This window comes from Monodelphis domestica, chromosome 3, assembly GCF_027887165.1.
Source record: "Monodelphis domestica isolate mMonDom1 chromosome 3, mMonDom1.pri, whole genome shotgun sequence".
Taxonomy (NCBI): Eukaryota; Metazoa; Chordata; class Mammalia; order Didelphimorphia; family Didelphidae; genus Monodelphis; species Monodelphis domestica.
Window position 1 is genome coordinate 487,882,168 of NC_077229.1, and position 121,896 is coordinate 488,004,063.

General features: G+C 38.3%; 1 protein-coding gene and 2 pseudogenes across 1 annotated transcript; 2 read left to right on the top strand and 1 right to left on the bottom strand.

Moving 5' to 3' along the window:
• The first annotated feature begins 14,618 nt into the window (after nt 1–14,618).
• On the top strand, nt 14,619–16,700 carry LOC100011886 (WD40 repeat-containing protein SMU1-like; annotated as a pseudogene).
• A 46,982-nt stretch (nt 16,701–63,682) lies between these two features.
• On the bottom strand, nt 63,683–114,083 carry GCNT4 (glucosaminyl (N-acetyl) transferase 4). The gene is made up of 2 exons (XM_007486534.3): nt 113,643–114,083; nt 63,683–68,936 (listed from the first exon to the last, which is right to left on the bottom strand). Exon 2 carries the CDS (start codon nt 68,933–68,935, stop codon nt 67,568–67,570), a length of 1,368 nt encoding a protein of 455 aa, XP_007486596.1. The 5' UTR covers nt 68,936; nt 113,643–114,083; the 3' UTR covers nt 63,683–67,567.
• Nucleotides 87,471–88,162, top strand: LOC100011982 (PRELI domain-containing protein 1, mitochondrial-like; annotated as a pseudogene).
• Nucleotides 114,084–121,896: the final 7,813 nt, after the last annotated feature.

Genomic DNA, 121,896 nt, shown 5'->3' on the forward strand with positions numbered 1-121,896 from the left:
TACATTTTGGATACCGAAACCCAAAGGAGTAAAATGACTGGCATGGAATCATATAGCTAGTAACTACCTGTAGTGGCATTTGAACCCACGTTTTCCTGATACCAATTCCAACAATCTATCCATTACATGGGTGGCATCAGACTTAAATAGAAATGCTAGCCACCAATCCATTCATATCCCTCCTGCATCGCTACTTTGTCATGGCAGAGGGGCATGAAAAGAGGCTCAATGAAACTATAAGCTATGCCATGCAGAGTTATCCAAGATGGACAGCTTGTGGTGGAGAGTTCTGATAAAAGGTGTTCCATTGAAAAAGGAAGTGGCAAACTGCTACAGTATTTTTGCCAAGAAAACCCCATGGACATTACTTCAGGAGATAGTGGAGGACAGAAGGATCTAGTGAGCTGTGATCCACAGGATTCAAGAATTAAACACAACTGAACAACAAACCAAAAATTCTTACATAAGTATCCCTGTGGGCTACATGTCAATTAAATTTTAAAATGTAACGTTTGTTGTTTTTCAGTTGTTTTTCAGTCATGTCTGAATCTTTGTGACCCGTTTGGGGGTTTTCTTGTCAAAGATACTGAAGTTGTTTGCCATTTCCTTCTCCATTTCATTTAAAATAAACAAACAAACAAACAAACCCCATACTGTGTTTTGGTTCTAAGGCAGAAGAGAAATAAGAGCTAGGCAAATCCAGTATTCTTATTTTTTTAAAGAATGATTTTATTGGGGGCAGCTAAGTGACCCAGTGAATTGAAAGATAGGCCTGGATTCAAATCTCACCTCAGATACTCCTTAGTTGTGTAACCTTGGGCAAGTCACTTAACCCCCACTGCCTACTCCTTACTGATCTTCTGCCTTGGAACCAATATACTGTATTGATTCTAAGACAGAAGATAAAGGTTTTTAAAAACAAAAGAAAAGAATGATTTTATTTTACTTTTTATCAATTACATATAAAAGTAATTTTAACATTCATTTTTAAAAATAATTTTTGAGTTACAAATTCCTTCCCTCCGTCTTTCCCTTCCCCCCCCCCCCTTGAGAAGGAAGCACTTTGATATAGATTATGCATGTGCAGTCATGTAAAACACATTTCCATATTAGCCATGTTACAAAATAAAAGACAGATAAAAAAACCAAGAAAAATAAAGTTAAAAAAATGTTTCTATCTGCATTCCAACTCCATCAGTTCTTTCTTTGGAGATGGATGGCATTTCTTCATAAGTCCTTTGGAATTGTCTTGGATCCAATATTGAATTGCTAAGAATTAGCTGGTCATTCATAGTTGACCATTGTATAGTATTGTTACTATGTACAATGATCTTCTGTCTCTCCTTACTACACTTCGTATCAATTCATATAAGCCTTCTCATCCTGCTCAACTTTTTAAATAGAATAATAGTATTCCATCACAATCCTATACCACAACTTGTTCAGCCATTCCCCAGTTGATCGTCATCCCCTCAGTTTCCAATTCTTTGCCAATTCAAAAAGAGCTGCTATAAATATTTTTGTACAAATGGGTTCTTTTCCCTTTTTGTTGATTCTTAGAGAAACAGACCTAGTAGAGGTATTGCTGGATCATAGTTTATAGACCTTTAGACATTGTTCCAAATTGTCCTCCAGAATGTTTCGGTTCACAATTATCTATCAAGAGTTCATTAGTGTTTCAATTTTTCCAATCCCCTCTAGATATTTTTGATTTCTTCTTCTGAAAACTGCCTGTTCATATCCTTTGACCATTTACAAGTTGGGGAATAATTTCTATTTTTAATAGTTTTGACTCAGTTCTCCATATACGAGAAATGAGGCTTTTATAAGAGAAACTTGCTATAACCCCCCCCTCAGTTTCTTTCTTTCCTCCTAATCTTGTCTGCATTAGTTTTGTGTAAAGGTTTTTAAATTTAATTAAATCAAAATTATACTTCTCCTAATACTTAGTCTCTTGTTTAGTAAAAAAAAAATTCCCTTATCCATAGATCTGGCAGGTAAAATGTTCCATGCTCCCCTAACTTACTTATGACACAGCCCTTATTTCTAAATAGTATACTCATTTTGACTTTCTTTTTGTCTACAGTTTGAGATGTTGGTCTATAGCTAGTTTCTGCCAGACTTTTCAAGTATAAGTGACTTTGGAGCTCCCCTCTAACTGAGATCATATGGTTTATTTTTAATTTAATTTTATTAATGACCCTTGGGTTTATGTTGCCTTTATTTATTTTTATATTGCCTTTATTTTTGAATATTTCCCTCTCTCTTTCCCAACCCAGCACTGAACCTCACCTCTTATAACAAAGACTGCAAAAGGAAAAGGGAAGAATAGCACTTTAGCAAAGCTGACAATCTATACAGTGTTCTACCTCCATATTCCCTCTCCTCCCTTCCCTAAAAAGAAGGGAGCAAGGTGCATTTTTTCATCAGAAACAAGTTTGGCGATTGCGTGATTTCTTACAGTAACAAGGGGGGGGGGCAAAATTCCAAGTAAAAACTAACGCCCAGAATTAAATCTTTATAATGCTGCTGCAGCTAGCTTTTATTCATGTGGTGAGAGGGCCTGTGAGGCCTGTATTTTCCTGGAATGGGCACAGCCTATTTGGGAAGAGAGTCTCAGGAGGAACCAGGGAATGCTGCTACTACTTGCTGTGGGTACTTCTCAAATTTTTTTACTGATTTAGGCAGCAAACACATCTATATGAGCCTGGAAGAGTGAGATCAAGCATCTCCATCCCATCGTTTCCAAAACAATTTACATGTTCATTTTAAAGTGTAGAAGTTTAGACATTTTGAGTCAGCAAATATTTTTAAATGGTGGGTTTTTTCTCTGGCTAGAAATTGTGTTTCTTTCTTTTCTTTTTTTTTAAACCCTTACCTTCTGTCTTGGAGTCAATACTGTGTATTGGCTCCAAGGCAGAAGAGTGGTAAGGGCTAGGCAATGGGGGTCAAGTGACTTGCCCAGGGTCACACAGCTAGGAAGTGTCTAAGGCCAGATTTGAACCTAGGACCTCCCATCTCTAGGCCTGGCTCTCAATCCACTGAGCCACCCAGCTGCCCCCAGAAATTGTGTTTCTTGAGGCAACATGATTCAGAAAGGGGTTTTGTTTGTTTATTTGGTTGGTTGTTGTGGAGTTATGTCTTTCGGTCCCTGAGTATTTCCATCTTTGAGCTGAGTTCAAACACTCAAAAATTCTGTCAGAATAAGAGAATTTGTTTATTTGCTTGTTTTGCTGAGGTGAGGATGATGGAGCTCCTTCCTCATTCACAGTGCTATTCACAGACAGAGGCCCAACCCGTGCTTGCCTGAATTATTATGGTTTCAAAGTACTCGGTTTTCTGGCTGTAGAGATTCTGTATAGAATGCTAGATATGAAGTTGTGTAGTCTGAGTTAACTGGGGGAATGGAAAAGTTTCCCTGCAGAGGAGAGCCACCAAGATGATTAAAAGGCTTGAAATAACACAGGACCCAGAGAGAAGATGAAAGGACCCGACATTACCTGAGAAAAGAATGTTGAGAAATTGGATCTTTAGCATTTACAGTCTTGGACAAAGGCTGAGCTTTCAGGTTCCCTTAGTATAAAAGGAAGTCAAAGCCAAGAGGTAAGAACTTGAAACTTTGAGACAGACACCTAGATTTGAATCTCAGCTCTGATATTTATTTTTTTTAAATTGTAAATTATTTAATTAATTAATTTAGAATATTTTTCCATGGTTACATGATTCATGTTCTCCTTTCCTCACCCTGTAGCTGACGGTCAATTCCACTGGATCCTTGATCAAGACCTATTTCCATATTATTGACATTTGCACTACAGTGATCATTTAGAGTCTGCATCCCCAATCATATCCCCACTGAAACATGTGATCAAGCAGTTGTTTTTCTTCTGTGTTTCTGCTTCCACAGTTCTTTCTCTGGATGTGAATTCCAGCTCTGATATTTAGAACCTAGGAGATCTTGGGAGAGTTGCTGTACTCCTCTGCCTCAGTTTCCTTACTTATGTAAAATATGGATGGAGGGAAGGGGTGTGAAGCCTCCCAAGGGTCTGGTTGCTACTCTTATGTATTTGGTCTAACAGTTTGGGGCAGCTGGGTGTAAGGCACAGTGGACAGAGTATGGGTCTAGAGTCAGGAAGACTCATCTTCTTGAATTCAAGTCTGGTCTTGGACACTTACTTAAGCTAAAGACCCTGGGCAAGTCACTTAACTCCATTTGCTTCAGTTCCATCATCTGTAAAATGAGTTGGAGATGGAAATGGCAAACCTCTCCAGTATCTCTACCAAGAAAACCACAAAATGGGGTAACGGAAAGTCAGACACAACTGACCAATGATAACTAGCAGTTTGGGGTGATCAGTTATGCAAATCACCATCTGAGCTGTCATTCATCCAAAATAACACTTTCTATTATCAGATCAGGCCAGGGAGAGCAAACTAAGATGATAAAGCATTTAATCAAAGAAGTGTAAATAGGAAAGGAATTAATAGTCTACTCTTTCCTTTTTTAAAGTTTTACCTTCTATCTTAGAATTGATAGTATATATATATATATATATATAGGTTCTAAGATAGGTCCTGGGTTCAAATTTGACTTCAGATACTTTCTAGCTATGTGACCCTGGGCAAGTCACTTAACCCCCATTACCTAGCTCTTATAGATCTTTTGCATTAGAATTCAATACTTAGTATCAATTCTAAGACAAAAGGTAAGAGTTTTTTTATTTTTTTAATGGGAATGAAGGATGCAGATGATGGAAGTGATCCTAGGTTGGAGTTTGGAATTTAGCAAGATACAGTTAGTGATAGAAAAGTGCAGCGTTAGAGATTATAAACATGTGGTCCATCCATTTATATGATTTTAGGCTAGTCCCACTGAAATGGTTCATTACATTAATCACATTTCCATTATGCTATTATCTCTGGTCCTATTAGGCAGCCTAGCCCTTCTCATTCACTGAAGCTTTTAGAGAGAAGCTTAGGTTCAGATTATTTTTTTCTGTGCTGTAGATATGGTCATGTTGCTCACAGATCATAGGAGAGAATAGAATTTTGTAGCTGGAGAGGCTTTATAGATCATCTAGCTTAACCTTCTCAATTTTCAGAGGGGGAAATGATTTGCCTGAGGTCACATAGTGAGTTAATGACAAAACAGAGTCTGTGACCCAGGCTGATCTTCCCCCTCAAGGTCTAGTTCAATGCTCTTTATATATATATATAAATATTCCTTCCTTCCTTCCTTCCTTCCTTCCTTCCTTCCTTCCTTCCTTCCTTCCTTCCTTCCTTCCTTCCTTTCTTCCTTCCTTCCTTCCTTCCTTCCTTCCTTCCTTCCTTCCTTCCTTCCTTCCTTCCTTCCTTCCTTCCTTCCCTCCCTTTCTCTCTCCTACAGATGTGAGATACCTTTAACTCTGGTGTCTTGATGTGAATACACAAATTAGTAAGAAGGTTGATATGTGAATTTTGATTTGGGGTTTACTCCAGATGATTTCTCATAATGAAGATATGGTTCTCATTCCAGAGAAATAACATGGATAATTATCCAAGCAGTTTGGAAATGTTTTAACTACTATCTACAATAATTCCAAGTGGTTTGGGACATGGCAAGGAGCACACCTAGAATTCAAGGATTATATGCAAAGAGAGGCCAACTTGCTCAAGCATGATTTTGAGAAGTTTTATATTTAAACTAAGTCAGAGCTGCATCTGAGGCCAAGGCAGACCATTCAGAGGGACATGAATTTTAGGGTAGAATTACAAAAGTCAGGTTAATTACCTTTCTTTTGTCCAAGAACACTTAGATATGGCTTTGTGTATTCAGACTAGGCACAACTAAGTTTAGCTTCCTGCTATAATGTAATCTGTTTTGAAATTCAGTCTTGATTTTTAGTCTTTCATGCTTCAGATTATTGATAAAAATAGAATAGAAACTAATGGATAGATCTAATTCCATTTGAAGCTGAAATTGAGGTAAACAACTTTTGTTTTTAGACACTAGCTAGAGGAGAGCTGAAGGGAGAGATAGTAGTAGTAGTAGTCGCTCCATAATGACGATTGTCTTTGTGCACTTTCATCGGGGTTAGGATAGATGAGTGTGCACAAAGACATTTATGCGTGAAGGAGTTTTAAGTGGAAAAGTTGATGCACAGAGACAGTCCCACTCTCTTGGCATTGGAAGCCTGGGTCCAGTGGCACGAAAAATCGTTACACCTGGAGACTTCCTCAGCTGCATTGGATGGCCATGTTGTCCTTTGTGTTCCAACACGCCCTAAGCACTCCACAGTGCTTTGCTGCGTTGCCCTCTCAGCCGTTGAACCTTCTTATTGGTTTCTTCTGCCTGTTCCACCGAAACAGTCTTCACATGCTAGGTGAGCAAAGCTCTGGTTCACCAGGGGTCGACGACCCGATGGCTACCCTCACAAGGTTTAGCGGGCCTGTCGAAGCTGTTGCCCGGGGTGTGGCCGCTGCTGCATACTAGCAGCTACTGGGAGCCACAAGTGAGAGCTGGGTGTCAGGTGAGGGTCAGAGGCTGGAGAGCTGCCCTAGGAGGGCACGACAAGCCCTCCATACCAGAGATACTACCCCTCCCTGAGCACCCCATACACCCCTGAAGGAAGAGATAGGCAAGCATAAATTGACAATATGAAAAAATGGTGTCCCAACCTGAACAGTCCCAAAGATATAAAGTTTATTTCTTTAGGACACAGGGATCCTAAGTCTTTTTGAGCAGATTACCTCAAAAAAAGATGGAGATTAGGCTGTATCTGAGCCCTGGCTGCATCAAATGGCATTTGCTAAATAGAATATTTCATCCAGTTTCATTCTGTTCCAAGAAAAAGAGACAAGACTAAAAACGTGAGTGGACTCCCACTTAAAGTGATGAGAATGTCAGAACCTAGACAGGGTTGAAGAGATAGAGATGGCCATTCTTCAGTGGGAGAATATTGTGGAAGTTAATAGGGTTACAGTATAAGAAAGGCACAATCCCTAAAGATAAGAGGGAGGAGCCCCTCCATGGTAAAAAGAAGTGAGTAGAAAGAAAATGTTTTGAAGTCAAGGTCTGTGACATTCACATATAGAAGGACTCGAAAGACATAGGAGTATGTGGGGAAAGAATGGAGAGGAAAGCATCTTGTTTGTTAATTGGGCTGCCAGGGATAGTGCCTCCAAATTCTTGATTGAAGGAAATAAATGGACCCAGAGATAGAGAACAAAGTTCAACTATGACTCAAGGCTTATCTCTGCAAACAAATATACCAGCCCCATCCTCTTAACCCCTTCTCTCCTTTTCCCCCTACATTGTTTTCAATTCAATGTATGTCTTTATCTTTCTCTCTGGAGGCAGGCTAAGCTGAGCACAGAGCAGTTTGGGAAAAAAAGAGGGTACAGACCTGGCAGAAAGTAGGTTAATGTCACCAGGAGAGGGAATGTGAAACTGTCACTTGAAAATTACTTTGCTAATAATCTTGGAGTCTTCCTGTTCTGGGGATCTGTTGTTTGAAGAATCTAATATCATCCAGAGAAGATGGAATTCTCCTCTCTAGAAGATCTGTGTCCTGATAGGATAGCTTGTATTCAGGTTGCCCTATATTCTGAGGTATAAAATGGTCTATCTTCAAACAAATTCAGCATTGGAAAAATTGACTGCTGAGCATCCCTAAGCTTAAAAGTCAAACAAATAAAAATCTCTTCTGTAAGACTTGGACTTACCTTTCCATAAGACTTCCATGGCATGATTTAGGGTTGGAATTCAAATATTAGACACTGAGCCTGGGCATGCTTCTACATATAATGATAAATATAACATGTAAATATATATATATATACACACACATATATATATATAATGATAGACAACATTTCAACAATGAAACCAACATTTATAAAGTACCTCCTATGTGCCAGGAACTGAGCAAAATCCCTAAGGGAACTTCTGTGTTCTGACATGCACTCAAATAAATGTAATACATGATAAATCATGGCAGGAAAAGGAGGTGTGAAGACCAAGAGCTCTAAGGAAATTCATGGGGAGAGGAGGGATCCCCTTTAGCTGAGCAGATCATGGAGGGCTTCATAGATGAGGTGGTACCTGACCTCTATTAAGGGGCAGAAGGCTGTTTATAAGCAGAAATGAGGAGATAGTGCTTTGGGGACACCCGGGACAGAAGCAGACAAGAATCAATCACTCAAGAAGCATTTGTTACTCTTTTACATACTTACCTGTGGATCTTTGAGCAAGTCCCCTCCCCTCTCTAGGATGGTTTCTTCACCTAAGTGACCTATGATACAAAAATTCCTGCCCAGACTTGTCCTCTGCTATTGTCTTTTGTGTATGATATGATCTGGCCAATTTGGATTCCTTTCCATCTCTGATTTCATTCACCTACTCAATTCTATGCTTTTGCTCACACCATCCTTCCTGCCCAGAATGATACATAAGCTCCTACTAAGTGCCAAATATTGTGCTGGGTGTTAGAGATACAGACAAAAACAAAACAGTCCTTGATCTCAAGGAACTTCTATTCTAAAAGGAGAAACAATATTTATCCATGTAAGCATAAAGATATATACAAATTGAAATTAAGGAAGTTTGGTGAGGGAAAATACTGTTGCTATAGGATCTAGAGCAGAGAGGATTTAGAAATGTTTCATATAAAAGATAGCATATGAACTGAGTCAATTTTTAAATTAAGAATCTTTTTTTAACCAATTGCATATAATAATACATCTCCATGTAAGTTTTCTGAAGTTATATGGTCAAGCTCTTCTCCCACTCTCCCTTCCCTCCTCCCTCCTGGAGATGGCAATGATTCCATCTGGGTTATACATGAATTATTATGCAAAACATATTTCCATATTGTTCATTTTTGTTAGTGAGTAATCTTATAAAACCCAAAACATAAACCAAAACAAACAAGTGATAAACCTTATGTTTTCATCTACATTTCTACTCCCACAGTTCTCTCTCTGGAGGTGGGTAGCATTCTTTTTCATAAGTCCCTCAGATTTGTCCTGGATCATTGTATTGCTGAGAGTTGCTAAGTCTATCACTATATGTGCCGAATCTTAAAGGAAACCAGGAATGGCAAGAATTGGAAGTGACATGGGATGGACTCCATGCAAGGCAGGGGGGAGACAGCTGGTACAAAATCTCAGAAATGGGAAATATTGGGAAATATGATAACATATGACAATCAACAAATAAGCTAGTATGGTTAGGCCATATATTGAATAGAGAGGAGTAACATACAGAGTGGCCCACACATCTAAATGTAGATTTTATTTTTAATAACTTCAAAAGTAGAAATGGTACAACAAAAAAGATCATCTGAAAATTTAATGATTTAAATTTCTTTTACACTTAGTTAATTCTATAATTTTGAATAATAAAAATTTTAATTTTAATAAGATAGAGCACTCCAAACATTATACATTATATGTGCAACAGTTTCCCGATGATATTTTTCTTAGATTGGTGGATTGGTAAAGTAAGTCTCCTTTTGCAGCACCTTAGTCACTTGATTCTGTCTCTATTAGACTCTTTTTGGGAGTGGGGGTCACTTCAAAACTCTCATGATATCGAAAAGCCTCATTCTTTGGATAAGCTTAAGGGCAGGCCTTCAGAAGCAATCCTTTTAGTCATTGAGCAGCATCTAATGAAAGTTTTTAAGAAATTCAAAAATTAATTAGAGCAGTATATAGCATAAGATTATAGTTGAATTTTAAAACAAATATGTCAATATTTTAAAATTCTAAATAATTAGTCTTTCCATTTTTTTGGTAAGTTTGTAGCACTTAAAATTCTGAAATTATTGAAGCTAAAGACAGCACTAAAACTTTTGGGACACCCTGTATAATAAGTCTGTTTTTTTAAAAAGCTTGAAAATTGAAGGGTCCAGGTTGTGAAATTGCCAAGAAGTTTAAATACCAAAGAGAAGGGTTTATATTTGATTCTCAAGGTAATAGTGAGCCACTAGAGGTTGTTTAATGTATGGAAGGGGACACAGTCAAAACTGCATATTAATAAAATAATTTTTGCTGTTGTGTGGTAGATAAATTGGAATGGGGAAAATCAAATAGGAAACTAATATAGTAGTCCAGGTGAGAGGTGATAAGGACATGAACTAGGGTAAAGGCTATGTGAATGGAGAGAAGGTGACATAGATAAGTAATGTTGTAGTGATAGACACAGCCATATCTAGTGACAATTTGGATATATGGGGTAAGAGGAGGATGAACCATTAAAGATATGGTCAGAGAGTGAGGAGGGTTCAGAATCAAAAGACAGAAAGGATGTTACTTGAACAGTGGGAGGAGTGAGTATGCAGGAAGAAGGGATAGTCAACAAGGTAAAAAAAAAACAGAAAATTTTACAATCAAAATTATCCTGTGTTGGGGGTTAGAAGGTGTGAAGGGTTAAATTTTGGGTGTAGGAGTTTGAACAAAAGCCAGGAGAACAATTCTTTAAACGCAAAATGCTTAGTTTATTATTAGGAAATAGATAGGAAATAGAAATGAGGAAAGTGAGAGTAATCTTATAATAGCTTATAACTATACCTAAGATCCCAATCCTGATGAAAATTTTTCTAAAAAACCCTAAATCTATCTGCCTTCAAGGATAGTATCTTCTGCCAGAGCCAGGCTCTGGCCTAACTTTTCTACTCTATCTAATAATTTACCCACTATCTATCTACCTATCTATCCAAGAAAATCAATAATCAATAAGAGAGAAAGAGAGCTACACACTCCTCTCCCCAGGGGACCCAGAGACAAAAGCCCCTTCCTACTGCCAGTTGTAACTGACTAACTCTCAGCCACAGTCTTCTAACTGTCACCAAATGGACAGTTTGCACAGCAGAGAAGCTCTTCCTCAGAAATCTTTTTGCTCCCTTGCCTCTTAAATAGAAAAAGGGAGAAATTAAGAAAAACTCTCTTAACAGAGTAGAGAAAAACATGTTGCCCAGGGTTTACCTACTCTAGGAACCATTCCTCCAACCCTAAATGTTTTCACACAGAAAGCCCTTTAGTAAATAAATCATTAATGGCAGAGAGTTAACCTGCTCACTTCCTAGAGATCCCAAGTTAAAAATAAAGGAGATTTGTGAAACTCCAGAAATACTTCTTGTGAAGTTTGAATTCAGTCTTATAGGGGACAGTGCTTAGCTATAGGGCTCTTCTCCTGCATCCCTGTGCCTGTGACAGAGTTGTTTTCCTTATGTCCACCTCCTAGATCCCCCAACATTTCTCACAACTCAGGTCACTACCTAAATTAGTGCCCCTCAACCATTGGGGGTATATAATTGGAAATCTGTTACCTTAAAAACTACATTTCCCAGGAGCCCACTGACTTCCTGTCATTACGTACTTCCTGAAGACAGGGGTATATATTGAGTGAGGTTCCTGGTCTCTGCCTCTTTGCTTCCTGGGTTGCAACTGTGGTGGTAAGTTGCATTTTTGAACAGGTAGATTAGCCATGGGCACGTGGCTTTATCTTTTTACCTTTTTATTTTGTCACTTCTAATGATCATTAATAAATCTCTTAAAATATAATATTTTAAATTATTGAGCATTAATTTTAATTTTTACAGGGAACCTGGCCTGTGGGAAGCCTTTGAAGCTTGCCATACCCTACACCAAACTGGGTCTGCAGTTTTTTCCTCTATTTTCAAGAGCTTGCCATATTTTAAGTCTTATTTTTAGGATAGCTAGGTGGCACAGTGGTTTGAACCTTGGGCATGAAGTCAGTAAAACTCATCTTCCTGACTTCAAAACTGGCCTTAAACATTTACTAGCTGTGTGACCCTGGGCAAGTCACTTTACTCTGTTTGCCTCCATTTTCTCATCTATAAAATGACCTGGAGAAGGAACTGGCTAACCACTCTAGTATCTTTGCCAAAAAAAACAAAAAAATTAAATGGAGTCATGAAGAGTGGGAAATGACTGAATGAAAACAAAGAGATCCCAAATGAAGCAGAGCAGGCCCTTGGCAAGCTTTTTTTTCAAAGTGAGAGGTAGGGGTAGTGTGTGTTAGCAGGAATGGGAAAAGTAATGGTGTTGGTAGAGATGCTGGCTAGATTTACTCAGAAGACGGGCACCCTTTCCTCTGTCAAGTCTGGCAGAAGCTTCCCTGGAGGCTCAGGAAAGCAATGAACTATTTTCATAAATTTCCGAAGCCAAACAAACTTTTTGGATCTGGAAATCAACAATACCTCAGTAACTGCTGTATTATGCATCATGAGAGTGCTGATTGGAAATGTATGCTAAGGAGCCCAAATGCCAAGAGAGGCCAATGTTTATTCATAGGAAGCTGCTAGGAGTAGGGAAAGGAGGAGGCGCAGGCGCAAGAGGCTCCCTCCTGCTGATTCCTTCTTTACAGGTCATTTGTTCTCAAGCTGCTGCATTAACTTGAGATATTTAAACCTTAAACTTTGAATAATCCATTCTTTTCCTTTTCCTTTTAATAGTTTAAGATATGATATTTGACTGAGAAATGTTAAAGGTAATCAAACTGGGAATTCCAGCCTTGTTGAGAATGGTCCCTACTTCTGCCGTGTCATTGCTGTGTGACCTTGAGCAGAGAGGGCTTTAGACGTTCAGACTAAATCTGGAAGCCAATGAGGAGCTAGGCAAAGACGTAAGGTATTGTCATAAAGTGTTGGACCTGGAGTCAGGAAGAGGTGAGTTCCAAGACACTTCCTACTAGTTGTGTGACTCTTGCAAGTGGTAATGAACTGGAAATTGAGGGGATGCCTAGTACCAGGAGAATGGCTAGATAAGTTGTGGCATATGATTGTGATACTACTATGCCATGAGAAACAATGAGCAGATTAATTTTAGAAAAACATGAAAAGACCTACATGAAATTTTGAGGACTGAAATGATCAGAATCAAGAGAACATTATATACAATAACAGAAATAGTGTTTGAAGAATGACTTGTGCATGTCTACCGCCAGAAAAAAAAATTGATAAACAGAAAAAATGGACACAGTTTGATTTATATATAGTTATCCCTTCCACAGTTAGAGGTATACCCCCATAATCTGGAAAATCTGCATAAAAAGTTTTAGCCTATCCTTTGTAACAGAAAAGTCTGAATTTTTTTCTTTTATGAGGTGTTTATGGTACCTTATTGTAAATTTTGGGTTAAATATGCATTTCTGAGTTTCTAAACATTTTCTGTGTTATCTGCTGATCTTCATGTATCCAAGATCCTAAGTACAAAAAAAATGAGTTGGGCTTGATTGCCTTAAGATTTCTTTTAGCACTAAATCTATGATTCTATGATATCTATTGAATTCCCCCACCTTCTTTCTTTAAGACTTCACGGTTTTTCTTCACTCTAAGAGGAAGAGAAGACTGCTTTTATTAAGATTAATTCTTCTACTAGTACCTATAAAACAATTTCCCATTGTTTCCTCTAGACTAATAATGGCTCAGACTTTTAGAGATAGAATGCTTCCCCCCCCCCCACCCAGAGACTGAGTGCTATACCCCACCCCTCCCTACCTCACTCCCTGGCTCCCCTTTACCCCAGAGAGGAAGGAGGAAATACTCCCATTGGGCTGCTGGGCAGAGGGACAGGTAATGAGAGGCATGTGATGAGAGACATGTGGAGAGGGGGAAGAGAGTGACCTGAGTTTTCTGTTCCCCTATATTTCTGCATAGCCCTCCAGATATGTTTCACTCTGGGAGCTATGATCCCCTCAAACCTAGCTCCTCTCCACCTCCACCATGGGAATCACCTTCACCACAGATTCAGTAAGTGGCCATCTGCATCACACCCTTGTGCAGCATGTAAACTCTTCTTGCCCCAGCACCTTACCCCAGACAGGGTAGGGAGGGAGGAAGTGCTCCCATTGGGCTGCTGGGCAGAGGGGTGGGTAAAGTGAGGAATGTCCTCAGCAAGTATAGAGAGGGAGTGGAATAGCTCTGCCCCAAGTCCCTCTGGCTTTCTAGTAAGAAACTCTGTTGAGTGACTGCAGGTGTGTCCAAAGAGGGCTCTGTATGCCCTTTTTGGCATGTATGCCATAGGTTCACCACCACAGCTCTAAACATTGCTCCATTAATAATTTCCTCTCTTGTTCATCTTCTCCCTCTTTATAGTACTATATTCCTCTCTAATCCTTACCAGTGGGCAAACTCATGTTTTTCCACCCTAAAACATAATTTTCCTTTGACCCTACTCCCTCAAACCATCATATTTAAATCTTTGCTTTTTCACTGGTAAACTTGAAAAAGAGTAATCAATATTCACATCCTTACCACCCACGCTTCCCTGTGTCTCTACTTAACTGACACAGCTCTCTCCAGAAAGAGATGGTGTCTCCAATCTTGGTTTTAGTGATACTCTTCTCTTCTGTCTGACATCTTGTTCAGAAATTAGGAGTCTGTTGGTGACCTTTGAGATCCATCATTTGGAAAGGGCAGAAGCCAAACTATAAGATTTGATGTAGTAAGTAGGAAGGAGAACCAAAAAGAACAAACTACTCTTTCAAAAAAAAATTCTACAGTGAAGGGAAGAAGAAAAGGGAAAGGGTTTTTGTTTTGCTATTTGGTTTGTTTTTAAGGTGAGGGAACCAGGAACGAGCAAGTGGAGGAAAGGGGTAGAAATGTACTAGAGAGGAGTTTTTGCCTCTCGGTGCATCCTGGTTGCGCTCTTTTCTCCCCCACCCCACCTCCAGTTTAGTGGCAGTTCTCCTGGAGAGTCAAGATGTCTATTGAGATCGAGTCTTCTGATGTTATATGTCTCATCATGCAGTACTTGAAGGAAAATAGTTTGCATCGAGCATTAGCCACTTTGCAGGAGGAGACAACTGTATCCTTGAATACTGTGGACAGCATAGAGAGTTTTGCAGCAGATATTAACAGTGGACATTGGGATACTGTTTTGCAAGCTATACAGTCCCTGAAATTGCCAGACAAAACACCGGTTGACCTCTATGAACAGGTTGTTCTAGAATTGATAGAACTTCATGAATTGGGTGCTGCCAGATCTCTTCTGAGACAGACTGACCCCATGATCATGTTAAAACAAACTCGGCCAGAGAGATACATTCATCTTGAGAACCTTTTGGCCAGATCCTATTTTGATCCTCATGAGGCATACCCAGTTGGAAGCGGCAAGAACAGAAGAGCAGCAATTGCACAGGCTTTAGCTAGAGAAGTCAGTGTTGTACCTCCATCTCGACTTACGGCACAGTTGGGACAGGCTTTGAAGTGGCAACGGCACCAAGGTTTGCTTCCTCCTGGTATGACAATTGATTTATTTAGAGGCAAAGCAGCTATAAATGATGTGGAAGAAGAGAAGTTTCCAACACAGTTAAGCAGGCATATTAAATTTGGCCAGAAATCACATGTGGAACGTGCTTGATTTTCTCCGGATGGCCAGTATTTGGTCACTGGATCTGTTGATGGTTTCATTGAAGTATGGAACTTTACAACTGGAAAGATTAGGAAGGATCTCAAGTACCAGGCACAAGATAATTTTATGCTGATGGATGATGCTGTACTATGTATGTGTTTCAGCAGAGATACAGAAATGTTAGCAATTGGGGCCCAAGATGGAAAAATTAAGGTATGGAGGATACAGAGTGGACAGTGTTTAAGGAGATTTGAAAGGGCACACAGTAAAGGTGTCACCTGCCTAAGCTTCTCCAAGGATAGCAGTCAGAATCTCAGTACTTCCTTTGACCAAACAATCAGAATTCATGGCTTAAAATCTGGGAAAACCTTGAAGGAATTTTGTGGTCATTCTTCATTTGTTAATGAAGCTACTTTTTCTTAAGATGAATATTATATAATCAGTGCATCATCTGATGGTACTGTGAAGATTTGGAATATGAAGACCACTGAGTGTTCAAATACCTTCAATCAAATCTCTTGGCAGCACTGCAGGGACAGACATCACTGTCAACAGTGTCGTCCTTCTTCCTAAAAATCCAGAGCACTTTGTCGTGTGTAACAGGTCAAATACAGTGGTCATCATGAACATGCAGGGACAGATTGTCAGGAGTTTCAGCTCTGGTAAGAGAGAAGGTGGCGACTTCATCTGCTGTGCCCTCTCACTACGTGGTGAATGGATCTACTGTGTGGGTGAAGATTTTGTACTGTATTGTTTCAGCACAGTAACTGGCAAACTGGAACAAACATTGACAGTTCATGAAAAGGATGTCATTGGCATTGCTCACCATCCCCATCAGAATCTGATTGCTACCTACAGTGAAGATGGGCTCTTAAAGCTCTGCAAACCCTAAAATTTTATTTATACTAGCCTGAGAGCATGCAACTTAAATGAAGAGACATTTAGGCATTGCTGCTTTTTGTTTTTTTTTGTTTTGTTTTGTTTTTGAGGGAGAAAATTAGCTAAATGTGCTTATGAGTAATTTTTGCTAAATTTTTCATTTATGTAGAAGTTACCCTTTTTTGGTATATTTTTTAAAATATTAGCTGATCTGCTTCCAAAGAAGCAGGTATTTATTGGATAGAATGTTTTCAGTAATCCTGTATCTGAAGAGTGAAACAATGTCATTTCTATAATGGGTTCCACTCCTTTTGATTATTTGTAACGCTGGTTAATATGTACTTTCCAAAGTGAAACTTGTAAATAATGAGTGAGCTCCAATTTTCCATCATTGTTAATTAACCATTTTTAGTTTCATTTTGTTTCTTTGAAATGCTTTGATAGAATAAATTTTACCACTTGCACAGGGGAAAAAAATGTACTAGAGAGGGTAGACATTGGAGCAAAGTCCCAGAATAACTTTCATGGGGTTGAGATCAATAAAATTGATGGATAAATTAGCCTTAGCACAAAAATATGGCATATTTCTCCCACAAAGATAAGGATTAAGTATGAGAGGGTAGTTGAAAGTTCAGAGAAATTTTATGATGGAGAGGAGAAAAGTTCTGGGGAATCAGATAGGTCAGTGATGTACCAAAGATGGCATACAGAGAGCTATCTATGGATACACAGCCTTACCCCACCCCACCCCAGAGTTCATTACAGGAAAGGCAGAGTGACTTGGGTGGAGCTATTTTCCCTCCCTCTCCACCAAGTCTGATGAAATTTTTTCATTTCACTTGCCCCTCTGCCCAGCAGCTCAAAGGTGGCAGAGCTAGAGAGGAGCAGAGTGCTTGAGCCACTCCCCTCTCCCTCTCTACACTCACTAAGGACATTCTTCATTTCACCCAACCTTATACTTAGCAGCCCAATGGGAGTGCTTTCTCCCTCCCCTATGTGGGATAAGAGGGGACCAGGATGCACCCAACACTTGGTGAGGGGGAGGGGCCTAGCACTTGGTCTCTAGGTGGGTAGGGGTAGGGCCTGGCATGCCATCTCTAAAAGGTTCACCATCACTGAGATAGGTCATCACCAAGAATGAGGAAGTAGGGTAGTGATAGAGTAACTGAAGGCAAAGTATAGAATATCTGTTATAAGCATGGTAAAAGTGTGTCAATAAGAGATGAATAGAAGGATTTTTGGCCATCTGTGAGGGTCTAGCTAAGATGAACCCAATTAACATTTTTTGGTGACTGTCAAACAGAACCATAACTGGGGAATGGGGGTGGGGAGAGCAACTCAAGCTTTGCCCCCGAGCACTCATATTGAAAGGATATGGTCATCATTGACCATCAGTAATTAGAGATAATGGTACAAATTGGTAAGAAATAGTAAGGCAAAATAGGAAGTTCCAGGACTTCCTTGTATAAGTAGTCACATCCAGGTAAGCTTTTCCCCAGTTCTATGTGTTCCATTCGCTGAATTTCATGCTGCTTGCCCAGAACACAAAAATTGCTAGTTATATCTCTGTTGCATAGCAACATTCAATAGCCAAGAACAAGAACAGAGAAATCAAGACAGTGAGAGACAAGACCATGCAACATAAAACATACACTATAATATATAGTCTATATGTTAGTACAAATATATGTATATGTTTTACATGCTGTGTATATATAGGTATGTTTTAAAATACCATAGAATTCTTCTCTCTAAAATATACCCAATTGAAAAGGTAGCAAGTTTGAGGGTGTATGAAATCTTTGGAAATTAAATTCTATAAATGCAAAAAAAATTCTCCCCCAAAACCTACTGTAATAATGAAAGTAAAATTATTAAATGTAATATTAATTTAAAAAGAGTGTGGTCACCATTTATAAAATTAACTCTCAAGTCAGGAGTCTGTTAGTAGCTCTTAACAATTAAGTTTTAAATAAAAGTGGAGATACAGAAAAAAAAGGGAAATGTAGAAAAGGTACAGAAAATTTCACCTAGCTAAATACCTAAGCTGAACCAGGAAGCCCGCCAAAGTCCCCAAAAAACACTCATTTGCACAGCAGGCACCAGAGCTCCTGCTTAAGATTGTCTTCCACTGCCCCAGCAACTCAGAGAGAGAGAGAGAGAGAGAGAGAGAGAGAGAGAGAGAGAGAGAGAGAGAGAGAGAGAGAGAGAGAGAGAGAAACGGAGAACTCTCATTCTTTTTATTTTATTTCTGTCCCCCTCTAAATGGGATGCAGGATAGGACAAACTTAGGGAGTGGTTTTCTATCTACACACTACCAACACCTTAGAATAAGATGCCCAAAGAATCTCTTTCTCTCATGTCTGTTATTCAAGCAATGTCCTTCAAGGGCTGCTCAGTCGGTTGGAATAAAAAGGGAAAAAGAAAGGGAAAAGCTTCTTATCAATAAATAAGCTAGATTGGACTTGAGGGCATGTCAAAAACAACTAAGGGGATAATTAGGAGTCAGACATCTGAGAAAAGAAGCAAAGGAGGCTGGAAGTCAGTCACTGGGAAGAAAGATTAATGAGGATGGTTTCTGATTTTTAATGATAAAGAAGGGGGTACCACATGCCTGATTCTAGGTTCCCATGCCAACCAACAGCATGCGTACCAGGTGCTTCTCTCTGAACCATAAGGAAAAAAGCATTTTTTTAAGGCTACTGAGTGTTGGACTTATTATCAGAAAGGTCTGGATTCTGATACTGCTTCTGACACTACCTGATTGACAATGGAAAATTCCTTTAATCTCATTAAACCTTAGTTTCCCAATCTGTAAAAACAGTATAATAATACCTATTGCAATTATCTTAAAAGATTTGTTGTGAAACTTAAATGAGATCATGCTTGTAAAATTAAAACCACTGGATAAACTAACAATTATTATTAGTATTATTATTAGTCTCCCCCTAAATTAGGGGAAATTGTACTAAATCTCAAAAATTTAATAAAATCTCCTATATGCTAATTCATTTGTTTACCTTATGCTTTCTAGCTAGAGTAAATTTTATTTTGAAACCTGAGTGCCAATGTATGAGTAAAGAAAAAAAATTTTAAGGTTAAAAAGAAAAAGAAAATCCTTTCCAATCTGCTTACATATGCACTTCTTGGGATACTTTCTTTACATTTCAGTATGTAGGTTGGTAAAGGTAAGGAATAATCTGTAGAAAGATGCCTTTGAAAATAGAATAATTTTGTCTCTTTGAAAATTTAGATGGTGTCTGGTTTTGAATTCTTTCAAAGAATTCTTTTGATTACATTCACTTTTCAAGTTCTTTGAACTGGATTGATTGCAAGATAGTGGGGGCCTGGAACCATATCTTAAAAAATAATAGCAACAATAAAAATATCTTCCACCCAAGACTAAATATCTATTTTCTCTTCCTTCTCTATCCTCTATCCTCCATTTATTTTTTAATTAAGTTTATTTATTTAATTCATTAATTTAGAATATTTTTCCATGGTTACATGATTCATGTTCTTTCCCTCCCTTCCTCCCACACCCCTCCCATAGCCAACGAGCAATTCCACTGGGATTTATATGTGTCATTAATCCAGATCTATTTTCATATTATTAATATTTGCACTAGGGCTTACATCTTCAATCATATCCCCATCAACCCATGTGATCAAGCAGTTGTTTTTCTTCTGTGTTTCTACTCCCACAGTTCTTTCTCTGGATGTGGATGGTGTTCTTTCTCATAAATCCCTCAGAATTGTCCTGGATTATTGCATTGTTGCTAGTAGGGAAGTCCATTACCTTTGATTGTGCCACAGTGTATCGGTCTCTGTGTACAATGTTCTCCTGGTTCTGCTCCTTTCACTCTGCATCAGTTCCTGGAGGTCGTTTCAGTTCACATGGAATTCCTCCAGTTCATTATTCCTTTGAGCACAATAGTATTCCATCACCAGTATATACCCCAATTTGTTCAGCCATTCCCCAATTGAAGAGCATCCCCTCATTTTCCAGTTTTTTGCCACCACAAAGAGTGCAGCTATGAATATTCTTGTACAAGACTTTCCCCTTATTATCTCTTTGTTCACCCCCATTTAAAAAAAAAAGAAAAGAAAGCCAAACCCATGTAACAAATATGCACCATTAAGAAAAACAAATTCCTCTAATAGCCATGTCCAAAAATCTACATCTCATTCTGCAACTTGAGCATCACTTCCAAGGTGGGTAGTATGTTTCCTCATCAGGGGACTAGATCTTATTCATCCTTGTATGTCTGTATGTGCTTAGGACAGTGTCACACTCTTAGTAATGCTCAGTACATGTTTATTAAATCAATAACTAAATGGATAATTATGACATTTAAATGGATTTGGTGGCAATAATATATATCATATCATTATGTTATATTATGTCATACTATACTAATACATTTTATCTGACTTGTTTAATCATCTATAGAATGTTAAATAATAAAAAGAATAACACCTAAATTCTAGGGCTGTTTCTATCTGAACTCTTTTGAAAAAGATAAGAGGAATAGCTAGATAGCACAGTGGATAGAGCACCAGATTTGGAATCAGGAGGACCTGGCTTCATATCTGACCTCAGATACTTCCCAGCTGGGTGACCCTGGACAAGTTACTTAACTCCAATTGCCTAGCCCTTATTGATCTACCATAGAATCAATATGGAAGGTAAGGGTTTAAAATTAACAAGGGAAAAGATAAGGAGATGGATATTATTGTTGTTATTAAGAATGTTGTTATTTATTATTATTTTTAAAGAAAATTTTAAGCCTTTATGACAAAACTTGTTATTTGTTCCTTTTACAGCCCATAAAGCTAGCTTGTTATTATACAGAGCTACTGATTAGATTTTCTGACATACCTAGCTGTCCCTGCACCATAGGGTTTATCCTTGAGCAAGTCATTTCACCTTTGTGGGTCTCTGTTTCTTCATCTGAACTATGATGGGCAGCTAGGTAGTACAATACTGGGTCTGGAATCAGGAAGATTTATCTTCCTGACTTCAAATCTGGTATCAACTACTTCCTAGCTTTGTGACCCTAGGCAAGTCACTTAACCCTGTTTATTTCAGTTTCCTACTCTGTAAAAATGAGCTGGAAAAGGAAATGGCAAACTGTTCCACTGTCTTTGCCAAGACAACCCCAAATGGAGTCAGGAAGAGTTGAACACAACTGAAGAACAAAAAATTATGAGGCGATTGGTAGCTAGCAGTAGCGGATAGAATTTTGGTACTGTAACCTCAGGTATTTATTAGCTGTATGATCCTAGGCAGTCACTTAACCTCTATCTACCTCAGTTTTCTCAACTGTAAAATGGGGATCACGATAGCACCTACCTCCCAGGGGTGTTGTAAAGATCAAGTGAGATAATAATTGTGAAAATCCTTAGTTCAGTGCTGGGGACACAGTAGGTGCTTAATAAAATGCTCATTCCCTTTCTCTAGGCCTGGCTCTCAATCCACTGAGCTGCCCAGCTACCCCTCCCCATTTCTTTAAGGTCACTTTCAAATCTTAATCTATATCTATGATTTTAGGAAACAGCTTTGCAAGAAAAACTTATTGGTGTACTCCAATTCAATATTAGCCAATGGTGTGACATAGCTATAGTCTTATACCAATGGATTAGAATGAAGATGCCCAGCCAAATATCCCTATAGAGAGCAGACAGACCAGAGCATCATACTAAAAATGAAAAACAGAGGGTATCAAGGCTCAGAGGGATGTTACTTGGATTTGAAACCAGGCTAGTTCAGTACTCAGGAGGCAATCTAAAGGTGAAAACCAAATTTCAGGAAAGATGAAATGACCCCCAAAGAAAAGAAGCTTTCTTAAGCTGTATCTTAAGATGCAGACAGAAATAAAACAAAGCAGGGCTAGAGATTCAAGCAGGGTTGACTTTGCAGGAGGATTTTAAGTTCCCCTATAAAAATGGGGATCGATAGTAATAGTACTAACCTCTTAATATTGGTTGTAAAGATCAAATGAGATAATTGCCAGAATAAGCTTAGTGGCTGGCGTGCGGCTAGTGCTATTTGAGTGTTAGCTGTTATAATTGGTTCCCTGTTTCTATTTGAGTTTGTCACCACAGTTCTAGGCAGCGCTGGAAAGCTATGTTTCAGAGAAGGTGCTGACCTGCATTGGCAGAGGAAGTTTCCTATACCAACAAAATTATGGCTCCAGTTTCTATTCCTAATACAACATATGGCTGGGAAATTTCTGAAGATCTGGGAGGGTGCCGCACAATGTTGTTGTTCATCCTTTATTTTTAAATATTTTTTTTCCAGATTACATGTCAGTATAATTTTTAATACTCTTGTCCTTTTTCAATTTTTAAATGATCTATTGATTCCAAGGTCGAAGAGTGGTAAGAGTTAGGCAGTTGGGGTTAAGTGACTTGCCCAGCGTCACATAGCTAGGAAGTGTCTGAGGGCACATTTGAACTCAGGACTTCCTGTCTGAATGTCTACCTCTCTATCCCCTGAGCCACCTAGCTGCTCCTCATCCTTCATTTTTGAAGAGCACCTTTGACATCATAGGGTGATATCTTGGCTTGTGCATGATTGGATGTAAGTGAGGCAGAGTTGCACAAAGCCTCACTGTCTTCCAAAAGTCTAGGAGCAAGACAAAAGTCAAGCCAATTGTGGTGGCTCAGGTGCAATGAATAACCTTGACACCTTAAATAGCTGACTGAGCTCTAAGCCTGTGTTGGCAAAGCTGTGGCACAGGTGCCAGGGTGGCATGGAGAGGGCTGCTTAAGGATATTTTTTTGCATGCTCTGCTTCTCTTTTCAGCTGCCCAGTGCCAGTGCTTCCTCTCTCCAATGTCTGGGGTAATGTAAGGTGAGTGGGAGCTCACAGGCAGCTTGAAGTTGCAGCTTAGGCAGGTGATCTCAATAACATTTGCCAATGCTGCTCTAAGCACTCCACAGATCCTACTTCGGCCACCTTCATGGCTCTTGAAACAAATTGTTCTCATCTTCCCATTCTGCTAGGAGAAGTCTTCATATGCCTGGGGCCGACACCCCACTAATTCACCATTCATTTTAAGGCTTGTCATTTACTCTCAATCTGGTTAGGCTGTCTGCCAAAATGATTTTTACCAGGTTGTGGCCACTATGCTTTCTATAGCTTCTTGGAGCCATAGGTGAGAGCTGGGAGAAAGGTGGACACCAAAGATGGATAAGTAGCCCTGAAGAGGACTCAGGAAGCCCACACACAAGAAGTAAGTGCTAGTCTTCTCCCCAGAGACCCCACGGCACAATGATGTGTACCCTATAAATTAGTGTCGTTGTCTAGTCCAATGAATGAGACTGTGACAATTCAGTTTTCCTTCTTAAAAACAAAAACAAAAGCCTGGGTGTCCCTATATCACTTAGGCTGGAAGTGCAGAGGCTACTGATGCCTTCAAAACGAGTAATGACAGGCATAATGACAGGGCTTTGACCTACTCAGGATGGAGTCAGTTTAGCTCTCCTTGGGTAACCTGATGATCATCCTATCAGGGGGCTCACTTTTTGGTGCCAGACTCAGTGTGGATAGCCTGTAGCTCAGCCTCCCCTAGTAGCAGGGATTATAGGTATACACACGTGGCTTATAGCTATACGTTCTAAAATCAAATTGCCAGGGTTTTCGAGATCCACTGATTGTGGGAGACTCATGGCCCAGTGAAAGGATGGAGAGATACCCTTAGAAGATGTAGGTTCTACCCCTGGCACTCTCACTAAGCAGTCATGCCCTCGGGCAAATAATTGCTTCTCAATAGAAAGCCTCAGGTTCCTTATCCTTGAAAGGAATGGACTGACCTGTGCTGGTTCTAGCATTCTTCATCACACTGGGCTATTTCTTCTATCCTTTAATTATGCTTAAAGGTGTAGCTTGCTTAAACATTTCTTTGCTGTCTTTTAAGTGAGAATCTAGCTTGCTGTGGCCAATGGGTCTTTTAATCCTAGATGGCGGTATGGGTCTGCTATATAAGCTCCTAATTTTGAGGATTGTCCATTTCATAGATGCTAAAACGGTCCACAGTCAGTTGGACCTGTGAGATTCTTTCCTGTTTCTCTGTACTGTATGTGGTAAACAAAATGAGCCTCTTTCCTATGCCAGGCAAGGTAGCAAGTATTTATTAGGCACTTATGTATCAGGGCAGGTAGGTGACAGTGAATAGAGAGAGACAGCCCTGGAATTATGAGGTCCTGGGTTCAAATCAAGTCTTAGACACTTCCCACCTGTGTGACCCTGAGCAGGTCACTTAACCCCCATTGCTGAGCCCTTACTGCTCCTCTGCCTTGGAACCAATATACAGTGTTGAGTCTAAGATGGAAAGTGAGCATTAAAAAACAAAACATAATCACACCCAAAGTAATCACATCATGGTTTCCATGATGTAGGGGTAAACCAGGCCTTTACCCCTGAGAGTTCAGTACTATCCCATGTCCCGGGCTGGTAGCTATAAAAAAAGTCAGTTCTAAAGAAGCCATTTCCAATGAAGTGGGAGTCATTTGCAGGCTATCTTCTCCCTATTATCTCTCATATGTTATTGTTGTTCAGTCATTTCAGGGGTGCCTGACTCTTCATGACCCTACTTGGGGTTTTCTTGGCAGATACTATAGAGGTTTACCATTTTCTTCTCTGGCTCATTTTATAGATGAGGAAACTGAGGCTAACAGGGCTAAGTGACTTGCCCAGGGTCTCCCAGTTAGTGTCTGAGGCCTGATTTGAACTCAGGAAGATGACTCTTTCTTGACTCCAGACCTGGTGCTCTCTCCACTGTATTACCTAGATGCCACATTTCTTATGTGGGTGCTTCCATCTTAGGTGATGTGGGCATGCTACAAATCCCCTTTGCATAAGCAAAAAGAAAGACAGTACCTGCTCTCAAGAAATTTATATTTATGGAGGAAAAGATAATGCACACTTTTGCCAAAAATGTCAGAGTGAGGTTAGGAAGAAGGTTAGGAGTTATAAAAGTTAAATTAAGGAGTTTGACAAAGTGAGGAGAGCAGTTTAACAGAGACTTTGTTTAATTTAAGAAAGAAGTACAGCTAGAAAGACAGGAAAGAGGAAAGAGAGATTATTAATCTTATGCTCTATAAATATACCTAAAATTCCTAACGTTACCTAAAATTTCCTCAAACTATGTCTAACTATCTTCTCAGGACATTTTCTTCTGCCTCGCACACCAGGCCTCCCTACCCTACTCTATCTATAAATGATTCACTAACTCCCTAACTCCCTAAATAATAGACAGCTACCCCTCACTCACTCCTTCAGTCAGTTTTCTATAGCAGCCCAACTGCCAGCAGATCCCTGCCTCGGAGGCAGACCTCCTGCTCTCTAGAGATACCAGAGGAAAAGGACCCTCAATGGTCAGCAGCTTCCTCCTTTCTCTCCTCAATGATCAACTGCCCCCCTAACTACCTGTCAGAGGGCAGGCTACTTCCTGTCCTCAGTCCTGGTCTCTTTGGTAATGGAATCTTCAGCTCTGGGCACCTGTCAGTTCTGATCTACTTAGAAACCCTGCTCTCCAGCCTCTTAAGGAGACAGAGGGAGAGATGGAGAAAATCCCTTTAACAGAGAAAAATGAAGGCTGATCAAGTTGCACCCTCCTCAAAATATAGGTGCTAGGGAAACCCTACCAATGGGAGGAGGGTGACGAGGATTATTACTAGATGCTGCTTATCTTTTATGAGCCTTAGCATGAAAGAGGAAGGGCATCTCTCTCTAGGACCTGGGAAACCTTGAGATTTTTTTTAATCACCCACAGGACCCAATTTTCAAAGGCTGGGAATTAGCATGAAGGCAAAGACAGACATCGTTGGCATTCTTGCACGCCTGCATTTTAGGGGGCAGAACATGAAGGGAGGAGACCAAAGCATTACCTCCTGCTTCATGTCGAAGTATTGAAATGTCAAATGTCATCACTCTCCCCCTGCATTTCCATGTACTCACTGAAAGGTGGAACAAGAATAGAATGGGGAGCAGTCAATCACCTGATGGTTTATTATAGTAATTTTTTGGGAGATGCAGATCACTTCTGATTCCTTGAAGGAAGGCATGGCTAAATCTGTATTGAAATGAGTGGAACTCTTTTCTCCCCATTTCCTTGGACTGGGCAGTCATAGAATGTCAGAGTTCACTCATTTTACAGCCAGGTAAGTGACCCTATGGAACATTGGACCTTTAATTAAGAAGATCTGAGTTGGAATCCAGCCTCAGACATGTGTTAGCAGAGTGACCCTGAACAAGTCACTTAACCTCTGTCTGACTCATCTGTAAAATAGGGGTAGCTACAGCAGCTATCTCTCACAGTGGTTATGAGGATAAAGTGAGATAATATTTGTCAAGTGCTTTGCAAACCTAAAGATGCTCTACAAATGTAAGGCATTATTATTATTACAGATGAAGAAACTGAGACTGGGGTGGGGAGAAGCTGGGCTCAGTGGATTGAGAGCCAGACCCAGAGATGGGTGGTCCTAGGTTCAAATCTGGCCTCAGACACTTCCTAGCTGGGTGAACCTGGGCAAGTCACTTAACCCCCATTGCCTAGCCCTTACCATTCCTCTTGACTTGGAACCAATACATAGTATTAATTCTAAAATGGAAGGTAAGGGTTAAAAAAAAATTTTTTTTTAGCTGAGGCTCAGAAAACCCAAGTGTTTTTCTCAAAGACGCAGAGAAGTAAGTGACAGTCACTAAATGTTATGACCAGACTTTGAATGTCTCTCAATCACCTTAGGATTAGCCTTTTGTGTATCATATACCTCTTTAGCTACCTGGTTAAGCCTATAGACCCCTTCTCAGAATGATGTTTAAAACACATAGGATAAAATACATGAGATTACAAAGAAAAACAATTACATCGAGAGAAAGATGTAACTTTTTCCTCCATTCACATTTATGGATTTCTGAAAATCTGTCCCAAAACTTCCAAGTTAAATACCTCTGCTCTAGGAGAAAACCCAAACACTAACATTTAAACACCCCTTTTTTTTTTCATAATCTTGCTCCAGTTTATTACTCCTCCTCAATCTATTCTTCAGCCAAATTTACATAATTGCCACTATCCATCTCTTGCTTCTCTGAACTTTTGTACAAACTATCTCTTTGATGAAATATTAATAAATAGTCAACAAACATTTATTAAGCACCTACCATGTGCCAGGCACTGTGCTAAGCAATGCGATACAAAAAGAAACAAAATATAGTTCCTGCCCTCAAGGAGTTACAATCTAAGTGCTTCTCCCTCACCTCCACCACTTAGAATTCCAAGATCTCTACTTTCAAAATGTTGCTTAAGGGTAATCTTCAGGAAGTCTTTCTTGATTCTACCATTTCTTAGAGCCCACTCTGTGAAATAACTATTTTAAAAAAAAAATTAATTTATAAGTGACTTTCCCAGGGTCATACAGCTAGGAAGTATATGGGGTCACATTTGAACCCAGAACCTCCCAACTTCAGGCCTGGCTCTTTGTCTACTCTCTCACCTACCTACCTTTTTATGTCTTAAAAAAATTTTTTTTTCCCAATTACATTTAAAGTTTCCAACATTTTTCAAAGAATATGAAGTCTCAAATTCTCTCTTTCCCTCCCCTGTCCTACCCTCCCTTTAACATGGTAAGCAATTTCATATAAATTTTACATGTGCAATCATATAAAACATTTTCCCATATTAATCCTTTTGTGGAAGGAAACTCAAGAACAAAAAAAATTTTAAATGTCAAAAAAAGTTTGCAAGTAGATGGAATTTTTTATCAAGTTCTTTGAGATAGTTTTGGATCATTGTATTGATGAGAAAAGTCATTCACATTATAAAGCCATTGTTCATTGCAAAGCATTCCTGTCATTGAACAAAGTTCTCTTGGTTCTGCTTGTTTCACTCTGCTTTAGTTCATGTAAGTTCATGATCATGTAAGTCTCTTCAGGTTTCTCTTAGCTCCTACTGCCTGTCATTTCTTATAGCATAATAGTATTCTGTTTCAATCATATACTATAACTTAGCCATTCCCTTTCCAAATCTTTGCCCTCCCAAAAAAAAGAACTGCTTTAAATATTTTTGTACATAATTATTACTTCTTCCTTTTTTGTTTTTGTTTTTCATCTCTTTGTGGTACACACCTAGTAACAGTATTGCTGGGCCAAATGGTATGGACTGTTTTATAGCCCTTTGGACATAGGTCCAAATTGCTCTCCTGAATAACTGAATTCAGTTCACAACTCCCCAAACAATGCATCGTGTCCCAGCTTTCCCAATACTTATCCTTCAAGTTTTGTCTACTCTCTCACCTACCTACCTTTTAATTTTTTTTAAATTTTCCTTTTCTGTCAAAAACATCCGACTGAAAGGTGTGAGATGGTACCTCAGAGTTGTTTTAATTTGCATTTCTCTAATTAATAATGATTTAAACCTTTTTTTTTTTTGCATGGCTATTGAGAGCTTTAATTACTTTGTCTGAGAACTGCCTGTTCATATCCTTTGACCATTTATCAACTGGGAAATGGCTTGTATTCTTGTATATTCAACTCATTTTTCTATGTTTTTGAGAAATAAAGCCTTTATTAGAGAGAAGTTTTTAAATTCATACTGTTATTACTGTGTATTACTTTCCATCCTATTTACCTCTGTTTAGTTTCTAACCTCCACCTCCCTCAATTTGCCTTCTTTTCTATCAACCCCATACCCCTTCTCTTATCTTCTTCCCTTCCTATTTTCGTTTAGAGTCAGATAGCTCTCTATACCCAACTGATCATGTACATTCTACCTTTTTTGAACCAATTCCAATAAGAGTAAGGTTCACATGCTCTCCTCTCTATCTCCCCACCTTCTCTTTCACTATGAACTCTCCTTCATGCCTCTTTTAGATGCGATAATTTACCCCATTCTATTTTTCCCTTCCCCCCCTACCAATGTTTTCCTTTTTCTCAAGTCTTAATTTAATTTAATTTTTTATATAATCCCGTCATATTCAACTCACACCCTTACCCTCTGTCTATGTACACTCCTTCTAACTTTCCTAATAATGACACAGTTCTCTGGCATTATAAGAATCATCTTCCCTTGTAGGCATGTACACAATTTTAACCTTATTCAATGTCTTTTGATTTCTCTTTCCTGTTTATCTTTTTATGTTTTTCTTTAACCTTGTATTTGAGAGTCAAAATTTTCATTCAGCACTGGTCTTTTCATCAGGAATGATTGAATGCCCTCTATTTCATTGAATATCCATTTTTTTGCCTTGAAGCGAAAAATGTTATGCTCAGTTTTGCTGGATATGTTATTATTGGTTGAAATCCTAGTTTCTTTGCCCCCTAAATATCATATTCTAGGCTTTCTGGCCCTTTAATGTAGAAACTGCTCAGTATAGCATTATCCCAACTATGGCTCCACAATATTTGAATTGTTTCTTTTTGGCTGTTTGAAATATTTTCTCCTTGACCTGGGAGTTTTGGAATTTGGCTATAATATTCCTGAGTGTAACCCTTTAGGGATTTCTTTCAGGAAGTGATCAGTGGATTCTTTCAATTTCCATTTTGTCCTTTGGTTCTAGAATATCAGGGCAGTTTCTTTTTTTTCAGTTCAATAAACATTTATTAAACATTTTTCTTATATTTAGTGTGTCCTTGATGATTTCTTAAAAGATGACATCTAAGTTCTTTTTTTATGATCATGGCTTTCAGGTAGTTCAATAATTTTAAAATTATCTCTCCTGATTTTATTTTCCAGGTCAGTTGTTTTTCCCATGAGATATTTCACATTTTCTTCTATTTTTTTTTATCCTTTTGACTTTGTTTTGATTGTTTCTTGATGTCTCAGAGTCATTAGCTACCATTTGTCCAATTCTAATTTTTAAGAAATTATTTTCTTGTTGAACTTTTGTAACTCTTTTCCCACTTGGCCAATTTTACTTTGTAAAGAGTTCTTTTCTTCTGTTAATTTTTGTAGCTCTTTTCCCAAAGAGTTCTAATTCTGTCTTTCAAAAAGTTTTTCTCTTCAGTTCATTTTTATATATCTTTTTCCATTTAGCCAATTCTTCTTTTTAAAGTTCTTCTCTTTGTATTGTTCTACATCCTTTGCCAATTGGGCTATTCTGGTTTTTTAAGTATTAATTTCTTCAGTTTGGGGGGGGCTTTTTTTTTTTTACCAAACTGTTGACTTCATCATGATTTTTCTGTATCACTCTCATTCTTTTTCCTAATTTTTCTTCTACCTCTCTTATTTGATTTTTAAAATCCTTTTTGAACTCCTCCAATCATTATTTTTGGGCTTGAGAGCAATTTATATTTTTTGTGGAGGCTTTGGATGCAGTATTGATTTTGTTGTCTTTTTCTGTGTTTGAGTCTGCCTACCCTGTCACCAAAATAGCATTGCATGTTGAGTTTCTTCTTTTGTTTTCTAATTTTTCTGACTTTTTCTTTTAATTAAAATAGCTGTTAAGATTAAAAAACCTTTTTGGGTTCTAGTGGTGAAGGAAACACTGTTTCAAGCTTCAAGCTTTTTTGTGCAGTTGCCTTTAGAGCTAGCACTGGGGATCTTTCTGCTTTTGGTTCTTTCAAGGTGGAATGATATAAAGAAAGGTGTGTTTAGTACTCCCTAGGCCTGTGCTGTTGTCCATAAGTAACCCCAATTACTCTTTCACCTTTACCACTATGACCTGGGCTCCCTTCTTCCCTGTGACTACAAGTGATAGTGTATGCTGGTGCTCCTACTCACTCTGGTACTGTGCTCCAGGCTGGCACCTTGTTCCATTTATGGGCAATGCAATAAGAGACTTACACCCAAAGTCAGCAAAGACTCCCCTGTAATCTCCTTCTGAGCAGTTGTCTGACCCTCCTTACTATCTGTGGCTGAGAGTTCTGGAAGCCTTGGCTGCTGCTTCAGCTGCACCCAAAGCCTGTTGCCTTGGTGGGGCCTGCCCTGGCCAGCTCATTTGTTCCACCTCCATCCCAATGCCCTAGATCCTTCATGCTGGCCTTCTAAGTTTTTTTTTTTACATTGAAAAAGTACTTCACTTTATCTTTTTCTGAGTTATGCTGCTCCAGAATTCATTTTGAGATATTATATCATAGCTTTTTGGGGGGTAATTTGATAGAAACCAGATGGGCCACTACAACTCCTCTGCCATCTTGGTTCCCTAATTTCTTTTTCAACTCTCAAGGCAGAAGGGTAAAGGATAGGCAAACAGGATTAAGTGATTTACCCAGGGTCACAAAGCTAAGAACTGTCTGAAGCTAGATTTGAACTCAGGTCTTCTGGATTCCAAGCCCAGTGCTCTATCCATAGTGCTACCTAGATGTCCTTTGATTTTCTGTAGACCTTATTTTTATTATGAATATGTTCTATTCTCTTGTAGGATGTAAATCCCTGTAGGGTAGGAACAGTACTCTTATCATATTGGTATTCCAATTGCCTATCGCAGTGCCTAGAACTTACTAGGTATTTAATAAATGTCTGTTGATTAGTCAATAGAATAATTTTAATTAATTAATTATTGTTATTTACAAGTATCTCAGCACCTCTATCCCTTCTCCCTCACACCATAGGGGTCATACTCAGGTAAACAGTTCTATAAACATATATTATTTCTATCTTGTTTCTACTTGTCAGTTCATTCTCTAGGGGTGAACATTCACATGTTATTCTTCAAATATTAAATCTGTAGCTGTATATAATGTTCTCTTGGTTCTACTCATTTCATTCTTCATAATCTCATGTAGGTCTTTCTAAGTTTAAAAAAACTACTCATTATTTCTTATGGCACAATAGTATTCTTTCACAATCAGATACTACAATTTGTTTAGCCATTCCACAATTGATGGAGATGCCCCTGTTTTTCAGATATTTGCCACCACAAAGAGAGTTGCTATAAATATTTTGGAATATATAGATTATTTTCCTTTTTTCCTGATCTCCTTGGAAAATACACCCAGAAATTGCTGTGTCTAAGTCTATATATACTTTTATACCTCTCCACTTATAATTCTAAACTGCTGTACCAAATAATTGAATCAATTCATAGTTCTACCCATAATGCATTAATTATTTTTCTATATACCCTCCAACACTGGTTATTTTGCCCTTTGTCATTTTAGCCAATCTAATAGATGAGAGATGATACTTCAGAATTGCTTCAGTTTTCACTTTCTTAATCAGTATTGATATAGAGCATTTTCCCATGTATCTATATATGGCTTTGATTTCTTTATCTGAAAACTATCTGTTTATATCTTTTGCCCATTTATTGATTGAACGGTAAGTTCTTATCCCCATAAATTTGACAAAGTTCTCTATATATTGTAGTATGAGACCCCTATCTGAGAGATTGTGTATGAAAATTTTTCTCCCAATTTTTTGCTTTCCTTATAATATTGGTGATATTTGTTTATTTATACAAAACTTTTCATTTTAGTATGGATCAATTCACAACTCCATTAGCAATGCATAAGTGCCCCAATTTTGCCACATCTCCTCCTACATTGATCATTTGCCCTTACTGTCATAATGACCAATCTGCTATGTGTGAGGTGGTACCTCAGAGTTGTTTTGATTTGCATTTATCTAATCAGCTGGGACTTAGAACACTATTTCATGTGACTATTGATAGTTTTTATTTCTTCATCTGAAAACTGTGTATTCACGTCCCATGACTGTTTGTCAACCGGGGAATGGCTTGGTTTCTTGTACATTTAACTTAGTTCCTTATAAATTTGAGAAATTTGACCTTTGTCAGAGATTTTTGTTACAAAAATTTTTTTCACAGTTTGTTGCTTCCCTTCTAATTTTAGTTGCATTGGTTTTGTTTGTACAAAACCTTTTAATTTAATATAATCAAAATTATTTATTTTATATCTTGTAGTGTTCTTTGGCTCTTGGTCTTAAATTCTTTCCTTTCCCATAGATATGACAGGTATTCTATTCTACATCTACCCACTTTACTTATAATTTTCCTCTTTGTATTTAAGTCATTTACTCATTTTGAATTTATCTTGGTATAGGGCATGTGATGTTGATCCTAACCTAATTTTTCCCATACTGTTTTCCAATTTTCCTAGCAGTTTTTGTCAAATAATGAGTTTTTGTCCCAAAAGTTGGGATCTTTGGGTTTTTTGAACACTAGCTTGCCGGGGTCATTTACCCCAAGTCTATTCCACTGATCCATCCTTCTATCTTAGCCAGTACCAGATTGTTTTGATGTTACTGCTTAATAGTACAGTTTAACATCTGGTACTGATAGGCCTCAATCCTTCACATTTTTTTTTCATTAGTTCCTTTGATTTTGGTACCTTCATGTTAGAGAATTGTCTAGGACCATGAGAAGTTAAGTGGTCACACAGTCAGTATGTGTCAGGGTAGGATTTGAACTCAGGTTTTCAGTACTGAGAGAGGCTCCAAACTGAATATCTAAATCATTACACTTTAGATAAGGATAGTAATATAAGGCAGTTGTAGTCTTTTTGAAACAACTGTGACTGTTGCTACTGAGAAATCAAATTGTTATGTTTTCTATTTTTGTAATTGATTCTATTTTGTTATTGATTTCATTCTGTATCACTGCTGACATTTTTGTAACTGCCTAAGTCATGTTTCATTTGTCTAACAGTTAAGCTTAGAAATTCAGCTTTCCTGTAAATTGCTCATTGTCTCTAAGTTAAGTTCAGCTGTTGTTAAGTTCTCCTGCTAATCACTGTTCTATTCTTGCCTCAAGAAAATCTGTTATCCTTGAAGGATGGAGGAAGAGTGAGGAGGTTCCAGGTGGACTGGTGTTATCCAAAGAAGTCTGGTTTGTTATTGATAAATTGTCTTACAGGTATACTCAAACAATGAACATTTCTCAGCAACAGGATGAAAGGAAGGATTGTTTCTTTTCAAGGCTAGCCCCTTGTTCCCAATTTCCAATCAATCCTATTTTTCCTCATGCCTATTGTAAGAAGGTAAAATTAGGGGTTTTGACTAAATATGAGAATTTTAAAGTAATATTATGGTCACTGATTTTAAAATATTAAAGCTCAAGTCAAAATGACTTTAAAAGCTTTATTTACAAAGAATGAAAGTAAAGAAATGTAAGAAGAGTGTAGAGAAAATGTCTAGCCTATCACACTAACTGTTGCTCTGGTGTCTAGCTCAGCCCCAGCCAAAGGACCTGGTGATGTAAGGGATCCACCAATGTAGCCTCCTCCAGGAAAGGAAGGCCTCTCCAGAAGCCAGGAAAGGAAGGCCAGCTACTCATTCACCCAAGATGAAGTCCAAAGGAGAAGATCCAGGAAGTCCTTCAGGAAGCAGTCCAAGAGTCCACGTCCAAGCCAAAGGTCAAGTCCAAAACCACCTTGAAGAGACCCTTCCAGTCCCTTTCTCCATTTTATGGAAAACAATTGCAGTCTTTCAATATGCTTAGCACTGCCCAGGGGGCGGTCAGTGGCCTCTGGAATTGTCACCCGTTCTAGTAAGTGGCTTGAGAACTCCCTTACTTAATGTTAAGTAAGGGTGTTTAAGTTTTTGATTAAATAATTATAAAATTGCTGATTGATAGACAAAAAAAGTTTGATTCACACTTCACATTATGATGCTATAAGCTTTTTAACCAATCATATTGTTTCCCCCATCTATGATGCTTTCTATTTTGTTTGTGGTTTTTTTGATGCTCTTCCTTTGGTCTGTAAAAATGATCAATCTTCCCTCATTCAGGATCTTTTGGCTTGCTGGGGTGCTGAGGTTTGCTTTTTATTAGAACTTGAACGTGCTTAGAACTTTGTGCCTCAGTTATCTTAATTTCAATCAGAAAACTAAAATATGATTATGGTTACAACCAATTTAACAAGAATTGCCTGTAGCTTTGTAATCTAATCTTGTGTTATTTACACACTAAGATGAAATAGATGAAGAAAAACCACATATGCTAAATATATACTAGATGCTACAATGATGTTCCAAAGGACAATTTATACTCTTGTTCTGCATTCTCTGGGAAATAATTGAATTTGTAAAAGGGAATTCCTAATCCCTTGCTCTAATTTAACTGGGGAAAGAGCCGGTTGGCTCAATGTCATTCTTACCTCACTTCCTCTCTGAGAGCAATTTCTATTTCCTTTAACTGTGGGTTGGTTTCTATGGTAACAGAACCTCTTATCTTTGGGCCTGACTCTGTCCACTGAGACAGCCAGCTTTTTCCCCCAGTTAATTTTACAAATTCAAAGTGATCATACACGTTTATGCTTTGTTGAGCATGACACAAATGGCTTCTTGACTTCTGTACAGTGCTTCATAGCCCAAGGCAGAGAAGCTGTTTTAAGGAAGGCCTTGATGGGTTTGAACCTTGGTACAAATACTCTAGGTCCAGAAACTAATGATATCTGAATCCTAGAGGTCTAAGATCTCAGTGGTAGCTTATCCAAGAATAACTGTGAAAATCTGCTTAAATGAATGGTCCAAGTTTATGAATAGGCAGTTTTCAGAAGAACAAATCAAAGTTAGAAATAGCCATATTAAAAATGTTATTCATCACTAATAATTATAAAAACGCAAGTTAAAACAACCATCTTGCACTGATTGGTAAGATGAGAAAAAAAATTGGAAAATTACAAATTCTGGTAGGGATGTGGGTAAACAGGTTCACTAAGGTACAATTATTGGTATTGCCGTGAACTAGCTGGAAAGTAATTTGTGATTATGCCCAAAGGACTTAGTAATACTACTACTAGAGCTATACACCCAAGGAGATCAAAGAAAAAAGGAAAGGACTCATGAGTCCAGAAATACTTAGAGCATTTTTTTGAGGGGGCAAAGAATTGGAAACTGAAGGGGTGTTCATCAGTTAAGGAATGGCTAAAAAAGTTACGGTATATAAATGAGATAGAATACAACGGCATTGTAAAAAATGATGAAGGGGATGGTTTAAGAAAAATCTGGAAAGTCCTGCATGAACTGATGCAAAGTAAAGTGAGCAGAATAAGGAGAATAATCTACATAATAGCAGCAATATTATAAAGATAATCAACTTTGAAAGACTTTGTAACTGATCAACAAAAATGACCTACCACAATTCCAAAGGACTCATGATAAAACATGCTATTACCTTTAGATAGAGAACTAATAGACTCAGAGGGAAGACTAAGGCATATTTTCTTTTCTTGGCCTTTTTCAATTTATTTTTCAATTTTAAGTTTTTATTGACATTCTTAATTTACTTATCTATGTTAATGACTTTCAAGTATAAGTACAGTCCCTATCATCTACATTAAAGACTGATTCCAAACTGACTTTTCCAAAAGTTTATAGATGTATATAAAGTGGGCAGAAATCTTTTTCTAGATGAGTTTTGATTTGTGCATTCTATGGTACCATATAGAAATCCTAACACAAATTGTTTTTCTGATATGTCATTAAATGAACTCACAAATTAGTTGTCTTCACTTCTTACAGCACACAATTAGGAAAGAAGCAGATTCAAATGATTTAATCCAGCCTTCTAAAATGCCTTCTTTATGTTGTTGGAGACAGACCTGTAGCTCAAGATTAGTACAATTTTCAGCCAGTTGGGTTTGTCATTTTGGTAGTCCTGAGTGTAAAATACTGCATAGTGCAGGAGCCAGGCTCCAAAGAAGGGCTGGGATGGTGCCATTTTGATCTCTTTTCCTTACTTTAAAAAATATAGATATCTAATGCTGAAATTTATTTTGTGTGAGTGTACATGTTTATAACAGGCTTGCTTTTCTTGTCTTCTCATTGGGCAAGGAGGGGGGTAGAGAATTTAGAACTAAAAAAAATAATTAAAATGTTTCTGTGCTTTAAAAAATCAATTTAGTTTATTTTTTTAAATGAAAAAATTGTTTAAAATGCTCAGATTCAGAAGAGATTGATGGGTATAAGAAAAGCAACCTAATATAATTTATGGCATGAAATATGGCTACCATCCAGACCAAAAGTTTAAGATGGTGGATGAGTGCAGTATCTTCCCACTAAACCTAATTAAAACCAGAATGTTGCTGGGTAAATGAATTTTTAAAAGATTGTATGTTCTCAAGGCATATTTTCACGAAGCTTTGGTAGCCTAGTAAATCACTTGTCTCCACTGAAAGGGATACAGTTGCCAAGGTGACTGGGTATTTGTGTTAGCTGGTTAGGATGTGCTGTGACTGGGTAAAAACTTACCAATTCTTACTGTCAAATTCATCTTCTTCTAGACCCATATTAGGGCCACCATCATTAGGGCATTTCTTATTACATCATTACCTATCTTCACTACACCCCCCCCACACACACACATTGTACATCATGTTACAAAACCAAAATTTGAAGAGTTTTCCTTGACAACAGGTTGGTTGGTTTTATCATCCTTCATCTCTTCCCTTTCATACCCAAAGTCATAGAAAAATCCCTCTGCACTTAATGCTTCTACTTTCTTACCTTCTCCACTTATTTTTTATATTTTCTTCACTTCTCAATGGCTTGTGAAGGCATTCCTCAACTGAAACTGCTTTTCCAAGGTTGCAAACTCTCCAAGATTTTTAGCTGCAAATCTGCAGTGGTAAAGGGCACTTTCTCATGAGGGGTTCAATTCGTGCTCCTGACAGATTAGGGCAGAATTTGTTAGTTCTGATATGCTTATCTCAATCCTCTCTTTTTTTTTAATCTCTCTTCAGTATTTGACAATGTTTACCACCGTCTTCTCCTGGCTACTCTTTTCTCCTTTAAGTTTGTTAGCATTTCATTAAAGCTCTCTTACACTTCTCTTCTTATTGGCCCAACTGTACCTCCTTAATTTCCATTGCTAGGCCATCATCCATGTCCTGCTTCTCCACCAAAGATGTTTCCCAAGGATCTACTCTGGTCCTTCTATTATTTTCTATATTTTCTCTTGTTGTGATCTCATGAAATGCCATGAGTTTGGTTATTATCTCTATATAGATGACTTCCAATCTCTATATTTCCTCTCATCTTTTTCCTGAGTTCTACTCTTGCATCAACAACCACCTGCTGTCTGTTTCCAGTAGCTGTTCTGTATGCATCTCAAATTTAATCTGTCTAAAAGAGCCCAAACCCAAAAAATTGGAAAATGAGGGAATACCCTTCAATTGGAGAATGGCTGAACAAATTGTGGTATCTGTTGGTGATGGAATACTATTGTGCTCAAAGAAATAATGAACTGGAGGAATTCCATGTGAACTGGAACAACCTCCAGGAATTGATGCAGAGTGAGAGGAGCAGAACCAGGAGAACATTGTACACAGAGACTGATACACTGTGGTACAATCAAATGTAATGGACTTCTCTACTAGCAGCAATGCAATAATCCAGGACAATTCTGAGGGATTTATGAGAAAGGATGCTATCCACATCCAGAGAAAGAGCTGTGGAAGTAGAAACACAGAAGAAAAACAACTGCTTGATCACATGGGTCAATGGGGATATGATTGGGGATATTGACTCTAAGTGATCACCCTAATGCAAATATTAATAATATAGAAATAAGTCTTGATCAATGACACATGTAATACCCAATGGAATTGCTCATTGTCTATTGGGGGGGGGGGAGAAAAGAACATGAATCATGTAATCATGGATAAATACTCTAAATTAATTCATTAAATAAAAATTTTCAATTAAAAAAAATAAAATAAAAGAGTCCACACCCACCCTCCTTCCATACTTCCCTGTTTCTGTGAGAGAACTATGTAGGTTCACAATTTTATGTTCATTCTATACTTTATACTCTTTTCTACTCTTCATATTATTAAGATTATTATTGATTAGTAATTTATTCTGATAAGTTGAATGACAGGGGCTCAAGCCAGTTCAGAATGCAAAAGCAAGAATTCTATTGAAATTTCCAGGTTGGGGTTTACTGCCTCGGAGAGCTCGGGGACTCCGAGCAGTTGGTCTGACTGACTCAGACTCTGAGATCTTAGCTGATCCAAGAAACAATGTCCTCTCTGAGCTCCTTGGTTTCTCCCTGTGACAATTTGGGAATACCAGGACTTAGAGTTCATTGATCATTTGGCTGTGGTTGGAGAGAAGTTACTGACAGAAGAAGAAACCAGAAGATCTTTCTTTTCTCTGGACTCTGTGGGAAACCCAGAGTCGCTGCAGAGCTCAATTACACTTGCTCTGACTGGTCCTTTTGATGTTTTGGAGATAGAGATTTAAGATAAATATATTATTTATGTTACTGGAAATGGGATATTTAGATAGGAAAGTTTGGGTTTTATTTAGTGGTAAGGAGAAAGAGAGTAGCCTAGTTTCCAGGAGAAGAACCCCCATGATGGGGAATAATTTGGGAGCAGGTAAAAAGCTTAATATTCCCTTAGTTTTAGGGTTTACCTGTTTATTTATCGCCTTCTAAAATACTTATACCTTTTATTAAATTAAGATTAATTTTTTATCTCTCTCCTATATCATCCATTGCACAAACCTACAAAGTAGGCCCAATACTGCTACCTTGATCCTTTTATCTAGAGTGTCTGACTAACAATAACTGAGTCTAGATACAATTTTAACAATATCTAGTCAACTGCCAAATCTTGTTGACTATCCTAACAAGATTACTCCCATATTTCCTCTTCTCTTCAATTACACAGCCACTATTTACCATGTATTTAGAACTGGAAGGGATCTCAGATGCAATCTGGTCCAACCTTCTTATTTTTATTGGCTTGCATTTCTTTTGTAACATGGCTAATATGGAAATGTTTTACATGACTGCACATGTATAATCTATATCAAATTGGTTGCCTTCCCAAAAAGAGGGAGGAAGGGAATTTGGAACTCAAAATTTTAAGAAATGAAGGCTAATTCATTTTTAAAAATGAATCCACTGAGCTGGGTGGCTCCTGGGCAAGTCACTTAACCCCCCATTGCCTAGTCCTTACCACTCTGCTGCCTTGGAACCAATACACAGTACTGATTCTAAAGTGGAAGATAAAAAAAATGTCTTTGACAAAGAGGGAAGAAAATGTATCTCTTGTCCTTTTCAGAGAGGTGTGTGTGTGTGTGTGTGTGTGTGTGTGTGTGTGTGTGTGTGTGTGTGTGTAGGGGGGGGAAGGTGGGCACTATGGAGGCAGAACATTCCATACACTATCGGCAGCCTTGGTTGATGATTTAGTTTTGCTGAACTGCTGCTTGCCTCTCCCCCATTTTTTTGTTCATTCTTTGTTAAAAGGGATGACTCTGGGAAGATGAGATAGGAAGAATCTAGTTTAAAATGAATGTGTTTGTGTGTTACAAAAGACATCAATACAAAAATGCTTGCAGAACCGAATGGAATGGCCCAAGTCGTTACCTGAATGCATATAGAGACGTCCCTTGATCACATTAATAGTGTCTCTATCTTGCCTAACGCAGGAGAAATATCTTTGGATTCTGCCCCATTCAGGCCAGAGTAGTTATTCCTTAAAGCATACAGACGCTATCCTAGAGACTTAATTGGCTCCGGAGAGTAAAAGCTGGGACCATTGTAATAGCTTGCTGCTACCCCAGGTGAAACAGAAAGTCAGGTGCTAGAGAAGGGCTTGATGCCAATATCTGGTTCAGTCTGACGTTCAGACAAAGCGAGATGCTGACAGACCATCGACTGTGGCGAGGATATGCAACAAGAATATCAGAAGTCCCACTTGGCTCCCATAGTCTTGGCGCGGCTCCATTCCAAAAGGAAGTACCTCTGTTGAATAGGCTGACTCCTGCAATCTTCTGGCATCCGTCTAATCTGGAAGGCACTGCTGCACATTTGAATGGGATCTTTTGTGCCTATAAGTGGACCAGAAGTCATGCCAACTGAGCCAGAGGCTCTCCAAAAGCTGTGCTGAGGGAGGCACAGCTTGAGCCTTGCCTTGACCCAGGCCACTCAAGTGCTGGCTTTGCTCTAATGCATGTTAGGGTTAGGGCAGGGGAGAGGTTGGGATGGGAAGGTAAACTGTAGTCGATGTTGGTCCTATCACACTATGGAGCTCCTCGCTCACGCTTTGAACATGATCACCATTAGCACAGGAAAGCCATGTTTGGCTGAATCCTCTCTGAATATACTTTCTTGTTCTGAATGTGGAAAGTGCTCTCTATAATTTTCTATTTTTTCTATATTTCTATATTTTCTATATTTCTATATTCTCTATAACTTTCTATTTTTGCAAACAATATAATATTGAATATATTCTATATTCTATATATACTGAATAATATTGAATATAATAATATTGAAATGAATTATTCTTTAAATACTTGAAACAGGGGGCAGCTGGGTAGCTCAGTGGATGGAGAGCCAGACCTAGAGATGGGAGGTCCTAGGTTCAAATCTGGCCTCAGACACTTCCCAGCTGGGTCACCCTGGGCACGTCACTTGATCCCCATTGCCTAGCCCTTCTCGCTCTTCTGCCTTGGAGCCAATATACAGTATTGACTCCAAGATGGAAGGTAAGGGTTTTAAAAAAATAAATTTAAAATAATAAATACTTGAAACAATTCTCTTGTCAATCCATTTGGGCCTAAGGCTTTCCCTGTACCACCTGGCCCCTTTAGGAGTTTATGATTTATTCTTTTGTACCTTTTCTTTTTTTGTTCTGTTAATTTGGCTATTTTATATTTTGTAAGTTTTCATTTAATTTATTGGTTTTATTGGTATATTATTGGGTAAAATGTTTTCCTCCCTCTTTCTTTACTTCTCCCCCCCCTTCTTCCTTGACTTATGATTTCATAAGTATAGGAAATTCTTGATCCACAACTTATCAACTCAAACTGTTGTTTGGGACATGAAAAGGTAGATGACTTGCCCAGAGTCTTACAGCCAATATATGTCAGAGATAAAACTTGAATCCAGGTCTTCCTGTTTCATTTATTATTGACTCAAGGCTAATTTCTACCTAACAGCTCTTAACAATAAAACCTCTGAGTTACATTGTAAGCAATTTGTTATATGAAGTTCTCATCTGATAACTTTTTGCAATAGGATTAAGTAAGATTATAAATTTTAAAAACTGGTAATTTAAGACTAAATTTGAGAAGTACTGCTGGTTTTCATGGCTAGTGACCTGTGTTTAGAGGCAGTTAGGTGGCACAGTGAATAGAGCTCTAGGCCCAGACTCGGGAAGACCTGAGTTCAAATCCTGCCTCAGATACTTATTAGTCATGTGACCCTGGGCAAGTCACTTACATCTTTCTTTGCTTATCCATTAATATATATTATATATAACATATAATATATATAATAATAATATCCATTAGAAAAGAATATGGCAAACCACTTTAGTATGCTTGCCAAGAAAACCCCATATAGGATTACAGAGTCAAACACAACTAAACAATTGAACAACTGGTTAGAAGACATTATTCTCCTCCTATGCATCTGTCTTGCTGCCATTTTCCATCCCAGTTAAAAACAATATAAAGCTGATTGGCATATTGGTAGTGTCTTCTGTAATTTATCTAATCCCCCCTTCTCCTCTCTAGAAAACTTTAAATTACTTTTATTTAGCCCAGACATGATAATTCATTGATTAGCAAACTCTCAAAGAGGAATGGGTCTCTACAATTGCAAGTCAAAATCCACTGGTTTTCTTTATTTAAAAAATTTTTATTATAGTTTTCTTCAATTACATGCAGATATAATTTTCCCCCAATTGATCAAGGATCAAAGGATATGAACAGGCAGTTTTTAGATGAAGAAATCAAAGCTATCTGTATCTATATGAAATAATGCTCCAAATCACTGTTAGTTAATGAAATACAAATTTAAAAAATTATTAGTTACTACCTCACACCTATCGGACTAGTATGACAAAAAAAGGAAAATGATAAATGTTAGGACAGATGTCGGAAAATTGGACACTAATACATTGTTGGTGGAGTAGAATCAGGTTCTACCCATTATACATAGTAACAGCAATAATTCACTGAGACTGATTTAGCTATTATCAGCAACTCAACATTCTAAGACAACTTAAAAGAAGGCACTCATGATGAAAAAGGCTAACCCTACCATAAAGGAACTAACATCTACTCTGCCAATGACAGTCTTGCAAAGTTGCCTGGGGCACTGAGAGTATATATGTGTCTTATATATAAATGTATTATATAAACACTTTCACATACATCAGTCCATTTGATTCTGCCAATCACTTGGCAAGCTAAGTGTGAATGAATATGCATATGTGCACATGCATAATATAGAAATATATACATATGTGTGTGAATGTGTCATTATTTACCATATGCATACACACACGTACATACCATATCCCCTATACAGAGTAGAAGTTTCTTGCCGTCAGAGATTATTTTATTTTTGCCTTTGTAGCTCAAGTGCCTAGCATAATAACAGTTTCTGATTCCCATTTTATATATGAGCAAGCTAAATTTAGACAGGTGAAGAGATTTGCCTGGGATTACAGAGCTATATAGTGAAAGACCTTTCCTTGGCTTTCCATTAGAGAATACTGGGCAGCAGCAATGAGAATTATCCAGCTGAGGCAAATAAGCAAAAGGACAGAACCTTCCACCCTCGTCTCTGAAGAGAAACATGACCATTCCCTAAAAACATAGAATTAAAGCAAATTGGGAGAGTTCTTTGCTAAATTTAAACTCTCATCTGTTTCAGGATCAAACTTCTGCACCCTGGCCCCGGACTCCACATCTGGGTAGTATAAGGGGTAAATTTAGGTGTTTGTTTTTTTTTTTTACTAATATATTATACTATGGTTGTCAGGGATTTAATTCCATCCCAATAAAAATATTGAAGTCAGTTTGGGAATTTTATGGTGGTTTAATTAATATAGAGGGAAGGAATTAAGAAGAAGAGAAAGAAGGAAACAGGTATAAGATTTCTCTGGCCTATCCTGAACCAAGGGGAGTTCAGAGACCTTCTGGCCATGAGGCCTCCTTTGAGATGAGGGGCCTCCTAGGAGGATAGCGTTTTAGGAAAGGTAAAGGAAAAAAAAAGAATCAGCCTAAACTCTGAGATAGCTCAGCGAAGATGCCTCACCTGACCCAGCTAAGAAGCCAAAACGCTGCCACGAGTCACACTGAAATTTGATTCCAGCAGAGAGAGACCCCGAGCTCAACTCCTCCACTGCCAAAAAGAGACAGCCACCTCACCACGAAAAGAACCTGGAGAGAGAAAGTGACGCGAAATATATAAACTGTTTTTTACATCACTTCCTGCATCTCACATGTATCAATGGTAGCTTCAGCTTGACTTAGTACAGCCCAGGGGGTCTGTCAGTTGTTTCTGATTTGTCACTTGCTAGCCCATATCTGTCATAGACCGTCCTTCTCAATACTTAATCCTTAAGTAGGGGGTGTATACATTCCTGATTGCTAGACTAAGCAGGGTGGAGTAAATCTAAAATTCACAGTCCCCCCTGATGATCACTAAATATAATCATCTTGCACCTCTAAATTCTTCTAACTGCAAGTGCATACAGAATTTCACCTTCTAAGAGGAAACTACAATAGTTAGAAGAGAGAAAGACAGCAAAATCAATGTTTGCTGAGCGCATTGACAAAAACCAATTAGGGGGCAGTCCCCTTTTGGCATAAGAGTATACATTCAAATAAATGTTCAATCAAACTTCAGTTCAATCAACCACACCTAACGTTCATTCTGAATCTTCTTGATGTAGCATAGGTTTTCTGGCACCTTTCTGCAACAATTCTTTCTCTGCATTTAGGAGTTAGCAAGCTTCTTTCCTTGAAGATCTTTCTAGAACAAAATTTTAAAATCTTGAATTTTTATTAAAATACAATCCCCCTCTGAAGTGAGTGTTGAGAAATACCCAGTTCAGCTCATAATGCATGTTTGAGTTATGGGAGTGTATGGGTCAATTATCAAAAGAAGAAGGAAAAAAACATGAAGAAAAATGGAAGAAAGTTAAACTTTTGGGAGAAAGAAAAAAATTCAAAATTAGAATCAAAATATCAAACTCTATGTATATAAAATTTTGAGTAAACAAGAATAAATTCATAATAGACCCTTGTATTAGGGTCCAATTTAAAACAATTTCTATCCCACAAGTCTGTAGGACAGAATGCAGTAATATTTCCCTTACCCATTTACAGCCAAGACTACAGGAAGTTGCCATACTATAAGAGAGGAAAAGTACTAGATTTTTATTTTGATAGGGAAGTGTCATTCCCTGGTCTGATTTTTTGTCATACTCAGGGATATGGGAGCCAGGATGATTGCCAAACTTTGGTACTTGTCTGTGAGTATTTCACAAAGAGTGTGGATATAAGGAAGTCCTATGTCTTAACATATGTCAAGCATTGCAACCTCAAGTCTCATACTAGGTTCAAGTCCTTTTGTAATGGCTTAGAAGTGCACCAATCCTACCTGGATTGGTTTATTTCTTTTTACCTATGTGCTTTTTGGCACTGTTCAGGTTAAGTCTGTGCTCCTTTTTGATCCCATTTACTAGAATCAGACACAAACATTAATCACAGTCCCATAGCATTTTATCAATAAATGGCAGGTTCCCATAGTTTAAAGCTTTTGGTTATTCATTAATATTATAGCAAGTATATATATATATATATTTTTTAAACTTATATTACTGCTGAATAAAAAATTAATATTGATTATATGTACCTTAAGTACAAGAAATGAAAAAAATATTCTAATCAAAATAAAAGAAAAGCAATAAGAAAAATAAGAAAAAAAATTCAGGAATTCAATGTGTTCCCAAAAAACAGTATCCACTTATCTATGGATTATTATCTCCAATGCATGTGATAAGATACAGTTAATCAGTCTCAATAGATGTGACATGCTTCAAAGTCAAAAAATGAGAAAAAAAATCAAATACTGTATGGCACAAGTAAAGTGCAACAAAATAGTACAGATTCATCAATATGGAAGAAAAAACAAAAATGTTAAAAATGTGTATATTTCATAATCACAGGGGTACTGTATTCAAAAATCCACTTCTAACTTTCTTCATCTTTGCTACTATTTGAAGGGGAGACAAAACTGAAAAGGGTCAATATATACAAAAATAATAGGATCTAAGAGGTATCACCTTCATAGTATTTGGGAAGTTCCTTCGGTACCCCCTGGAAGTGCACCCCCCGAGGGGCATTAGCACCCCAATTATTTTATGGACGAGCACCACTTAAGTCATATTGTTGTGGAGTCATTTGGTTTGAATTATCATTTTCCCAATATCTATTCCTATAGTTATCATTCCTAAAGTTGTGGTTTCCATTATCATTATTATAATTATTTCTATAATTATTATTTCTATAGTTGTTATTAAGCTACATATTATTTCTGATTGCTCTATCATTTTGTGGCCCTTCTCACAGAATTGGAAGGTAATGAATTGATAGTTAGATTCTTGGAGAGGGGCCATTGGTTGAATATCATGCCCTTTCTCCAGTTTAGCAATCTTTTAAATATCTCAATTCTTTCTTCATTTCCTCTATGAGATTATTATTTTCTTCCTCCTTTTCTTTGTTTCCCTTTGAAACATATAGAGCCGTTTTCCACAATTCTTCAAGGTCCATCTCTGGCCACCTTGGGCAATGAGTTCTAAAATAATCCCTAATCACTTTGCAAGAGTTATTGACAAAATGTCTTCTAATTTGTCATGCAGTTTTCTTTAGAAAGGTCAAAATCGTATGGTCATTCAACAAAAAAGAAGAATTCCAAGAATTTGTAAAGAAAAGACCAAACCTGAACAGAAAATTTGATGCCCAAGCACAGAACTCAAGAGAATCATCAAAAGGTAATTAAAAAAGAGGGGGAAAAAAGAGAAAAACAGAAAAAAAACCACTTTTTTAAAGAGACTCAATAAGTTAAAAATGATATGTATTCCTATAAGAAAATAGGTCATTGGTAACTCTTAAAAATTGTTATTTTCAACTGGGCAGCTAGAAGAATTACACTTAGAGCGAACAGTGACAAACTGTATAGGATAAAATGACAAGACATAAATAGGTATATAGATATATGTATGCACAAATACATATGCATGTATATATATAAATATATATACACACACACACACAACTAGAGCTAAAAAAAAGGTTAATACTAAAAGAAATGGGAAAAGAAATAAAATGGGGTAAATATAAAGAAGCTCATGGCAGGAGGGGGGAGAATGACAATACACTGGAAGAGTAAAGAGGTTGGGAATAGGAAATACTCAACTCTTATGTGCATTGAAATTGGCCCAAAGAGGGAAGAACAATCCAATCCATTGGGGTAGAGAATAGATTTGTGCCTTATAGAAGGATAACAAATGGACTGGTGGGGAGGGAAGCAGTACAAGGGAGGGAGACGGTGGGGGGGTAGTTTTAGAAAGACTGCAAGGCAAATAAGGGGGGGAATAAGAAGGGAGGGGGGTAGAAAGGGAAGTAAAATAAGGATCAGAACTAGGGGAATTGACTAAAAACAAACATTGGTGTAGAAGGAAATAGTGAAAGAAGAAAAGGCAGGACCAGGAGTAGAAATCAAAATGCTGGGAAATACACAGCTAGTAATCAGAACTTTGAATGTGAATGGAATGAACTCACCCATAAAACGCAAGCAAATAGCAGAGTGGATTAGAATCCAAAACCCTACCATATGCTCTCTACAAAGACACATGAGGAAGGTAGATACACATAGGGTGAAAGTAAGAGGATGGAGCTAAATATATTAGGCATTAACTGATAAAAAGAAGGCAGGAGTCACAATCATGAGAGCTGACAAAGCCAAAGTGAAAATAAATCTAGTTAAAAGAGATAGGGAAGGTAATTACATCCTGATAAAAGGCAGTATAGACAGTGAGGAAATATCTGTACTCAAAATGTATGCACCAAATGGCATAGCATCCAAATTTCTAAAGGAGAAACTAGGGGAGGATGAAATAGATAGAAAAACTATACTAATGGGAGACCTGAACCATCCTCTATCTGAACTAGATAAATCAAACCAAAAAATAAATAAGAAAGAGGTAAGAGAAATAAATGAAAATTTAGAAAAATTAGAGTTAGTAGACATGTGGAGAAAAATAAATCAGGACAAAAAGGAATACACCTTCTTTTCAGCAGCACATGGTACATTCACAAAAACTGACCATGTATTAGGGCATAAAAACATTGCAAACAAGTGCAAAAGAGCAGAAATAATAAATGTAACATTCTCAGATCACAATGCAATGAAAATAATAATTAATAAGGGCCCATGGAGAGGTAAATAAAAAATTAATTAGAAATTAAACAATATGATTCTCCAAAACCAGTTAGTTAAAGAACAAATCATAGAAACAATAACTTCATTAAAGAAAATGACAATGATGAGACATCCTTTCAAAACCTATGGGATGCAGCCAAAGCAGTACTCAGGGGGAAATTTATATCCTTGAGTTCATATATCAACAAATTAGGGAGGGCAGAGGTCAATGAATTGGGCATGCAAATTAAAAAACTAGAAAGTGAACAAATTAAAAATCCTCAGATGAAGACTAAATCAGAGATCCTAAAAATCAAAGGAGAAATTAATAAAATTAAAAGTCAAAGAACTATTGATTTAATAAATAAGACTAGAAGCTGGTACTTTGAAAAAATAAATAAAATGGACAAAGTACTGGTCAATCTAATTAAAAAAAGGAAAGAAGAAAACCAAATTGACAGTATCCACAATGAAAAGGGAGACCTTACCTCTAATGAAGAGGAAATTAAGGCAATCATTAAAAAGTATTATGCCTAATTATATAGCAATAAATATGGCAATCTAGGTGACATGAATGAATACTTACAAAAATATAAATTGCCTAGACCAAGAGAAGAAGAAATAGATTACCTAAACAACCCCATATCAGAAAAAGAAATTGAACAAGCCATCAAAGAACTCCCTAAGAAATAATCCCCAGGTCCAGATGGATTCACAAATGAATTCTATCAAACATTCAAAGAACAACTAATCCCAATATTATACAAACTATTTGAAATAATAAGCCAAGAAGGAGTGCTACCAACTTCATTTTATGACACAAATATGGTACTGATTCCAAAGCCAGACAGGTCAAAAACAGAGAAAGAAAACTATAGACCAATCTCCTTAATAAATATAGATGCAAAAATCTTAAATAGGATACTAGCAAAAAGACTCCAGCAAGTCATCACAAGGGTTATTCACTATGACCAGGTAGGATTCATACAAGGAATGCAATATCTCCAACCCATTTCAGTAGCAAGAATTAGAAAGAGAAATTCCATTTAAAACCACCCTAGACAATGTAAAATACTTAGGAATCTATCTGCTGAAACAAACACAGGGATTATATGAACACAACTATAAAGCACTCTCCACAGAATTAAAACTAGATCTAAACAATTGGAAAAACATTGGTTGCTCATGGGTGGGATGAGCTAACATAATAAAAATGACCATCCTACCCAAATAATTTACCTATTTAGTGCCATACCCATTGAACTACCAAAAACTTTTTCACTGAATTATAAAAAGACATAACAAAATTCATTTGGAAGAACAAAATATCAAGGATATCCAAAGAAATCATGAAAAAAATGCAAAGGAAGGAGGACTTGCAGTCCCAGATCTCAAACTATACTATAAAGCAGTGTTTATCAAAACAATTTGGTACTGGGTAAGAGATAGAAAGGAGGATCAGTGGAATAGACTTGGGGTAAATAACCTCAGCAAGACAATCTATGATAAGCCCAAAGATCCCAGTTTTTGGAACCAAAACTCACTATTTGATAAAACCTGCTGGGAAAATTGGAAGACAGTATGGGAGAGATTAGGTTTGGATCAATATCTCACACCCTACACCAAGATAAACTCTGAATGGGTGAATGACCTGAATATAAAGAAGGAAACTATAAGCAAATTAGGCGAACACAGAATAGTATACTTGTCAGATCTATGGGAAAGGAAAGACTTTAAAACCAAGCAAGAGCTAGAAAAAAAATCACAAAATGTAAAATCAATAATTTTGATTATATCAAAATTAAAAAGTTTTTGTACAAACAAAACGAATGTATCCAAAATTAGAAGGGAAGCAACAAGCTGGGAAACAATCTTCATTACAAAAACCTCTGACAAAGGTCTAATTACTCAAATTCATAAAGAGCTAAACCAATTGTACAAAAAAACAATCCATTCTCCAATAGATAAATGGTCAAGGGTTATGAATAGGCAACTTTCAGTTAAAGAAATCAAAACTACTAAAAATCACATGAAAAAGTGTTCTAAATCTCTTATAATCAGAGAAATGCAAATAAAAACAAATCTGAGGTATCACGTCACACCTAGCAGATTGGCTAACATGATATAAAAGGAAAGTAATGAATGCTGGAGGGGATGTGGCAAAGTTGGGACATTAATGCATTGCTGGTGGAGTTGTGAATTGATCCAACCATTCTGGAGGGCAATTTGGAACTATGCCCAAAGGGTGATAAAAGACTTTGATCCAGCCATAGCACTGCTGGGTTTGTACCCCAAAGAGATAAGGAAAAAGATATGTACAAAAATACTCATAGCTGTGCTGTTTGTGGTGGCAAAAAATTGGAAAATGAAGGGTTGCCCTTCAATTGGGGAATGGCTGAACAAATTGTGGTATATGTTAGTAATGGAATACTATTGCACTGAAAGGAATAATAAAGTAGAGAAATTCCATAGGGACTGGAACAACCTTCAGGAATTGATGCATAGTGAGAGGAGCAGAACCAGGAAAACATTATACACAGAGACTAATACACTGTGGTACAATCGAATGTAATGGACTTCTCCATTAGTGGCAATGCAGTGATCCTGAACAACTTGGAGGAATCTATGAGAAAAACCACTATCCACATTCAGAGGAGACAATGTGGGAGTAAAAATACCAAAGACAAATAACTGCTTGAATACATGGATCGAAGGGATATGGTGGGGATGTAGACTCTAAATGAACATCCTAGTGCAAATATGAAAAACATGGAAATAGGTTCTGATGAAGGACACAAGTAATACCCAATGAAATTGCATATGGGATGTGGCAAAGGTGGGTGGAGGGGAGGGAGGGAAATAATGTGATTATTGTAACCAAGGAATAATGTTCTCAATTGACTAAATAAACTAATTCAAATGGAAAAAAAGAAAGGTCAAAATCTAGGTATCGACCACCAAATTCAATTATGAATCTGGAGGGTGTCTCTTCCTCATTTTCCTTAATTCTTTCAAACTCTGTCCACTTATCCATGCTGTCAGCACACTCTTTCATGGCAGTTAAGATGGCCTCCCCACATCAATATAATTGTAAATGATCCTCAGAGTTGTTATAGTCCCATTTGGGATCCTGAGATGGCCAGTGTGCTGCATCACACCCCTGGGCTTTATTGACATGAGAAATTATTTTATTCTTCTCATGTTTAGTTTAAAAAGCCTGGAGCAAGTTTTCAACATCTTTGTAAGATGGGTTATGCTGAAAAAATATGTCTGTCATCTTTTTTGTTACCAAAAAGGGATCTTGTTCATATGTGGGAACATTTTGTGTGAATTTATTTATTTCTTGGGGGATAAATGGTATATTGTGCCTTAGAGTCACTACATCCCCATTGCATCCTATTTCAGGTACTTCTCTTAGAGGAAAAATACCTCTAGTTGAATTGGGTACCTGTGAGTCAGTTTGACTGAAAGAGTTTCTTTAGAAGGTCAAGATTTCCTTCGGGCTGGAATTGGTTTTTGGTTAGGAGAAGGAACAAGAGAAACTGGGATTTCAGAAGTTGGAGGTCCAGGAGAAAGGTCTTGGGAAGTAAATTCAGCCAAGATTTGCAGATCACCAGAGAAGCAGTCTGGCAGTTGAGCTGTAGAAGTGTTGTTTTTCATCTCTATTTTGGGGGAGGGAATTCCCTCATTTAGAGGTTCAGATGGAGGTTTTTAAAGGTCAGACATGTTATTGGCAAGGTCTGTATTTGCCAATTGATCCTGTAAGAAGCATTTTAAATTATCCAATTGGTTTTTCATGTTTTCCTGCATTTTAGTTTCAAATTTTTTCAAGGTAGCGTTTCTTGTCACAGACTTCGTTGATATTGATTTTGACCTTGCTCCTGACCCAGAAGATGTTTTCTATCTCCATTGTTCAAGATGTTTTCTATCTCCATTGTTCATTGTTCCTGACATGGGCTTTAATCGGGGTGCTAGAATAAGCACAAACTGAGTTGATTGTTAAATTTTCAATGTAAGCATTTACAACTTGGAAATTGGCAAACACTACTAATCAGGGCTTGATTTATTGTTTGCTTGATTGTGACCCTGAGAAGGTTATGGGAAAAATGTTAATAATGTAAATTCAACTTAAAAGTGTATCCAACCTAAATCCCATTCAACCATCCAGAGAGCTGGTTGTTAAATATTTACTAGCACATCCCTGGCTTTAAGATATATCCACCCTCCTACCGATCTGTGTATGATGTTTTTGGTTGAAACATTTCTCTGCTCCCACAAACAAGAGCGATTTGAGCTGGCACAGTGATGGGCTGATCTTCTCAAGGTGAGCTGGGGGAGAGTGCAGTCGGGACTAGAACAGCCCATCCCACTCCACCTGCCTGCCAACAACAAATGCCAACAGCTTGAAGAATCAAAGAGCAGGGCCTGGGAATTGAGATTCAGCCTCTCACCAGTCTGTCGTCTCATGATTTCCAGGCAGTATATGTGTGCCAAATAGCACAGCCAGGTTATTTCCTCATGATCATTGTTGATTGACCCCATGTAGGTTCATTCCCTTTCTTCATTCCCAATCTTGTTCTGTTTCTGACTTCTAGGAGATTATAAAGACAAATTTGCACTGTTGGGTCTTTTCCAGAGAAGCTGGATGGCAGCCAACTCTTAAAGAATAGACCATTCATTTCAATTTGTCATTAAACTTTCACTTAATGGAATGCCAGTGTTTCAAAGCACTTGATCATCAGGGGGCTCGGACAAATCAAGCCCCACTCCCAAGCCAGTGGATGAAATTATGGGACATAAGGATGTACAGGAAAGGCCCTTTGACTTTTTTAGACTTGAGTTGTCACTTTCAAAGGCCTATTCTCGGATTATAAAGGTCAAGAAACTTGGAGTAGTCCATTTGCAGACAAAAAAATCAGGAAGTAGCTGAGGAGGCCTAGCAGACAATTTCCTTTACTCACTTACTCACTGACTGAGAGAATAGGCAAGACTAAGAGTTTAAAAGTAATGGGGCAAGGGCAACTAGGTGGTTCAGTAGATAGAGAGACAGACAGGAGATGAGAGGTCCTGGATTCAAATGTGACCCCAGATACTTCCTAGATGTGTGACCCTGAGCAAGTCACTTAACCTCTGATGCCTACCTCTTAACCCTCTTCTGCCTTAAAACCAATATATAATAAGGGTTAAAAAAAAAAGGAAAGGGACCAATCTTGCTTAAGGGTCCAGCTGCTAAGTATTTCCCAGCTTTCTTTAAATCTCAAATAAAATCTTACCTTCTGCAAGAAGCCTTTCCTAGACCACCTTAATCTTAATGCCTTACCTCTGATTGCCTTACTGCAAATTTATCCATCTTAAAAAAAAATGCTTACCTTCTTAGAATAGATACTAGTATCAATCAGCTTCAAGGCAAAAGAGGAGCAGTAAGAGCTAGGTAGTTGGAGTTAAGTGACTTGCCCAGGATCTCTTTGAACTTCATAACTCCAGGTCTGATGTTCTATCCACTATGCTACCCAGCTGCCCCAAATTTGTCCATTCTATATCTTGTTTGTACCTCATTGTTTGCATATTGTCTCCCCCATTACCTGTGAGCCCTTGAGAACACTTTTTTTGCCTTTGTATTCCCAGTGACTAGCACACAACAGGTGCTTAATTAATTGAGTTAATTAAAGCTAGATGCTAGTTGACTGATCAAGTCAAGTTTAATTGTCTGCTAGGTAGATGGCAGATCCCAGAGTTGAGACTCCCATTTGTCCCAGACTGTGGGTTGTGATTCTTTTTAAAAAGATATAGCAGTTCCCTAGGTCAGGATGGTAGCTGAGTCCAAAGCTGGAGGTGGTGCTGACTAGAGCTGAGCATTAAAGCATTATCCATGACCAGGAAGAAGTATTGGAAGGAAAAAGCAAGGCCAACGTTGAAGGCTGCAGTATGAAAGACATCAGTGAGTTGTGTTACTTTGTATGAGCCAGTGAGCCTCGTGTTTCCTCCTTCTGTGACTTGCGAACTTTGTGTTTCTACTCTTGTTATGCCCCTACATATGTTTGTGGAAGAATAATCCACAAGTTAATAAAGGAGATTGGTGGTTGCTACTGTTCTTACCGTGTTGTTTCAGTAAATGTCTTTGCTTTGAGCTAATCATGTCTTCTGGCTGACTAGAGACAAAGTAAACACATCAGTGGGGGCTTTTAGGAGTCAGACCTAGCATACCTTGCAATTGGGGTAGATGTTCCTCAGGGATTTCCCTAACCTAAAAGTCCGAGTTAGGGTTAGAAATGTGATCCATTGGTTAATGGATTGTTTCTCTCTCATATTCAATGATACATTCAAGGGAAGTTCTGGAAAGGCTAGTTAAACTTAAGGTCATCTAAAGGCACTGGTTGGGCTATCTTCTGTTGCACTGAATAGCTTACTGTTTATTACAACAACTTGAATATCAAGAAACTTATTCAAAAGCACTGAAATGAACTAACATTTGGCTTGCTCAGAGTAAAGAGGTTTGCTCTGCTAAACATGGGAAGCTACAACCTGGAAGGAGCTTAGGTTGCAAAAAAACAACAAAGCTTTGAAATCACTTCACCATTTCATCTGCCAAGGAAATGTCAGACACAGTCTTCAGCCTCATGCACCGAAAGCTTGCTTGTGCTTTATTTCTCTTTCAAACTTTGAATATTGGAAGGATAAAAAGAAAGCTGAATTTTAAAGAATTTAAAGTCAGTCTTTGAACTTCAACAGTTGCATCTTCTATTTCATAGAAGCAATAGAACTTTAGTCGTGGACTGGATCAGAGATTATCTAGTTGAGCCTCCACATTTAACAGCTAAGGATGGATCTATCACAATCAGCAATCACTTAGAAGGATCTACTATTTCCAGGTGGTATGTAAGCAATGAAATTATAAAGCAAAATAGGAAACAATCCACTCCCATGAGAAACTTTCATTCTATTGACATTTAGCTGTTGGTATATGTATTTGTGGGAGAGTATGCTCTAAATTTGGGGGTGTTTCCATTGCAATTTTTCCTATTATGCGATTGTAGCAAATAGTTTCACTCTTTTTAATTCTTTGGCTACTAGTAAAGGTAAACACATTGATGGGGACTCAAGCAAGAGTCTTGAATAAATGCATACTGAGAGAGCAGCTTGGTGCCTGATGAGCTCTTCCGGGAGGTTCATGTACAAGACAAGATTCAATTCAATAACCTTTGAGGACTCCTTCAGATATCAAAAGCTAAGATAGTACAGTCTGAAATTCTTGGAAGCACCAGAATCTCTTTTGCTGAAGCAAATGTTCTTTTTTTTTAAATTAATTAATTTATTTTTAAACATTATTTTATTTGGTCATTTCCAAACATTATTCATTGGAAATAAAGATCATTTTCTTTTCCTCCCTCCCCCCCCCCACCTCTCCCATAGCCAATGTGAGATTCCACTGGGTATCACATGTGTTCTTGATTTGAACCCATTTCCATGTTGTTGGTATTTGCATTAGAGTGTTCATTTAGAGTCTCTCCTCAGTCATATCCCCTCGACCCCTGTAGTCAAGCAGTTGCTTTTCATCGGTGTTTTTACTCCCACAGTTTGTCCTCTGCTTGTGGATAGTGTTTTATAGATCCCTGCAGATTGTTCAGGGTCACTGCATTGACCCTAATGGAAAAGTTCATTACATTTGATTGTACCACAGTGTATCAGTCTCTGGGTACAATGTTCTCCTGGTTCTGCTCCTTTCACTCTGCATCACTTCTTTTTTTTTTTTAAACCCTTACCTTCCATCTTGGAGTCAATACTGTGTATTGGCTCCAAGGCAGAAGAGTGGTAAGGGCTAGGCAATGGGGGTCAAGTGACTTGCCCAGGGTCACACAGCTGGGAAGTGGCTGAGGCCAGATTTGAACCTAGGACCTCCCGTCTCTAGGACTGGTTCTCAATCCACTGTGCTACCCAGCTGCCCCCTCTGCATCACTTCTGAAGCAAATGTTCTTAGAAGGATTTAGAGCTGACTTTTTTTTTAATTTTATAGTATTTTATTTTATCATTTCCATGCATTATTCATTAAAGACAAAGATCATTTTCTTTTCCTCCCCCCCATCCCCCGTAGCCGACGCATGATTCCACTGGGTATCACATGTGTTCTTGATTCGAACTCATTGCCATGTTGTTAATATTTGCATTAGAGTGTTCTTTTAGAGTCTCTCCTCTGTCATGTCCCCTCAGCCGCTGTAGTCAGGCAGTTGCTTTTCCTCGGTGTTTCTACTCCCACAGTTTGTCCTCTGCTTATGGATAGTGTTTTTTCTCCTAGATCCCTGCAGATTGTTCAGGGACATTACACTGCCACTAATGGAGAAGTCCATTACGTTCGATTATACCACAGTGTGTTTGTCTCTGTGTACAATGTTCTCTTGGTTCTGCTCCTCTCGCTCTGCATCACTTCTTGGAGGTCGTTCCAGTCTCCATGGAATTCCTCCACTTTATTATTCCTTTTTGCACAATAATATTCCATCACCAACATAAGCCACAATTTGTTCAGCCATTCCCCAATTGATGGGCATCCCCTCGTTTTCCAATTTTTGGCCACCACAAAGAGTGCAGCTATGAATATTTTTGTACAAGTCTTTTTGTCCATTATCTCTTTGGGGTACAAACCCAGCAGTGCTATGGCTGGATCAAAGGGTAGACATTCTTTTATTGCCCTTTGGGCATAGTTCCAAATTGTCCTCCAGAATGGCTGGATCAGTTCACAACTCCACCAGCAATGAATTAATGTCCCTACTTTGCCACATCCCCTCCAGCATTCATTACTTTCCATAGCTGTCATGTTAGCCAATCTGCTAGGTGTGAGGTGATACCTCAGAGTTGTTTTGATTTGCATCTCTCTGATTATAAGAGGTTTAGAACCACTTCTTCATGTGCTTATTAACAGTTTTGATTTCTTTATCTGAAAACTGCCTATCCATGTCCCTTGCCCATTTATCAATTGGAGAATGGCTTGATTTTTTGTACAATTGATTTAGCTCTTTATAAATTTGAGTAATTAAATCTTTGTCAGAGGTCTTTATGAAGATTTTTTCCCAATTTGTTGTTTTCCTTCTGATTTTTGTTACATTGGTTTTGTTTGTACAAAAGCTTTTTAATTTGATGTAGTCGAAATTATTTATTTTACATTTTGTGATTCTTTCCATGTCTTGCTTGGTTTTAAAGCCTTTCCCCTCCCAAAGGTCTGACATGTATGCTATTCTGTGTTTACCCAATTTACTTATGGTTTCCTTCTTTATGTTTAAGTCACTCACCCATTTTGAATTTATCTTGGTGTAGGGTGTGAGGTGTTGATCAATTCCTAATCTTTCCCACACTGTCTTCCAATTTTCCCAGCAGTTTTTATCGAATAGTGGATTTTTGTCCCAAGACCTGGGGTCTTTGGGTTTGTCATACACTGTCTTGCTGAGGTCACTTACCCCGAGTCTATTCCACTGATCCTCCTTTCTGTCTCTTAGCCAGTACCAAATTGTTTTGATGACCGCTGCTTTGTAATATGGTCTGAGATCTGGGACTGCAAGGCCCCCTTCCTTTATTTTTTTCATTATTTCCCTGGATATCCTTGATCTTTTGTTATTCCAAATGAACTTTGTTATGGTTTTTTCTAAATCAGTAAAGAAATTTTTTGAGAGTTCCATGGGTATGGCACTTTTTTGAGGATAGAGAAACCACATCATTCCTCTTTCATCTAGCATTTGTGAATGCTAGTGCTCTTTTCTATAGTTCCATTCATTAGCCATATTAAATTAATTCCTCCAGCATAAAGGTAAGGGAGAAGAAGAGGAAAAGAAGGCCATCTCAGGTTGTGTGTCCTTCCTATATAAAAATGACACCAAATATTGATCATAATTATTATTCTTTCTTTATGGATTTGTGGAAGAGTATGTTCAACATTGCTGGGTTAAGCTTCCATTGCTACTTTTCTTCTTAACCCTTTCTATCTTAGTAACAATTCTAAGATGGAAGGGCAAGGGCCAGGCAGGCAGCATTAAGTGACCTGCTCAGAGTCACACAGCTAGCAAGTGTCTGAGGCCAAATTTGAGCCTAAATCCCCCCAAACCCAGACCTGGAGCCACCTAGCTGCCCCCACTGCTACTCTTCTTGTGGTGCTGCTAGATCTCCAAAGATATAGTTATATGCCCTTGCTCCTCAATATCTCTTAAAACTAATGGCATACCACTTCAAAATATTTGACTGGAGTTGGGGATACATTTTTGGCTTTTAAATAAAGCCTCAGACCTCTCAAAGATAAAAACTGTGATTTGATGCCATTTTTAGGATGTAAAAGAAAAAGAAACCAAGAAATTCTGAGATGGCAAGTCCTAGAGCAACTGGATTTTAAGCCCTATCAACTAATGATTGTTTTTTAGACTTTGGGGTAAGTTTTTGGAAGAGCTGGCTATGACAAGAACCAGCAACTAGAGGGAGAGTAAAAATAAGCCAGCTTAGAATTCAAACCTGTGCCAAGCTGAGTAAAAAACAACACAAAACATATTCCTAAGTTTGTCCAATCCATGTACACCACATAGGCTCATCTAGTTTTATTTGCACTTAAAAAAATCCACATATACATACATACACATACACACATAAAAACAGTTTGTGGCAGCTCTCGGTTGAGCAAGTCTATGGCACTATCTTTCCAACAGCATTTGCTCCCATCATGCTATTATGTCACATTTTGGTAATTCTCATTATTTCAAACTTAAATTTGTTTGTTACATTAAAGTTCCCAGGCATCTCTCTCCCTTCCTCCCTTCTTTTTTTTAAACCCTTACCTTCCATCTTGGAATCACTACTATGTATTGGCTCCAAGGAAGAAGAGTGGTAAGGGCTAGGCAATGGGGGTCAAGTGACTTGCCCAGGGTCACACAGCTGGGAAGTGTCTGAGGTCAGATTTGAACCTAGGACCTCCTGTCTCTAGGGCTGGCTCTCAATCCACTGAGCTACCCAATTGTCCCCCCCTTCTTCTTATTAAAGAAGGTATCATTTGACAAATATGTTTAAACACATACACAACTATGTCTTACATGTTTCTATTTATTGATTCTTTCTCTGGAGGTAAACATTCAGTTATTCTGCAAAAAAAAATATTCTGTTGCTACATATAATATTCCTTTGACTTTAATAATTTCATTTTTCATCATTTCATATAGGTCTTTCCCCATTTTTATTCATTTATTTGTTTATTTATTTATTTATAAACCCTTACCTTCCATCTTAGAATCAGTGCTATATATTGGCCCTAAAGCAGAAGAGTGGTAAGGGCTAGGTAATGGGGGTTGAGTGACTTGCCCAGGGTCACACAGCTGGGAAGTGTCTGGGTTCAGATTTGAACCCAGGACCTCCCATCTCTAGGTCTGGCTCTCAATCCACTGAGCAACCCAGCTGCCCCCTCTTTCCATGATTTAAAAAAATTAACCTGCTTATCATTCCCTACATATGCCACCACTCGCACAGCTATTCCTCAATTGATGGGCATTCTCTCAGTTATTAGTTCTTTGCCACCACAAGAAGAGCTAGTACAAATGTTCTAGAACATATAGGTCCTTTTCCTTTTGCCCTGATGAATTTATAAAACAGACCTAATAGTAATATTACTACGTCAAAGTGTTTTTTGACAGCTTTATAACTCTTTGGGTGTAATTGTAAATTTCTCTCCAAAATGGTTGGCTCAGTTCACAATTCCACCAAATGTCCCCATTTTCTCACATCACCCCAACATTTGTCACTTTTGACCTCTTATCCTTTTAGCCAATCTGATAGGTGTGAGATGGTATCTCAAAAGTGGGGTTAGTTTGCATTTCTCTAATCAATAATGATTTCATATGTCTATATGTAACTTCGATTTCTTCACCCCAAAGCTGTTTATATCAGTTGGAGAATCACTCAGGCTTTTTGATTATTCTTATCTATTAGGGTGATCAGTGATCTATGCTGTTAGAAATTGTCACAGCTACCCCAACCTTCAGCAACCATCACTGTGATCAGTCAGCAGATAGCAACACTGATAGAGGCAAGAACTTGCACCAGCAAAAAAGAGTATCTCCGGGCAGTTGGGTGGCTCAGTAGAGTGAGAGCCATACCTAGAGATTGGAGTTCAAATCTGATCTCAGACACTTTCTAGCTGTGTGACCCTGGGCAAGTCACTTGACCCCCATTGCCTAGCCCTTACCACTCTTCTGCCTTGGAACTAATACTTGGTATTTATTCTAAGGCTGAAGGTAAGGGTTTAGAAAAGGAAAAAGAAGTAATTCACTGAAGGTGGCTCAAATGATGCTTAGCATTTTTTCGCATTACTTTTAATTAAGGCATATACATTGACTTTGTTTAGATATTTTACTATAGCATACATATTTTATAGTATGAACGTAACTTTTTGGGAAGCTAGGTAGCACAGTGGTTAGAGCACCAGGCCTGGAGCTGAAAGGACCTGGGTTTAAATCTGGTCTCAGATACTTCCTAGCAGCATGACCCTGGGCATGTCACTGAACCTTGCCACTCTTCTGCCTTAGAACTGATATGAAGACAAAAGGTATGGGTTTAAAAAGAATAACTTGTATATATGCTGGGAAATCAAATATTGCTAGGTGACTTGCTTTATTACAACATTTGTTTTATTTTTGTAATCTAGAACCAAACCCACAATATCTCCTAGATATGCTGGTATGCTCCTTCATATTGCAGTGAAACACTTCCCTTATATGGCTGAGGTGTGGATGTACCGTGGTGGACGTTGTGAAGGGAATAGGCACTGTCAGAGAACAGATCTTTAAATCTCAAGGCTTAGTAATGTAGCAGCAGAAAGTCCTCAAGACAATCAACAAGCATTTTTTTAAAGCCCTTACCTTCCACCTTAGAATCAGTACTGACTCGGAACCAATACCCAGTGTTAAGGGCTAAGCAATGGGAATTAAATGACTTGACCAGGGTCACACAACTAGGAAGTGTCTCAGGCCATGTTTGAACCCAGGACCTCCTTATTCTGGAGTTGACCCTCACTTCACTGAGTTCACAGGAGCTGCCTCCTGAACAAGCATGTGTCAGGTATTACATTCATTATCGAGGAGCTTTTCCATTTAGAAGCTGTCCTGGAAATACTTGTTTTATTACAGGCTCTGTGGTCAATGAAGCTATGAAAACATCTCTTCAAAGTAGCCCAAAGTTCATCCAAATTGGTAGATCTTCCTAACGGGTTGCCTGAAAGATTCAATTGACTGGATACTTTGGTATCAGGTTACTAAAGCATCAGTCAAGATTAACAGGCAATTTTGTTGGTGGACTTGTGAACTGTTCTAATCATTCTGAAAAGTAATTTGTAACCATGCCCAAGTGGCTATAAAAGAGGGCATACCCTTTGACCCAACAATTCCACTACTAGATCCGTATCCCAAAGAGATCAAAGAAAAGAGGAAAGAATCCACTGGGACAAAAATATTTAGAGCAGTTCTTTTTGTAATGGCAAAGAACTGGAAATTGAGGGGATGCTCACCAACTGGAGAATACTGAACAAATTGTGGTGTATGATTGTGATGGAATACAATTGTGCTGTAAGAAATGATGAACAGGAAGATTTCAGAAAACCTGGGAAAACTTATATGAACGGATACAAAGCGAAATGAGCAGAACCAGGAGAACATTATGCAGAGTAACAACAATATCGTGTGAGAATTGTGAATGACTTAGCTATTCTCGGCAATATAATGATTCAAAGTAATGCCTAATGACTTGTGATTTAAAAAATTCTATCCACCTCCAGAGAAAGAACTGATAGTGACCAAACACAGATTAAAACTATTATTATGTAAACTATAAACATACTTTTCCTTTTTAAACTTTGTCAAATATTCTCTTTTTGACTTGCATTTCTTTTGCAACATGACAAATATGGATATGTTTTACATGACTGCACATGTATAATCTATATCAAATTGGTTGCCTTCCCGAAAAGAGGGAGGAAGGAAATTTGGAACTCAAAATTTTTAAAAATGAATGCTAAGGGGCAGCTGGGTGGCTCAGTGGATTGAGAGTCAAATCTAGAGACAGGAGGTCCTGTCTAGGTTCAAATCTGGTCTCAAAACACTTCCTAGCTGTGTGACCCTGGGCAAGTCACTTGACCCCCATTGCCTAGCTCTTACCACTCTTCTGCCTTGGAACTAATACATAGTATTGATTCTAAGATGGAAGGCAAGGATTTTTGTTTAAACTCTAAAAAAAAATGAATACTAAAAATTTTGGTTTACATGAAATTGCAAAATAAAAATGAAAATGAAATGTAAAAAAAAGAATGCTAGATATTAATTAGCCAACTATCTAGCTGTTTTTCCAGTTTTTCCTTTAAGTCATGCCACAGAAATCATACACAGATCCTATTCCATTCTTTATGAAATCCCTCTTGCTATTCTGCAAGATACAATTTCAGAGGCTGAAAAGCTGCCATTCCGCCAGTGTTTGCTCTTAGCCTAATGTATTTGAATTGCTTTAGGCCATTGATAAAAGAGATAATGTTTCTCTGCTGTTTTGTGCCAAGATTCTCTTTTAGTATGTGTCTAGGTTTCATAGATCTCTCTTTGATTTGTTGACATGTCATGCCCAATAGTTCCTCTACCCCCACACTACTTTATGCCCTGCTCACAACTAGCTGTCACGTAGGCTCTCAGACTGTGTCCCCGAGTCCCTAATCTTAGGTTGGAGCTACACGTTCACTGTCTAACCGATGGGGCCAAAAAAGGTTATGGGGAAGGAGTCTGGGAAATTCAGTGGTTTACATGGCTTTCCACTGAAAATATCTCTGGAGAGCCCATGTATTGTTTGGTTTTACCTAATTGCTTTTCAATCAATTACAAGACAAGCTTGCTGGGGAAGGAAGGAAGGGTAAAGGGACATATCTAGAAATCAATGTAGCATAGAAACAAAAGGTATCACTAAAATCATATAGACATCCACATGTCTGGAGTGCACATGGTACATGTTGAGTATATGTTCATTGAATTAACTCTTTCAGGAGGATTGCTACCTAAGACATCATTTCTCATCCTCCTTTCACGTACCAAATTTGTCACTCTCTTCTAGCTCTTGAGGCCCCCTTGATTTATGAAGTACTCCCAGGGACAGCAGTTCAGCAGACAGATCAGGTTCTGTCTTCAGTTTCTATTTATTTTAACATTTGTTTATTCTCAGGGACCAATTGTAGATTGACAATATCTATAAAATGACACCATGGCGATGGCCTCTGGTATCTATGGGTTTGCCTTAAAAGAAGCACCATGCAATACAATTTTTGATTCATTTCAAACACGTTTTATTTGAAAATATCAGAAAATTAACACACATCAGTGGCATATTACAAAAATGCACAAACAACGTACTCAAAAGGCATCCAATTGAAAAGATGTGCTCTCTGAAAAAGGTAATCTACATGGAGAGGATTTAGAAACGAGTCAGTCAAAATGCTAATGCAAAACAAAACTCCAGTCACTCTATGGTTATACTTCTATGAACTGCTATAATATATACTCACATGTATAGAGCACTTTATAATTTCAAAATTCCTGATAACCATTCTTTTTTAGGAAACGTGTTAAAATATACATCTGTTGTCACATTTGAAGGAGCAGGTAGAAACTTCCCATTTCACATATATAGAAATGATTTCAATCCATAGCATTGAAAACCGTAAACATTAACATTTCATCATCAAGCTTTTGCAACATGACATTATTTACATGATATAAATTAGAAAGTAGCATTTTTCATTATTAACATTATCTAATACCCATTCATAAGTCATTTACAATGACAAATTTCTCGCCTTTACAGAGCTTATAGTTTAAGTCCAATAAATACTATGCGCAGGATCATTTAAAAGACTCACATACCTAATCCTTGAATGGGCAACTTCAGGGTGGAGATAAATGTTGTAAGACTGCATAACAGAAATCGGGTTTTAAAGAACAAGGAGGAGGGATAGCTGTCAAAGAAAGGTATTGGGAGGTTTTCCCATATCCTGGACTTTTAGGAAAGTAACTGCAAAGGCTACAGAGAACAGAGTGAGAAATAAGAGGGAGGAATTCTTAGTCTTGAGTCCAATACTCAGCTCACTGTAAAAGTTTCCCAGACATTACATATGCAATCTGATTACCTAATACAAAAAATGGACTCATAAAAGGGAAAGAAAATTCAGCTACTGCATATTTGGACTTTACTTGGTAGGCAATGGGGAGCTATAGGAGGTTTTTTGAACAATGGAGTAAAATGATCAGAGCTGTGAATTAGGAAGATTAATCTGGCAGCCGGTGTGGAAAGGACTACAAAAAGGGACATGTTTTATCTTCCTTTTAAGATTATATAAAGGCAAAGACTATGAATTATTTATCTTTGTAGCTTCCTGTGTGCCTAGCACAGTACCTTGCATTTAATAAATCACAGGATCATTGGAATTAGAGCTAGAGCTAATGGCTCTGCTTTTCCATTTGTATGCAGCAATAAAGTGATGGGTCAATAATGTTATTTCCCAATGCACAGGTTCACCTCAAGAGGAGAGAAACTGGTGTAGGTAAGAGATTGCTGACTTAGGCCTGGGAGCGACTTTAGAAGTCATCAAGTTTCAACCCTCATTTTACAGATGAAGAACTAACTGAGGCCAAAAGAAGTTAACGGACTGGCTTAAAGTCTGAGGCAATATTTGAACCCAGGTATTCTCGATTTCAAGTCTAGCACTTTATCCACTGTCATGATCCTTCTCCTTAGTATCTCAATAGCTGCCTATTTCCCATTGCCACTGTACATATCAAAAGGATCTGGGAATAAGGCAGGCCTTTATCCAATTAAGTTAGTCTAATTAATTGCTAGAGGAACCTCTGGCAAATCACTGAAGTAACTCAAAGAGTGACTTATTTTTAGGATGAGAAGCTCTGAATAAGCTATATTTGGTCACTGGCATGTTTGGAAGGGAATGCAGAAAGAAAAGAAAGGAGTGAGGATGTCATCTCACTTAGTAAGCAACGTGCCCCATAAAATAAACCAAAGTGCATTTCACATATGATTATTATGAAACAAAATCCAGAAATCATTATATACATAATACTACAGTCAAGTATCCAACTAGCTTGTTTTTTTGGCATAAATAACTATCATTGTGGGTGGTTACTAAAGCAGCCTTTGAACTGAAAATACTCAAAAAACACTCACCTAAATTCTGTGACTTTTCGAGGGAAAGTTGGTAAGACTTTCTAACCTTCCCTCAACCATCTTTCCCTCCTTTCTCTGTGAAGTTACACAAACAAACATAATTTGCATCTTAACCACTTTTCATAATGAAAATTCCATTAACCAGCTCCAAGGAGCAGGTTTTTAGAAGTTCTCAGCAAAGTTATGCCAAATTCCCCACTCTAGTGAGTCATCTGTCCACTGATTGGGTTCTCAAAGGCCAATGAGAGTAGGAGACAAACTCATTTAGCTTTCCCCCGCTTTTAAACCTTTACCTTTTGTCTTAGAATCAAGTATCGCTTACAAGGCAGCTTGAAGGGTAAGGGCTAGGCAAATGGGGTTAAGTGACTTGCTCAGGGTCATACAGCTAGGAAGTGTTAGAAGCCACATTTGAATTCAGGATCTATCTTTAGGCCTGACTCTATCCACTGAGTCACCTAGCTGCAGATCTCATTTGCTTTGACCTTCGCTGAAGGACTGACTTTGTGCTTGTCATCTCAAGTCCAACCGAGAAAAGTTGATAGAAGTTCATCACCAGAAGACTGACCACCAAGAGTTAGATTTCATGAAGGCTGTCTGCACTAAGGTCTGGTAAGGAGAGGCTGTAAGATGCACTGGTGGAGAAAATCCACATTATACTCACAGGTCATCAAAGGATGATAAAAGAACTTCAATTTATAAACTTTTTACAATTTGTTAACTTTGCTTTTGGAAAATTTTTTTTCATTTTGTAGTCAAGAGATAGGCAAATGATTTCTGCAGTTTTAAAACTTATCTACTTGAAATGATAAGACTTAGAGATGGAAGTGACCTTAGAAGTCAGAGTCCAACCTTCCTGTCCCCATTTTTATATCTGAGGAAACTGAGGTCCAGAAAGTAAAGTGATTTGTCCAAGGTCATACAGACATGTAAATGGAAGGACTCCGATCCTCTGATTCCAAATCCATTGTTCCACTGTATCATACTCTTTGGACAAATACTCCAGGCATAATTAAAATGACAATCAAGATGTTTATTTTAGAAAGCTGCCGTTTTTCACACCTTCTTTTGAAGAAAATTCACAGTGACTCTAAACATGATAGTTCCGCCAATTAAATCAAATTCATAGAAGGCATCTCTTCTAACCAAAATGTACCGTGGCCCTGGATTCCCAAGTTTGATCCTGCAAAATCTCAACTAACTTTTACTTTATCAGATGACGGTGAAAGTTTTAAAAAATAGTTGCGAAAAAATAATTGTGCCATCCAACCACATCAGTGAGTAATGTGGGGCATATAATCCCAGAAACTCCTTAGATCTTCAGTTCTGCGTAAGAAGTTTGACCGCCACACATACTTACCATCAGACCCCTTCAATGGTGTCTTTGTGCACTCTGAATATAAGGAGCACAAAATTGATTACGAACGATGATATAGCAGGAAGTTGGACTTTTCTTTGAGTTCTTCTTGAGGTAGTAGACAGTCCTTCCTCCTACCTTTGAAAAAGTTTTTAAAAATCAGGCAACTGAAATGAGAGAGGAATGGAATGTTGATTTCTGGGCTTAAAGACCATCTGAAATGCCTTTGGCATGCTCTGACTAAACTTCCTTCAGCAATATCTAATTGCTACCTGGACTACTATGAATGTCTCAAGGCCACTATAAAGATACTAAATATGAATTCGATGGGAAGTTTCCCAAGGGTATGATATGCTTCATTATTATAATTTGCCCTTTAACACCTAAATATTTTGAAGGTCACAAAAATTCCATTCAATGGAATTACAAAAAGGTGTGATATGCACAAGCAAATTACCATTGTATGCCCACTTTCGATAATCCTCGTTCTATTCCCATGTATTAGACATCTTTCCAAAATATAGGAGAATAATGTTTATATAATCACAACGATGTTACATGTCATCATATAGCAACAGCCCTTATTAAAAACGTTACAATATTTCTAGCATGGGAATCCTACAGTGACACAGTTGTGGGAGTTCCAATCATAAATAATTTTTCTGAAGATAAACGAACCCACTCTCTCTGCTGTTCTTCAAGCTTTTCGGCCAAACATTTAATTAAAACTGGGTCCACCTTGGAATCAAATTTATTGGCAAACCAGTGTCCATATTTCATAAGCCATCTTAATTCAGCTGCCCCATAGATACATACACTACGAAGATGAGAGCCAGTACAGGGAGGATAGAAATGGTCTTCTAAGTAATTCCATTTGACCAGTCGAGTTTTACTTTGTAAGTCTGTGACATCTTGTGCTGATCTGGATATCTCCCCGGGTATTCCTGGTACTCGGATCATGGTGGCCCAGAAATGCTCATCTGGGGAGTATGTATCTTTAGACCACTCAAATAAGTCTTTAGCAAGGGGGTTATTGAAAGTATAGTTAATGAAGGCTCGGCTTAAAACAAAATAAGCACTACCCACGAAAATCTCAATGTTATGAGGTGGAGCTTCCTTGGAAATGTTTGTCCTTACAGGCATTACTGTGTAGTCATAAGGCACAATTTTGAGTTCATGGTGATAAATGAATCTTTCCTTTTTGGTGCTACTTGGCTTCACTGACTCGAGCATATTTGCTCCATTTAGTTTTTTCAACTCAGTTACTAATTCAAAGTTTGATTTTAAAGGAAAATCTTGCCCACACAGGTTAATAACATACTTCCAAGGAACATGGGATTTCAGCAGGTCAGACAAGCAATTAAAATCAGCTTGGAGCCTGGAAATGTGAGCATATTCCACTGTCTCTAATTTGGAAGCGATGAAAATGTTGGAAAAGCACCTAGCTATATTGTCCATGGCAAGTTTGAAAGTGGAACGTGATTTCTGATCATAATGAATACAATAAACATTGTGACTGTTGTATATTGCATGGATCAATCTTTCAACCATGATGGCATCTTTGTGAACTACCAAAGAATAAGCTATTGGGAATTTTTGCTCTTCTGTTGAAACAGTCTTCAGGTGGTATCTTCTTATGGTCTGATAGACCTTACAATCTTTGGTCATTTCTACAACATCTTCATCATCTAAATCAATGATGTCTTTCTTCCTTATCTCCAGTGTCTTGCCAATCTCCACAGGCTCTTGCTCATAAATACGGGAACAGTTAATTTTGTACCTGTATTCACCTCTGACAAAAGTATACTTGTTTCTTACATAGGATGAAGTGCTTAAAGATCGTTCGACTAAGTAAATGCCTTTTCTTGAGAAGAAAGATCCTTTCACGTTTAAAAGTTTCAATAAAGAGAACAACCATAGTGTCAAAAACAGTATGAAAATCTTCTGTCGCAGAGGGTATTTAGAAGAGCACACGTATCCCTTCATTCTGTAAGAAGAGAAAAGAATTCAGTTGCAGTAATAAAGAAAATTAGATAGATTCATGCTTCAGTATACTAACCTATATATAAAAAAAAAACCAACCCAAAGCAATGAGATAAGAAAAACTGTACCAATATGCTTGCATTTCCCCATGTTAACAGAATTTGAGCTGTGAAAATAATCATAGTGGACCTTGTGGTAGCTCTATAAAATTTCAAAACAATTTACACATGTCATTTCATTTGGGGAAGATTCAATGATATAAATGTCACCATCCCCATTTTATAAGTGTAAATCAACTGAGGGTTGAGTAGATTAAGTGTCTTGTCCATATTCATCTAGCTACAAAGTACGAGAGGCAGATTTGAATCCAGTTCTCTCAGCATTCTTTCCACATGCCATACTGCTTCTTTTAAGAAAAAGTTCGGTAATTAAACAGAAACAGTGGAGATGGTAAACTAAGGATAAATACCATGTCCCTACCATTGTCCCTTGTATCTTCTGTAATACGAATCTGTCTATATGTGGTGCTAGTTGCTCTTTTGTTTTCTGGGATCCCATTTTGAACTGCTAATTGCACATTTCAAATAGGATAATCTGTAGGTATCTTAGACTTCAGTATGTCTAAAACAGAACTAGATATCTTTCCCTCCAGAGCCTCACTTATAATAAGTGCGTCACCATCTTTCCATTCGTTCAGGTACACAGCTTTGGCATTATCTTTAATTCCATATAGCCAATCAATTGCCAAATTTTGTTGTTTCTACTCTATGACATCTTTCACACCCATTCCCTTTTCTTTACTCATAGAACCACTACCTCTATTCAGGCTCTGATCACCTTATCTATTAAAACAGTCTCCTAATTTCTATCTTTGCATCTAGTATCTCTCCATTTTAAGTCAACTTCCACATAGCTACCCTACTCAGGAAACTCTGACTTTATCTCCCCTTTAGGATCAAATACAAACTCCTGTGTTTGACTTCTAGCATCTTTCACAAACTGGTCCCAACCTATTTTTCCAACTCTGTCCTACATTCTCCTTCCTATACCCTTCTTTCAGTCATGTTGATCTTCTTCCTGTTCCTCACATACAACATTCAAGTTTTCATCTTTCTACTTTTGCATTGTGTGTCCCATGCTTAAAATGCACTTCTCCCTCACCTATTCCTCTTAGAATCCTTAGTTTCATTTAATACTCAGTTCAAGCACCATTTTCTACATTAGGCCTTGCCTGATTCCCTTAGTTATTAGTTCTTCTTCCCCATTATACGTATAGTTTTTAAAAACATATTTCCTTATGTATAGGTTGTCTCTTCCTGCTGAATGTTAGCACCTTGAAGGCAAGGACTGTTTAATTTTTGTCTTTGAATCTCCATTACCTAGCATAGTGCTTAGTAGGTACTTAACATTTGATTTGAATTTGTAACTCTTCTCTGGATAACTTTTTGCTGATGTTTACACATTTAATTTTACTTTCTTGTGTTATTTCTACTATGTCAAATAACACTGGGGATAGAGGTAGCCTTATTTTATACCTCTTTGTAGTGAGAACACTTCCAGTGCTTTGCCATTACAAATAATGCTAGCTCTTGAATTTAGATCTATACTCTTGATCATATTAATGAAAAGCCCTTCCGTACCTACATTTTACAAAAAAATTTAAATGTTGCATTTTGCCCAAAATTTTTTTTTTGCCTGTGTCTACTGATATAATTGTTTGGTTGTTGCTTATATAATTAATTGTGCTGTTTTTCTTTTTTTTTTTAAATACTTACTTTCTCCCTTAGAGTTAAGTGACTTGCTCAGGGTCATATAGCTAAGAAGTCTCTGAAACCAGATTTGAACTTGGATCCTCCCAACTTCAGGCCTGTTGCTCTATCCACTATGCTCCCTAGCTGCCTCAATTATATTGTTTTTCTATTAAATCAGCCTTACATTCTTGGGAGGAACCAATTTAGGCTCATTATCTTTAGGGAAGAAGCTCAGTAAACACAAACTGATGATGTAGCTAATTTAACCTGTTCAACTAAAAACAAAGAATATGAAAACTAAAGACTGATTTAGAGTAGGAGTGATCGGCAAGGTTTTCCCCCCTAACTTCCGCTTAAATTTCAGCTGAAGAAGTTCTGCTTTGCACTAAGACTTCAATGAGGAACTAAAAATTATCCTTTGTAAGTATAAGATGCACATGGGGAAGAATCCTTCACAAATCCATTCATCATCTCCATGCTCCAAGTTACATTCCTTTTGACTGCTTTAGAAATGATGACTAGGCACTATACCACATTAGCCCGAATATAGTGCGACAATTTTCCCCAAATATTTACCTTTGAAAGTCATATTCACACTATATTTGAGCACTTCCAGCTTCGAAACTATAAGTTGTGTATTGTGCACCTCAGCATGCATTTTAGTGCATCTATTTATAATCACTCCATCATAAATGAATTGAGAATTCGTGTTACAATGTAACATTGTTCAAATGTCCTGGAAATGTCTTGAGGAGAACCCTGAAAATAGATTTAGGCTAAATTGTTGCAACTTCACGTATGTGTTGTTTCATGGGAATTGTTTTTCACACACACGCTGTGCTGCGGTGGCAATAGATCTAATGCCAGTGTTTTTGGTTTTGGTAGGTCCTACATCAAGGCCCTTGTAGTTATAATTTCTCAACATTTACCTGTTACTTGTTTGATGATGGGTAGAGAAAATAATATTGACCATGTTGGTAAAAAGGCTTCTTCCAAAACCCAAGTATGTTTCCTCTTTCTGAGTTACCCTTCAAAATACTTAGGATCGCACTATATTCGGGGTTGTAATATATTTGGGCTAATACAGCAATTCACTTTATGGGCTTCAGAGATGGAAAACATCTTAAGAGACCAACTACTGGAATCTTGATTTAAGCAGATGACCAGCCTTCACTACTGAGGATGAGCTTTTAGAGTTTACCATTATGTTCATATTAGGCATCTGTATCTATATATCTACATATCTATATATGTCTGTCTCTTTCTATTTCCATCTATCTATCATCTATCTACCTATCCATTCATCCTTCCATCTATTTATCTATCTAACTATCCATTCTTCTTTCCATCTATCTATCCATCCTTCCATCTATCCATCCTTCTATCTATCTATCTATCTATCTATCTATCTATCTATCTATCCATCTATCCATCTATCCATCTATCCATCCATCTATCCATCTATCTATCCATCCTTCCATCTATCCATCTATCCATCCTTCCATCTATCCATCCTTCCATCTATCCATCCTTCCATCTATCCATCTATCCATCCATCCATCTATCCATCCTTCCATCTATCCATCTATCTATCTATCTATCTATGCATCTATCCATCCATCTATCCATCCATCTATCTATCCATCTATCCATCCATCTATCTATCCATCTATCCATCCATCTATCTATCTATCTATCTATCCATCCTTCCATCTATCTATCTATCTATCTATCTATCCATCCTTCCATCTATCTATCTATCTATCCATCCTTCCATCTATCTATCTATCTATCCATCCTTCCATCTATCTATCTATCTACATATGTACATGTATATGAACAATTACTGTCCTTCATGGTAGAAACCAATTCATACAGATGACTAGCAGTATTACTTTTAGGCAGAACAAGCACTATTTTTTTGTCTTCTCATTCATTAGCAAACTTAACATTTACTAAGCATCTACTCTGTATAACACCGTGCTATCTGCTGGTTCTCCACTATCTGCAGTAGCTTAATTGGATAAAATGTGGATTAAAACAGTTAACATCTATATAACTCATTAAAATGTATAACATACTTTTCATGTATAATCTTCTTCCTCACCTTCTGTCTTAGAATCAACACTGTGTGTGTATTCTTTCCAAGGCAGAAGAGTGGTAAGGGCTAGGCAATGGGGGTTACGTGACTTGCCCAGGGTCACACAGCTGGGAAGTGTCTGAGGCCAGATTTGAACTAAGGACCTCCCATCTCTGGACCTGGTTCTTATTCCACTGAGCCACCCTTCTCTGCTCCTCCTTTATTATCTAATTTGTTCCTTATCATCCTGTTAGATTAGTACTATTATTATCTCCACTTTACAAAAGGGGAGCCTGTGGCTCAAAGGCTGTGTCCTGCCGAAGGTCACAAAGTCATCAATTGTCAGAGTTGAGATTCAAATCTTTCCTCTGACTCCACATTTACTGTGTAAAATGGAGATTTTGAACCCTAGACTTCAATCCCCAGAAGTCCTTGGTATTTCCCAGAATTCCCTATAATCTCACCCGAGTCTCCACCTGGGTGAGATCACAATTAGTATTTAAGTGGCAGTAACACCTACCTCTCTCTCTTCCATTGCAATGATGTAGTAAGCTAAGCACGGGGGTTCTGAATTGGCTAATCAGCCATGGGCACGTGGTTTATTATTTTGTATCTTCTTTATTCCTTGATTTTCTAATAATCCTTAATAAACCTCTTAAAATATAATATTTTTATTACTAGAGACAAATTTAATTTTTACAACTGCTCTTTCCATTAGACCATGCTGCTTCTTGGGACCAATAATATTTAAATGATCTACCTTGCAGAGTTGTGATGAGAATCAAATGAAAAAAAAAGATTACAAAATGTTTAAGTTATTATATGCCAGCAAGGATCATATCATTACTCAGATGAAGAAACAGGGCCAGAGAAACTGCCAGTGTATCAATCAATCACTAGCAATTTATTAAGTGGCTGCTATGTGTTAGGTACTATGCTAGGCACCGGGGATCCTTTATAGGATGAAGCAATTCCTATTTTCAATGAATTTACATTCTAATTAGGAAGACAACTAGGGCTTATAAAAATATGTATAGCAGGGACAACTAGGTAGCACAGGGGATAGACTACCAGTTCTGGAGTTGGGATGACCTATGTTCAAATCTGGCCTCAGGTAATTCCTTCCTGCATGACCTTGGGCAAGTCACTTAACCCTGTCTGCCTGACCCTTGCCTTAGAATGGCCCTTCAGTCTTAGAATCGATATTGACTCTAAGACAGAAGGTAGCAATTTACATGCAAATTAAAGCAATTCTATAATTCTACCCCCACTCTCCTCAGAGTAGCAAAGGTAAGAAAAATGAAAAATGAGAAATTCTGGAAGGGCTGTGGGAAAGTAGGCACATTGACACACTGTTGGTGACCTGTGAATTGGTATAACCATACTGGAAAGAAGTCTGGAATTATACACAAAAAGTTACTAAAATAGTGCATTTCCTTTACTCACTTATAGCGCCGCTAGGGCTATACCCAAAAGAGAACAAAGAAAGAAGAAAAGGTCCTATATGTACAAAATATTTAGTACAGATCTTTTTTTGTGGTGGCAAAAAAAAAAGAAAGAAACAGAAACTAAGAGGATTTCCATCAATTGAGGAAGAGCTGAATAAGCTACAGATGAATGGGATAGAATATTATTGTGCTGTAAGAGATGAGGAAATAGGTGACTTTTAAAAAAGGGGGAAGGAGGAGCAGCTAGGTTATAGAGTCAGGCCTAGAGAAAGGAAGTCTTGAATGCACATTTGACCCCTGACACTTCATGGCTGTGTGACTCTGGGCAAGTCACTCAACCCCCATCACTTAGCTGTTATCTCTCTTCTCCCTTGGAACTAATAGTATTGATTCTAAGAAATGAGGTAAGGGTTAAAAAAAAAAAGTATCAAGGGACCTGCCCTATGAGGAAGTCTGGGAAAAGGAGAGAAAAGAAGATATGGAGCTGATGCAGTGTGAAGTACACAGAAACAAAAGAACAAGTTATGCTAGACATCAATATTATAAAAGTGAATAATTTGGAAGATTTTTATAAACCAATGAAAAGTGGAATGAGAACCAGGAAAACAGTTTATACAAGAACACATGAAAACAAACAAACTGAGATCTATAAGAACTATTATCAATCCAACAACCATTCATTCATCAGTCCAGAGGACTGATGATGAAACATGTCACACATTATGAAGACATGACGGGATCTGAGATATAGAATGACACAGAGCCAATGGAGGAATACTCTGCTTCAGTATGTATATTTTTAAAAAGAAATTTGCTTCCCCCCCCCTTCAAGGGGGTGGGAGGTAGGAGGAACAGAAATGGAATAGAACTGTTAATTTTTTAAAAATGTAACTAGTTTGATATTTCATGATTTAATTTTTAAGAAAAATATTTTATTAGTGTCTTATACTGAAAGAATATTGCAAAAACTTAATCTTGTGTTGTATTTTTTCCTGAGAAATTTGTTTTAAGGTCATGACTATTTTGAGATACTCGTGGCTTGGTATTATATACTGCACTATTGAGCATTTGTAGCAGTTCTATTTATTACTCAGAGTTGCAGACAGATCAAATAAATGACATTTTTATGGGAGGGAACCTTAGTCTAGTGAAACATACCCTTGTTTGACTGCTGAATAAAAAGCACAAAAATCCATTTTTTAAAAGTTCGTGTAATTTTTTTTTATATCTGTAGTACTCTGCCACCTCTCTATTTAAAAAAATTAACAGAAATCTATTTAATTTCTTTCTCTTCTACCTCCCACCGTATTAAAAAAAGCAAATTTCTTTTAACAAATGTACATACTCAAGCATAGCATTTCTCCAATGGCTCTGTGGGTGTGTATCATTCCATACCCCCAATCCATCACCTCTTCACAACACCAGTCCTCTAGAGTTGTGAAAAATTATCGGATTGATCATAGCGCTTACAGATTTCAAAGTTGTTTGTTTTCATGTGTTCTTGTAGAAGTTGTTTTCCTGGTTCTCATTCTCACACAACAAATGAGGCAAAACAGTTCTTGGGCTCTCTGGTACCAAAAAGAGAAGTCTGATCCCAGTTTTGGCACCAGAAAGCAATTCAGAGGTGCTCAATGAGAAAATGTCACCAGCCCCACACAACATTTAGTGGACAGGTTTGACTGGAGTCTCCAGGGAGAGATCTTTCATTTACTTACTTCCATGGGGAGAAAAGCAAGCTTTGTTTTTTCTTCTGATTCAATGTTCTCTTTTAAGCCAGTATGATTTCCTAGGTTTACTGCTCCTCAGAGCTATGTGGTGGAGAGTAACACAAGTTTGGCATATTGTGATTCCTCCTTTTGAAAGCAGTCCCGTACCTAGTTCATTCTAGCATTTGCTTTACTATGGTTAAACATATACATTTATACATATATCTATATAAAAGTTATCGTGCACATATTTGCTATGGTTAAATATATGTCTATATACACACATAATAAATATACATTTGATCCCACAACTGGTTTCACATACCAAGTCAAGGAAAACGTAAGCATCCAAAGGATCAGCAAGCACATCTCTAAGAAATTAGTTTTGACTTAAAAAATACAAGGAGTACAGAAATTATATAGCTATCCCTTCCCCATCTCATCGTTCCCCATTCCACTTTTGATGTATATTGCTGGAAGGCATAAGAAATTAAATGGGATTTTTTTTTGTAGTTTTGGAAGCTGCAGACAACAGGCAAATGCCAGCAGATGACACAAAAAAAAGTTTAGACACTCAGAAATGCACAAAATATGTATAGAATTTTGTAATATCAAGATATTTTCTCTTTTAATACTATAAATATATACAATTTTAAAAGTTAAAATAAATAAAAGTTTAGTTTGTAAAAAGAAAGGGAAAGCCAAAAATTTCTAGATGGTGGGGTGCTGCATCCTACTGTCCCAACCCCCCCCCCGACAATCAGGAAGTGATACATGTACACACGTACACACACACACACACACACACACACACACACACACATACTTCCTTAAGGACATTTTTGTAAAACTGCCATTTTACTGTGGGAAATCTGAGAACTCAGCTAGAATGCTCAACATATATCCTACTGCCACCAAGATAAGCCACACTCTCTTCTGTATTCAAATCATATTCCTAGCAAGTAGAGGATAGATTTCTCAGCCACTTTCCTCATGCTAATCTTCTCATGCTCCGTTCCCAATGATTAGCAAAAATAACACTATATACCACCAGAACAATTTGGGTCATTTAATAAAAATTTGCAAAAATTCCTTCCACTAAAGAAAACAACATCATTTTTTTGTTTCCTTCTTATTCTTCTCCAAGTTATTAACAACTGCCTGCCTAAGTTCTCCAGTGTTTGGCTGCACTTGGACTAGAGGACTTGTTGTTTGCATTTAATACCTTTTCCGAGACCCATTTCCCTTTAACCTTGTCTAAACCTTCTTTATACCCAGAGTTTGAGGAATTCTTTTCTTTCTCTTTGCCACTGGACTTCTCAGCCCCTTTCCCCAAATTTCCTGAAGATGTAAAAACATCTTCGATATCAGTGAGTGAATCCATTTCTTCCTTCACCTCATCTTTAATCATTACTTTTCTTCCTTTGACCTCTGGACTAATTTCTTCAGGAAAAATGAAGTTCTCAATGCTTTCACAGAATACATGGAACTTAAACAAATCCCACCTGACTTTGGAGATCTACCTCCCTATGTTCTGATTGAACTTTTCTCTGATGTAGAAATGCCCCCATTTGAGGGGCATGTGCCCCAGCATGGCATAGAAGAAGTACTTTGGGACTCCACACTATGATTTCCTTGGGTGATCAGGTATTGACTCCCCTGGGCCTTTCTTACCACCACTGCCAGGGCCCCTGGTGGAAACTGGGGCCCCATCATTGCCGGAGCCAGAGCCCAAGTGAAGCCAGGGCCACCTCAGCTTTACAGGAACTTTCATGAACTGCATGAAGTCACTGTGTAATTTAATTTTACTTAACTGTTGTGCATTGTTATGAGATTTCTCACAAAGTCGGAATAATCTGTAAATGTTTGAAATGTAAGAATTAAACATCAAAAAACTGAAAAAGTATGTATACAGCATAAAGTTAATTAATGCAAATATATGCAAAGTAGTTCAGTACAAAGTAGTTTGAGATGGAAGTTGGCAAGTGCCAAGAAGGGCACCTGAACTTCATCTTCAAGAGAAATACTCTATGAGTCAGGTACAGAGGGAGAGGATTCCAGGCATTGGCGATGGCTAATCAAAGGCATAGGGAAGGGAATCAACATGTGTGAGCAACATTGGAGAAAGCATATTTGAATGGATTGAAGAGAGCAGGTGGTAGAGTAATTTCTTGGTTGGGATCAAGTTATATAAATCTTTAAAAATTAAGCAGAAGAGTTTATATTTTATCCTTAATTTTTTTATTACATGTAGAAACAATTTAAAATAATTATTTTCTGACATTTTGCAATCTAGATTCTCTCCCTCCCTCCCAGATCCCCAAGGCATCAAATAATCTGATATAGGATATACCAGTACTGTCATCCAATACATATTTTCATATTTCTCATATCATGAAAGAAGACAGCATATTTCACATACAAGAAAAAATTCAAGAAGGAAATAAAGAGAAAAATGGTATGTTTCAACCTGCATTTAGACTCTGACAGTTCCTGCTAGGGCCATGGACAACATTTTTCAGCATGTGATCCTTGGGGTTATCTTGGATGCTTGCATTGCCGATAATAGTTTAATCCTTCACAATTCATTATCGCACAATATTTCTATTATTGGTATACAATGTTCTTCTAGTTCTGCTCACTTTATTTTGCATCAGTTCATATAAGTTTTTCCAGTTTTATATTTTATCCTAAAGGCAATAAGAAGTCAGATGAATAGGGAGTCACATGATCAGATCTTCACTTAAGGTAAATTACTTGGGCAGTAATGTGTAGAATGGACTGGAATAACAAAAGACTTGAGGCAGAGAGCACAATTAGGTAGCTGTGGTAATAACTGAAGTGAGAGGTGGTAAAAGTTTGAACTAAGGGAGTAGCTGTGTGAGAAGAGAAGGGATCGGAGAATCCAGGATAATGCCAAGATTATTCATCTGGTAGAGTGGAAAGATGGTTGTGCCTTTGAGAGAAATAGGAAAGTATAGTAGATGAAAGCACAATAGTATTCCATCACCAACAGGAACCACAATTTGTTTATCCATTCCCCAACTGAAGGGCATCCCCTCATTTTCCAATTTTTTGCCTACTGCAAATATTAATAATATGGAAATAGATCTTGATCAATGACACATTTAAAACCCAGTGGAATTGCTTATTGGCTACAGGAGGGGGGAGGAAAGAGGGGAGGGAAAAAACATAAATCATGTATCTATGGAAAAAATCTCTTAATCAAATAAAAATTTAAAAATTTTCGAATAGGTATATGGTGGCATTTTGGAGTTGTTTTAATTTGTCTTTTTCTAATCAAAAATAATTCAGAGTATTTTTCCATATGAAGATAGATAGCTTTGAATCCTTCTGAAAATTGCTTGTTCCTTTGACTATCAATTTGGGAATGACTTTTATTTTAATAAACTTGACTCAGTTTTGTACTCAGTACATATTTGAGAAATGAGGCCTTTATTCAGAGAAACTTGCTGTAAAAAAATTCTGATATTACTTCATTGTCTGTGGTACCTTTTAGCATAATGTAATTTCCTTGATTATCTTTTTAAAAATAGGTTTATTTTTGCTTTTGCTTTGTCTGACATCATGATTGCTATCCCTGACTTTTTAAGTTCAGGTGAAGCATAATATATTCTACTCTAGCCCTTTATGTGTCTTTTTGTTTCAAGGGTGTCTTTTATAAACAACAGATTGTTGAATTATGGTTTCTAATTCAGGGGCAGAGTCAAGAGGGCAGCTTAGTAGCAGTAAAAGCTGAAATCGCTATAACAATCCTTCCAATCTAGTTTTTTTTAAGTGTCTAAAAATTACAGGAGCAAAAAACCAAAACCAAACAAACAAACAAACAAAAAAACAGTAAGACAGAGTGAGGGGGCTCTCCTGCCGAACATAACTTGAAAGGTAGGCAGAGTTCATTTTCATGGGATAAGGGGGAACCAGAAACAAAACTGCACACAAAGGAATGCTGGCTGACCACACACACACACACACACACACACACACGCACATGCACACACACATGCACACACACAGACACACCCCTCATTCCCCAACTGGGCATGGACTAACTTTGGGATCCCAGGATCCAGGCTACACCAAAAAAAAGCACCTTAGAGCCACTCCTTGAAATCCCAGGCCCTGGCATCAGTCCACAGTGAGACCCAGAAGTCAATAGCGCTGGACCCTTTTAAGCTTCCTCAGCAGTAGTGAAGATCAAGCCCCAAATCAAAATAGTTCACAGTGACAAACTTTACAAGTCAGCAGAGGAGACAAAATCAGCAAGCAGCTTTCAGAATTACCAGTCTACAAGGGGGGAAAGGGCTAGGAAAATGAGCAAATAGCAAAATAAACACTTAATCCTCAAAAATTTCTATGGGGACAATGAACAAAGCACAGACCCAACAGGGGATGATGAGATCCAAGCAACCACATGCAAAACTTCAAAGAAAAGTGAGAATTAGTCTCAAAGTCTATAAGAACTTATAAAGGAATTTAAAAATCAAATGAGAGGTCAAAGAAAAGTGAGAAAAAAAGAAATGAAAGTAATGCAAAAAGAAAATAACAGTTTAAAAAGCAAAATTGGTCAACTGCAAAAAGAGGCACAATCCAATGAAGAGAAGTGTGTCCATAAAAACAGAATTGACATACTTTAAAAAGAGGCAAAAAAATCTAATGAAGGAGTGTCATGAAAACTAGAATGGACCAAATAGAACAGGAGAATCAAAAGGTCATGGAAGAAATTCAGTCTTTAAAAATTAGAATTGGACAAATAGAAGTTAATGACTTCATGAAACATCAAGAAACAATAAAACAAAATCAAAAGAATAATGAAATAGAATAAAATATGAAATATTTCATTGAAAAAAATAACTGACCTGTAAAATAGATCCAGGAGACAATTTAAAATTATTGGACTACCTGAAAGTCATGACCAAAAAAAAGCCTAGAAATCATATTACAAGAAACTATCCAAGAAAACTGCTCTGATTTTCTTGAACAAAAGGACAAAATAGACATTGAAAGAATCCACAAATCACCTCCTACAATAAATACCCAAATGACAATTCTCAGGAATATTATAGCCTAGTTCAAGAGTTCCCAGATCAAGGAGAAAATACTGCAAGCAGCCAGAAAGAAACAATTCAACTATCATAGAGCCCCAGTCCAGATTACACAGGATCTGGCAGTTTCCACATTGAAGGACTGGAAGGCTTAGAATATGCTATTATGGAAGGCAAGGGAGCTGAGTTTACAACTAAGAATCACTTACCCATAAAAACTGACTAGATTCTTTCAGGGGGAAATATGGTGGGGAGAAGAGTAACACAAGAAAGGAAGAAGTTGGGGGGGGAATATCCTATAGATAAGTGGGAAGGGTTATAAAAAGGGTGATGGTGGGAAGGGGAGTAATATAAAGGAGGGGGAAATCGGGGAGTGACTGAAAGCAAAACACTGATATGGAAGGAAAGAGTGAAAGGAGCAAAGGCAGGATTAAAAGAGGAAATCAAGATAGAGGGCAATACACAGATGGTAATCATAATTGTGCATGTAAATGGGATACACTCACTCATAAAACAGAAGTGGATAGCAGAGTGGATTAAAAACCAGAAGTCTACCATATGTTGTTTATGAGAAACATTTGAGACAAGTCGACACACAAAGAGTAAAGAAAGGTAAGAGGCTGGAGCAGAATCTGTTTGGCTTCAATTAAGGGAAAAAAGCAAGAGTAACAATCATGATCTCAGACAAAGCTAAAGCAAAAATTAACCTGATTAGGAGATAAGGAAAATAATTATATCTTGATAAAAGACATATAGACAAGGAAGAACTATTAGTACTTAACATATATGCAACAAATGGTATAGCATCCAGATTTTTAAAGGAGAAACTAAAGGAGCTTAAGGAGGAACTAGTGTAAATCTTGAAATCTCTCAGACTTGTGAATGTTAAAAATTTCCCCATAGGGGAATTCTTAATTGGAACAAATTCCCTACTGAGAAACATTCCCCATTTTGATGTGAGAACTCACCAGGATCAGAAATGGGAGGACCTCTACTCCAACCGTACTTAAGACTGCTTTAGGGGAAAAAAAAACTCCTTGCTAAACAAAAAAAGTACTTGGATCCATGCTTATGGTGGGGCAAGGAGTTCTTTGAGCCAGGCCTGTTTTTAGAATTGATACAATGGAATGCTCGGTACCTAAAAGGGTCCGGCAAGTTTTCTCTTGATGAGATTAGTTGTGTTTTCTCTAGTTCAGACTTACTTAGGAGATTGGTTGACTTAGCAGGAATTTAGATGGGCAGTCCTTTGGAAAGCATCTACAGTGATTGGTAGATGTAGGGACTTAGGGGAGGTGACATGGGAGAAAAACCCCTATATAAGAAAAAGCAGATTCTTTTGGATAGATCCTTTTGGAGAAAGCCTTTTGGAGGATCTCTGATGAGGACCACTGAGATGGAGCTGGCCTGATGTCACTAGAATCCTTGTTTAGTCAGACCTTGTGGTGAGTGTTAAAAAACTGACTAATTTCTCTCTTAAGACTCAGGTCTAGGCCATATTGGCTTGAGGCCCTTCATACTTATTCTGTTCTTACTCTCTCTTTCTTTGATTACTCATTGTATTGTTAATTAAAATCTCTATAAAACCCAATTGACTTGGGTATTTGAATAATTGGGAATATTTCCCTGGCGACCACCTTATATTTGATTTAAAAACCAAGACACTGTAGTGAAACATATTTCTGCGGCCAAATTTATTCACCCTCTCTTATATCTATCACAATTTATATCTTCCACCATTTTAACTCACTACAGTTTAAGACCTCAACCATTTTAAATCTCACACTAGATAGTAAAACTATACTAGAGGGGAACCTTAACCTTCTCCTATCAGAACTAGATAAATCTAACCAAAAATAAATAAGAAATAAATATAATTTCTAATCCATTCTACTGTCTGATTATGTTTCATGGGGAACTCATACCATTCACATTCACAGTTATGATTACAAACTGTATTTCCTCCATCCCACTTACTTATTTTTTTCTCTCTTTTAAATCTATCACTCCTCAAACATGTATTTGGATTCTAACAACTGTCTCCTTTAATCTATCTTCCCTTTTCTCTCCCTCCCCCCAAACTTTCTCTTACCCCTTTCCTCTCCTATTTCCCTATTGGACAAGTTAAATTTCTATACACATCTGAGCATGTATACATATTCTTCCCACTTTGAGTCCATTCTGATAAGAATGAGGTTCAAGCACTGTCCACCACACACTCCTATTTCCCCTACAATATAAAAGCTCTTTGTTGCACATCTTTTTTTTTCCTGAGAAATTTCCTCATTTTACCTGTTTTTTCTACCATCTCCCAATGCATTCTTCTTTCTCCTTCATTTTTTTGAAGATCTTTCCAAAATAATCAAAACATACCCATGTCTAATGGAAACTCCTTTTAATTGCTCTAATAATGATAAAGTTCTTAGGAGTTACATGTACCATCTACCCATATAGAAATGTAAATAATTTAACTTTAATGAGTCCCTTATCATTACTCTTTTATGTTTACCTATTTTATATTTATCTTAAGGCTTGTGTTTCAATGTCAAATTTTCTATTTAGCTCTGGTCTTGTTATCAGGAAAGTTTAAAAGCCCTCATTAAATATTAATTTTTCCCCCTGAAGGATTATAGTCAGTTTTGCTGGGTAGGCTATTTGTTGTTGTAAACTTAGCTCCTTTGCCTTCCAGAATATGACTTTCCAAGTCCTCTGATTCTTTAACATTGAGGCCACTAAATCCTTTGTGATCCTGACTGTGGCTCCATGAAATTTTAATTATTTCTTTCTACCTGCTAGAAGTATTTTCTCTTTGACCTGGGAGCTCTGGAATTTGTCTATAATATTTTATGAGTTTCCATTTTGGCATTTTGGGATGAATCAATCTCTCTCTCTCTCTCTCTCAAACCCTTACCTTCTGTCTTGGAATTACTACTAAGTATTGGTTCCAAGGCAGAACAATGGTAAAGGTTAGGCAATTAGGATTAAACGACTTGTGTAGGCTCATATGGGAATTATCTGAGGTTAAATTTGAACCCAAGACTCCCCATATCCAGGACTGGCTCTCTATCTACTGAGTCACCTCACTACTCTATTTTGAGATCTCTTTTAGGAGATAAGCAATGACTTCTTTCAATTTCCATTTAACTTTCTGGATCCAAGATATCAAGGCAGTTTTCTTTTATAATATTTTGAAGTATGATATCTAGGCACTTTCTTTGATCATGACTTTCAGGTAGTCCAATAATCTTAATTCTTTATCCAATGATATATTTCACATTTTCCTCTATTTTTTAAAATCCTTTTTACATTGTTTAATTGTTTCTTGATGTCTTATGAAGACATTAGCTTCCACCTGTCTAATTCTAATTTTTAAGACATTGTTTTCTTTAGTGAACTTTTGTACCTTCTTTTCCACTTGGTCAATTCTGTGTTTTTTTTTTTAACCCTTACCTTCTGTCTTGGAGTCAATACTGTGTATTGGCTCCAAGGCAGCAGAGTGGTAAGGACTAGGCAATGGAGATTAAGTGACTTGCCCAGGGTCACACAGCTGGGAAGTGTCTGAATCCAGATTTGAATATAGGACCTCTGGTCTCTAGGTCTGGCTCTCAATTCACTGAGCCACCCAGCTGCCCCACCCACCCACCCAATTCTGCTTTTTAATGAGTTCTCTTCAGGAGATTTTTCCACCTCTTTTACTATTTGGCTAAATCTGGTTTTTTTTTTTTTAAGATGACATTTTCTTCAGTATTTTTTGTGCCCCTTTAATGAGCTATTGGTTCTCTTTTCATAGTTTTCTGGCATCACTCTCATATCTTTCTCAATTCTTCATCTACCACTTATCTCCTTTCACTCTTCTAGGAATTCTTGTTACATTTTGGTCCAATGAGCATTTTCCTTTGAGGCTTTAAAAAAAAATCCATTTTCACATCCACTCTCATGCGACAGATTTCTCCTGCTGACCTTTTAAGTTTTTTTAGGCAGGAAAAATGTCTCACCCTGACATTTTCTTGGCTCTACTGCTCCAAAATTTGAGTTGAAAGGTTATTTTAAAGTTGTTTGGAGGGGAATGTTGGGAAGAGTTCAGCTGGGTGACTGCCACTAATCTGTCACCTTAGCTCCTCCCATCAATGCTTGTTGAATTGAACTAAAAGTATCTTTTATAAGATATTTCTCTAATGAAGCACTAGAAATTAAAGAGCTTTTTTAAAAACCTGCTGTGACCACTATTTATTTTATGTTTGGTGTATAATATTAAAAATCTATCATTCTTGGAGCCTAGAACATAGTAGGTATCTAAAAAATGCTTATTGGCTGATTGATGATCACATTTCTTTTAAAAGGTTAGTCTTTTAATAAACACTTATTAAAAGTATACTTCATTTTTCTGCCTCTAAATTGATTTTAATCTAAATGTCCATAATCAAATAATTTCAAAAACACCATAAGCCACCTGGAAATGATTAATCATAACCGCCTCCTACAAAATCAGCTTTATCTTACTACTACAAATTGCCTGTAGACTTTTATATTAGAATGTGCACCTGATGTCAGAGATTTTGCTAATAGAAATGTTCCGATTGTCACCACTGCCTTGCACTCTAATGCTAGTCATAGACATACTTACAAAGCCATATATCTATATAATAAGGGTTACAATGCCCCTTTCTAGGAGTAATTTTTTTTTAGCCTGTGATTGTCTCTTGGGATTTATGTACATTTTCAGTATAATTTTACTGTCTAAATATAGATATTTCCAGAACATTTCAATGGTTTATGAGAACACTAGGACAGAATATTTGAAACCAGATTTGCCCTAGACTCTGGGATTCATGGCTGCCATAACTATAAAACTATGAGAAATGAATCCCATAGAAATAGTGGGGCAGGCAGGGAAAATGTTATAGCTCTGAATGAATACACAAACAGAATCTAGAGAACATGGTGGTTTCTTATATTGAGAGTAACACCAGACTTGTCTGAGAATTCTAAAATAATTGATTAGGGACTCTAAACGGTACACACACACACACACACACACACACACACACACACACACACCGTATAATAAACATACTGCCCATATACTGGGGGGGAAAAAAACAATCTTTTCAGTGTTGAAAAGCTCACTTGAGAGACAGCTGGGTGGCTCAGTGGATAGAGAGCCAGGCCTAGAAAATGGGAGGTCCTAGGTTCAAATTTGACCTCAGAAACTTCCTAGTTGTGTAACCCAGGGTAAGTTATTTAACATCAATTGCCTAATTCTTACCACTCTTCCTTTTTGAAATCAATACTTAGTATTGATTTTAAGAAAGAAGCTTTAAGGAGTAAAAAGGAAAGAATGGCTCACTCGGTGCTGAAAGGTGCCTTTCCTAGTGGCCATTCCAAGCTCTTTTTCACCTAACTCTGGAGGAACAGTTAGCTTTGGAATAGCCAATATCAAGGTCAGGCATCGTAAAACTTAGTGACTTCCATTATAGGGCTAAGTTCCAATTTGCTTTTTTTTTTAATCATTACCATACTGGATGGTCCTTTCTAATACTAAATTTCATCAGTGTGTTGACAGAGTTTATGACATATTTATGGAAAAAATTATTTTTATCTCTAAAGGTCAGTCTTAAGTACCAGCCTTAAAATGTATGTTTGTTGCATTTAAGTGTTGGGGTGGGGAGAGGGGAAAGAATGGTAGCAGTGGGAGAGCAATAAGGAGGCATGATTTCTCAACCGACCAAGTTTAGAGTGGAATATGCATGATAAGGGACAGCTAAGTGGTATAGCAGATAAGTCTTCTAAGTTCAATTCTAGCCTCAGACCCTTAGCTGTCTAAACCTCTTTGCTTCCGTTTCCTCAACTATGAAATGAGCTGGAGAAGAAAATGGCAAACCACTTCAGTGTCTTTGCCAAGAAAACCCTACAAGGGGGCAGCTGGGTAGCTCCGTGGATTGAGAACCAGCCCTAGAGACGGGAGGTCCTAGGTTCAAATCTGGCCTCAGACACTTCCCAGCTGTGTGACCCTGGGCAAGTCACTTGACCCCCATTGCCTAGTCCTTACCACTCTTCTGCCTTGGAGCCAATACACAGTATTAACTCCAAGACGGAAGGTAAGGGTTTAAAAAAAAAAGAAAGAAAACCCTACAGAGTTGGATACAACTGAACAGGTCACAAATCCATTTATCTTTATCAACCCAACACTGATATATATTGGAAAAACTGAAGATTGAAAGTTTCTCATGAACAAAGCAAGTTCCACCTATGAGCACTTGGTCTTAGCTAGACCAGAGAGGTGATAAAAGAAGCTCCTTTTCTTTCTTGTGGAACACTCAAAAATCTAGTCCAGGGAAAGGCTGAATACCACCTAATAGGCAATGGTGTTGGTGTTGGCAGTGACAGCAGCTTTGGGATAGTGATGGAAAGTCTGGTGACCCTTCCCTTCCTTTTCCTAGATCTTGTGCACCCTCTGACCCCATCCCCCAGACCCCGACCCTGAGCCATGATGATGGTGAAGTATTTCCTGGGGCAGAGTGTGCTCCAGAACTCTGGGGACCAAGTATTCACTGCCTTCTAGCAGCATTACCGCTATCCCTACCACAAACATGTGCTAATGGAGGACATTGTGCAATGGGAGGTGACTCCTCCCATAGCAGAAGCTGCTATCCGGATGGCCTCTATAAAAGACCAACAGGATGCCCCAACTGGGCATGATGTTTCTTCTCTGCTAACATAGCTCATGTGGTGTACATCCTCAAGGGCTTTATCATGGACCCACAGAACCAGACCATGACCACTTTCACCTGGAGCATCAATCATGCCAGGTTGATGGTGGTGGAAGAAAGATGTGTTTACTGTGTAAACCCTGAAAACAGTGGTTGGATTGAAATCCTGCAGGAGGCCTGGGTCTTCTCCAGTTTGTTTGGGGTGTCTAGAGATGTACAGGGAGCTTAGCTAGATTCAAAAATATGTAACCAAAGGCTTTGAGTACCTCTTGGCCAAACTGCAAGGTGAAGCTCCTTCTAAGGCATTTGTTGTCTTACTTACTTACCCTTAGTTGTAAGACAGCTAAGGAAGCAACTGAGAAGGGAAAGGAAGCTGCTCTGAAGGCTACTGAGAAGGCCAAGGACCTGGTCAGCAAGACAGTCACAAAGAAATGGCAGCAACAACAGCAACACTATGTTTAAAGGAATCAACCTGCTGCATCCTCTGCATCAAAAGGGTCCTCCTGCCCTCCTTGATTGCCAGTTCCCAAGGCAGAGAGTCGCCTGGCTTCTGCTAGTATGCTATGTGGCTGACTGCCTGTGTGCTAGGTGCTGGGGACCAATTCCTTCTCAAAGGCCTTGCACTCTGGCAATAATAAAGAACATAAAAGCCATCCAAATTCCATATGGATCGTCTTTATATATAGAAATTGATAACAATAAAAATTTCCAAATTTGTAGATAGGACAGAGGGAGAATTACATATGCTGAAGCATATTTTTTCCCCTAGAAAGCATTCTAAAATAGTAATTTTCAGTGAGCCAGATTCTGCCACTAGTTACTAGTCTGTTGTTTTTTTTTTCTGTGATCAGTTACTCACTGATGTACTCACACTAATGGGTAATTGATGACAGGACTTGGCTTAGCACAACTTCTCAGCCACCTGTTTTTAAATCATTTCCACTTGAACACTAACATCATTTCATAGGCAATTGATTGAATTATAAAAAGATTGCAGGTTTTGGACCTGGTGTCAGGAAGACCTGATTTCAAATCCCTCCTCAGATAACTTTCCAATTTTGACCCTAGGCACTTCTTTTCAGCCTCAGTTTCTTCATCAGTAAAAGTATTCCTTTCTTTCTTTATTCTCTTTCTTCTTCCTTTCTTTCTTTCTCTTTTTTCTCTTTCTTTCTTTTTCTCTTTCTTTCTTTTTCCCTTTCTTTCTTTTTCTCTTTCTTTCTTTTTCTCTTTCTTTCTTTTTCCCTTTCTTTCTTTTTCTCTTTCTTTCTTTCTTTCTTTCTTTCTTTCTTTCTTTCTTTCTTTCTTTCTTTCTTTCTTTTTCCCTTTCTTTCTTTCTTTCTTTCTTTCTTTCTTTCTTTCTTTCTTTCTTTTTCCCTTTCTTTCTTTCTTTCTTTCTTTCTTTCTTCCTTTCTTTCTTTCTTTCTTCCTTTCTTCCTTTTTCCCTTTCTTTCTTTCTTTCTTTCTTCCTTTCTTTCTTTCTTTCTTCCTTTCTTCCTTTTTCCCTTTCTTTCTTTCTTTCTTTCTTTCTTTCTTTCTTCCTTTCTTCCTTTTTCCCTTTCTTTCTTTCTTTCTTTCTTTCTTTCTTTCTTTCTTTCTTTCTTCCTTTCTTCCTTTTTCCCTTTCTTTCTTTCTTTCTTTCTTTTTCCCTTTCTTTCTTTCTTTCTTTCTTTCTTTCTTTCTTTCTTTCTTTCTTCCTTTCTTCCTTTTTCCCTTTCTTTCTTTCTTTCTTTCTTTTTCCCTTTCTTTCTTTCTTTCTTTCTTTCTTTCTTCCTTTCTTCCTTTTTCCCTTTCTTTCTTTCTTTCTTCCTTTCTTCCTTTTTCCCTTTCTTTCTTTCTTTCTTCCTTTCTTCCTTTTTCCCTTTCTTTCTTTCTTTCTTCCTTTCTTCCTTTTTCCCTTTCTTTCTTTCTTTCTTCCTTTCTTCCTTTTTCCCTTTCTTTCTTTCTTTCTTTCTTTCTTTCTTTCTTTCTTTCTTTCTTTCTTTCTTCCTTTTTCCCTTTCTTTCTTTCTTTCTTTCTTTCTTTCTTTCTTTCTTTCTTTCTTTCTTCCTTTCTTCCTTTTTCCCTTTCTTTCTTTCTCCCTTTCTTTCTTTCTTTCTTTTTCTCTTTCTTTCTTTTTCCCCTTCTTTCTTTCTTTCTTTTTCTCTTTCTTTCTTTCTTTCTTTTTCTCTTTCTTTTTCCCTTTCTTTCTTTCTTTTTCTCTTTCTTTCTTTCTTTCTTTTTCTCTTTCTTTTTCTCTTTCTTTCTTTCTTTCTTTTTCTCTTTCTTTTTCTCTTTCTTTTTCCCTTTCTTTCTTTCTTTCTTTCTTTTTCTCTTTCTTTTTCCCTTTCTTTCTTTCTTTCTTTCTCTCTTTCTTTTTCCCTTTCTTTCTTTCTTTCTTTCTCTCTTTCTTTTTCCCTTTCTTTCTTTCTTTCTTTCTTTCTTTCTTTCTTTTTCCCTTTCTTTTTCTCTTTCTTTCTTTCTTTCTTTTTCCCTTTCTTTTTCTCTTTCTTTCTTTCTTTCTTTCTTTCTTTTTCCCTTTCTTTCTTTTTCTCTTTCTTTCTTTCTTTCTTTCTTTCTTTCTTTCTTTCTTTCTTTCTTTCTTTTTCCCTTTTTTTCTTTTTCCCTTTCTTTCTTTTTCCCTTTCTTTCTTTTTCCCTTTCTTTCTTTCTTTCTTTCTTTCTTTCTTTCCTTCTTTCTTTCTTTCTTTCTTTCTTTCTTTCCTTTTTCTTTTATCATAGAATCAATTCTATATATTGGTTCCAAGAAGGAAGAGCAGTAAGGGCTAGGCAATGGGGGTTAAGTGACTTGCCCAGGGACACAAAGCTAGGAAGTATCTGAGGCCAAATATGAATCTAGAACCTCCCACCTCCAGTCCTGAGTCTCAATACACTGACCCACCTAGCTCTACTGAGACCATTTATTTCTACTCTTTGTTTCCTCCCTCTAAGTCAGTTTCCTCCGCAACCAAGTATTTCTCTCAATTTTGTGGTGATGGGATTACTTTAATAGTTTCTACTGTGGGACCTTAACAAAGACATCTTGAAGATCTAAACCAGAATTTGTTTTCCTCTTAGTGTTCTTTTTTGGGTTACCATTTATTTGTTATACATGACAATGTAATATGTAACATAACAATAATATGCATGTTATAAATATATAATAAATTATAATAAACAAGCTCATCTAAGAGAAATAAATTCTCACATCAGCTATGTCCAAAAATCTATCTCATTCCTTTTTTTTCCATCTCCCTTCTCCATCTACCCTGTCCCCAAGAAAGAAGGTAATGATACTAGTTAGACATATATTATCATATAATACATATTTCCCTGTTTATCACATTGTGAAACTGAACACATGTTGCTTATACTAGAGAAAAATTCATGGAAGAAATAAAATGAAGAATGGCAGGTTTCAATCTACATTTGGACTCCATCTGTTCTTTCTATGGTGGTGGATAGCCTTTTTCATCAGGAGTCCTTTGCATTTGTCCCGGATCCTTGCCTTGTTGTAAACAAAGACATTGAAAATCGAAACCATAATTTGTTTTCCTCTTCGTGTTCTTTTCATTTACATTATTGTAGTCATTGTGTATATTACCCTTCTGGTCCTTTTTACCTTCTCTGTCAGTTTACATGAGTACTCCCATGTTTCCTTGCCTTCCTTCTAATCATCATTTCTCATTGCATATTACTGATCCATTCCATTTAAATAGCACAGTTTGTTCAGCCATTAACCAAGTGATGAGTACTCACTTTGTTTTCAATTCTTCCTTCGCACAAAAAGTGATCCAATGAATATTATTATGATGTATATTACAAGGCTTTCTGTTTTTGACATTTGCTGGGGTGCAGGCCCAGTAGGGAGACTGATGTGTCAAAGGGTAGGAACCACTTAATCCCCTTTCTCATATATCTCACGTACTCATATTCCAAATTGTTTTCTAGTGTCTGGACCAATTCACAGTTCCTCCAGCATCTCTGTCTTCCCAGAGCACTTTAATACTGGTTCAATTTCTTTGTTAGAAGAGATAACTTCTGGAGTTGGTTCCAATTCTTAAGATTCTATGAGTTGTGGTATATGATGGTAATGGATTATCATGTCAGAAGTAATGATAAATAAAATGACCATAAAAAAACCTGGAAAGACTTCTATGAAGTGATGCAAAGTGAAGTGAGTAGAACCGGGATAACGTTGTACACAGTAACAGCAATAATGTATGAACATCAACTGTGAATGATAGCTATTACCACAAGGCAAAGATCCAGTGGAACTGTAAGGGACTGGTGAAGAAGGAACAGTCTGAATGCAGATTCAACATGATGAACAGGGAAATATGTATTATAGGATAATAACGCGTACGACCTATGTCATATTGCCTATTTTCTTCAGAAGGCAGAGAGTTGAGAGGGAGGAGAAACAAAAAGAATGAGAAACAGATATTTGGATACAGTTAATCTGAGAATTTCTTTCTCTAGGATAAGCATATTTATTATAATTTATTACATATTACAACAAATCACATATTATGTTATTATGTTACATATATTACGTAATAAAAATAAATAAATAAAAGAGTATGAGTTCATGAAAACAGGTATGACTTTCTCTTCCAAATATATTGTCTTCCTCTTAATGGGTTATATTTTTATACTCTTTTCACAGTTATCTTTTCTTAGCTTGTCCAGAAGCAAGATTCCTACACCTGCAGTTCCCAGGGTCAATGCTAAATCCCTTTTTATGAACTGCAGTTAAATTTACAATCAATGTCTAATTTATTTAAGAAGAGATGCCAAATTCTGGCCTTGTTGTTTAGTCATTTTTCAGTTGTCTGACTCTTAATGACCCCTTTTGGGGTTTTCCTGGCAAAGATACTGGAGTGACTTGCCATTTACTTCTCCAGCTTATTTGACAGATGAGGAAACTGAGGCAAATAGAAATAAGCAATTTGTGTACGGTCACACTGCTAGGATATGAGGCTGAATTAAAACTCAATTCTTCCTGTCTCCAAACTTGGGTAATCTATCTATTGGGAATCTATTATGCCATCTAGCTGCTCCTAGCTGGCTTCTGGTTCCACAAGTTCAACCTTTATTTTCAGCTCTTAATGGCTATCATCCAGTCTCAGTGATTTGTTTACTAACATGTGTTTAGAGTAAAGATTAGTTGTGGATTGTGCTAAAGAGTTGGAGAATACTTTATATAAATTAAGAAGGCTTACTAATAGGGGTCATATTGAATCTGCGATCTAGATATCAATTGTTGATTGTTAAAGAAGTTTAAAGACCTTCATTAAGGTTGAATCTACTTTAGAATCAAAGATCTAGAGCTGAAAGGAAGCTCAGACATTATCTAGTCCAACATGAGATGAAGAAACTCAGACCCAGAGAAGTTAAATTGGGTGCCCAAGGTCATAAGTGGCAGAGACGAGATTTGAACCGAGCTAGTGCTTTTTTTCCATTTTCTCACATAATTGTGATTTCCTATAATTACATTTTATCAACTAGGTGCAGTTTTTAAGCAAATAGAAACAGTACATTATTTTTACAGGGTACATTTAGCAAAAAATGAATAATAGGTAATGTGTGAATTATTGCCATGGCTATTTTTTATTTTTGACACAGTGAGAAATGTGGAGGACTGAATTCTAGTCCTAGCTCTGCCATTCCCTGACTGGGCGACTCTATCCAAGTTAAATGAATTTCTCTAGGTCTCGGTTTCCTTCTTTGTAAAATGAAGACCATAATGGAACAATTCTCCTCTTTATCTTACCGGTGTGATTTGAGGAATAAGCATTAGCAATAATATGTGAAAGTACTTTTTCTGGGGCAGCGAGGAGGCTCAGTGGCTAGATATAGCGCCAGGTCTGGAGTCAGAAGTTCAAATCTGGACACTTCCTCATTTTGTGACCCTGGGCAAAATGTTTAAAATCCCAATTGCCTAGCCCTTGGGGTTCTGTTTTAGAACTGATTCTAAGATAGAAGGCAAGGGTTACACACACACACACACACACACACACACACACACACACACACACACACACACACACACGGCAAGCCTGATTATTGTGTTCCAGAAAGAGAAACTGGGCAAAAATTGGCTTTGGGACACACAGACAAGGTCAGAACAAACTTCTAATGTAGGTGACAAAAATAAATCTTGGTAGAAACTAGCTTTCAAAGTAGAAATTATTATTTCATAATGTAAAAAGAACTCCAGAGATCAGAATGACCCTCAAAGTGTGTCATGGGTATATTCTTCCCCCCCAAACCCCTGCCCAGAAAGCCCAGTTGTTAAAATTACAAACACATTCCTGCTCTTAACCTTAGCATGCTGTTTGGGACCCTGAATCAGCATCTTAAGAAAACTAATTTTGAATTTTGAAAACAGGTAGCTTTTCTTTGGACATCAAAGAACATGCCTTATTGCCTCAGATCTGACACCTGTGATCTCATTGCCATAGAGAACTCCCATAGGAAGAATCCCTTTCTATGACAATTTGATGGCACAGTGGAGACAGCACTGGGTCAGGATTCAGGAGTGACCCAGAGTTCAAGTTTAACCTCAGATACTAGCTCTAGCTATGTGACCTTGGGCAAGTCACTTAAAAAAAAATCACTTGCCTCAGTTTCTTCATCTGTAAAATGAGGATAATTACGAGGATCCAATGAGAAAATAATTGTAAATAATTAGAAATAATTGCACATTTTTGCTTTTCAGCTGTGTCTGACTTTTGTGACCCTATTTAGGATTTTCTTGGCAAAGATACTTGTTTGCCTCAGTTTCCTCATCTGCAAAACGATTCAGAGAAGGAAATAGCAAGAGAGCAAGATGACTTGCTCAGGGTCATATGGCTAATAACTTTCTGAGACTTGATTGAACTCAGGAAGATGAGTCTTCGTAATTCTAGGACTGGCACTCTATCCACTAGACCACCTAACTTCCTTTATATAAATGTTAAATACAAATGTTATGTAAAATATAAATCTGATAAATTATTTTCAATGCAATGTGATGACTTCTCTGCTATTTCTAGTCTTATAGAGCTGCCTAGAGGACCGAGAGACAGTGTGTGCCTAAGGCCACACCATCAGGACAGGTCAAAGGGGTTATTTGCACCCAGATCTTCTTGGCTCAGATGTCAGCTCTCTATTCTCTATGGCATATGGCTTCTCTACTCTTATTACTAACAGTTTTTACCTCCTTGATGACACATTTAGAGAATCACAGAAAAGGGATCAGGGTACTTGAGTTTGAATCCCAGCTCTACTACCTAGTATGCAATTTCTGTGACCTTGGGCAATAACACTTAATCTTGAGGAGCCTCAGTTTCCCCATCTATTAAATCAGGGCATGGCTTGAGACGAGCTCTTGTGTCCCATCTACCTCAAAACTTATACATAACTAAATTATTTCTGACAGTTCCTTCCAGAAGTATAATTCTATGGCCCCTCTGTTCAATATTTTAAAGTTAATTTCTTTAAAAGCCTCTGAGAGTAGGGCCAACTAAGTGGCTCAGTGGATTGAGAGTCAGACTTAGAGATAGGAGTTTCTGGGTTCAAATCTGGCCTCAGATACTTCCTAGCTGTATGACCCTGGGCAAGTCACTTATCTTCCCCCCCCTCCCCCACTGCCTAGCCCTTACCACTCTTCTGCCTTGGAACCAATACACAGTATTGATTCTAAGACTGAGGGTAAGGGCTTAAAAAAAAACAAACCAGCTGTGTACTCTTATAACCAGCTGAAAAGCAACTCAGACTGTGTTCTGCAGAAACTATAAACTGTTTTTCCCTAAGACTAATCTTTAGTCCTGATCATTTCCCAGCTATTGCAAACTCAAAATTACTTGTTTTATCATCCTTATTGGGCAAAAAGATCTCCAAGGCAGCCAAAACAATGCTGAAGATGCTGTCATTCTGCCAACAAGTAAACAAAACATCCCCTCCGACAAAGCTTCTCTTAATGGCCCAGAAGGTCAGCTGATAAATGAAGACAAAACCCTGCCACAGTACAGAGGATTCAGATGCTCCCAGCACCTGCGATTGAAGCGTATCAGGTCTAGGATCATTCCCTGAAGGTTATCATCTACTTCACAGCCTAAGACAGAATGAGCAACTCTCTTTCCAAACACAAATTATATAAAGAATCCCTTCACCTACACGATTTCCAGTGGTGTCCAAGTGAAAAACACTGAAACAAAAATTCATTTGCCAATCACAAGTCTCCCATCACAGTTCTTCAAAACAGCAGAATTCTTCAGCAAAGAAACCCGGTGATAGTTGTGGGAAGGGTGCCACAGTGATGGAGCAGGGCAGGTTAGTAGAGTAGGGAGAACCAGGCGTGGAGCTGGGAAGAGCTGGGTTCAAATACTATTTCAAACCCTTGGTCAGTGGCAGTTAGGTGGCTTAACTGGATGAAGGACTAAACCTGGAGTCAGAAAAGTCTATGTCCAGAGACTGCCTCCCAAATCTGATTAGTTGACTCTCTGGACTAGATTGTAATCACCCAGTAACCAGCTCATGGTAAATGAGGGATGGGACCATCTTTGCATTAGGGAATAGAATAAAGGGAGCCTGGGTCCTCCTGTTCTTTGTACTTGTCTGCTGGCTAAAACACTGGCTCAAGAGGACCCATTCTCAAGAGGATGAAATAAAATAGCCTTTGCCACATTAAAGCCAAATTCAAGATTCTTTTTTGAATAGATGGTCATTCAGACACTTCCCAGCTGTGTGACCCTGGGCAAGTCACTTAACCCCCATTGCCTAGCTCTTACCACTCTTCTGCCTTGGAACCAATTGATTCCAAGATAGAAGGTAAGGGTTTAAAAAAAAATAGATGACCATTCCTCTCATCTGCTACAAGAAGGTTTATAAGGTTACAGAGTAGAGAAATGCAGGACTTTGGAGTCAAGAAGAGATTGGCTCCAATATTTACTAGAAGCTTACTAACTTCACTGCATGACAACTTGACAGCCCAGTATCTCATCTGAAAAACGAGAATTATTACCGCATGGTGTGTGGCACATTGTAAGCCCTTAATAACTACTTGCTGACTTATTGTTTGATTGATGGGCTTCTCAGCTGGTCAGATTTGCTTCACCTTGATGAGCCATCGATAGCATATCAAAATTTACTCATCCAATGTGATAAGCTGCCTTATTTTACCTATTTATATTTATATCTAGAAGGGATCAAAGGAAACATTATTTCTAATGTTGCAGTTAAAAGCCAATTATTCACATAAGATTTTTGGGTGACCCCATCTGGGGTTTTCTTGGCAAAAATCCTGGAGTAGTTTGCCAGTTCCTTTTCCAGCTCATTTTACTGATGAGGAAACTAAGAAAAATGGGTTAAGTGACTTGCACCAGGGTCACACAGCTTATAAGTATCTGAGGCTACGTTCAAACTCATATCCTCTTGACTCCACTTCACCACCTGATTGCCCACTTTGCAAATTTTAGAGCATTCTGTTGGTGATTGTTATGATTATTGCTAGACTCTAGATATGTGACTCTAGTGAAGCCACCTAACTCCTTTAAGATTAACTTCTTTAAGACTTTAAGACTTAACTTCTGTTTTAGAAATGATATTAAGTATTGATTCCAAGGCAGAAGAGCGGAAAGAGGCAGGTAATGGAGGCTAAGTGACTTGCCCAGAGTTACACAGCTAGGAAGTGTCTGAGGCCAGATTTGAACCCAGGTCCTCCAGACTCCAGATCTGGGACTCTATTGACTGAGAAACCTAGCTGCCCTAGACTCCATGACTTTTAAGAGTCCTTCCTGATCTTTTGATCCTACTAGAATGGTGAGTGGGTATGTGTGTGTTTTGTCAGGGCATCTGAATTTGGCAAGAGAAAGGTTTTCCCTTCATCAGCTGATCAATAAATTACCAAGCATTTATTCAACACACCAGGCACTGTGCGGAAGAGGCAACTGCAAAAATGAAACCATTCCTGCCCTCAAGGAGCTTCTATTGATTCAAGAAGCTAATTAGTGTCATTTCTCCACTCACAAGAAGAATCAAGAAATTTTTTTCCTTTTAATTGGGTACTGGAACAGCAACAGGGAACTATCCAGGGATACAGCCTCTGGTTTCACCACAATTGTAGTCTCTGCTCTTCTAGCTTAGTCTAGAGTGATTGAAAACCTATCCACAGAGGGCAGAGAAGTAAAAGAGGCCCCACAGCTACTGCCCACATAATTGACTAGAGCCCCTAGGACTTCTGGGATGAAACTGAGCATCAAGGGGATGGAAAATCGATAAAGTAATGAAACTTGTGATTTCACTGATATGGGGGGAGAAGGGGAAGTTCTGATGAGGAAGCAAAGTAAGGATAGAGTGCTGTAACTAGAGGCAGGAAGACCTGAATTCAAATGCAGCCCCAGACACCAATTGTATAACTCTAGGCAAGTCACTTAACCTTTGTTTGCCTCAGTTTCTTCAACTGTAAAATGAGAATAATAATAGCACCTCCTTTCTAGGATTGTTGTGAAGATCAAAAGAGCTATCTCAAAAGGTCCTGGCACATCGCAGATGCTTAATAAATGCTTGTTTTCTTCTAGTTACTGGCAGATAACTTTTTTTGCAATTAAAAAGTCTTGGAGAGTTGCTTAGAGTTTATGTAACTTGTCCAGAGTGACACAGTTTATATGTCAGAGGCAGGATAAAGCTTCCCGAGGGGAGAGAAGCTTTAAGGTAGGAAGATAGAGGAAGGATAGAAGTTTTGGATACCATGAGGGGGATGGCGGAGCCAAATTATAGATATGAGGTGGCAGGAATGAGTCAGAAATCCAGGCCTTATTAATTATCAAGGAGCCACAGCAAAAACTCTGATCAGTGGACTACTCAGAAGGCTTGTACCCATCCAGTGACCCAAAATTAATACCACACAGGTCGGAGAGATGATAGAGAAAAGAAAGTGCCTGGCCAGAGGCCAGGTCCCAGGTGAGAGAGGTACTTACATGGCTCATGTGTCATGGGTCATATGCACATGACCACACACAATGCTGAAACTATCCTATAGAAACTTATGGGTAAGGAAGTCAAATTTCGGCAACCAGAGGAACATGGCGCTAGGGAGTCTGTTCAAGGTCATGCTAGATAGACTCTGAGAATATGCTGGAGGCCAAAGAGGCCAAGAACAAAAAAAGACAATAACTGCAGGAAAGGAGCAAGACTAGGGTATGAGAAAGGGCCCAGGATGTTGAAAGAGTTGCCAAGGCTGATGAAGCAAAAGGAAGGAAGAGAGTACTTCTTATTTTTCTCCCTGTGATCAAGTGATTGGTCATAGTGACCTGCCCAGCACACCCACATCCACCCTCACACACTCTCCCAGGCAGTTTGATCATTCTTTAAAAAAAGACAAGAAAGCACCCTTTGGGCACCACTTCATGTTTGCTCATGACCTATAATTTTTAAACACGAACTGCCATGAGGTCTCTGGTACAGTAACAACTAGAATAGAGGAGTAAAAAAGAAATAGTAGCCAAATCTTTAAAATAAGAATTTAATTTCAGGGGAAAATGCAAGTTCTTCATAGTGTTTAGAAAATGTTATTTGGGATTTTCAGACATATAGAATCTCAGGTAAAAACTACTTTACTGAATCTATGATCTTGGAGATCTGCCTAAAACCTCATCTCATCTAGCTGCTAATGATTAATTTAAAAATTGGAAAGTTCTGAACCTAACAATAAACAAAACCAGCAAAATGCTCATCTACAAAGTAGGATAGATAACAAGAACTGTACACAAAACTACAAATTTCAATTATGTCTAGCTTTTCCATTTAACTATATAAAAACTTTAGCATGTAACTTTCAAGTCTGTCCTGCTTAACTGTGTTTCTTTCTGGTCTTCCTTTGGCACTACTCTGTTTATCAGAAAGATGCGAGTTCAAAACCAGTATAAGAAATCTACTTAGCTACTATGGGCTTATCATTTAACCTTTTTCAGTCTAAATTTCCTTGTCTGTAAATGGGAATAATAATAGCATAATAATAATTCCCAGGGTTATCTGAAGATCAAATAAAATAGCATACATAAGGTACTTTGCACCCTTGAACTCTATAAAAGCTAGCTTTTATTCTAAAAAATGTTCCTATGACACTTTTCTTTTGACAAGCCTATCAATACCACCCCAACCTTCCTCCTTTGGGGGAAAAAATGCATCATCAGATAAAATAAATTTCCACTGTGTCCATGGATGACATTTGCACCTTGAGATTGTCACCTTTCTGTCACGAGGTGGGTAGCACGCTTAATCTATTCTCTTGAATCATGGTAAGTCACAGTGTAGATCAGTTTTTAAGTTTCAAAATGCTCTTTCAATATTGTTATGTCAAACATGTAAAGAGATGTAAATATAACTATAGATATAATGTTATGGCATAAATTGGTTTCCATGTGATACTTTCTCTACATTAGTTCATACATGTCTTCCTAGGTTTCTCTGACTCATTCCTTTCATCATTCACTGTTTTATATACCAAAATTTATTCAGCCATTCCCTCTGGCTGCCAGCACTCCTCCCCTCCCTTAGTTTCTAGATCTTTGTTCTATCCAAACAAGTTGTTAATTATTTTTGTGTATATCAGCCCTTCTCTTGCTCTGAACTCTTTGATGTACAAGCTGCAAGTATGAGCTACAAGTGCTATGGATGAGTATGGAGAGTTTAGTAACTTTTAGACACATTTTTATAATGTTCTTGATAATGATTTTCAATCCATGGCTCTACCTGCAAGGGATCGGTGTGCCTGTTTTCTTATAAATCCTCCAATAATCGTTATTTTACTTTTGCTATCTTCTTCAATATGATGGGTGCGATGTGGAACCTCAGGTTTGTTTTAATTTGCATTTCTATAATTATTGGTGATTTAGAGCATTTTTCCCCCCATATATCTGTTGTAGCTTGGATTTCCTTTGAGAACTGCTTTGACTATTTAGCTACTGGGAATGGCTCTTATTCATATATTTTGACTAGTTCCTTACATATCTTGATTAATAGATCTTTTATCATAAAAACTTTTTTCTCTTCATTTTAGCTGCACTGGTTTTATTTTAGCAAATTTCTGAAAAACCATTTGTCCAACATAAATAGTATATTTTATCCCCTATGATCATCTTTTCCTTTGTTTATTCATGAACTCTTCCTTTATGCAGGCTATTTTCTTACTTGCACCTCTAATTTGTTTATGATGTGACCTTTATCTCTTGTATTCATGTGGAGTCCATCTTGGCATATGATAAGATATTGGTTTAAATCTAATTTCGGCCAGATGGCTTTCCATTTTTATCCACTATTTTTGTTGAATGTGTCCTTATACCCTATAGTTGGACTCACTGTGTTTATTGAATACTAGGCTAGTCTTTTTTTCTTTTTTACTTCTTTGTTGCAAATCTAAAGTGTTCCACTGATCAAAGATTCTGTTTTTTAAATGAATACCAAATCACTTTGATAGTTATTGTTTTGTATCAATTTCAAATCTGGTACTACTTGGCATCCTTTTATTTATCTCTCTTTCCTATTCAACTTACTCCTTCCCTTCCGTCTATGTATACTCCTCAGTATCCTAATAGTGATAAAGTTCCTAAGTACCTTGAGTCTCCTAAGTACTTTAAATGCCTTAAGTATCTCAAGTACCATAGATCCGTCTCTCTTTAAAATGATTTCTCTTGAGGGTTTCGACCTTTTGTTCTTCCAGATGAATTCTGTTATTATTTCTGGGTCTATAAAGAAATCATTCTGAAGTCTGATTGCTAAGGCACTAAATAAGTAAATAACTTAGGAAGTAGTGTCATTTTTCTTATACTGTTCCAGCCTACCCACAAATAAATGCTATTTTTCATCTGGTATTTTGTCTTCCTTTCTATCAAGTAACCACACCCCGTCAATTCAGAATTCCTGAAATTGTTATCATTTGACTACGAAGGAGCTGAAGCTAATCTTTCTAACTTTGAAAAAAAGCTAGTTTTATTAATCAAATTGTTAGTGAAAACAAGATTGAAAGAGGATGTTGGGTTTTTCAATATTAATAGCATGGTGCAGCAAAAAGAGAGAAAGGTTGGGAGTTTGAAGACCAAGGTTCTAGGGGTGGCTTTCCCACATATGAGCTAGGTAGTCTTGGGCAATTCATTTAATGACTTTCCATGACTCTCAGGTTTCTTTATTTGCAAATAATGGGGTTAGATTAAGCAACCTCTATCCCAGCTCTTATCACTGAATGATCATCAGTGAACATTCTTTGATAATTACTATGTCACAAATCTTACCAAAGGACCCAGAGCTGAAAGGAACCTTAAGTAAATAAAATAAATCATCTGATCTCATTCTTTCATTTTACAAAGTAGTTAACTATACAGGGTGATGCCAGGTACTAAGAAGGATTAAAAAGAGGCATAAGGAATTCCCTAAAAGATAAGCTTTAACCATCAATTAAGCTAACAATTATACATCATCTGTTATCTATTCTTAAGGCAGGTCTAATCTTTAATTTTTTAAATTTTAATTTCTATTGTGTTTAACTGATCAATTAAAAAAAATAAAACCCTTCCCTTCCCTCTTAGAATCAATACTGTGTACTGATTCCAAGGCAGAAGAGTAGTAAGGGCTAGGCAAAGTGGGTTAGGTGACTTGCCCAGGATCACACAGCTAGGAAGAGTATGAGGCCACATTTGAACCCATGACCTAAAGACTTCCTGTCTCTAGGCTTGGATATCAATCCACTGAGCCACCCAGCTGTCCCCTAACTAATCAATTTAATTAAGTTCAACAACCATTTTATCAAAGCACAGTTTTAGGCAGATAAACATATAAAATCTCAAATCAACCCAGCCCTCTAGGAGTTTACATTCTCCTGGAGATTACAAGTAAAGAGATAAGTAAATAAAGGCTTCAGAGATAGGGCACCTGAGCTGTGCCTTGGAGGAAGCCAGGGGAATTCTTTAAGGTGGAATATACACTGAAGGCATTTCTAGCATAAGGCAAGTGCAAAGGGATAGAGTTGGAGATCAGCAAGCAGGCATTTTTGGCTGGAAGAGTACATGAAAGTTATTTTTGTTGTTGTTCAGTCATTTCAGTTGTGTCTGACTCTTCATGACTGGAATGGTTGGCTATTTCCTTCTGTAGCTCATTTTACAAATCCAGCCTTAGGCAAGTATGAATCTAGGCAAGTCACTTAATACTGTTTGCCTCAGTTTCCAAATCTGTCAGATAAACTGGAGAAGGAAATAGCAAACCACTCGAGTAACTTTGTCCAGAAAACCCCAAATGGGTTCACAAAGAGTCACATACAACTGAAATGAGTGAACCACAACAATATGGCCAAGATACTAGAGTGGTTTGCTATTTCCTTCTCTAGCTCATTTGATAGTTAAGAAATGAGGCCAGGGCGCAGTTGGGTAGCTCAGTGGATTGAGAGTCAGACCTAGAGACCGAAGATCCTAAGTTCAAATCTGGCCTCAGACACTTCCCAGCTGTGTGACCCTGGGCAAGTCACTTGACCCCCATTGCCTAGCCCTTACCACTCTTCTGCCTTGGAGTCAATACACAGTATTGTATTGTATATCCAAGACAGAAGGTAAGGGTTTTAAAAAAAAAATGAGGCCATCAGGGAACCATATCTGCAAATACAGGGTGGTGAGAAAAGGTATGAGACAGAACAGTAACACTCAGACCACAGGAAGACTTAGTTGGAAGGGACTCTAGTCCAGCATTCTCTTCCAAAGGAAAGGAAACTGAGGTCTAGAGACCAAGTTACTTGCCCAAGTTCTCACAGGTAATATGCAGTAGAACTAGTGTTCAGACTCAGGATCCCTGATACCAGACTCAGCACTTTTTTACTCCTCTCTGAATGGAAAAGGATGGGAATTCTCTTTGAAGCCAACATGGTCTAAAGTATTAGATACATTTGATGTGCCAATGTAACACAGTGGAGTTTTTCTTACTACTAATGTTAATTACTTAACTACCAAGCTTTATCATAAAAACTTAATTAATTTCTAGCTTTAGAAAAAATTTCAGAAATAGCACTAAAATTACTTTCATTTGTTTTTATTAAAATTAAGTATTGGCTTAGGGTGCTAGACATGGCCACCATAAAACAACATCACAGAGAATGAAATTGATTACATTTAACAGACTAGAAAAGACATACTACATTGTAGTTAACCTTTGGGCAATTATCTGTGCATAGTTAAAATATCGACTTATCAGATTAGAATTTATAATAAAAAGGAAGAATAGAAATGTTTTAAAAAGATAAAAATATAATTACAAAATTTAATCTTGAACAAGTTATTGAAAAAACTTTAAAATGCAAAATGAACAATAGGAAAAAATACTGATGCCAGCTATGACTTCCTCCAGAAGTTAAACTGATGTAAACTGCTATAATCAAGAGACCAAAAACAAAAAAATAAAATATCCACCTAAGTAAGCAAATATGTGAATTGCTTGCCAAATGGAGACAGATGTCTAGTAAATACAACACCAGCTTATAATACAAGCACACCTTTAACATCTTACAAAGAAGAAAGATAGATGATTATGAGCAGTATCATGTTATCCAAATGAAAGAAGCAGTGGAAGGTTAAACCAGTCTAAAGAAAATTTTACAAGATAGCCAACTATGTAAAGTCATTTCACTCTCATGAAATCTTCCATAAGACTGGTGGCGAGTTATGATTTTCCATTTGAGGAGGTACCTATGCCAAACATCAAACACTCTTCAAATTAGGATGAATCAATGTCTCCTCCAAACCACCTTCTTGCCCTTCCTCCTCTGCCCATCTTTCAATCTTCCTTTGTGGTATTATCTCTTACATTAGAATGCGAACTTTTAAAATTTTAATTAATTAATTAATTAATAAGATTTTTTCATGGTTATATGATTCATGTTCTTTCCCTCTCCTCTCTCTACCCCCTCCCATAGCCAATGCATAATTCCACTGGGTTTTACCTCTGTCATTGATCAAGACCCATTTCCATATTTTTGATAATAATTGCACTATGGTGATCATTTAGAGTCTATATCCCCAATTGTATCCCCCTCGACCCATGTGGTCAAACAGTTGTTTTTCTTCTGTGTTTCTATTCCCACAGTTCTTCCTCAGGATGTGGATAGTGTTCTTTCTCAGAAGTCCCTCAGAATTGTCCTGGATCATTGCATTGCTACTAGTAGAGAAGTCCATTACATTCTATTGTGCCACGGTGTATCAGTCTCTGTGTACAATGTTCTCCTGGTTCTGCCTATTTCACTCTGCATCACTTCCTGGAGGTCATTCCAGTTCACATGAAATTCCCCAGTTCATTAGAATGTAAGCTTCTTGACAACAGTATATACTGTTTTTCTTTTTGCCTGTATTTAAATTCTTGGTTCTTAGCACAGTGCCTGGTAAGTAGTCACTAGCTGTCTATTCATCTACCAATCACAGAAATGGGAAACAGACTACAGAAAGAGGATTGTTTTCTCCATCAAGGATATTAGGATCACCACAGTGGGACCTGAACACCACAGTCCCTGAGGTACTCACAGAAGTATAACTGGGACTAAGTAGAAGGCAGATAGGAAAAGCAGCTGAAATGGATCCAGTATATACAAGAGATCTGTAGTGATGGCAATAGGACTGTGAGGGCATTGAGAGATTGACATACAAGGCATACCAAAGATACATGGAAAATTTTGGACCCAATTGCCAAATATATGCTAAAGTGGGGGGGGGGGGAAGGAAGGAGGGGAGTGAGAGAAAACATCAATACCTACAAACATATATTTTATTTTCTTATCTATACAAAATCTGTAAGAGTCACCTATACCATAGAGGGCATACTCAGTGAAAGTGTTTGTAGGAAACAAGCAAGGCTTTCAAAAACAGTATCCAACAATGGACCACAATTGACTCAAAGATGGAATGGTTTGACATTTCCTTCTCCAGCTCACTTGACAGATGAGGAAACTGAGGCAAACACGGGGTAAGTGACTTGCCCAGGGTCACATATCTAGCAAGTATCTGAGGCTGGATTTGGACTGAGGTCCTTCTGTCTCCAGGTATTCATTCCTCTATCCATTATACCACTTAACTGCCTAGAGAATGAAATACCATTATGCTTATTTGTTTGTTGATTATGCTAAAAAATCCCAATTGGTAGAACAAAATGTCACCACCTTATAAGCAGTTTTCAACATGGTATTTCTCATTCACAAATGAAGTTCATTTAATATTCTTTTGAAGATTTAGCAGTACAAACAACCTTTTTCAAGGACCCTGAGGTATTAAACAGAGATATATGCTCAACAAAAATCATTTGCCAGTGTGATGGAGGAGATCCAGCAAGGAATCCTCCTCAGTGAGGCCTTCAGATGCTCTTCTTTTGAATGACATTGTGTTAATTCCATCAAGCCCAAAGATATCACAGAATATCATGAAAGAAATCTGGAATCACTCAAATGAGTTTGGTCCCTCCATCTCCATGGGTAAGACCAAATGGGTGAAGAAAGTATATTACCCATATTTCAACATGCATTTGACAGAATATTCCACAGAGCAAGCTCCAAATGGCATGTATTCCTGGGATAGCCAATATAGATAGCCACTGAGGGGTATCTAGAACTAAAAGGAACTTTCAGAATACTGTAAAGTACTTATATTGCCTGAGCTTTTCAGAACAGCAAAGACTCAACTTTTCAGTACAAATGTCTCCCTGGCATTGCCCTATCAGCCTGCAACACCACTTCTTCTGAAGAAACTAAAAATAAGCAATACTTAGAGGGTAATAGAAAAGTGCATGTTGGGTATGAGTGGGCTGTTACATGAATCCAATGAAGAATGTTAAGGAATCCTATGACAGAAATGTCAGATGGATTGGTCATATTAGAAGAGCAAGGTGTGACTGGTGGGTAGGTAGCCTGAGTTCTCTAATGACACTTTTGAACTATCCAAAGAAAACAAGGAAGGCAGGCCAGCTAGGGTGGCTCTGCTTTAGAACCAATGTTGATTATAAGACAGAAGGTATGGGTTTAAAAAGGAGGGGGGTACAGCTTGTAAAAATGGAGATTTGAACCCCGGACTTTAATCCCCAGAAGTCATTGCTCTAGTTCCTAGGATGCCCTCTAATCTCACTGAGATCCCTACCTGGGCAATATCAAAATTTCTATTTAACTGGCTGTAAAAGCCTACTCTTCCTACTTCTGCTTCTGAGGAGACGTGGCTCTCTACCTAGCAGGCAAGATATGAGAGGTTGTGAATGGGCTCTCTGGGCCTAGACACATGCTTTCTTATATTTGTATTTTCTTTACTTCTTAATCTTTAATAAACCCCTAAAAAATATAATACTTCTAGTAGAAAAACTAAGTTTTATCTGCCACTGTTTTGGCATAACCACTTCAGGAAAATGAAATACCCTCAATCTTCTGATCTACTGTAACTAAGTTCAGCCTTTAATAGCTAGTGCCTAGTTTGTTTTTTAAGCCACGTTGCTCTGGCCAAGGTTTTTTACCCTCACAAAGCTGTTGCTGATCCAGATCGTTCCAGCCATTAGATAGCTCACTGGCTCCCGGCCCTGCCTGCCTGCAGCCATCCACTCTAGTCCTGGTTGCTCACTTGGCCCCAGCCCCGGCTCATCCTGCCTGCAATCCTGACCCAGATGAACCTCCCGGCCCAGCAATTCTGATTCATCACCCCAGGCCCAGGACTCATTTCTATCAGCTGGTAAAAAAACAGGGGTAATTTTTCCTTAGGCTATGATTGGCCTCCACATGGACTTGGGGCAGGGGATCACAGGAGGGGAGAAAGAAAGGGAAAGAAGAGACTTTTCCAAACAGGAACTTACAAGCATGGGGGATTTAAAAGGATATCTTTTGACTGTTCTGGTCATTTTATTTACTTTACCTATGTGCCAGGGGAAAAATTCAGCTCCCTGCAACTTCAACTTTGGGGAGACAGCTGGGTGGCTCAGTGGACTGAGAGCCAGGCTTAGAGATGGGAGGTCCTCAGTTGAAATCTGGCCTCAGATACTTCCCAGCTGTGTGGCCCTGGATGGGTCATTTAAACCCCATTGCTGTAACTATTACCAAGCTGCAGTCTGACAATTGGCATCTAAATGGATAAAACCCCAAGGAACTTTAAAGAGACTGAAGGTTATATTTTTTTAAGGCATTTCAGACTCCAATGTTTAATAAAAATCTCTGTATTCTATTGCATTTGCTGATTGCTTTGTTTAAGATTTAACTTTGTGATTTTAAGTTCATATATCACTGCATTCAATACTATTCTGTTACACTGAATCATTTTAATGTACTGAGTTTTAACTACTGTCAAATCCTGTTGTTTTTCCCCTATAACCATACTGAACGAACAAACATTGAGTAAGCCCATATAAAAAAGAGCTTTTCTATTTTTGACTTTGTAAATTGTCAAATAGAGAATAGATGGACTCCATCAGAAATTTGCTATAACAACCTTTGGAAAATTTAATGTGCTAAATATCTCTACTGATTTTAAGGGTTCTTTAGACATGATTTTTAGAATTGTTATTAACAATCTCTGGTCATTTTTGCCTGCCCCTAACAGGAGGTGTAAGGCCCATTCTAGTAGCTGAAGTGAAATACAATTTAACCCCCAACTCCCACATTTCTAAAAATGTGAATGGAAGTTGGGCAGTTAATCTTAGGGCATTTGTACCCCTAAAAAGCCTCCCAAAAAAGGGAGCATCTCTCATATAACTCTTCAGCTCACTACTTAACTTCCACCAGAATGATATCTAGATTTCTTGATGATGTTCTAAACCCAAAATGAGTTTTACTTTGTTTAAAAATATGTTTACCAAGGTTGTTGAAAGATTTGCTATGATTGTAAAAATTGTGACAAATATCCATCAATTCATAGGCTTTAAAAAATGCCATACAGCAACTTATGTGAAATATGATAGTGTGTTTGTTTGCTATTGTAATTAATTGGGCTATTGAGAATTTTGGGGATACTGATTCCTACATATTTGTTCTACTGTTCTTTAAAAATGAAAAATGTTACCTTGTTCAATTCATTTGCTTGTACTCACAGTGAATCATGGTCAGATATGAAGAGGAAATGGATCTCATTTTTGGTGAGAAAGCCTTGAATTCTATATTTTCTTGGCTGACACAGTGTGTCAATGATTATAAGCTACATTTTGAATTTTAAAACTCTTTTATTATATTTTTCTTGCATGTGCAATATACTATTTCAGTTTTTTATTTTTCTCTCCTTTTTATATTTGAAGCACGTGTCACCAGTATTAAGGTTTTCTTTAACTTTTTGATTTAGCAGTAATATAAGTTTAAAATACATTTGCTATAATGCTAATGCATGTCCTAAAAGCTTGAGACTATAAAAATGATGCCACTAATTGTTTAAAAAAAAATTAATGGGACTTTGCTTAGTAATTCTGTCTGATTCCAGGACAAGATATACACAAAAGAGCCATTGCATACAGCCAAAGATAAACCAATCTAGGACAGATTGATGCACTTCTAAGCCAATACAAAGGTCTTGAAGCTACTGTGAACACTCGAGGTTGCTATGTTTAACATTTGTTACAAGATAGGCCTTCCTTGTGTCCACACTCACTCTGAAAATACTTACAGATGAGTATCCCCAAACTTGGCTCCTACTTGGTTTCTATAATCTGGTCCCTTTTTTGTCTTTCATAGTGTGGTAACTTTCTGTAGTCCTGGCTACTGACCAGGTAAATGCATCATTGCTTAGATCATTTTAATTGGGCCCTGATTCAAGGACCTATTATAGATTTATTTTTCCTTGACTTGGAATTTTTACACATAAGACTTTGTATTTTCATCCAGAAATTTTCTTTTTTATTTGGGTTTTTCTGATGTCTTTTTAATTTCTCTTACCAACTGATTCATATACCTCATACCTCAGCCATGCATCCCTAAGTGATCCTGTATTTTTTCAATCACCCTTTTAATGGGGAAATGTAAAAATATTATTATTTTAAATTGCAAAGTTTAAATTCCTTTTGAGAAGAATTTTAGGTAAAGAAAGATGCTACCTCTCTGAATCCAGAAACTGAACTGTTGGAGAAGACACCATGAAGAAGCCTCCAGACCACAAGCTGCACAAGAAGATCAAAAATGAACTTTGGGTGTGGTTGATTGAACATTTATTTGTATCTATACTTTCATGCCAAAGGGGACTGCCCCCAAATGGCTTTTTGTCAATGTGTCCAGCAATTATTGGTTTTCTTCTTTTTTTTTCTCTTATCCTCAAATTATTGTAATCCTTAAGTTGATTATGTTTTCATGACCCTTTGGGGAAAATCTTTTTCCCAAACGCTCAAATGAGGGCATGTAAAAATGGAGATTTGAACCCCGGACTTTAATCCCCAGAAGTCATTGCTCTAGTTCCTAGGATGCCCTCTAATCTCAGTGAGATCGCTACCTGGACAATATCAAAATTTCTATTTAACTGGCTGTAAAAGCCTACTGAGTTCTCTTCCTACATCCACTTCTGAGGAGATGTGGCTCTTTACCTAGCAGGCAAGATATGAGAGGTTGTGAATGGGCTCTCTGGGCCTAGACACATGCTTTCTTATATTTGTATTTTCTTTAATTCTTAATCTTTAATAAACCCCTAAAAATATAATACTTCTAGTAGAAAAACTAAATTTTATCTGCCACAAGCTAGGTGACTTAGTGGATAGAAAACCAGGCCTAAAAATAGGAGGTCCTGGGTTCATGACTGGCTTCAGACACTTCCTAGCTGTGACTTTGGGAAAGTCACTTAGCCCCTATTGCCTAGCCCTTACCTCTCTCCTACCTTAGAACTTAGTATTGTTTCTAAGAGAGAAGGTAAGGTTTTAAAAGACAAAAGGAAAAAAAAAACAAGGAAGATTTCCAGAACATGAATGAACCCTCTTTGTGGTGGACTTTGAGGAGGACACAGCACAGGTTGGGGCAAATCCAGAATAGGTTGTTGTTTTCTGCACTGTTGGAAGGAACTCCCAAATAGATGAGATCCATTTGTTTAATGAGTTCAGTTCTAGCTCAAAGAAGATAAGTAACTTTTTCTACTTTTATCTATAGTTCATTGTTTTTTTAAAAAATTCAAATTTCCCTCCTCCTAAATATAAATGTTAAAAGTGATCAAGGGGGGGTGAGGGGGAGAGGAGAAACTACACAGAGATTATAAAAAATGGCTACCACAGAAATCCAGAACAATGAATTAAACATAAACACAAGCAAATATTAACAACCCAACTTTATTCTACCATTTTGATATACAGCACTATAAGTTAATATACCATTATGTCATCATTCCTGTAACCCCTTCTATGCAGTTTTTCAAACTGTAATTAAGTCTGCTTAAATATCTGCGAAGACCCACGAATTTACCACCTCTTGTGAATCTTTCCCCTACCACTAAGTAATAATACCTACAAGTATCAAACAAAAAAAAAATCTTTCTTTCCCAACTAGAATGAATATTTCTTCTTCCAATTTTTCATATGCTATTCAATACAATATCACTTTTTTCCCTGTGCTCATTTCTATGTGCTAATTACAGTAATCACACAATAAAACACTGGCAATTCAGCACTACGACTTTCCCTAGTAATTTCACACAAAGAAAAGGAGTTGTAGACACTGCAGTAAAAGAAACAGCTCTCTGGAAGAATTCACTTATCTTAAAAGCCCTAACTTCCTTGAGGAGTTATTAACAAAGGATTTTTAAAAGGCTGCTTGGCTTTAATTTAGGATTGCAGCTGCATGTGACCTAATAAGAGTATTATACATATATGATTTTTAAAAGGCTGATGAAAATCTGCTAAATCATATAGAACATGAACAAATTCTCTTGCTCTCTGGGCTTCTTAATCTTTAATAACTAAAATGAGGAGGACAAAAAGAATTGCTTCTCTTCTCTCAAGCTTTGACAATAAGCTTTCCCTATTAGGCTAATCCTGGAAGAAAAATAAGCAAACTCCCATTCATGGAAAACTTAAGATGAAAATTAAAACTACAACTTTTCCTGAAGCCAATCCTCCCAATTGTAGATAGTTACAATGAAAAAAGGTCCGCTGTGAATTGAGGCACTCATATTTCGGCTATGGAACCCATAGCTTAGGTATGAGTCCTATGAGTGAGTGCAGATTCCGTGAGGAATCCTACAGCCAACTCAAAAGGATCATGAATTTAAAAGTTGGAGGTCATCTAGTGATGAGGAAACAAGTTTGGGAAAAGGTTGTGTGACTAGCTCAGGGTCACAAGGCAGAATTTGAAACCAACTCTTCCTGACTAAATCCAGAACTTTAATCTTTACACCACACTGTGCCTTCAATCGAACCCTTCTTTTGGAGGTTCCTTTTCTCCTTTCCCTTCCCCAAATCAATCCCGAACTTCCAGGTGCCCAAGCAAGTGAGAGACAGTAAAGTAAGGCTAGCCTGCAATGAAATTCTAGAGGGAAAAAGTCACCCAGCCTGGCAGCCACTTGTAGCCAGGGAAACAATCTCCTCCCTCCAGTTCTGATTACAGAATCATCTATCTCTAACATTATGGTCTCGGGGAATGCTTTGACCATTTCCTCCTAATTCCTGACCCCACCCCACCCCCAAAAAGTACAAACAAAAACTTTGGTTCATAATTCACCTGCAACTAAGCGTTCATGCCTAAAGAGGTGACAGAAAGGTTCCTCAGTCTTCTACCCCACCCCAAATTCAGTGAGTTTTCGGTCTTTCTAGGAAGAAAGGATGAGGTTCTCGAAGGGGTGCGTTTCTAGGAAAGAACTGATTCTATCAGGAGGCAGTCACCAGATGCCCTGCGGACTCAGGAGGAGACTAGATAGATACCGAAGGAAGCCCCAGGCCGCAACCTACGCCCTGCCCCAGCTGGAGAATCAGGAGGTCGGGGGATGGGGGGATGGGGGTGAGGGTGGGTGGAAAGCGTCAAGGTTTAGATAATACACAGGTCCAGACAGGAGAAGGGAATGCAAATCGAGTTAAGCCGTCTCTCATTCTCCAGCGAGTGGCGGGTTTCTGGAGTCTTAGGTCGGAGGTGGGACTGCCAAAAACCATTTTTGACTCCTGCCTCCTCCGGCTCTTAGGGAAAAGAGCAAGAATTTGGCCTCCAAGGAAGCCCCGTCTTAGTTAATCAATCTGCTATTCCCTCTTCTCCCACCTTCCTCAAGGTGCCCTCGAAATCCCCAGCTGAGAACCTCTGGACAGTGCGCTCCTGCAGTCTCTGGGCCTCAGCTTAACATGCCCGGGGTCCCGCGAGCTTGCTTAGCCCTTCCTTTCGCTTCCCTTCTCCCTTTTTTCCTCTTTCCAAACTGCAGGAGCTTTGTGCCGTCCGAGCGCGGGGGTGGCTGGCGGCTGCACCCGGTAGAGAAGTTGCTGCCGCTCAGACTCCACTTGGTAGGATCGTTCCTTCTCTACTGGTAGGCAGACCCCCAACCCCGGATACAGCTGCGGGCGAAGCCAGGCAAACCCGGCGGGTCGCTGGGGACTAAGGACACTCACCCCAGTCAGATTCCAGCCCCCGGCAGCCGGCGCTCTCCGCGGTACCACTCCCCCACCCACTGTGCTTCCAGGTTGGCCAGGGACCTGGGGACAGGGTCCACGTGGAGCCCTCAGGTGAAGACAGGGTAGGGCAAGGTATTGCTGGGCAGGGTAGGACGGAGTAAGGCAGCGTAAGGAATCGTAGGGCAGAGCGCCGCACCAAAGTTTTCGGCCGCGCCAAAAGCCGAAGTCTGGAGGGCTAGATCCTGGAAAGATTCTCCCAATTCTCGGAGGCAGCTGGGGCTCATTCCCCGCCCCCGCCCTGGAACCTCTGTCCACCCGCCCTCGGAGCTGACCTCTAGGCTGAAGGAAGGAGGGATCCTCCTACTCGTGGCCCTAGGGACCCCAGAAGAAGAGAGAAGGAAAGGAAGCGTGAGTTCCTCCCTTCCCTCCCGCCCACTCCGGCGCCACCCCCTCAACAAGACTTACGAAAGGAGGGACTGGCAACCCCGAGTCCCGGGGTCCCGGAGGCTGCAGAGCTAGGCGGCAGGCGGGGTTCTGTTTCTCCGGCAGGCTCCTCCGCTGCGACAGCGGCCGCCGCGGCGCCGGCTCTCTCCCGCCCTCCCTCCACGGTTGCGGACTGCGAGGGAGCTGCTTCGGTGTCTCCGCCTGGGGTGGGCGGGAGGCGGCGGGGGAGCGGAGCGGACCCCATGACGTGTCGGAAAAAAGGAGGGGCGCCGGCGTCTCCTCCTCTTAGCCTTCTTGGGGCCGCGGACTCTGCTAGGGTGTACTAATGAGAGCACCCTGATAGTGAAACATCTCACCTGGCCCCCAACTCCGCCCTGGCCTTGGCTTCTCAGGCCACCCCAACTCACTCACTCTCACCTGGCCCTGATGGTACCTCCTCCTCCCTTTCCACTTCTGGAGAAAGTTTGAACCTTTATCCTCTGGCCGCTAATCGCTTCCTTCCCTCCTCCCTTCTCTTCTCCCCCCACCCCGCCCCCCGACCCTTTCCCCATCCATCGTTACACACCTCGGCCCAGCCTAGCTCCCACTGACCTTTAGGGTCGATAGGAGGAGCTCGCTGTTTTTGTTTTTTGTTTGTTTGTTTTTCCTCTTAGCGGTGGTATAGACCGCAGGACCAGACACGCCTTCCAGCTCCCGGCCCTGTAGGTCTCGGGGCTAGAGTGCACTCTGCCTAGGGTCCTTTTGGCCACCCTGAGTCGCGTGGGTCTGCAGCGGCCGCGGCAGTGCTTTTGCCACATGCTACCAGTCTCGCCGGCTTATTTAAGGGACTGCCACGGGCAGTGCGGAAAGGTCCAAGTTGCCACTGCAGCACTGAACGGGGACCAGCTGCTAACTCAGGAGCTAGGGAGTGAGTGGGGGCCCTTCGGGTTCTAGTTTCTACGACCTACTTTGAGGAAGGAGGATAAGGGTCAGGGTCTGGGAGATGGGGAGAAGGAGCCTGTCGTAAGGGGAGAGAAGGAAGGAAGTGGGTCTCTGAGGGATTCTGCCTTCTTAGTTGGAAGGAAAACCGTTTTCATTGTGGAGGAAGTGGATTAAGATAGCAGCGCTGGGACAGCATTTATTACTACACAATGGTGTGGTGTGTGTGTGTGTGTTTTTTTCAGTTTCCAACTGTTATCTTAACTGACATGTACTTCTAGCCCCAGAGTAGGGTTAGAATAACTTACTTTTCACTATTTCCCTATGCAGGCAGTGGACGAGAAAGCCAAGGAACCTGGAAGTTTAATTGATGGGTTCTAAGGAATTTAAACACATTAAAGAAAATCTCTGGAAAATTTTAAATTCATTAGGACCTGTGCTGATTCTCTGCCTTCCCGGATGGTAACAGACTACTTTACAGTATATGCTAGCATTTTGCAAGGATTTTTCTCCCCTACAACCAAATTTACCCATAATAAAAAAAAAATTAAAGGTTTCTTCCTCTTCATACTTCATACTCAGGGCAGCAGGTGAGGCTCCTGAGCCTCAGAAAGGGAGAGAGCCCAGCTGGAAGACCAATTAGGCAGAGACCCAGGAACTCCATAAATAATTATGGAGGGTCTAGACCAGCACTTTGATCTCTTTAGGTGATCTGGATTGTGTCCTCTTGGGGAAGGAAAGGGATCAATTCCAACTCTCCTTTTGCCAGACCCTTTAGCTCTACCTCACCCAGGCCCAACTGAGTCCAGGAAGATTTGCCTATTTTCCCCTGCACTTCATTTACAAAATGACCTTCGTCCAGGCCTCTCTCAAGTGTCATCCTTGCCTCTTCCCTTCCCCAGGCTCACCATATGGGAGGGGGCCTATTGGTGAGCACATCAGCTGGCATTCATCTTACTTCCCAAAGCCCAGTATGATCCCTGTTGTTCCTGCACTTCATTTTTCTCTGGCCACAACTTTGCCGCCATTTATATATGGTTTTCTTGCATGCATGCAGTCAAACTAGAAAATAAAGGTGTTGAAATCAGTATCTGTTAATGATTGGTATAAGCAGGGGGGAAGGGAAGCCTGGAAGCATTTTATTTGTTTGCATTATGCCTGCCTCTACTCCTCCTCCCCCACATGAATTATGGACCTTCCATGTAGATATTTAGATATTTAGAACTACTGTTATACTCTCCTGGGAGGAAGACATTTAAAACATCAAAATATGACACCATTTACAAGCCTGTAATAGACTTTAAAAATAACCCTTACTTTCAGTCTTAATACAAATTCTATTCAGGGTTGGTTAAGTGACCTGCTCAGGTTCACACAGCTAGAAAATTCCTGAGACCTGATTTGACTCCAGGTCTAGCCCTTTGTGCTCCCTAGTTACCCCCTGCAACTGACATTTTACATGCTATTTTGGCTCTGTACTGGCCATATAATTCCTTCTTGCTCCATGTCTTCTGGCAAACCAGGCTAGTGGTCCTTATCTTTAAAAAGTGCTTAGAAATGGGAGGTCCTAGGTTCCAATGTGGCCTCAGACACTTCCTCAGGTCCTAGTGTGACCCTGGGCAAGTCACTTAACCCCCATTGCCTAGCCCTTACTGCTCTTCTGCCTTAGACTCAAAACAGTATTGAGTCTAAGACAGAAGATAAGGGTTAAAAAAAAAAAGTGAATGTAGGGGCCAGCTTCCAAAATGGAGTAAGGTACCAACTAAGGAATCCAGAGACTCAAACTCACAAGATTTCCTTTAAGGCTGGAAATATCCATCTCAGGATTGCCTTTCCTCAGGAAAGAAACACAAAGCAGAGAAAGACAGCTAGTGCTTTGAGATCCAGTCTTAAGCTCCCTTAGGTCAGTGCATGTGCTTGAGGCCATGTACAAAGAGCTCAACTTTTCTGCTGGTGATTTCTGGGCAGGCTTCAGAGTTCAGGCAGCAGAGGCCTGGGCCACCATATTGGATGGCAGGCTGCTTCAGAAATAGCCTGACTGTACCACAGGACTATCCCATCCCTCCTAGGAAATCCGAGAGATAGTAATGCCATATGTTTTAGAGATAAAGGAAAAAAAGGAAGAACAGGGAGCCCTGGAAGACAGGAGGGGAAATCATCCTCAAGACACTATTTGGTGTAAAATCCAGTGGAATTGATCATTGGCTATGGGAGGGAATGCGGGAGGAGAGGAGGGAAAGGACATAAATCATGTAACCATGGAAAAATTCTCTTAATTAAACAATTAAATAAAAGTTTTAAATAAATAAATAAAGACACTATTTGGGGCTTATTGCATTAATCCAAAAAAAGTTTTTCAGCACTGAGTCAGCCAATATGACCCACTGGTAATGACCAGAGTAAACATGTCAGCAGGAGGGACCCAGCTCCATGGAGTATATTCTAGACAAAATTAATTGGGGGAAAGGCTCACTTGATTACATCCATATTATATAACTTTTTAAAAATAACCCTTATTTTCTATCTTAGTATCAGTTTTAAGATAGAGGAACAGCAAGTCAGGATCATAAAGCTAAGTGTCTGAGGTCAGACTTGAACCCAGGTCCTCCCAACTCCACCGAGCTACCTAGCTGCCCTGTATTATAATACTTTTCCTCAGTTCCTTCAAGGCTATCTCAAGAGAAATAAATCATGTGATGAAGCTAGAGACAGATTTATTGGTGTCCATGCCTAGCCATAAAGTAGACAGCAATCCTCTGTTTGGGGTGATGAATAGTGTCACCTATATTACTGCTTTTTATTCTTTCAAATTCACATCCTAATTAGTAATAGCAAAATATGTACCTTGAGGTACCCATTTGGCAGCCAGGTACTTAATAAATGCTTTTTAAATAATTGAATGAATGAATGAAAAGGAGGAAGGAATTCCTCCTCCCCTCATCTATTTGGGGATCATTAAGTATGCCCCGCATACACCTGATGTGGAGTCAGTATATGGGCTTGCATCTCAGGCTAGGAGCTTCTTGGAGTCTGACCAATGACGTTTTGTTTGTTTGTTTTTTATAAACTCTTACACTCTGTCTAAGAATCAATACTAAGTATCAGTTCCAAGGTAGAAGAGCATAAGGAGTAGGCCATTGGGGTTAAATGACTTGTCCAGGGTCAGTACCTGAGGTCAGATTTGAACTCTCACCCTTCTGTCTCCTGGCCAGGCTCTCTATCCACTGAACCACCTAGTTGCCTCTGACTAATGACTACAAGCAATCTTCGTCAGCTGGTGCACTTCTTGCCCCTGATAAGCCTAGTGTCCTTTCCATATCGGTGCATTTTTAAAATGTCACTGGAGTTAAGAACAAACTTCATGGAGCAAGCAGCTGAGGCCTGGGGCACTGTGCTGGATGGGCTGCTTGTTTTAGAAAAAGCAGGACTGGACCATAGCTCTGCTGATTCTCACCTGATTTATGCATAAGTTTATTATATCTGATTTATGTAAGTGCCTCCAGCCTTGTAACCAGGAGTATTTCTTTCCAACATCTTGTCATTTGAAATCATGCACTGACAAGTTAGCTTCCTAGCTAATACATCATTTGTAAGTGTCAGTCATTACTGCCAGTCAGTCAATAAGCATTTAAATACCTACTATGTGCCAGACACCGTGCTAAGGGCTGGGGACACAAAGATAGGTAAAAGATAGTCCCTGCTCCCAAGGAGCTCAGTCTAATAGGGGAGACAACATGCAGACAACTGTGTATATACAAGATATAGAAAGGAGAAATCTGTATTTCTTTGATTGTTAGAGGTTTTAAACATGTTTATATGATTTTCAATAGCTTATTGAATTTGTCTTTCTTTCCTTCTCTCCCTCTCCCTCTCCCTCTCACTCTCTCCATCTCCCCCTCCCTCCTTCCCTTCCTTTCTCTCTTTTCCTTCCTTCCTTCCTTCCTTCCTTCCTTCCTTCCTTCCTTCCTTCCTTCCTTCCTTCCTTCCTTCCTTCCTTCCTTCCTTCCCTCCTTCCTTCCTCCCCTCCTCCCTTCCTCCCTTCCTCCCTCCCTTCCTCCCTTCCTTCCTTCCTTCCTTCCTTCCTTCCTTCCTTCCTTCCTTCCTTCCTTCCTTCCTTCCTTCCTTCCTTCCTTCCTTCCCTCCTCCCCTCCTCCCCTCCTCCCCTCCTCCCTTCCTCCCTTCCTCCCCCTTCCTCCCTCCCTTCCTTCCTTCCTTCCTTCCTTCCTTCCTTCCTTCCTTCCTTCCTTCCTTCCTTCTTCTTTCTTTCTTTCTTTCTTTCTTTCTTTCTTTCTTTCTTTCTTTCTTTCTTTCTTTCTTTCTTTCTTTCTTTCTTTCTTTCTTTCTTTCTTTCTTTCTTTCTTTCTTTCTTTCTTTCTTTCTTTCTTTCTTTCTTTCTTTCTTTTTTCTTTCTTTCTTTCTTTCTTTCTCTCTCTCATTCTGTCTTTTTCTTTCTCTTTCTTTTTTATTTCTTACCTTCTATCTTATAATCAATACTAAGTATTACTTCCAAGGCAAAAGAGCAATAAGGGCTAGGCAATGGGGCTTAAGTGACTTGCCCAGGGTCATATAGCTAGGAGGTGTTTGAGGCAAGGTTTGAGCCTCTTATCTCCAGGCCTGGTGCTCTGTTGACTGAGAAACCTAGTTTCCCCTCGTTTCCACCCCCCATTTTGTTTCCTTACCTTTTTACATAGTTTCCTATACCAAAAATGTCATTCTTCAACATCTCAACCTATTGGCATACTAACCATTTTTCAGGATCCAACCCAAATTCTACCTTCTCCATAGAGATTATTACCCTCTTTCCCCTTCTTGAATATATATGTAGAATAACACAGTCCATTCTTTACAAATATACTTTGTGAATATATAAGTACATATAGCTATCAATATCATCTCTATCCATATTTATATCTACCTGTAATCTATCTATCTAGAATATTTAGTTATCAAAAGTATAAGATGGGAAATACCATAAATAGACAAAGATTCATGAGCAAAAGAACTGTTTTTTTTTTAAATTTCACTGTATGAAAGGGAATTTTTTTTATCTTAACTTAATTGATCAAGTACTTGGAGTGCTCCACCCTTTTAAACTTAGTCAGAAATTTGAGGATCCTTTTCATAAAAAATTCACACCCTCAGAGGACAGGAGGTGGATCCCACAGGCACTTCCCCCTGGGCAGTGCCAGGCAAAATAAGAAAGTATGATTGGTTCCTGAGATGGGATAGACCAGCCCACAGTGAAAGGAAGTAGAAACCAGAGAGATAGAAACATAGGAAAAGGCTTATAAAAGGTGAGCCTAAAGAGCTAAAGATTCATTTGGCATAGGATTTGTTCTGGGTTGGAGCTCTCTGCTTTGGGAAGCAGTTCAGCTTTGGTATCTCTTTTGGGTTGAAGAGACTTTCACAGACTTCTACCTAGAGATTGGAACTTTGTTGGGGGAGTGAGCTAGATTTCTTTGGAGCAGACTTAGAGTGGTAGGCTAGAAAATTCCCTATCCACCTTCCTACATTTCCCCCTTTACTATCTCTACTTTAATGTAATAAAGCTACTAACAGCCTTGTGATTTAAGAGTTAATTTTTAACGGAGACCATGATAATACTTTTTCATTCTTATATTTGTCAAACCCATTTTAACTATTATACTTGTGAATCATGAATGTGTCAAGATAGCTAATGTATCTTGAACAGTCTTGAAAAACCATTTTTGAACCCATAGGTGGAGAGGTATTATGGCATTCCATTCTCTACTCAAGTTACTCTTCTGTTCTTAACTCAGCTATATCATTGGACTAGGTTCTGTCTTGGGGGACCCTGCTCTACTAAAGGGGATTAGGGTCCTTTTTCTCATACTCATTGATTCCTTAAAGTCCTATTCCAGTGTCCCAGAGAAAATTTTTACTTGTGGCTATTTATTGTTTACATTTAGAACTTAAGAGGAAAAAAGGAGGAATATAGCAATACTTAATATATAATAAAATCAGGTATGGGACAGGTAATTTATTTCTAATCAAAAAAGAATGCTAAAAATAGACTCGTAGTGTGCATTGACAGAATGACAAATACAAGACTCAGGCATTTAACTTAAAACTACCGTTATCATCTCTTGCCATGCTTATAACCTAACCTCTTAAGAACATAAAACAATTTGCTGAATGAATTATGCTAATGATGTATCTTATATTTCACCTTGCATCTGCACTGTCCAAACAACTCCCAGGACATATGTTGGTAAAATGTCTAGGCTTGTGCCAATCCTATTGCCAATGTTTGTCTTCTCTGATGCAAAAACTTCCTCTGGGCTTAGCCAGCTCCAACCCCAATAGGACCCATAGCTTCCAGATCTTTCAAGTTCTCAAGTTAGACTCTAAGTCTAAGTATATCCATCCTAAAAATAATGTGCCATCCTTTAAAAATACAAAGAAGAGGCCAGTAGCTGCCCAACTTGAATCCATATCCTTCTCTCCTCACAGGGAATCTAGGAAATGAATATGATACCTACAGGGCAGGAGAATTGAAGCAATAGGCTAAACCAGAAGATTTCTCTATAGGGCTTTTCAAACCTGAAATAACTTATCATTAGGGGCAATGAGGTAATACAGTTGATCGAGTGCCAAGCCTGGAGTCAGGAAGATCTGGGTTCAAGTCTGACCTCAGAAACTTCCTAGTTGTGTGAACCTGGACATGTCACTTAATCTGTTTGCCTCATTTTTCTCAACCATAAAATGGGTATAATAATAATAATTACTTTCCTCACAGGATTGTTGAGAGGATCAACTGAGATATATCTGTAAAGTGCTTAGCACAATTCCTGGCACAAAATAGGCACTGTCTGGAAACTGAGGTGGTAGAGGGGAGATTTTGCTCTTGAAGTGTTAGGGAAAATATGTGTGTGTTCTTGCTATTTACTGAAATAAATACCCCTCTTTAAAAGCTAATCTAAGTGGTTAAATACAACTAGAATGCTCTGACCTCTAAAATTTCAGGTATCTAATTGGTTGAAACTCTAGCTGGTGGCATAAATGAGAGACTTCTCCCAACCCCTCAGGGTGTGAGGGAGGGGCTCAATGTAACCTACACCTGTCCTTTAGAAAATGAGGTCTAGAGAATCAGTTATCCAAGCAGTAAGGTTTACAGGGCCCTGGGCATGTTAACTTTGGGGAGGGCAGGCGCGTGCCCCTATCTCTCTTTCCAATAATCAAAAGAATCAAAAAGACTTATGCTTAGGTAGTTCTCTCTTCCCTCCCACCCCAGTACAAACATATTCACACAGTCAGCAGGCCTATTGAGTCTTTTGAGCACAGGGAAGGTAATAGTACCCTTTCCCAATAGTTCTGCCCCAGAGTCTAGAAGCAA

Excerpts from the sequence above, each read along its gene's own strand:
- GCNT4 (XM_007486534.3), bottom strand. The coding sequence starts at position 68,935 with ATGAAGGGATACGTGTGCTCTTCTAAATACCCTCTGCGACAGAAGATT.